The sequence below is a fragment of the Tachypleus tridentatus genome, chromosome 9 (assembly GCF_004210375.1).
Source record: "Tachypleus tridentatus isolate NWPU-2018 chromosome 9, ASM421037v1, whole genome shotgun sequence".
Classification (NCBI taxonomy): Eukaryota; Metazoa; Arthropoda; class Merostomata; order Xiphosura; family Limulidae; genus Tachypleus; species Tachypleus tridentatus.
The window spans coordinates 145643991-145757591 of NC_134833.1; the positions used below are offsets into that span (position 1 = coordinate 145643991).

The 113601-nt window shown below is 34.0% G+C and overlaps 1 protein-coding gene across 1 annotated transcript; it reads right to left on the minus strand.

Moving 5' to 3' along the window:
* Nucleotides 1-30379: 30379 nt before the first annotated feature.
* LOC143227519 (uncharacterized) lies at nt 30380-80896 on the minus strand. Its single transcript, XM_076458959.1, has 3 exons — nt 69747-80896; nt 41571-41732; nt 30380-31820 (listed from the first exon to the last, which is right to left on the minus strand). The coding sequence occupies exons 1-3, from the start codon at nt 80773-80775 to the stop codon at nt 31597-31599; spliced, it is 11415 nt and encodes a 3804-aa protein (XP_076315074.1). The 5' UTR covers nt 80776-80896; the 3' UTR covers nt 30380-31596.
* Between the last annotated feature and the right edge of the window lie 32705 nt (nt 80897-113601).

The window sequence follows — 113601 nt, forward strand, 5'->3', positions numbered from 1 at the left end:
ACTACCTATTGTGATAGGTTCAGTTATTGTTGTTGGCTTTTTGGTTGTTCCTGATCTAGCTCTTGTTGTTGAATCGACTGTGGTTGTGGGACTGACTTGTGTAGTTGGATTAGATATTGTAGTTTCTTTTGTGTTTGTGGATGATTCTACTGTTTTTGGATTAATTGTTGTAGGATGATTTATCAATGTCGTGGGCTTAGTTGTTGTGGTGGGGTTACCTTGACTTGTTTCTCTCAAAGGTGTCGTGGCTTTTTCTGTTACAGTTGATGTATCTGTTTTCTTTGTTGTTATTAGTTCAATCGTTGTTGTTGGTTTAGTTGTTGTTGCTAGATCAATTGTTGTTGAGGGTTTAAATGCAGTAGTTGGATTAGATGTTGTAGTTTCTTTTAGGCTTGTTGTTGCTTCAGTTGTTTTTGGATTAACTGTTGTAGGATGTTTCATCGTTGTGGTTGGTTTCGCTGTTGTTGTTGGGTTAGCCTGTGAAGTTTGTCTTAATGTTGTTGTAGATCTTTCTGTTACAGTAGTTGCATCTCTTCTCTTTGATGTTGGATTAACTGTTGAGATTGGTTCTTTTATTGTTGTTGGTTTAGTTGTTGTTGCTAGTTCTATTGTTGTTGAGGGTCTAAATGCAGTAGTTGGATTAGATGTTGTAGTTTCTTTTATTGTTGTAGTTGCTTCAGTTGTTTTTGGATTAACTGTTGTAGGAGGTTTCATCGTTGTGGTCTGTTTCGCTGTTGTTGTTGGGTTAGCCTGTGAAGTTTGTCTCAATGTAGTTGTAGATCTTTCTGTTACAGTAGTTTCATCTGTTTTCTTTGTTGTTGGACTACCTATTGTGATAGGTTCAGTTATTGTTGTTGGCTTTTTGGTTGTTCCTGATCTAGCTCTTGTTGTTGAATCGACTGTGGTTGTGGGACTGACTTGTGTAGTTGGATTAGATATTGTAGTTTCTTTTGTGTTTGTGGATGATTCTACTGTTTTTGGATTAATTGTTGTAGGATGATTTATCAATGTCGTGGGCTTAGTTGTTGTGGTGGGGTTACCTTGACTTGTTTCTCTCAAAGGTGTCGTGGCTTTTTCTGTTACAGTTGATGTATCTGTTTTCTTTGTTGTTATTAGTTCAATCGTTGTTGTTGGTTTAGTTGTTGTTGCTAGATCAATTGTTGTTGAGGGTTTAAATGCAGTAGTTGGATTAGATGTTGTAGTTTCTTTTATTGTTGTTGTTGCTTCAGTTGTTTTTGGATTAACTGTTGTAGGATGTTTCATCGTTGTGGTTAGTTTCGCTGTTGTTGTTGAGTTAGCCTGTGAAGTTTGTCTTAATGTAGTTGTAGATCTTTTTGTAACAGTAGTTGCATCTCTTTTGTTTGATGTTGGATTAACTGTTGAAATTGGTTCATTTATTGTTGTTGGTTTAGTTGTTGTTGCTAGTTCGATTGTTGTTGAGGGTCTAAATGCAGTAGTTGGATTAGATGTTGTAGTTTCTTTTATTGTTGTTGTTGCTTCAGTTGTTTTTGGATTAACTGTTGTAGGATGTTTCATCGTTGTGGTTGGTTTCGCTGTTGTTGTTGGGTTAGCCTGTGAAGTTTGTCTTAATGTAGTTGTAGATCTTTCTGTTACAGTAGTTGCATCTTTTTTCTTTGATGTTGGATTAACTGTTGTGATTGGTTTAGTTGTTTTTGTTTTTGGTTTAGTTGTTGTTGCTAGTTCGATTGTTGTTGAGGGTTTAAAGGCAGTAGTTGGATAAGGTTTTGTAGTTTCTTTTATGTTTGTTGTTGCTTCAGTTGTTTTTGGATTAACTGTTGTAGGATGTTTCATCATTGTGGTTGGTTTCACTGTTGTTGGGTTAGCCTGTGAAATTTTTCTCAATGTAGTTGTAGATCTATCTGTTACAGTAGTTTCATCTGTGTTGTTTGTTGTTGGACTAACTTTTGTGATAGGTTCAGTTATTGTTGTTGGCTTTGTGGTTGTTCCTGATTTAGTGCTTGTTGTTGAATCGACTGTGGTTGTGGTATTAACTTGTGTAGTTGGATCAAGTGTTATAATTTCTTGTACATTTGTTGTTGATTCAGTTGTTTTGGGATTAATGGTTGTAGGATGTTTCATTGTTGTGGTTGGTTTCACTGTTGTTCTTGGGTCAGCCTCTATAGTTTGTCTGAATATTGTTGTAGATTTTTTTGTTACAGTAATTTCATCTCTTTTATTTGCTGTTGTATACTCATTCGTTGTGTTTAGTTTAGCTGTTGTTGTTAACTGGACTTTTGTTGTGGGTTTAACTTCTGTAGTTGGATTAAGTGTTATAATTTGTTTTGTTGTTGATTTTGGATTCATTAGCGTTGTTAGTTCAGTCATTTTTTCTACAGTTGTTGTAGGGTTATCTGTTGTAATTAGTTTCATAGTCGTTATTGGAGTAACTTTGTTACTGTGTTCCATGAATATGGTTGATGTAGCTGTTGTTGTTGGATTTGTTGTTTGAATTTGTGTCATTGTTTTGGCATGCTTAACAGTCGTTATTGGTTTTAACGTTTCCATTGCAATTTCTTTGACGGTTCTGTTAAGCCATACTGTTGATGTTGGTTTAAATGCTGTTGTTGGTCCATCCATTGTGTTTCTGTCAGTTGTAGCTGGAGTTAATATATGTTGAATAGATTCTTCTGCATTTGTTGATGAGTCATCTGTTGTGGTTTGTTCCCATGTTCGATTTTGTCCTAAAAAGAAAAGAATATATAACATTTGAAATCTTAACACAGAAATTCAGGAACGTTTCAATAGTCTGGATAATGTTTTTTGTCCGGATATGGATGTGAACCGCTTGGGCTGTAGTATTATTCCTCAATAGTTTTCACTATTTAATCCCAAATATGTAGGAATCTTTCACATTGTTTAGCTTTCTATGTCTTGTTATCGTCGATGTCTTAGCATGAATGACATAACGCAACGTCGTTATAACAGTGTTATCAAGCTGTTTCCAGAGGAGGCATTTTAAATAAAACTTTAGAATCAGCATTATAGCAGGAAATACGTTAGAATATTGTTATAACCAGTTTTTTAACAGTCGTGGTATACACATAGTTCTAACTTTTTTTTGTTATATTTTCCCACTAAATATATTTGTGGGTGATCTTATTGTTTTATTGTATGATATTTTTATTTTCAATAAAATGTTTTTCTAAATTATTAAAAACATTATTTTCCATTTTATTATTATCTAAATGCACGGATGGAAGTACAATTTAACAAAACGAACTGTTAATGTCATGCTGACGTCAACCAGAAGTGAGGAATTCTAATTCAAGCTAATGGAAATATTTATTTACAGAATTATACCAGTAATAAAGTCATTTTAGTAATTTCTTCTTTACGACTTGGCCGTCATAGTCAGGTAATTAGGGCGATTGAATCCAAGTTTGAGGAGTGCGGGTTCGAATCTCCCTCTCATCAAACACGCTAGTCCTTTCAGTCTTATAGGCGTTACAAAGTTACAGCCAATCCCACTATTCATTGGTAAAAGAGTATCCCAAGAGCTGGTGTTTGGTGGTAATTAGTAGAAGACTTATTTCTAGTCTTCGAGTGTTAAATTAGGGATGGTTAGAGCAGATAATCCTCGTGTGGTTTTGCGTGAAATCCAAACAAAAATCTTTACAATTTGTACATTTTAAACCTTTGTACAACCATCAGGAATAATAATAATGTTTGTGCTTCTTTATTTTCAAACCAAATATATCGTGCTTATGAATATCGTTTCAGGTTTAAATATAATACAAACATTGCAACGTGATAACCATAACGTATAGTGACCAAGAAGGTAAACGGTTACATTGAACAGAAGAATGAGTGACCATTAAACAATTATACTAAAAATATTCTGACGTTTCGTGACGTCACTCAGATTTTAACAGAACAGAGGTGAACAAACAATGAAAAAATTACATTAATATATTTATAGGTTTCACAACAGCCCTGAGATTTAAATAGATTTATGAACTGAAAAACATAAAATTACATTCATATATTATGAGCTTGCAAGATAGATTTGAGATATTAAAAGAATAATGGCAAAAAATAATAACAACAGTCAATTACTTTATTATCTTACTACAGTCAGGCCCGGCATGACCGGATGGTTAAGGCACTTGACTCGTAATTCGAGGGTCCCCTGTTTGAATCCCCGTCGCACCAAATATGATCGCTCTTTCAGCCGTGGAGGCGTTATAATGTGACAGTCAATCTCCCTATTCTTTGGTAAAAGAGAACACAAGAGTTGGCGGTGGGTGGTGAAGACGAGCTGCCTTCCCTCTAATCTTACACTCCTACATTAGGGACGGCTAACGCAGATAGCCCTTGTTTAGCTTTAAGCGAAATTCACAACAAACCACTTATTACAGTCCAAGAAAGAATAAAAATAACTACGAAAGAAACACGTTATTGCGCTAATGTATTTAAAAGTTAAGAAAATAAATCACTTTGTTTTTCATATAACATGATGTTACCTAATACGACAGCGGTACGTTTACGGACTTAACAATTCGAGGATTTATATCGGGGGACATAGCGAGTAGCCTAATGTGGTGTAACTCGAAAATAAACAAATATAAAACATAAATAATTGTTTTTTGTTTGTTTTTTTAATTTCGCACAAAGCTACTCGAGGGCTATCTGCGCTAGCCGTCCCTAATTTAGCAGTGTAAGACTAGAGGGAAGGCAGCTAGTCATCACCATCCACCGCCATCTGTTGGGCTACTCTTTTACCAACGAATAGTGGGATTGACCGTCACATTATAACGCCTCCACGGCTGAAAGGGCGAGCATGTTTGGCGCCACGGCGATGCGAGCCCGCGAACCTCAGATTACGAGTCGCACGCCTTAACACGTTTGGCCATGCCGGGCCAACATAAATAATATAACTTTAGAAAATACAATGAGCGTAATACTATTACTTAATGAAAACAATAGTTGTTGTTAAGTTGTTACACTATAACAGGAGTAATTTTAACAAAATATGCCTTTGTTAATTTGTTTTGCAGTCAAGCACACAACTACATGATGGGCTATCTATGCTATTGCCAACCATAGATATCAAAACCTGGTTTATATCGTCATAGTTCTTAGACATACCGCTCTGACACTTTGGCGCTGGTGGGAGAGGTATTTTTAATTAATTTATCAAGTAAATATGATTTTAATTATTTGTTTGTTTTATAACAAAACCTCCTGGGATGTTTGCTAGGTCCACCGTGGTGAATCGAACTCCGCAATTTAGCGTTGTAACACTCTCTCACAGGGAGTCACGTGATTAGAGTATTTAACTCGCAGTCTGAGAGTCCCGGATTTGAATTTCCGTCACACAAAACGTGCTTGCCCTTTCAGCAGTGGGGTCATTATAATGTGAATGTCAATCCCTTTATTTTTTAGTAAAAGAGTATCCCAAGAGTTGACAGAGAGTGGTGATGACTAACTGCTTTGCCTCCAGTCTCACACTACTGAATCAGTCCTCTTGTAGCTTATCGCGAGATTTAAAATTGAAAGAAATCTCTTCGTGCGAAGACACACACCAGAAACTGTTTATTTACGGAAACTTTCAAGCTATTTCTAATTTCTTCGTTAAAAAAAAAATATAGTTTCTATCTGACATTTATGTTAACTACAAAAATATAGGACAGTACATATCTTGTACGGCGTTGAATGTCGCGCAACAATTAACCATTGTTATAAATAGGAAAACCGTTGTTGTTTTGAATTAAGCACAAAGCTACACAAGGGGCTGTCTGTGCTCTGCCCACCAAGGGTATTGAAACCCGGTTTTTAACGTTGTAAGTCCACAGACATACCGCTGAGCCACTGGGAGGGGTGAAATAGAAAAACGTTTGAACATAACAACGAAGAACATAACATAACATAATACAAGAATTAACTATGTTATAAATAGAAAAAAAAAACACGTATCACGTATCGAATTATAAAGAATTAATGACTATGTTAAATATATATCAGGTTATAATTTAAACTACGTTAAAGATAATACACTATATAAAATTACCCAATAACTCTACCAAACATAAAATCTATAAACAATTGTACGAAACTATAAATTCAGTGTAGTTTACATAACTCAATGTGTATTTAGTTTGTTTTAGTATATTTTATTTTATTTGATAATTTTGGAGATGGTTAGTTCGTTTTTGCTATTTTATGATTTATTAACTATTTTACACTGTAGAATTGTAACGAGTTTTCTGATAAAATACAATGGAAGCATTACAGCAACATATGTAATGGCTGGTATGATAAACAGACGACTATACTGATAGTACTAATATACATATGTAATGAATTACCTAACAAACGGACGACGACAGATAACAGTACTGTAACATAGATAATGGCTGATCTAATAAACAGACGAATACTGTGATAACACTACTATAACCTATGTAATGGGTTATATAAGGAACAGACGACTACAATGTAACATGTATAACATCATTTCTAAGAAATAGGTAACACCAGTGAGAACAGTGCAGTAATACATGTTACTGTTTATTTAAGAAACAGTTATCATAAAAGCCTGTTCAAGGGACAGTAAACATAGGTCAGTCTAGTGTTCTAACACTGTTAAAGTTGATACAACACAAACCATCTGGTAACCGTTAGACAAAGAATAGATTCTAATTCTTTAAAGATCGAATGAAAGAAGAAAGAATAGTTAAACAAAAATTGTTCAGAAATGTAGATAAAAATTAGATGGACCGTCTGACAGTCAATATTAATTTGAATTTTGTGTTAAATTCTGTGGAAATGTTAACAGCGTTTTCCTCTAGCGTTTTGTTTGTTTGTAATGAAATGGTATTGAAACCAAAGGGGTGGTGTATATTTTAACCACTACGGGTATCAAACCTGGTTTCTCTTGATGAAACCTGCTTGAAATAAGAACAATTGGATCTTGTTCTCTGCTTATCGATAAGAATGTTAAGTCCTAGTTTGTAGAGATATGTCTTCACACTTACCACCGTGATACTGGAGAGATGTACAGCTCTCGTAGTTACTAATTCTCTTTAAATTATTTTATTTTATTTTTATATAAATCTCACATATTTAGTGTTCTTTGTTATTGTTATTTTATATAAATCTCACATATTTAGTGTTCTTTGTTATTGTTATTTTATATAAATCTCACATATTTAGTGTTCTTTGTTATTGTTATTTTATATAAATCTCACATATTTAGTGTTCTTTGTTATTGTTATTTTATATAAATCTCACATATTTAGTGTTCTTTGTTATTGTTATTTTATATAAATCTCACATATTTAGTGTTCTTTGTTATTGTTATTTTATATAAATCTCACATATTTAGTGTTCTTTGTTATTGTTATTTTATATAAATCTCACATATTTAGTGTTCTTTGTTATTGTTATTTTATATAAATCTCACATATTTAGTGTTCTTTGTTATTGTTATTTTATATAAATCTCACATATTTAGTGTTCTTTGTTATTGTTATTTTCTTACACAAACATAATAGCTTATTATTAAACCACTTGATAAATTTCAACTGTTATTTTTTGAAGACATTATCGCAAAATTTACCATTAAGGATTGAAACCGATCCTTGTGATGACCCTTCAACTAAATCCATTTCTTATTTGATCACTCACAGCATTATTTATATACTTTTTGTTTTCTATTTAGAATAAATGATTTAAACCAACTGCAAGCAATAAATATTATTCCAATTTTATAATTTTTTTTCGATTGTTTGTTTTTGGATTTTGCTCAAAGCTACTCGAGGGCTATCTGCGCTAGCAGTCCCTAATTTAGCAGTGTAAGACTAGAGGGGAGGAAGCTAGTCATCACCACCCACCGCCAACTCTTGGGCTATTCTTTTACCAACGAATAGTGGGATTGACCGTCAAATTATAACGCCCCGACGACTGAAAAGGCAAGCATGTTTGGTGCGACAAGGACACGAACCAGCCACCCTCACATTACGAGTCCCATGCCTTAACCCACCTGGCCATGCCGGGCCAATTTTTTTACGAATAAATGTTACTGTGAGCTCGTGCCTTCCCTTCTTAAAAACGCGCAAGTTATTTTTCCATCAGACATCTATTGATTTAATTTATTGTGATTGCTGCTTCTCTTAAGTTCAGGCCTGGCATGGCCTAGCGCGTTAAGGCGTGCGCTTCGTAATCTGAGGGTCGCGGGTTCGCGCCCGAGTCGCGCCAAACATGCTCGCCCTCCCAGCCGTGGGGGCGTTATAATGTGACGGTCAATCCCACTTTTCGTTCGTAAAAGAGTAGCCCAAGAGTTGGCGGTGGGTGGTGATGACTAGCTGCCTTCCCTCTAGTCTTACACTGCTAAATTAGGGACGGCTAGCACAGATAGCCCTCGAGTAGCTTTGTGCGAAATTCCAAAAACCAAACCAAACCTTAAGTTCAACACCCACACTGACGTTTTAAGAAAAAACGAGTATTAAAATTTGGCTAATCTTTCTTTAATAATATGGTCTAAACATTTTGATAACAATGCTACTGTAATTATTCGGGTCACTTTCACTTCTTCCTTTAAATTTTGATATAAAGAAAGCATTTTTCAAAATTTCTAAGACAATTTCTTTTGCGTCACCATATCACCTGAATACTTTATTACTGTTTTTAATATTATTTCTTATAGTTTCAGCTGTACTATTATTACCTTTTCCAACAGCAATTTTATTTTGTGTGGACTTAATATATTATATATATATTTTAATATATTATATATATTTTAATATATTAATATATATACATATTTTTTTATGTATAATATATTTTAAGATAGATGTATTTATACGGCCCGGCATGGCCAAGCGCGTTAAGGCGTGCGCTTCGTAATCTGAGGGTCGCCGGTTCGCGCCCAAGTTGCGCTAAACATGCTCGCCCTCCCAGCGTTATAATGTGACAATCAATCCCACTTTTCGTTGGTAAAAGAGTAACCCAAGAGTTGGGTATTTAACTCACTTAAAATCTAAGTACTGTCTGACGGTCAATATTAAGTTGAATTTTGTGTTAACTTCTGTGGAAATGTTAATAGCGTTTTGTTTGTTTGTAATGAAATGGTATTGAAACCAAAATGTCATTTCACATTTCTAATGAGGATGACAACTATGTGTCTAACATTACAAAGATGTCAACGAAACGGTCATCACAGCTTGATGTCATTACTTTAACTGTTGCTAATAAAGTTCGTCTGAGTTCATGAAACCGCACGTGATTGCGGCCTAATGTTCCTTGACGGAATCCAGTGGTTGATGATGATATGTATTTATGTATAATATACTTTAATTTATCAGTATATATATTTTATATTTATGATTTGGTATTCGATACCCCAATTTCTACAAAATAAGTTTTTAAGTGAACTTACATGTTACTGCGCTTATTATTTACTGTGATTCGTTCAAAATGTTCACCAAGTTGTAACTGCTTTCGTCATATCTCTTTATTATGATCTACTGTTTTGTAACAGTAGTTGATAATAAATTGCTTCTTGTTAAAAATTATTTTAATATATTTTATATATCTATTTCGATAACATATATGATTTGTAAATTATGTCTTAAGATAAGTTCTTATTTCACGTTACACACTTATTAATTAAGAGTACACTGTGACTTAACTGGTGTACCTAGAGTTTTGTACTATGATAGTAGAGATAAGTTCTTATTTCACGTTACACACTTATTAATTAAGAGTACACTGTGACTTAACTGGTGTACCTAGAGTTTTGTACTATGATAGTAGAGATACAGAAAACCAATTTTCTCGCGACTGTTTAAAACAGTAGTCAGGTGGCTAAGGCTCGTAATCTGGGGGTCGTGGGTTCAAATACCCGTCACACTAAACATGCTCGCCCTTTCAACCGTGGGAGCGTTATAAGCGACAGTAACTCCTATTATTCGTCTGTAAAAGAGTAGCCCAAGAGTTGGCGATGACTAGCTGCCTTCCCTCTAATATTACACTCCTAAATTAGGGACGGCTAGCGCAGATAGCCCTGGTCTAGCTTTACGTGAAATTGAAAGCAAATATTTAAAACAACGTTTTCAGTGGTAAATAACACTTATCCTGAGATCACATTTTAATATTTGTCTCAAGTTTTCTCAAAGTTAAATAGAACTTTCTAAAACGCTTAAATCGTATACAGGATAAGTTATCCAGCTTTAATTAAAGTTTCTAATAAAGGCTAAATCTTGATATGGAAGAAATTTCACATTTCTACTGATACTAAGGAGAATTTAAAGATAACGATTAGACGTACTTATTTTGTCAAATAATCGAAACCAGTCACTCCATCTAACTTAGCAACTGTTTTTTTTACTAGACTACTTTATTTCATATTTCTCAATTTAACACACAGAAAATGTGTGTGTGTGTTTTCATATAGCAAAGCCACATCGGGCTATCTGCTGAGCCCACCGAGGGGAATCGAACCCCCTGATTTTAGCGTTGTAAATCCGTAGACTTAGCGCTGTACTAGCGGAGGGCAAGAAAATGTGTTCCCTGTTTTAACGTTGTGAAATTTTGTGCCCCATGTTAAACGTTAGCGTTATATAAGTGTTTATACATTAGAAAACTGTTTTAGTAGTGTAAACTTGTACGAAGTGTATGACAGTTAAACCGTTCAGTTAATAGAAACATTTTCAAACGACGCCGTGAAATTATTACTGAGACTTTTTAAAGTCGCACAGTCACTAGTGTGATTCCAATACCCACATTTTATATTTCTAAACTGTTTACTGAATATCATAAACTGTCTTCTTGGTATCTTTAGAACGTTTCACTATTTCTAAACTGTTTACTGGATATCATAAACTGTCTTCTTGGTATCTTTAGAATGTTTCACTATTTCTAAACTGTTTACTGGATATCCATAAACTGTCTTCGTGGTATCTATAGAATGTTTCACTATTTCTAAACTGTTTACTGGATATCCATAAACTGTTTTCTTGGTATTTTTAGAATGTTTCACTATTTCTAAACTGTTTACTGGATATCCATAAACTGTCTTCGTGATATCTATAGAATGTTTCACTATTTCTAAACTGTTTACTGGAAATACATAAACTGTCTTCTTGGTATCTTTAGAATGTTTCACTATTTCTAAACTGTTTACTGGATATCTATAAACTGTCTTCGTGGTATCTATAGAATGTTTCACTATTTCTAAACTGTTTACTGGATATTATAAACTGTCTTCTTGGTATCTTTAGAATGTTTCACTATTTCTAAACTGTTTACTGGATATCCATAAACTGTCTTCGTGGTATCTATAGAATGTTTCACTATTTCTAAACTGTTTACTGGATATCCATAAACTGTCTTCGTGGTATCTATAGAATGTTTCACTATTTCTAAACTGTTTACTGGATATCATAAACTGTCTTCTTGGTATCTTTAGAATGTTTCACTATTTGTAGCATTACTAAACTGTTTACAAGGTATACGTAGTTTATAAACTGTTTACAAGGTATACGTAGTTTATAAATATCATTACATAATGAGGATGACAACTATATGTCTAACATTACAAAGATGTCAACGAAACGGTCACCACAGCTTGATGTCATTACTTTAACTGTTGCTAATAAAGTTCGTCTGAGTTTCTCTGAACTTACAACATCTTCCTCGTCATCCGGGTTGAAGGATATTGCAGAATGTATCCTTCACCTTATCGTCAATAATGTCTAAAAACCAAAACATTACTTACATAACCATCTTTCATTACACTCGAGTACCTTCTCACCTTGGATGATGGAGAACCAACACACCAGGAAACTTTGGAGAAACGGAAATTTCATCTTCACCCTTTCAACACAGAGCTATAATATACGGTATAGCTGGTTCTTTCGTTAATCACAATCACTGTGGAATCCAAGACTGTGATTGAAAAAAGCTTGCTTAAAGCAAGAGGGCGCTTTAGTCTTCAGCTAGTATGACACGGAAACAAAGTCGTTGGAACTTAATAATCGCACAAAAAAACTCAGATTTATCAAACTGTGTCTTTCTGAGCTCTGATGTGAGCCATGCTCAGTTATTGGTTTCTACGTCAGCTTTTAAATATTAATGGAGGTTTCTTCTAATTGTCAAAGTTTGTACTGTACAAACATAACACGTGTAGTCCAGGAAACGAATTGATTGACCACACTTACCCCGTTAAAATGGATGTGAGAAGCGTGACACTTGAGAGATGATAATCTAAATGTCACAAAATCGATGTGCGAAAGATAAATCTGAACTGGTAATTTAAATATCGTACATAATTTAAAGATAAATATCTACTATTTCTGATTAACTTTCGAAACCAACTAAAATGTTAAAATTAATATATTTTTGAAGTTCCTGGTAACATACAAAATAACAACAAAGAAATTGAATCATGTTCGATCAGGTGGAATCCTTCTTGAAACTAGTAAATACGACGTTGTGTTAGAAATTATCACATTTCTACTGAAATTATAAAAAAATTTATTCTGATCTGTATGTATGGCAAACTAATAATAATGACCACAAATTGCAAATCAAAAAAATACATCTTTTAAAATTCTAAAACATATATATTTTTTCTTTTCCATGACACGTAATCTAAGGGTCGCGGGTTCGAATCTCAATCACATCAAACATGATCGCCCTTTCAGCCGTGGGGGTAATATAATAAGTTATATTTCATTTTTCATTCCCATGCTTATTTACACGATAAAAACAAGTTTAAAACGTGAACTTTTGTATTTATAAACGTTGTATAAAATTATGGACAGAACGCGATACCCTAAAGATATCTATATATAAGTATTTATAATGATGACAGCATATTCTATTAGACTATTTTGAAACATTTTTGTTTCTTCGTCATTAAACACAAAGCTATACAATAGGCTATCTGTGTTCTGCCTATAGGCTATCTGTGTTCTGCCTATAGGCTATCTGTGTTCTGCCTATAGGCTATCTGTGTTCTGCCTATCATGGGTGTAAAAACCTGGTTTCTAATGGTGTGAGTCCAAAGAAATATGGGCCCGGCATGGCGTGCGACTGAGGGTCGCGGGTTCGCATCCCCGTCGCGCCAAACATGCTCGCCCTTTCAGCCGTGGGGGCGTTACAATGTTACGGTCAATCCCTCTATTCGTTGGTAAAGAGTTGGCGGTGAGTGGTGATGACTAGCTGCCTTCCCTCTAGTCTTACACTGCTAAATTAGGGACGGCTAGCACAGATAGCCCTCGACTACCTTTGTGCGAAATTAAAAAAAAAAAACAAGCAAACAAACCAGAGAAATACCGCTGTGCCACTGAGGGGGGTTGACACTTTGTAGATATAATGATTGATGCTGGTGGTTTAATGTAACGATCACGAAATTCTTGCATTACTGCAACACAGTCCCAGTTTTATAAAACAACGCGTCTTCTCAAAGGATTTTATGGGGGGGGGGGTAGTGGTACTGATATTTTCCCCCTTTCTTCATGGATAATAAAAATTCAAAAAATAAATAAATAATTTTCAAAAATCGACCAGTAGATGGTTCTGAGATAAACACAGTTACTATCTCCATTAATTCTTGAACATTGTTTCCTGATATTAGACTTCCAGAAACATTTATTTCAAATATAACTCTTTTTTAACCAGAGAGACTGAGAAGGGCTTGTGACTCCTCAAAGTCATTTAAGAGAATTGGATCTGGTTACCCGTTAATCAAAACGTTATATCCACTAAACAGTGAATTTCACTTGAAGTTGAAATTTGTTGGAGAGATACCTACTGGGGTTACTACCTCTGTTAGTTTGAATTTCTCAGGAAGAGTTTCTTCTTTACTAACATAGTTTCAAAAAAAGTTGTATATCTACTCCATCTAACGAAATATCTCAATCAGCAAGGTTTAAAACACCAAGTAATTCTGCAAATCTTATGCAGGGTATATGAACTATACAATCGAATAAGACAATGTATTCCTCATTCTCTTCAATAATTTAATTCTTAGTGGTTTGGTCATACGAGTCCATCTGGCGGATAGTAATTTAACTTGTGCTTGTTGAGAAGAAATAAATACTGTGATAGGAACAAGTGCAATTAATATCAAAATAATGTTAAGATTTCCACCTCTAAGTTTCTATAGCATAACCTAAATGGATAAACAGCTTGAAGTGCATCATGTAGAGAAGGTGCTGGACACTGTTCCAGTCTATAATGGATAAACAGCTTGAAGTGCATCATGTAGAGAAGGTGCTGGACACTGTTCCAGTCTATAATGGATAAACAGCTTGAAGTGCATCATGTAGAGAAGATGCTGGATACTGTTCCAGTCTATAATGGATAAACAGCTTGAAGTGCATCATGTAGAGAAGGTGCTGGACACCGTTCCAGTCTATAATGGATAAACAGCTTGAAGTGCATCATGTAGAGAAGGTGCTGGATACTGTTCCAGTCTATAATGGATAAACAGCTTGAAGTGCATCATGTAGAGAAGATGCTGGACACCGTTCCAGTCTATAATGGATAAACAGCTTGAAGTGCATCATGTAGAGAAGATGCTGGATACTGTTCCAGTCTATAATGGATAAACAGCTTGAAGTGCATCGTGTAGAGAAGATGCTGGATACTGTTCCAGCCTAGATATTCATTTCGGCACTTTATGTCAAGACAGACATCTGTTGCTGTCCGTTGTTCTAGTTTTTGATGGTACTCTCTGTTCCAACAAGTATTTGTGCTGGTACTTTCTGTGACAACAAGTATTTGTGCTGGTACTCTCTGTTCCAACATGTATTTGTGCTGGCACTCTCTGTTCCAACAAGTATTTGTGCTGGTACTCTCTGTTCCAACATGTATTTGTGCTGGTAATCTCTGTTCCAACAAGTATTTGTGCTGGTACTCTCTGTTCCAACAAGTATTTGTGCTGGTACTCTCTGTTCCAACATGTATTTGTGCTGGTACTCTCTGTTCCAACAAGTATTTGTGCTGGTTCTCTCTGTTCCAACAAGTATTTGTTCTGGTACTCTCTGTTCCAACATGTATTTGTGCTGGTACTCTCTGTTCCAACAAGTATTTGTGCTGGTACTCTCTGTTTCAACAAGTATTTGTGCTGGTTCTCTCTGTTTCAACAAGTATTTGTGCTGGTACTCTCTGTTCCAACAAGTATTTGTGCTGGTACTCTCTGTTTCAACAAGTATTTGTGCTGGTTCTCTCTGTTTCAACAAGTATTTGTGCTGGCACTCTCTGTTCCAACAAGTATTTGTGCTGGCACTCTCTGTTCCAACAAGTATTTGTGCTGGCACTCTCTGTTCCAACAAGTATTTGTGCTGGTACTCTCTGTTTCAACAAGTATTTGTGCTGGCACTCTCTGTTCCAACAAGTATTTGTGCTGGTACTCTCTGTTTCAACAAGTATTTGTGCTGGCACTCTCTGTTTCAACAAGTATTTGTGCTGGTACTCTCTGTTCCAACATGTACTTCTACCGGAACAAAAGTTTATGCATCTGAGCAATTTTTAATCAATGTTGTTGCACTCTGGTCTGGTATGGACCTTTGTTGTTATACATTGTTTTTAATCAACAATGAGAGTGCTGGTATATCTCTTTCTCCTACATATGAAGCCTTCTTTGATATCCACAAACTAACAAATCAACTTCTCGCGGCTCACAAGAGTTAGTGACTGGGTTCAATCACATTGACCCTGATGTCAAGCTCTTTTATTTCGTGGAACGTAATCCTGCCTTCAGGTAAAAATTACATGGAAGTTGTCAGTATGATCCCTAAAACCACAATATCCTTATTCCTGGTGGTCACCTGACTGTCAAAGAACATGTTTCCCATTATTACCAACACTTCCAGGAAGCTCATACCACACATAGGAGCTCCAACATCACAATCAGAAGAAATCTTGTATTAAGTGGCCTTCCAATATATCTTCTACGACCAATTACAAGATTAATTGTTACAAGATCCGAAAGGTGAATGGAAAATATAGAGCATGTCCTCTTTTGATCTTCAATTAAACAGCCAAGATGTTGTTACTTTACAGATTATTGTTAACATCCTTGGAAAGCGTTCTTCCATAATTTTTGTTCAACCATATCTTCCTCTACCTTTGTGACCATAAACAAACTGGCTGAAATGCCACCATCTTTACGATCTGATTGTTTGTATGATATGTTCTGACCACTTTGGATAGTAGATCTTTGGCTTTGTTTGAACTTATTCATCTATTACCAGATAACCCTAAGTAGAAGGTACTGTAATATTCCTCGACTCTCTTCTGATATTTCTAACTGGATATTTCTTAAATGTGGAGTTAAACAATTGCTATCTCTTTCTCTAACTACGTCTGGTGGTGAAAATCCTAAGATTACTTTAAATTATAGTCCTATTGTTGTATCTGTAATCTTTCGGTAGGGACAATTAATGTTCGTTTTATTATCTCCTTGAAATAAACAACCCAGTACAGTATTCATCGGCAGCGATTCACTGTGACCCATTTAAATAGTTAGGGTGCACTTGCTAGTCGCACCGCTATAGGGTGCTTGCTACACACATATTTAACTCGAGCAATGAGGAAGACGACGATGTCGCCAAAAATAATGACATAATAATTCCACAAAGTATCACCAGAGGGTGCTTTGTTAAGTTGCTATGACGTAAGAGACGATGATATATTAGTTCCACAAAATGAAAGCAGAGAGCGCTGGCGCCATCCAGTGCTGTTACCAAAAAGGGAGCATTGATAGGTCACTATGAATGGTGAACATGACGTCAGAAACGATTTAGTAATATTTTCACGAAGTAAAAACAGAGAACCTAACTACCTAAAGGAAGAGTGATATTATAGTTCGATATCAGAAGGTCTGTTACTATAGATATATTGACTTACTAAGATTAATAAGCACATATTTATTCATTATTTACATTTCCTGACCTTTTATATCACTACTTGTTCATTCCAACTCAGTTCATAAAAATTTATATAGTGTATAAATGACAGTTTCATTCTTGTATTTCAACAATTAGTTCAGACAGTATCAGAAGGTTTAGAATTATTTTAATGATAAATTCGGTCAATTATGCGTTTCAATAACTACATAAATGTGTAAAATGCATGATATTTCATTATACACTAACGACTAAGTATTATTTTAAAGATACGATATTATAATGTTTCTAATTAATTTTAAGTAGCGTCGTTTAGCACTATTTCATTAGTTATATATTTATTTATATTTATTGACCATTTATAGATAAATTGTTCTGCAATAACGATGCTTAGCATTAATTTAGGCCCGGTATGGCAAAGCGCGTTAAGGCGTTCGACTCGTAATCCGACGCTCGCAGGTTCGAATCCCGGTCGCACCAAACATGCTCGCCCTTTCAGCCGAGGGGATGTCATAATGTGACGGTCAATCCCACTATTCGTTGGTAAAAGAGTAGCCCAAGAGTTGGCGGTGTGTGGTGATGACTAGCTGCCTTCCCTCTAGTCTTACACTGCTAAATTAGGGACGGCTAGCGCAGATATCCCAAGAGTAGCTTTGTGGGAAATTCAGACACAAAGTGAACAAGCATTAATTTATTACTTCGATAATTAATTACATTTCCTGACCGTTTATGTGTAAACAGCCCTGAAAAAAAGACGTTTATTTAATATTTACTCTTCCACTAGTTTGTATTTACTCTATTAATATTATTTGGCGAAATATTTCCCTCTCTACGTAATACTTTATATTTTTACAGAGGTGGATGATGTTAGTAAACTTCCATATATAATCACGATTCGATATGCAGATTTATCTATGTTAAAACCATTGATTTTAACAACAATCTCACTGTCCGTTGGATTTTAACACATTAGCTGTTATTCATTATTTGAATGAAGTCACAACTCAGTTCATGTTTTGCGTAAAATGCATTTATTTGACAAAAGTAGGTAGTGTTAAGGGGGTAGTGTTGCAAAAAGGGGTGTTGTCCTTCCCCCTTTCTCGTACAAGAAAAATTCTTCCCAGTCTGAAGACCCGTGTACAAATCAATATGGGTGACGATACCGTGTACGAAACGTCACTGTCATGAAATTGTCGTACCAGTAACATCGTTTCGATATCACATTGAAAATTATCATCATGTTAAATCGAGATAAGATTCAGACTTGCACACAGACATGAGGCGGACGTTTTGAGAAATGCCATAGCTTCGAATTGTCAAATTGCAATGGTAAATTTGAAGAATCCCATATACAGTTGTTTTTAGCTTGTTTTTTACATAGTCAGGTAGCTGATCACTAGCAAACCATCAAATTTCTTTTACGTGAAAAAAGTTTGTGAAAGTATCAAACAACTATCTAAAGTGTTCATATCACACAATGTTCCATAGGTTTGTTTGTTTGTTTTTGGATTTCGCACAAAGCTACTCGAGGGCTATCTGCGCTATCCGTCCCTAATTTAGCAGTGTAAGACTAGAGGCTGAAGGCAGCTAGTCATCACCACCCACCGCCAACTAACTTGGGCTACTCTTTTTCACTGACGAATAGTGGGATTGGCCGTCACATTGTAACGCTCCCACGGCTGAAAAGGCAGAGCATGTTTGGCGCGACGGGTTATGGCGAACCCGAGACCCTCGGATTACGAGTCGCACGCCTTAACAGATAGCCCTCAATCCCTCGTAGTTTATACAACGTAAAAGTAGCCCAAGAGTTTGTGCGAAATTCCAAAAAATTAGGGAAACAAACAAACAAGAACTTATTAATTCAACACGTCATTAATGTCTGGTAAGAAGAACCAGAAAACTCCCATTAAAACCAAATTCCATTGTAATAATTTGTTCCTATGTATTTACATTATATTTAATACTGAAAATAAACTGTTCAAACGTGTTCGTACCCCTGCGTCGTGAGTAGTTTTTTCCTCATAACTTTAATAGTATAACGATTAAGATAATAAAAGTATAAATTATATTATAAGTACTAACACACATTTACATAATTGTTTTTGTAAAGAGCGACAAATAAACTGTTTATAAACAAATAACCAAACACAGGAGGGGCAGAAAGTGTTCGTGCGTCTACTTTAATGGTCAGTTGTGCAGTCTTTCAGGTGAATTACTTGGCGCAATCTCTCCTCATAGCCCTCCATGACGGTACTCGACTGGTATTTTCTTCCATTATTCTATACAGAAAGCCTCCAACTCTTGCAAGGTTTTCGGATTACGCTGATGAGCCCTGGTCTTCAACTCGTGCTAAACGTTTTCTATTGGGTTGAGATCGGGTGACTGCGATGGCCACTGCGAAACACTTATATGGTTCATCTGTAACCAGGATTGCACATATTTCGATGTATGCTTAGGGTCATTGTCGTGCTGGAAGATCCAACGACGCCCAAGCTGCAAGTTCCAAGCATCATTCTTGATATAAGTGCCTAATATATCAACGTACTCTTCTTTTTTCATGATTTTGTTGACGCGGTGAAGGCTGCCTACACCAGAAGAGCTGAAGGAACCCCATAGCATGATAGAGCCACCTCCATGTTTAACTGTAGGGATGTTGTTCTTTGGAAGATTTCGTTCCCCCTTCTTACGGAAAATATGGCGAACATCATTGTGGCCGAAAAGCTCGATTTTAGTCTCGTCTGACCAAAGAATACTCTTCCAATAGGTAATGGGTTTATCTACATGCTTTCTTGCATACCTCAATCGTGCTTCTAAATGAACAGGTTTTAAATATGGAGTTCTACGAGGACGGCGAGCTTTGAACCCAGAAGAGCGTAACATGTTCATAACTGTAGAAGTGCTTACTTCAACCCTAGTTTCTGTTTGTAATTACGTGTCAAACGAGGGAGGTTAGCAGTTGATCCTGTAAGGTTAAACTTGGCAATTATGCTTTGAACAGTAGATTTCGGCACATTAAGTTGTGTAACAATACCGGAAAGAGACAAACAAGATTTGTATTTTACAATAATTCGGTTTTTTAAATCACTGACAGTTGTTTCCTGTTCGCCATGGTGACCAAGCAGATAATGACTGAAACGGCGCTAAATTGCCGAAAGTACATTTTTTGCTGGCTAAATTCCAATAATTATGAACCGAGTGTCTAGTTCTGGAATGGTATAATGTAGTTTATTCACCAAACTAAACAAAATTTTTACGGGAATATCAGTTTTTTCACACGTTCTGAAATGTACGAACACTTTCTGCTCCTCGTATTTTTGGTTGTTTATAAACAGTTTATTTGTGGTTTAATTTACATAAAAATTATGTAGATGTGTGTTAGTATAATATTTATAACATATTTTACGTCTATTAGCCTAATAGTGATACTTTTTAAGTTATGAGCAGAAAACTACTCGGGACGCAGAGGTACGAACACTTTCTGTCGTAACTGTAAGTTAATTCACACTACATAGTGACACAAAACACTAAATGTGTAGTCATGATGTTATATAGTGCTACAAAACACTAAATGTGTAGTCAAGATATTCTACAGTAATACAAAATACTAAATGTGTAGTCATGATGTTATATAATGCTACAAAACACTAAATGTGTAGTCATGATGTTATGTAGCGACACAAAACACTAAATGTGTAGTCATGATGTTATATAGTGATACAAAACACTAAATGTGTAGTCAGGATATTCTATAGCGATACAAAACACTAAATGTTTAGTCATGATGTTATGTAGCGACACAAAATACTAAATGTGTAGTCATGATGTTCTGTTTCTAAATATTTGACAGGGCAGTTATTACATACTGTGAACGATGTAAGAGAAACAGTTATTATCAAATGATAACTGATATGGTAAGATATACTTTGATACGTTTCCATTTGATATTACAAATTCGGGTACATGTGAATTGGTTTTTTTCAGACGTAACCAGTGAAGGTGTATGTTTTGTACAGATTCAATACAAATTTTTTGTAAGTTTTTTCGATACAAAACTCTGGTTATCTCAGTTTTTATCTACAAGTTTTACTGAGAGTATCATGAAATTTCGAGGCTACGATCGGTTCTCTAGGTTTTTTTTATTAGTAGAAATAACGCTGTAGTGACAATAGTGACACCTAACGTGCACAACAGTTTACCATTAAAAGACTGTTTTTAACAATGATCACAAAACTATTGTAAAAATGTCTTCCATTCCAGCTCGCCATCATATTTTCATTAATATAAAACTTGCGTAACTTAAGAAGAACCGTGTGATAGTGTGTTAAGACTTTAAATATTCCTGTTACTACAGTAAACTATACTAAATTTGTCTTAGGTCTAATAACAATAGAAGTTAACAAGTATTTATAAAGTAACTTGTAGGAAGGTTAATTCAGTCTTGGTAAAGCCACATCTATTTCATTTTGGGTTATTTGTAAGTATCTAAGGTTATTATACCCTAGGATAAAATTATTCAAACTCCAAGATGGACAAAATTAATATTTCTTCACTTGTCTAAACTGCAACACCTTCAAGAAGTACAGCTCTGCATGGCCAGGTTGTTAAGTACTCGCCTTGTAACTGAGGGTCGCGGATTCCGATACCCGTGACACCAAACGTGCGGTGAGAGCACTGTTATGTAACAGTCAGTCTCACTATTCGTTGGTAATAGAGTATTGCAAGAGTCAGCGTCGGGTGGTGATGACTTCCTGCCTTCGCTCTGGTCTTACACTTCTCAATTAGAGACGGCTAGTGCAGAGAGTTCCCGTGTAGCTTTCAATACAAATTCAAAACAAACCTTCAAGAAGTTAAACTATTACATATATTTGTGTGTTATATATTTGTATATTTGTTATATTTGTAAAATTATATTTAAATGACAAATTTGTCATTAAATCTATAAAGATTTAAAACAGAAAGAAGTAACTTAGAAAATAACTTTCTATTGTACCATCAAATACTGAGAATTTCATAAATGTACATTTAGTGTTCTGTAATGTTATATAAAGTATAAGATTGTAAACATTCATTTTATTCACTATTAAGTTCATTAACATATACAATCTCTTTTTTATTGTCAGAGTTAATGTATAGTGAACGTACACTATGTTTTGGTTGTAAAGTTTATTCTGTGATAACACTATGTAACAGAAATTTTGTACCTGGATAGTATGTGTTATTTCTCAGTTTCTTATGTTGTAAAAGTGCATAAAATGACCATTATTCCCTTCAAACTTTGCTTTTGGAACCTGGGTAATGAAATTTATAAATTAACCTATTTTCTATGTAAAAACAGGAAAATTTGCACATTTTCATTTACATAAGGTCTGAATAAAACATCATATGAATCAAGATATATATATGTATTTATACTAAAGTTGTACAAAAACGTTTAGAAGTGAGTAGTTTTTCGAGATTTGCGACTGTAATATAAATCACTTTCACGTATCAGCCCCTAAATATAGCCTCCCATCATGTTTGACGCTCCGAGGTCAAAAAAGTAAAGTTTGAAGAGAAAAATAGATCTTTTCCATTTACTTTAGGCTTAAGAAATTGGGAAATAACATTTTCTGCCCAGGAACAAGAAAAAGTAAAAAATGTTGTTACATAGTGTAATATACAGTAAATATGATAGATTATAAAACATTAAATTAAAGATATATATATATATATATATATAATACAGTAAAACCTGTCTAAGCCGGAAACTGCATTGGGCGGAAACCTCTAAAAGGCAAAAATATCAAAATTTTCCAGCATTATCTTAAGATTTGTCTTATAAAAGGTCCTCTATAAGGCGTAACCTGCGTAACGCGAACGGAAAACCTACTTTTCACCTACCTCATCTGTCAACAATTTCTTATTTAATTAATAATTTCTATAAATATTAATAAATTCTTGTTTAATTAATAATTTCTATAAATATTAATAAATTCTTGTTTAATTAATAATTTCTATAAATATTAATAAATTCTTGTTTAATTAATAATTTCTATAAATATTAATAAATTCTTGTTTAATTAATAATTTCTATAAATATTAATAAATTCTTGTTATATAATTATTTGTTTAAACATAAACAAATTTACGGACATTTTGTTACGGTAAGTATTGGTTAAATATATTCTGTTCTTTTTTTTTTGCTGCCATTATTTTTGCGGTTAAATTATACTCATGATTTGTAGAAATATATTTGCTTTTCAGTGCAAAATTTTACTCTTGGCCCGGCATGGCCAAGCGTGTTAAGGCGTGCGACTCGTAATCTGAGGGGCGCGAGTTCGCATCCCGGTCGCGCCAAACATGCGCCCCTTTCAGCCCTGGAGACGTTATAATATGACGGTCAATCCCACTATTCGTCGGTAAAAGAGTAGCCCATGAGTTGGCGGTGGGTGGTGATGACTAGCTGCCTTCCCTCTAGACTTACACTGCTAAATTAGGGACGGCTAGCACAGATAGCCCTCGAGTAGCTTTGTGCGAAATTAAAAAACAAACAAACAAACAAAATTCTACTCCTTTAAATAATTTTCATCAAATAAATAAATTACTATCTTCCCTAACTTTGAATTTAGGGAAAATGTACCATGGGTAACAGGTAAAAGTGAAAATTTGTGCTGTTTCAAAAGTTAAGGAAGAATCAACTTCCTGTGGAATGAAAAGTTGATAATAAATGGTGGATGACAAGTCCTATATTCGAGGAATTTTTTAACAAATTAAACAAAAGAATGGAACAAGAAAATATGAATATTCTACTTTACCTAGATAATGCAGCTTGTCACCTATAAGTTCAACTATCAAATGTTTGTTTGGTTTTTCTACCTCCATGTACAACATCAGTTCTATAGCCACTAGATAATAGAATTATACAGTGTATAAAATTGAAATACAGTAAATTGATGTTTCACCATATTGTTGCAAACATGGACGACTGTAAGAGAGCATCTGAAACGACGTGTTAGATGCAATTGCATTTTTAGTCATTCAATCAAATGTGTAATAAAGTGCTTTCAAAACTGTGAATTTATTCCTGATAATGGCGAAGAATGTGGAGAAGTTGTTTGTTATGATAATTCAAGTGAAATCCAAACTCTAATTGAGAAGATTGATGCAGATGATTCTGTGAACGGGAAAGTTTTGTGAACGTTGACAAAAATGTTTTAACAGAAACTGGTGGAATTGATTTAAAATCTATAATAGAATCGCAAGATGGTAACAGTGTGAGAGATTCAGAAGATGAACAAAATGAAAAAGATAGTGAGGAAATAGAAATTCCTACTTCATGGCAAGTGTTAAGTTATATTAACGCTATCAAATTTGTATGCAAAAATAAAGGGGGAAAATGAACTTCATGAAAAGGCCGTAGAATTGGCATTCTCTTTTAACCGCATGAGAAAGCCCATTAAGAAAACGAAGCAGTTGAAATTGAACACTTTCTTCAAATTTTACATTTGTAAATAACAATGTATACTTTGTCCAAACATTTAAAAATGGTGACGTCATCTCTTATTAAACCCATACAATCGGTGATACCTCTTTTGTCTAAACTTACATAAAGGGTAATATATCGCGATATAAATGGTGGTAATCCTTTTGTTTGTTATATATGAGTGGTGATATCTCTTTCGTTTAAACATACATATATAGTGCTATACCACGAATATGTATATATTGATATATCTCCTTCGTTTTCTTTTACATGGATTGCGATATCTCTTGTTTAAATATATGTAGGTGGTGCTATTTCTTTTGTTTGAATGTGTGACTTCCATATTTTCTTGTGTAATTTTGGGCCCGGCATGGCCAAGCGTGTTAAGGCGTTCGACTCGTAACCCGAGGGTCGCGGGATCGAATCCCGGTCGCACCAAACATGCCCGCCCTTTCAGCCGTGGGAGTGTTATAATGTGACTGTCAATTTCACTATTCGTTGGTAAAAGAGTAGCCCAAGAGTTGGCGGTGAGTGGTGATGACTAGCTGCCTTCTCGCTAGTCTTACACTGCTAAATTAGGGATGGCTAGTGCAGATAGCCCTCGTGTAGCTTTGTGCGAAATTCAAAAACAAACTTATTTAATTATTTTATTTTTCTAAACGTGTCAGTGTCTTTTCATATTGCAAAGCCACATCAAGCTATCTGCTGTGTCCACTGAGAGGGATCGAACTCCTAATTTTAGTGCTGTAAATCCGTAGAATTACCGCATCATTTAATTTTTTTTTAATAAAAAGCTAGATTTCACTGAAACATTAACACATTTTTCGTCCCAACATCTGAAGAGGTCCCTTATAATTTATATCGCTTAGATTTCTATAAAGGTTTGAGTTGGTTTGTTTTGATTTTCACGCAAAGCCACACGAGGGCTTGGTTTGAATTTCGCGCAAAGCTCCACAAGGGCTATCTGCTCTAGCCGTCCCTAATTTAGCAGTGTAAGACTAGCGAGAAGGCAGCTAGTCATCACCACCCACCGCCAACGCTTGGGCTACTCTTTTACCAACGACTAGTGGGATTGAACGTGACATTATAACCTCCACATCTGAAAGGGCAAGTATGTGTGGTGCGACAGGGACTCGTACCCGCAACCCTCGGATTACGAGTCGAGTGACTTAACCACATGGCCATGCCGAGCCTGCTTTTATAAAGGACTCCAATATCGTATATAGATTTATTTTTTTTTGCTTACATAGAGTCTTCAATTCTACTGATTTTCATCGCTAGGTAAACTGATAAAAAACAAAACAAGCTATTTTACTCAGTGACTTATTGTTGAATTGAAATGGAATATTTACTGACAACGAAAAAGTTAGTTTTTAATGTTGTAATACCTCAGTTGTATTTGTAAAGAAAAAATAATGTTTGTTTGTTAATTTGAAAGCAACAACAAATTCTACATTCTAGTGTTGAAATATTTGATGACCATGTATGTATAGGTGTGTTTTGGTTTCGGTTTTTTCAAATTTATTTCGGCATAAATGTTTTATATTTAAACGTAGATGTTTGATGACAATATAAAATATGCATTGCTACGCCTTTGCTCCATATACTAGTGGCTTTTCATGGTGATTTATGAACAATCATTCTGTGGGATTTGTATCAGGTGTAAGTAACATATAGTTTTCTGAACTGCTGTTCGTTGAATCACTGAAATCAGAATTTTTAAAACTAGGCTTAGCTTATACGTTTCCAAGATAGTGTAAGAAAGACAAAAAATGTGTATTTTCGTATTTCGAGAGACCACTTTGTGTAGAGTTACGTGTTAAATAACTAATTTTCTCAAAGTCCTCAAAAACCAATTCAGATTGACTATTTTATTTTATTGATTATTTAAGACGTTATTAAAATGTAGAACGTGCCCGGCATGGCCAAGCGTGTTCAGGCGTGCAACTCGTAATCTGAGGGTCGCGGGTTCGCATCCCGGTCACGCCAAACATGCTCGCCCTTTCAGCCGTGGGGCGTTATAATGTGACGGTCAATCCCACTATTCGTTGGTAAAAGAGTAGCCCAAGAGTTGGCGGTGGGTGGTGATGACTAGCTGCCTTCCCTCTAGTCTTACACTGCTAAATTAGGACGGCTAACACACATAGCCCTCGAATAGCTTTGTGTGAAATTCAAAAACAAACAATGTACAACGTGCATGGTAATTCAATCTTTTAATTTTTTTTTTTTATTTAACAAAATATTATCCTTATTACATTGAATAGTTCCTTAAAATTTGTCACTGACGAGCGAAAGAAAAACATTAAAAGAGAACAAAAAATACACTCAAGTGAGAAAGAAAACTTCTGCGAAAGTTTCCTGATACGACTTGTGGAAGACAAAACGTAGATCTGAAACCTAATATTAATCCTGATTTTAAGTTCCAATGTATTATATGAGGGAAAAATATTTTGATAAATAGCGATGGTGTATGATAAAAACGTGATTGTATAGTGATATAATGTAACTTTATTTCAGTATATGCAGGTTAATACCTGTATAAATATATATGTAGATATATACTATGTTAATACGTGCATTAATATATATATATATACATATAGTTATGACACTGTTTTGAAACGTTTCTTGTATAAACAGTGATAATACCTCCTTGTTTATAAATTGGAATATTTGTTTGTTTGTTTTTAATTTCGCGCAAAGCTACTCAAGGCCTACCTGTGCTAGCCGTCCCTAATTTAGCAGTGTAAGACCAAAGAGAAGGCAGCTAGTCATCACCACCTACTACCAACTCTTAAGCTACTCTTTTACCAACGAATAGTGGGATTGAAAGTCACATTATAACACTCCCACGGCTGAAAGGGCGAGCATGTTTGGTGCGACGTGGATTGGAACCCACAATCCTCAGATCACGAGTTGAACGCCTTAACCCTAGGCCATGCCTGGCCTAAATTGAAATAAATTTGTAAATATATGTTCTTATGTGGTTTCTCTTCTTTAACGTGTATTATGTTGGTATGAATTTCGTTTAAACTTGTACTGTGACGAATCAACCTTGAACTTTAAAGCTTCACTTCAGTGACAACGACAAACAAACCGGTTAAGTCTTAAAATTATTATTTTGCGTTTAATATTTTCACTTTATGTGTAGAGTCTGATTTATAACCGAAACAACCAAATAACCACACATCATTACTAATTTAGATGCAAATGTATAAAAGCAATAATGAAAATAATAAGATCACATGTTTGAATAAGCAAATTTTAATATTTTGTGTGACAGCGTTTTAATAATTTAGAGTGTACTCTACGGTTTGCAAAAATATTAGTTTTACAAAATATACATATAGTTTTTCTATCATAATAAATATAACTTTATAGTTTACATTTATGATCTTAAATACGCTATATTATCTTACAAAAACAGAGGTCTAGCATGGCCAGTTTATGGTGAAAACCTAATTTTTCAAACAAAAATATAGTTTAATAACTTGCGAATAAAATTAGATGCAAGAATAAAAACAGGGCTGTATAAATAATGACAAATTGTACGAAGAGGTCATTACAGACTATCGAAAGGTGCACAAACACTGCTATAGAGACCATGACAAGTTGTACAAACAGGGATTTACAGACCATGATACGTTGTAAATACAGCGTTTTGTACATCATGGCATGTTATGAAAACAGGGGCATGACACCTCGATAAAACTAAGCTATATAGACTATGATAACTTGTAAAAATTAGTAATATATAAATGATAATAAATTATAAAAAAATGTCTACATAGACCATTATAAGGTGTAAAAACTGTGCTGTGTAGGTTATGGTAAGCTGTAAAAATAGGGTTAAGTACATTACGATAAACTAATAAAACTTATACACATTGCAAGTTGTGCAAACAGGGCTATATACAACATGATAAATGGTAAAATCATCGCATTATATAATATTATAAGTTCTAAAAACATGCTATATAAACTATAATATAGTTGTAAAACTTTTAAAAACAGGTATATATATATAGATAATGATAAATTGTAGAAACAAGTCTATACAGACCATCATAAAGGGCTATATAGATTGTGATAAATTGTAATGAAACAGTTATGCAGATAATCAGTTGTAAAAACTGTGTTATATGTTATAAAACAGTGCGAAATATACCAACATAAGTTCTAAAAATAGTATAAAATAGATAAATGTAACTTGGAAAATTGGGATATATTGATAATATTACATTGTAAACACACGGCTATATAGCAGCAATAACAGTCTATTTAGGCTGCAGTAAGCTGTAATAACAACCTATATTGACCAGGATAAGCTGTAATAAGAGTCTATATAGACCAAGATAAGCCGTAATAGCAATCGATAAAAGCCACAATAAGCTGTAATAATAGTCTATATATCCCAAGATAAGCCGTAATAGCAATCAATAAAAGCGACAATAAGCTGTAATAACAATTTGTATAGACTAGAATAAGCTGTCATAACAGTCTATGTAGACCATGATAAGCTGTAATAACAGTCTAAACAGACCATAATAAGGTGTTATAACAGGCTTTGTATACCATGATAAGCTGTAATACCAGTCTATATAGACCACGACAAGCAGTAATAACAATCTATATAGACCAGAATAAGCTGTAATAACAGCGTATATAGACCACGATAAGCTGTAATAACAGTCTATATAAACCACAATAAGATGTAGTAACAATCTATATACATCAGGATAAGCTGTAATAACAGTCTATATAGACCAAGATAAGCTGTCAAAACCATCGACATAAACCACGATAAACTGTTATAACAGTCTATATAGGCCATGATAAGCTGTAAAATAGTCTATATTGGCCATGATAAGCTGTAAAATAGTTTATATAGGCCATGATAAGCTGTAAAATAGTTTATATAGGCAACGATAAGCTGTAAGTACAATCTATATATACCACGATAAGATGTACTAACAGTCTACATAGACCACGATGAGCTGTAATAACAGTCTATATAGACCACGATAAGCTGTAATAACAGTCTATATAAGACCACGATAAGCTGTAATAACAGTCTATATAGACCACGATAAGCTGTAATAACAGTCTATATAAGACCACGATAAGCTGTATTAACAGCCTCTATTGACCACAATAAGCTACAACAACAGGCTCTATAGACCATGATAAACTGTATAGAATATGCTACATTGTAAAAGCAGAGCTATATAGATCATGAACCTTGTAAAAACAGGGCTATATAAATCATGATAAGTTTAAAAATAAGGTAATATTGATTATAAGTCGTAAAAACAGTGTTATATAGTTCTTCATGGGTTGTAGAAACGGGAATATATAGATCATGGGAAATTGTAAAATCAAGGCCATATATGTGTCTTTTGTTTCAACAGTTGATGAGACAATATAAGCTATTTACTCAACTTATTCATTAAATGAAAGTATTAAATTTTTATCTAATATTGTGCTTAAAATACCCCCCCCCCACATTTTCTCGACTAAGTAAGAAACGAAGGTCAATTTGTCTCAGTTTTTAAACTGATTAAAAGTAGAATATTTATTACCACGATGACGTTGATTGGACGTTTTACTGTATGAGTAAAAAATCCACATTACTATTTCTTGACAATACAAAAACATCAAATTCTATATTCTAATTTTAAAATAGCTTTCTATTTTACTTTTTATCATATTTTGTTCAAGGTTGGAATTCCATTCCAGTTTAAATTTCAATCTTAAATATTTTATCCTTTTAGGCAGATATTTGATGACTGTATAAAATATGTATTGAAACGCCTCTGCCTGCATACTAGTGTATTTCAAAACGATTTATCAACAAGCATTATGTGGGATTTGTATCAGGTGTGGGTAATATCACTGTATCCCTTAGATGTAAAACGATTTACTGAAATCGAAATTCTTAAGACTTGACACATGCAATGTGAGAAATACAAGAAATGTAAACAATAACTAATTATCAAAAACCAATTCAGATTGAGTGCCTTATTTTATTGTTCATCTAAGTTCATATTTAATTCTATAACGTGCATGATCAGTGAATATTTTAACACTTTTTTTTGTTCCAAATGAACTCAGTTTATTCTAACAACATTCAGACATTCGATACGTGTGTTAGTGAAAACTTTAAGTGAGTTATTAAAAACAAAGAAACTGAAGAAACAACTGATGTTTATACTCATCTCTTGGAAGCTAAGCACATCAGGCAAGGTTTATTTCCGGTATATCTTAAATTAGAACAAGATTGGTTGGCTGTTATATGTGACTTATTCTTATTTTTGAAGTATATTTCTAATCATACAAAATGCTCTAATTTTGAAGAATATCTTAGAAGAAAAAGAAAAACAATGATCTATTGTTTAGGGCAAACAAAATATTACAATTTTTTTTTTTTTTTTTTACATTTAAGTCCAGTTTATCAATGTAGCCTTTCACTGAAAAAAGAAAAACTTTTTTGATTAGGCAAATCACATTATTTATATTCATCAAATAATTAGATCGTCCAACAACATAAACCATTGGCTTGCCTACTGATTTTATGATCTTGAAATACTAAAAAAAATATAGCTTATGCTTTTGCCGAATCAAGCGTAATTTCAAAGTGTCCTACTAGATGTAACAACACCACAATTAACCCTAATCTCATTCCTAATGAGAATCGCAACAGTTCTGCTGGTGTCTGATGTTGGTAGCGACATCTCCCGAAGACTTTAGTAACCAGAATTTGCTTTAACTAATCTAAAACTTAATGATTGGTTAATATGATTTTAGATAAATACATTTTTCTATAAATTAAACAAAATATAACTGTAAATATATCTACACAGTAATTATAATAAGCTGGATTTATCACATTTCAGAAATAATGTTATATATATACATTTATATATCACAGAGAAATCTGACGTCAAACGAACTTATAATTTTATTATTCACCTTTACAGTATTGTTCATAATTCTAATTTAATGTTTTTCTTTTACTAACATTTCGATCACTATAAGTGATTACGTTAAATGTGTTTAATATTTGGTAGTTCGTCTTCATTTCTGACTGTACTAATAAAATATGAATTTGATTGTGTAACAAATCCAAATCGTATTTACGATGCTATAGTCCAAACACCACCCTCGCCACGTGTTGAAAAATATATCTATAACTAGTGCATGAGACATAATAAATAACAGTGTCTTTGTAGTTCACTTTTTCTAGAGTTGGTGTCAGCGTAAAATACGAAATAAAAAGTCATCTGCAGAGATATCCAGTTTTCTATCTGTTGACTTGTGGACCAATTTGCATACGTTGAAAGAGTCGGTGAAAATGATAGCATCGCAAAACGTGTTTTCCGAGCACGTGGAAAAACATTGGTGCAATGGAGCTGAAGTGAACTCTTTCATTACCTTCCCAGAGAGACTCTTTAGTTCTATAGATAAAATCCTCGTGTCTGAAAAACGTAAAATAACACTCTTATTTATAATTACTTGTAAGAGAAAGTCCAATCAAACACGTCTGATATATTCGAATTACTTCTATTAAATTTAGCGTTGTTTAAAATTAGTTTCAATGGTTTGTTAACAGTACTTTATTCAAAGACCATACACTAAAACATCTGATATAACACGAATCGCTATTTTCAAACGTTACTTCTACATTTGGCTACATTTTTAATCAGTTATCGAACATGAAGAACACATCTTACACAGACATGTACTACACAGGTCGAATACGTTATACCTAAACAGCTTTGGAACCTTTCTTACGTCGTTACTGAACATGTCACTACACCCAGTCGCACTCTACCCGACGAATATCAATCTTTAAACAAGCTCTGCAGTGTAATTCTTACTCCTATAGATCAAGTCGTATGCATTCAATCCTGTTTTATTGCTGCCCATAAGCCATCTAGTGTACGATAACAATAGTTTTCAATAGTCTGATGACACAGAAATCCATATGCGGCTTAGCCAGCAGATCTTTGTGGAATAGATGAATAAGTCCTGGAAGCAGCTTGTGTACACGTGACTTGGTCATGCTGCTTATTACTGTCTTATTTTGCCAATGACCTTTGTGTGGTTAGATTTACACCTTACACAAGACATAGCATATTTTTTACCACGTTATAGGTATGATATATTGCACGTTCTCTTTAAAGATGGTCTTGGCCCCCGAAATTGATCAATAATTCTTTGTACAAATAATAACCTCGTCTTGAAAAATTATGAGTTCCTGATCTGAACACGTCATTCCGATCTGGTGTACAGATATTTTGTATAGGAATGGACTATTATATATCCCTCAAAAAACAATCAGTCGTCAGATTTTCATGTTCAAAGTGACTGTGAAAAAACATACTCAGCCATTTATTCAAGATACACAGGTAGAACAGAAAATAAAGACTCCTTATTTGTTAAGATCGAAAGCACCAGAAGTCGATAAACATTTAAGTAAAAGTTTATAAATCAAACAGAAGCTAAAAGCAGAAAAGTAAACTCCTTCCTGAGAATAAAACACAAGTTTATAGAGGAGCTATTTTTATTACCCACATTATACCCACGTAACGCAAGTTCACAGGTTCTTACATTACATAAAAAATTATTGTGTAAGATAAAAAATAATCCAACATATGAAAGTTTAAATAACTTCCAAAATTAAGAACTTCATGTCTGTGCTTTAACTAGTTCATTTCAAGTTGCGATTTCGTTACGAAATATATTTCAGCCATTCAGTGACAACCAGAGACGAAGGATACATCGTATTTATCATATAAGAAACAACAGACAGAACCCTGATACAAACTTTGTTTTAAGTATGCTGTTTAATGGAAGAGCAACTAGCCAATAAGAAACACACAGTAAAATAAAATACTTACCAGGTTACACAAACAAAAACTTTTGTACGAACACTCGAAGGAGGACAAAGTTGGGCAGACAAATATTAGCTTTTGTCAGAAAAGTCATAGAAGAACATAAACCAATTTGGACACACAGATATTAACTCATGGAAGAAGGGCCAGTTTGGTCACAAAAAATAAGAAGGTTTGGCTGTAACAGTGGAAAAAGAACGAATACTAACAGGTTACAGAAATACAAACACTTGTTTGAACAATGGAAGAACAGTACTGACTAGGATACCAGGATAAGTATTTCTTGAAAAAGTGTCTGGAAGTATCAAGATTGGCACACAAACTTAGATTTTTGTTGGAAGAAGAACAAGTACCATTTTCTACATGGAAACAATATTTTTTTCGAACAGAGAAAGAGAACAAAAACTGACTGGGATACACAAACAAATATGAACAATAGAAGAGGGACCAATTTCGATACACAAATAAATTTTAGTTGGAATGGTTTGAAAAGGAATGTACCAGTTGGATCACACAATGTACCAGTTGGATCACACAATGTACCAGTTGGATCACACAAAGTTTTATGGGAACAGTAGAAGGCGAACAAATACTGAGTACAGCACACAAACAAACGCTTGTTGGAAAGTGTTTTTGAATTTCGCACAAAGCTACTCGAGGGCTATCTGCGCTATCCGTCCCTAATTTAGCAGTGTAAGACTAGAGGGAAGGCAGCTAGTCATCACCACCCACCGCCAACTCTTGGGCTACTCTTTTACTGACAAATAGTGGGATTGACCGTCACATTATAACGCCCCCACGGCTAAAAGGGCGAGCATGTTTGGCGCGACGGGGATGCGAACTCGCGACCCTCAGATTACGAGTTGCACGCCTTGTAAGGAAGACAAATGACAATTTGGACATACAAACACAAAATATATTTTTTTATTGAAACACTGGAAGGACAACAGTACTGATTAGTACACACACAAAAAAAACATATTTGTTGAAAAATTAGAAAGACGAAAATCTGGTCACAGAAACAGTTTTCTCGAACAGTGGAAAGGGATTACATGCACACTTGGACATAAAAACACAAACTGTAGTTTGATTTCATACACACTAGGACATAAAAACACAAACTGTAGTTTGATCTCATACACACTAGGACATAAAAACACAAACTGTAGTTTGATCTCATACACACTAGGACATAAAAACAAAAACTGTAGTTTTATCTCATTCACACTAGAACATAAAAACACAAACTGTAGTTTGATCTCACACACACTAGGACATAAAAACACAAACTGTAGTTTTATCTCATTCACACTAGAACATAAAAACACAAACTGTAGTTTGATCTCTGGAAGGAGATCAAATATTGAGTGGTAATCCGAGAAGACGAGAAAAACGCATTTGTAGAGAAAAACATACATGTAGAAACGACTGGCATGGGCAGAGAGTGCTTTCTCCACCCATACCAGTCGTTTTTACATAATTATTGAGAGGAACATACAACGACATATTTCTGTTGGAACAATAGAATTTCAAATAGTGACTAGGACACACAAATATAAACTGTTTTGAAACAGTAAAAGGAGGATAAATACACATTGAAAACATAAAAATAACCTTTGTTGGAATAGAGGGAGTAAAACAACTATCAAGTTGGAAACATAAACATAAACTTTTGTTAGTGTTCTGGAAGTAGAGCACGAACCAGTAACAAACCTATAGTTCTGTAGAAACAGTGGAAGGAGGATTACTACCAATTTCGAAAGAGAAATAAACTTTTTGTAAGAGAAGAAAGAGAAAAACACCAGTTTCGAAAAAACAATCATACACATTTGTACTTACTAAGACACATAAACAATGTTTTGTTGGAACAGTGGAAGGAAGACAGTACTTATTAAGACATGGAAATAATGTTTTCTTGGAGCAATGGAAGAAAGACACTACTGTAGTCTGCAAATCGTATTCCTGTGTCCAACTAAACTCTTACCTGATTATGATAAAACTTTAACAAAAAGTTATGCATCTGTTAATATGTCAAACTTGTAATAAAGTTTTCTTTGTTACTCATTCAGCCAATTTCTAAACTATATAAACTTATTTTCTCATTGAAGAAATTTTATGTAGCTTTCAAAGAAATACAGTTTAACATCTAAATACTTTAACAATTTAAACTAATAGAACTAAAACATCTGTAGGAAATATAACAAAAAAGTCTTAAATTATGTACAAATTTTATTATAACGTGATACTATGATTCTCTTTTATCTATCATATTTAAACTTCCCTCACAACTGCTTTCAGAGTTTCATAATGATGTTTCAGGAAGGCCTGTAACAAAAACAATAGGAGAAACATTGTAAAATAAATGAAAAGAAAGGAACATATTCTCAAGAAGTGATAGGTTTGTAGAAAATATAGTTATAAAGAAGGTTTTGTTGGATCAGAGGAAGGAAGACTTCACTGACTAAGACATATAAAGGTTTTGTTGGAATAATAGAAGGAAGACATTATTGATTAAGACATAAAAACATGGTTACACTCGAACAGTGGAAGGAATACAGTACCTACTGAGACATATAAACAATATTTTGTGGGAACAATAGAAGGAAGACAGTACTTACTAAAACATGCAAATATAGTTTTGTTGGGAAAATAGAAAGAAGAGACTACTTACTAAGACTTATATAAACACAAGTTTGTTTGAATAATGGAAAGAAACAGTACCTACTGAGACATATAAACAAGGTTTTGTTGGAATAGTGCAAGAAAAACAGTACTTTATAAGAAATACAAACGAAGCTTTCTTGGAAGAATGGAAGGAAGAGCGCACTTACTAAGACGTATAAACAATTTTTTTAGAAGAATAGAGAACAGTACTTATTAAGATATATAAATAAAGTTTAGTTGAAACAATGTAAAGAAGACAGTACTTACTAAGACATATAAAAAGTTTTGTTGAAAGAATGGAAGTAAGAGAGAAAGCACTTACTAAGATATATAATAAAGGTTTGTTGGAACAATGGAAGGAAGACAGTACTTACTAAGATATATACAGAAAATTTTATTCATAGAATGGAAGGAAGACAGTACTGCAGTTTCCATATTATATTCCTCTGTCTTATTAAACTTACTTTTACCTGATGATGATAAAACCTTTACCAAAAAGTTATGCATTTGTTAATGTGTTAAACTTGTAATAAAGTTTTCTTTGTTTGGAGATTCAGTCAATTTTTAAACTGTATAAGCTTATAATGTCATTAAATAAATTTTTGTAATTTTTAAAAGAAATATAATTTAACATGTAAATATTTTAACAATTTAAACTAATAGAACTGGAACATTTGTAGGAAATATAACAAAAAATACTGTCATACAACTGTTTTCAAAGACCATAATGATCTTTCAGCCAACGCCTGTAACAAAAACACTTAGAGAAACATTGAAAAATTGGGTAATATATTCCCAAGAAGTAAAGGTTTGTTAGAAATAAAGTTATAAACAAGGTTTTATTAGATCTGTAGAAGGAAAACAGTACTTACTAACACATATAAACAAACTTTTGTGGGAACATTGGAAGAAATACAGTACTTACCAACACATATAAACAAGGTTTAGCTGGAACAGTGGAAGAAAGATAGAACTTAAACGGACATGAAATGATGGTTTCGTTGAAAGAGTGGAAGGATGACAGTATGTACTAAGACATATAAACAAAATTTTGTTGGTAGAATGGAATAAAGACAGTACTTACTAAGGGATATAAACAAAGTTTTGTTGGAATAGTGGAAGGAAGACTGTTCTTACCAAAGCATATAAAACAAGTTTTCGGCGGAATATTGGAAGGAAGACAGTACTTGCTAAGACATATAAAGAAGTATTTTTTTTGGAACAATGGAAGGAAGACGGTACCTACTAATATATATAAAAATATTTGTTGGAACAGTCGAAGGAAGATGGTTCTTTCTAAGACATATAAACAAAATTTTGTTGGAAAAATTAAAGGAAGACAGTACTTACTAAGACATAATAAAGAAAATTTTGTTTGGAGAAAAGAAGGAAGAAAGTACTTACTAAGGCATATAAAATAATTTTTCTCCCTAACATTGGAAGGAATACAATACTTATTAAGACATACAAATAACATTTTGTTACAATGCAGAGAAGACAGTACTTAAACATATGAACAAACTTTTGTTGCAATAATAAAATTAAGACAGTGCTTACTAAAACATATAAACAAGGTTGAGCTGGAACACACGAAGGAAAACAGTACTTACTAAGATATATAAAAATGTTTTGTTGAAACAATGGAAGGAAGACAATGCTTACTAAGACATACAAACATAGTTTTGTTAGATAAGTGGAAGGAAGACAGTGCTTACTAAGACATACAAACATCGTTTTGTTGGAACATTGGAAGGAAGGCAGTACTTACTAAGACAAATAAACAAGGTTTTGCTGAAACCGTGACAGAAAGAGAGAACTTACTAAGACATTATAAGCGAGGGTTTTTCCATAAATGGAAGGAAAACAGTACTTAATAAGACATATAAACAAGGTCTTGTTGGAACAATGGAAAGAAGACACTACTTACTAAGTCATAAAACAAAGTTTTGTTGAAACACTTGAAGGAAATCAGTACTTACTAGGGCATATAAAGAAGGATTTCTTGGAATAATGGAAGGAAAATACTAATGTGGTCGGCATATTGTATTCCTGTGTCTAACTAAACTTACTTTTACCTGATGATGATAAAACTTTATCAAAATGTTATGAATTTGTTTATGTGTTAAACTTGCAATAAAGTTTTCTTTATTACTCATTCAGCGAATCTCTAAACTGTAAAAGCTTATCTTGTCTTTGAAAACTTTTCTGCAACTTTCAAACAAATATAATTTAACATGTAAATAATTTAACATTCTAAACTAATAAAACTGAAATATTTGTAAGAAATATAACATAAAGACGTAACATATGTAGATATTGTTCTATTACATGACACTATGATTCTCTTTTATCTATGATATTTAAACGTCCCTTGTATCTACTCGTATATGTAAAAACGGATGGTTTAAGTTGAGAATTTTTTTTTTTATGTAGAGGAACGAACATATATATTTCTCTACAAACGGGATTTCTCGTCTTCACTGATTATTATATCTCCTTTCAAACACCATACTGATGTTTCACACAACGTCTGTAACAGAAATAAAAACATTTAGAAACACTGAAAAAGAAAAGAAAAATGATGGGTAATATATCCTCAAGAAATGACAGGTTTGAGGCAAATACAGTTATAAAGAAGGTTATGTTGGATCAGCGGAAGGAAGGCAGTACTTACTAAGACATATAATCAAGGGTTGTTGGAACAATGGAAGAAAGACAGTATTTATTAAGAACTGAAACCAAAATTTTCTTGGAAGAATGGAAAAAAGACAGTACTTACTAAGACATATAAACAATGTTTTGTTGTAACAATGGCAGGAAAACACTACTGCAGTCTCCATATTATATTCCTCTGTCTCACTAAACTTACTTTTACCTGATGATGCTAAAACCTTTACCAAAACGTTATGCATTTGTTAATGTGTTAAACTTGTAATAAGGTTTTCTTTGCTACTTATTCAGTCAGTCTCTAAACTGTATAAGCTTGCGCTCTTATTGAATAAATTTTCTGTAGCTCTTAAAGAAATATAATTTAACATGAAAATACTTTAACAATTTATACAAATAGAACTGAATAAGTTGTAGGAAATTTAACAAAAAATACTTAAGTGATGTACATATTTTATTACTATTATGATTCTCTTTTATCTATCATATTAAAACTTCCCTATAACTGTTTTCAAACCATCATAATGATGTTTCAGCCAAGGCCTGTAACAAAAACTTGGAGAAACATTGAAAACTAAATAAAAAAGTCAGTAATATATTCTCAATAAGTGATAGGTTTGTAGCAAATATGGATATAAAGAAAGTTTTGTTGGATCAGTAGAAGGAAGACAGTACTTACTAAGACATATAAACAATCTTTTACTTGAACAGTGGAAGGACTACAGTACTTACTTTAACATACAAATAAAGTTTTGTTGAAACAATGGAAGGAAAACAGTACTTACCAAGATTTCTAAACAAAGTTTTGTTGGAATAGTGGAAGGAAGACAGTACATACTAAGGTATATAAACAAGGTTTTTTTCTCTCGAACAATGGAAGGAAAGGAGTACTTACTCTCATACAAATAAAGTTTTGTTGAAACAATGGAAAGAAGACAATACCTACTTAGACATATGAACAAAGTTTTGTTGGAACAATAGAAGGAAGACAGTGCTTGCGAACACATACAGTCATGTCAAAAAGTTAGGACACCCTATGAAAGCCTGTGTATTTTTGTTACGTGTTTGAATATATAGATATTTAATCTCAATTTTAACAATACTGAGAGATTATAGGAATATAACCAAACAATTAACACTGAAGAAAAGACTTTTCAAGATCTTCTGTAAATGTAATTCTACAAAAATGCATATTCTAACTGAGGAAAAAGTTAGGACACCCTACCCCCTAATAGCTGGTGTTACCTCCTTTGGCTGAAATAACTGCAGTGAGACGCTTCTTGTAGCCATCTACCAGTCTCTGACATAGGTCTGAAGAAAGTTTGCCCCACTCCTCAATGCAGAATTCTTTCAGCTGTGAGATGTTTGAGGGGTTTCTTGCATGCACAACCCGTTTCAAGTCACCCCACAGCATCTCAATGAGATTAAGATCTGGGCTTTGACTCGGCCATTCCAGGACTCTCCATTTTTTAGTTTTTAGTCAGTCCTTGGTGGATTTACTGGTATATTTTGGGTCATTGTCGTGTTGCAGGGTCCAGTTCCGCTTCAGCTTTAATTTTCTTACAAATGGACTCAGATGTTCCTCAAGCACCCTCTGATACACAGTAGAACTCATGGTGGATTCTATGATTGTGAGTTGTTCAGGTCCTGCTACAGCAAAGCAGCCCCAAACCATGACACTTCCACCTCCATGCTTCACAGTTGGTATGAGGTTCTTTTCCTGGAATGTTATATTTGGTTTATGCCAAACATGTCCTCTGTTCTGGTGTCCAAATAATTCAATTTTGGACTCATCTGTCCAAAGAACATTATTCCAGAAGTTCTGGTCTTTGTCTACATTCTCTCTGGCAAACTTCAGTCTGGCCTTGATGTTTCTCTTAGAGAGCAAATGTTTCCTCCTTGCACACCTTCCATGCAAGTTAAACTTGTGCAGTCTCTTTCTGATGGTAGAGGCATGCACTTTCACATCAACAGTAGCCAGAGCCTGCTGTAGGAAATCAAGTTCTGATTAAGATATACAAGCATAAGCTTTCATCTGAAATCTCGAAGGAAAAGAAATGCTGTTTGGGGCACAGAAATAAACGTTTGTTGAAATAAGAGAAAAAATACAAGCCCCAATTTAGATATACAAATATGATATTTTATCTGAAAACTGGAAAAGTTCTGATTATGATAGAAACTTTTGTTGGAACAATAGCAAGAAAAGTAGTACTGAATAGGTCACACAAATATACTCGTCTCTTCGAATAGTGAATGAGGTGAGAGAAAAATATGTTTTCGTCAATTTTTAGAAAGGTAACAAACACCTGCTAAGACACACAAATACACTTATGTAGGAACAGTGAACAGAAGATAGTACAACTTTGGACACAAACGTATTTTGGAACAGTTGAGGACGAAAAGCACCAATTGCGAAAGGAATGCACAAGATTTTATTTGAAAAGATCGTGGAAGACAATCAAACGTTTGGACACAGTGTCAGAAAAAAATTTTTGAACAATGTTTGTTTGTTTTGGAATTTCGCACAAAGCTACTCGAGGGCTATCTGTGCTAGCCGTCCCTAATTTAGTAGTGTAAGACTAGAGGGAAGGCAGCTAGTCATCACCACCCACCGCCAACTCTTGGGCTACTCTTTTACCAACGAATAGTGGGATTGGCCGTAACATTATAACGCCCCCACGGCTGGGAGGGCGAGCATGTTTGGCGCGACTCAAGCTCGAACCCGCGACCCTCAGATTACGAAGTGCACGCCTTAACGCGCTAGGCCATGCCGGGCCCTTTGAACAATGTAAGAATACAAGTAATTTTGCATAGAAACACATTTTATTAGAACAATAGAAGGAGGACACAAATTACAACCTTACTTTTGTAGACTAGAGGAAAACAAGTTCTAGCTAGGTAGGATATTTTATTCTGTACATAAATTATGAATAATGAATAGAACTAAATAATGAATATCTCGAGAGAAAATAGGTAGAAGTAAGAAAATAATTTACTTACTCTTCACACCAGGAGGGTCGTATTCTCTGGATGAAGAGGGCATGGATTCTATAGTGGTTTCTATCTCGTTAGGCCTAGTAATACCTAGTTGATTTCTTGAGCTATCGCTTAAACTGTTGGTAGAAGTTAACACCCACTCATCATTGGTTGTGCCACCTAATTCTTAAAAAGAAAGATACGTACGCATTTCTTTACAAATAAAATATATAAATTGAATATATATTTTTGTGTGTCAATAAATGTCTATAGCTTTAATTTTCAGATGTTATTACAATAACAGAGAAATAAAAAGTGCCAGTGTAAAAATACACCTCAATTTTGACAGTTAGCAGATTCACAACACAAAAACTGTATTTGGGAAGAGTACTTCCTTTAGTTCTATACATTTAAACAGTTTTGCTCGAAAGGTAAACCTTCATTACGTATAACAATTATTCTTGCACTTAACGACATGGTGAAGTAGATTTCCAAGTACAATTTCGTTAGATATAATGATAACTGTATTTAATGCCAAGTTGAAAATGTTCTTTAAGTACAGTAAAACGTTTTACGTACAACAGTGATATCTGAATATAACGACAAGAAAAAATAGTCCAGTTGGTATAATAAAACTTTCTACATACAGCAGTGATTTTTGAACTTAACGACAAGTAGAAATAGGTCAATAAATTCAGTAAAACGTTGCTACATACAGCAGTATTATTTGTACTTAATAAGTTGAATAAATGTTCCTAATCAGATCGCCGTTTTAGCCGTTGAGGCGTTATAAAGTTCAATCAATCAAAGCTACACGAGGGCTATCTGTGCTAGCCGTCCCTAATTTAGCAGTGTAAGACTAGAGGGAAGGCAGCTAGTCATCACCACCCACCGACAATTCCTGGGTTACTTTTTTACCGACGAATAGTGGGATTGACTGTACCATTATAACACCCCCATGGCTGAAAAAGCGAGCATGTATTGTGTGACGGGGATTCGAACCAGCGACTCTCGAATTACGAGGCCATGCCGGGCCATCTCAATAGATACTTAGAACATTGTGAATAGTTTATTTCGAAATATATTTTTTATTCTGTTTCACAGAAAAGAACTTGTATTCCACAAAAAAAAAAGAGGGTAGACTGATACAAAATGACAATTTGAGCAGATCTGTTTTAACTTTGTGAGCGGAGTACACTCTAATTAAAAACATTCTTGGCCAATACTTTTGCATATTTTGTAACAAATAAAATCATTATTCTTGATATGGAATACAAGTACACTTATCACTGTCAAAATGAGAAATGTATGTCATATAAACATCCATGTATGTAATCTGTATAGTGAAATAGGTTCTATAAACATAATGAACGATTTATTAGAACGACAAACAATTCTATTTGTGGAAAATTGTGCAATTTAGTATTTCACCTATCACAACAAACACAAATAATCACAAAATGTAACATCGAATTATTGTAAATAATGTCTTATCCTTCGATTAGTACTTAACTTATCCTTCTCGACTCTAATTACCTCGATGAGGTTATTATTGTAATCCACCATGAGTCATATAAACTTGTCACTAGAGGGCACTGCAATTTAAATACAGTAGCTGGTGTAGTTTCTTCGTTAGCTATTTTCTAGCTAAGTTCTGCCCAACAGTTCTCAATGAAATTACAATTTAGGTACTTTGCTGGCCATCGCAGTCGTGTAACTTTCTCCTGGTCGAGATAATCTTGTACAATGTGACAACTGTCATCTTGGAACATAAAATTATTGCTAAGCCTTTCTATAGCACATGGAAAAATATCGTCTCCATGTGATGTCTGTAGGAGGTAACATTGACATTTCCCTGGTAATATGAAGTGCAATATTTTCACCATAGAGAATAGCTGCCCCAACACATACTGCACCATCTCCTTGTGTTCCCTAGAGGAAGGACAGACTTTCTTCATTTGTTCTTCAGGCAAAGGACGAACACGAATCCTACCATAAGGTTTAATAAGCCAGAAATAGAGGATTCATATGGAAAAAAAAATGTTGTCGTTGTCCTAACTTTACGTTAGCATTCTGTCTCTCTCAAGTTTTCAGGAATGAATGTGTTTATACCATACCTCTCTTAAAGCGGTGGAAGACATTTTCCGACCTTAATTTCATAAACTTATCAAAACATGGTCATGTCAGACAATAGTTTTTGATGTGTACCAGTAGAAGTTCCTAAAGACAACATTTCCTGCAGCCTGATGCTGGATACACCGCATTGGGAGTACCTTACTGTTTTGACAACATCTGTTTGCTGTATACAATTTATGTTAAACAACTTCTAGTACGTGACAAAATATAACTCTACACCAAGTGCAGATAAACTGTGTGAACAAAGCACTGATTTGTTTTGAAAAAAAGATTATATCAAAGGCAAACATTTTCACACAATACAGGTGTGCGTATGTGTTTTGACGAACACTTATTGAAAACAATTAATATAGATAGGAAAACAATTCGTACATGTTTGTCTAATCACACACTACCTTCTCTGTTACTACTTGGGCATTTACTCAATAAATACTCCATGCATGTTGACTAACGTCATTATATAACAATACACAAATACTTTGGTCAACACTGTATTATAAGAAAAGAAAGACAAAAACACTTCATCAAGATACTAGTAATTTTGAAAAGGAGATAAGGGTATAAATTGTTATAATTGTTAAGTTAACTTTATATTCCAAAGTATAAAACCTATCATATAATAATAACCATGTATTTTTACGCAGCTTTCTCTGTGTTTAACAAGTTCTTTTAGATTATTTGTTGAAAGTAAAGTGAAGTGAACGGAACTATCCTCATCATTTTGCATCAAAACGAAGTTGCCTCAGTGGCGGATTACCGGATGAATGAAGATCTAAAGATGCAACCTGGCAGTTGTATAATATTATGCTACATCCCAATGATACTAACCTCTGAGGGTTACATAATATGTACAGGATACAGACACCAAAACGTGATAAAGACGATGAAGTCCACCAATTGACACCAGAGGGCATGACTATACCAGGGGAGGGGCGACATCATAGTTTGAAACCATAAGGCTTATTTCTATAGGTATTTCTTTAAGTGAATGTTGTTACTAAGGAGAATATTACTGAAAGCAAATGATGCTAGTAAGGGCAGCATTTTAATAAGTAGATGTTGTAATGTTGGCACATTGCTAGCGGAAAAATAACGTCATAGTTCTACGAGTGGAACCAGAGGGCAAGTTGCTAGAAGAGGTGAAGAAAAGTGAGGTGTTTTATGATGAGTGCACTGATGGTCCACAAATGTTCAAACATAATCTGAAGTAGATCATGAGAAATGTGATCAGCTTTATAGTTTTTCTGTTCAACAACGATCATATTATAAAATTAATATTTCACATAATTTGAATAACATATTTTTACAGTTATCAGCAGTGAAACTTTGAATCAGTTGCTTTGTAAGTAATTATTACATTAAATTTGCTATTTTAATATCTAGTTCTTATCATTATAGTGAATTTCTTTGTTTTTGTTTTTATATTTAATTTTTCTTTGCATGTAATACAAAAGTAGGTGAGTTTTCTGTAGATGGACCAAATGGCATTGTTATTATACTTCCATAGGAATGCATACAGATTTCAACTTGTCTATGTTTATAGTATTTCTTTTATATATTCAATTGCATTAAATATATACTAGAAAGACAGACGGTGTCTTTAGAGACAAAGAATCTCACTAAAACATTTTAATATGTCAGTATATAATTATAGTTTTTAATTCCATATCTAATTTTCATGATATACATTCTAGCATTTTCTAACATTTCGTTTATATAATGAAAATGATACTGATTTAACTCTTTAAATAATATACAGTAATTTAATTTTCGTGTTTAGCTTTAGAAGTTAATCAATATAATTGTTCCACTAAAGTTTAATTTAAAATGATCTATATAAATGGTTATCTTTAACCCTATTATTGTAGAAAATTATATTCTTAACTTTCTATAGATATTTCAACAAATAGTTGTCTAGACTTTTTTTTTACTAGTTTAGAACTTCATACATAACGATGAATGAAACTATTTTCATATAGGCCAAAAACTAGATAAACTCTGATTTTAGGAATAGAGGTAAATTGTCAACAATTATATTCCACTCTTCAAAAGTAAGTAGTATCCTTACCATTCTTTCTGTAGAATATTCTACTTAAAAGTAAGTAGTATCCTTACCATTCTTTCTGTAGAATATTCTACTTAAAAGTAAGTAGTATCCTTACCATTCTTTCTGTAGAATATTCTACTTAAAAGTAAGTAGTATCCTTACCATTCTTTCTGTAGAATATTCTACTCAAAAGTAAGTAGTATTCTTACCATTCTTTCTGTAGAATATTCTACTTAAAAGAAAACAATCGTTTGTTACAGCTACGTTAGTTTAAACTCTTTAAATCGTTTGTCATGTTGATGAAGCTGAATAAATATTAAGGCTAGAAATAAAACTCCAACTAGTGTGACTAAGTTTCGAACTTTAAGACCACTGACAAGCTAAACTTCACCACTGTGTAGTAACTAAAATACATTGAAATTCTATTAACATAATTTTTTCAAATTCTACGTAAATTTCAAATAGTATATTATAATTTTCCTTCATTAGTAGTACACTTTATGATGATTTTAACATATATTAATTTAAATAATTACTAACAAATTAGAAATTCTATTTCTGTTTATCTTACATTTGTATGTAACATTTAAACTTATTAGTTCCACAAAACATGTAAAGGATTTTTAACAAATGAACACAGTTTACGACTGAGAAATGTTCAGTACTATTGTATAACAAAAACATTCAATCTTCTTCCTAAACTTTATATATAAATGAGTAAACACGTATTACTGATACTTCCATTTTTACATAGTGATGCAAAACACTGATTTATATCGCATCATGAATACCAGTTTCTAATAAATATATTTGATCATCTAATACAAGTCTCCATTTATATTTACTTACGAGGGCTGTTCAAAAAATAAGCGGACTGACGTCATAAAACAAAATGTACTTTATTTAGAAGTTACAGGTCTCGGACCCCTTCAAAGTACTCTCCTCCCCAACGCACACACTTATCCCAACGGTGTTTCCACTTGTTGGAACAGTCCTAGTACGCTTCTTTTGTAATGTCCTCCAGCTCCTTCTTCGCATTTGCCTTAATCTCGGGAATCGTCTCAAATCTTCTTCCTTTCAAGGGTCTTTTGAGTTTGGGGAACAAGAAAAAATCGCAAGGAGCAAGGTCAGGTGAGTAGGGGTTTGGGGAAGAACAGTGATCGAGTGTTTGGCCAAAAACTCACGAGTTCTGAGGCACAAATTTCGCATCAACGCGGTGTATCTTCAATTTTTCGGTCAAAATCTCGTAACAAGATCCAACTGATATCCCACACTCTTTAGCAAGCTCCCCTGACAGTCAGACGTCGATTTGTCCGCACCAGGGTGTTGATTTTGTCGACGTGTGGGTCGTCAGTTGACGTGGAAGGACGTCCAGGACGCTCATCATCTTCAATGGACTGTCGACCATCCTTAAAGTGTTCATGCCACTTGAAACATGCCGTACGCTTCATAGCAACATCACCGTAAGCCGTGTTAAGCATAGCAAAAGTTTCAGTCGCAGATTTTCCAAGTTTAACACAAAATTTTACAGCAAGTTGTTGCTCCTTCACGTCATTCATTCTGAAATCCGCCAAACGAAAAAATCGCACTTCACTTAAAACCGCGTAGCTAATACACAAATGAAGATATCTGCAATCGGGAAATGGCGTCGTAATCAGCTGATCTGTGCGAACCTAGCGACACCAAGTGGATTCCCCTGGAACCAACTGGAGCCGCGCAATTCAAACAGTCCGCGTATTTTTTGAACAGCCCTCATACATAATATACATGTTTTATCACATCTTAATGTATTTTAATTAGATATCATTCATATATGTAAGTAAAATCACTGAGGTAACAGGTATCAGGCATACTGAAACAATTATTTATATAAAACTGTATATAAACTGAAATACTGTACATGTAAACTTCAAACGTTTTAGTTTACGAAATAATGACTTGCAGCCCAATGCAACAGTACCTACAGTATATACGAAGTCTAGCGTGTGATTGATCGACTGTAATAACTCACTTGAAACTAAACTTAATCATACACTTGAAACCCAGAACTAATTTCACCATTTGTCCTGTGGGATATTAGATATTTCGACATTCATACTACCTCTCCCATACCACTTAATACTGATGTATTGGATAAATCCGCATGAATCTGTTTACTGTATCAAAATGTGAGCACGTATATGGACAAGAATAGATTAAACATAACTATGATAGTTTGTGACAGTATGTAGGTATAAAGATGGAAGAATTTATTCTAATAGATATTTATAATGGTACCTGACATCAGTCAGCATAACTTAAAGTGCACTCGTGTGTTTTCCCTAAAGCATAACCTAAGCCCTCCAGAGATTATGTCTAGAAAACGAATTACTGTGTTGTGTTTGTACTTGTCGTAGGTATTTGTTGCAGGGTTACTGGGAATCGAACTCCCGATTTTAGCATTGTAAATCCTTAGATTTACCGCTTTACCAGCGGGGTATAGGGTTATTGGAGCGATATGTCTGACGTTCACATATAATTCCGGGACATGTTTCTTTAGAATCTATAAAACATACTGCTTCTATGGCTTTGGAGTAAACAGTGCAAAACCAAAAATCAACAGACGCACGAAAGGCTGCATGAAAGGAAATCATATGATCTACTTTCTAAATACCCATATAAAACGTCAATCAGTTTGGTTCTTTTTTTGAGGCACGACACAATTAGACAATTTCTTTGTAATTGCAAAATTGACGACATGCACAAAATTAGTAATATTATAATGTAGCCCATTCACCTTATTTCGTATTCCTGAATCCCAACTTCAGATCTCGCTTTTGGAGTAAATATCTGGATTTCCAGAGGACAATGTAGACACAGAGCTGTGAGTGTCACTCTATCCATCACATTTTATAGGATATTTTTGTTAGTTATCAGTATTTGAGGTTGTTTGGTTGATTAAGCACAAAGTTACACAATGGGCTATCTGTGCTTTGCCCACCACGGGTGACGAAACACAGTCTCTAGTGTTGTGAGTCCACAGACATACCGGCGTGCCACTGGGAGCTTCACCATTTGAGACAAGTTTCTTAATGTATGCTTAAAATCATTTTTTATTTATGACGCCAATTGCGTCATAAGCTGGCCTTTGTAGTCTTCGATTTTAACACATTGTTTCCGTACAGTATCACGAATTATTGATGCAATCATTTCTTCTGTTATTTACTCAAGGTCAAAATGAGAAGTACTTCTTGTTGTTTTTTTAGGCTACCGTGCAGTTAAATCCAACATTAGCAAGCAAACTAAGATGTTCCCACGCCCAAGGAAAGAGGTTTCACTTACTATAATTGAGTGGTGGGGACCTGTATAGAGACACATTCTGATTATATTGTTTTTTGGACCTGAAAAAAAAATGTGTTCTTTCAAAATTTGGATCCTGATTTGGATATAAAATGAATCAGTGCAATAAAGTTACTTTCACTGTGATCAGGGATCTTTGATCTTGTCATCTCGATGACTTCGTAAGCCTATATGTCTACAGAAAGGCATCAAGTATGATTGAGAGAATCTGCTGATTTTTTTGACATCATCAGCAGTAAATGAATCAATAATCTAATCACTTCGAAGTCCAGATCATACACTTGAGCTTTATTATAGAATGCGCGTTGAAAGTTTCCTTGGTAGTAAATCTTTGATTCATGATTGTTCAGTAACTCTTTAAAATTATTCATGTTATTCAATGGCGTCTTTAGGAAAAACTGAATTTCGTTTTACCGTTGTTTGTAAGAAGAAGATAGAAGTCAACATCCTCCTTTGTAACTAGGGAAGTTGCTACAAGTAAGCCACTTGTACAATGAAGCCGTGTTGAGTATTTGTGTTAAATTTTGTCTTATTTTGAACGTTTTATTCTCAAATTTGTAATGCAGGGGTTGAGGGGAGGGGACTTTGATCAACGTTCCATACATTTTACTGAGTCACTCATCTCAGTTGAAACATTCTCGCCAAGTGCAGATGTGATATCTGTTGTTGGTTGGTTTGGTTTGGTTTGAATTTCGCGCAAAGCTACACGAGGGTTACCTGCACTAGCCATCCCTAATGAGGGTGGTGCGTTTCATCGCAACATTTCCAAGTAAATTTAACAAATGATTGTGGCTGAATGTGGCTTAAGAGCTTATCCATAGTGTGAAGTCTAGAGCTGATAGTGGGTGGTGTTAATTAGCTACCTGTTTTGTTTTGAAATTTCGCACTAAGCTACTCGAGGGCTATCTGTGCTAGCCGTCCCTAATTTAGTAGTGTAAGACTAGAGGGAAGGCAGCTAGTCATCACCACCCACCGCCAACTCTTGGGCTACTCTTTTACCAACGAATAGTGGGATTGACCGTAACATTATACACCCCCACGGCTGGGAGGGCGAGCATGTTTAGCGCGACGCGGGCGCGAACACGCGACCCTCGGATTACGAGTCGCTCGCCTTACGCGCTTGGCCATGCCTGGCCGATTAGCTACCTTATCTCTAATTTATCAACAAACAGCCGCCATGCAGAAAGTTGTTTTTGTAACATTACGCCAAAATTAAAATGAAATAAATGTTCGTAAGGAACCAACAGTTTTTAGGATCTGACCTACAAATACACTGATGTCTAAATAAGTTCATTTCGAAACTTATAACTTCTAAACATTAACTAGCTGAAGGAAGGTTGTGTTAGTAGATAAAAAATAAATAAGACGGTATCCTGGTGAACAAACAAAGAAGTCCAGTGTTACTCACAGTGATAATTTATTAGTGTTAGACTATAGAAAGTACAGCAACTCACGGGGTATGTACAGCGCTCAATAAAAATAAACTTATTGACTTATTATTATTTTTACTTTATTTTCGTATTGTATCACTTGTTTCTTCATGGGAGGCTCGGCATGCCCAAGCGTGTTAAGGCGTGCGACTCGTAATCTAAGGGTCGCGGGTTCGTATCCCGGTAGCGCCAAACATGCTCGCCCTTTCATCCGTGGGAGCGTTATAATGTGACGGTCAATCCCACTATTCGTTGGTAAAAGAGTAGCCTAAGAGTTGGCGGTGGGTGGTGATGACTAGCTGCCTTCCCTCTAGTCTTACACTGCAAAATTAGGGACGGCTCAGGTTTCTCCTCCTGGTTGGGGGTTGTGCAGTAGGCTAACAATTTACTCACTTAAAAAACCAGCCTGTTAATGAATCCGCAAGCTATTGCGGCCCTATATTCCTTCATGGAATCGAGAAGCTTAATGTAATGTAATGTTAGTATTTCGACGAAGACATTGGATTGCTATTTTCTTCTATGAAAATTAATCTCGTAAGCTGCGTTAGGCGCGAAACAAGAATGAAGATAGCTAACATTCCCCTTAAGTGAAGTGTATCACTAATCGTGGACCAGATGGAGACTGAATATTGTTTGTGAGTTTGTGACACCTTTTTCTATAAGTAACTAGTTGTAATAACCGTTATTATTAATTGTACTGTTGTTTGTATATTAAAATATATTTGTGTTATGAAAGAAAATCATATGTACCAATTTTTGTGGTACATCTTTGTTGATATTTAATGTAAAGAGTAATAGGACCAAGCAACACATATATAAATTTGAGTAAGATAAGAGTCATCTTCAGCCAAGAGGGTTGTTGATGTCTGGAATAGGTTGCTTTCAGATAATGTGGTGGCATTAAATTTAAGTGCAATTATGAGAAAGTTTGATAACGTATACGAATTATAATGGTTGGCTTTAGGACTTAAAAAATTTAAAATTTATATGATAGTTTTAGTTTAGTTTAGAGGATAAGACAGCTGAGGTGGACCAGTAAGTCACTTGTCTTTAAACACGATGCTCTGTTAGAAACAAGAATGATACATGTGCCTAATGACAAACTGAGTTAGGTTCTGTGTTTAGTAAACCTTCATTAGTTACACAATGATATCATTAATTAACGACAATATAAGACCGAATTTATAGCGCACCTCCATTAAAATACAACAATGACATCTAGATTTAAAAGTAATAAAATTTATTTATTGAGATATTTCTTATTTCTTTAGTTTACAAATTGGGTAGTTAGGACTGATTCTGGCAGCAGATAAACAGCTTGTTTTCTTAGTCTAAAAACTGTATTGTTAGGCCTAAGTCTAATATTGTTCATGAAAGTGAAATAACCTGTTCATGTTGCTATTAAACTAGTTATTGAAATCAATGCACTGACTGTTACTTTGTTTCAGAACTGAGACCTTTTAATTTTCTACCTTTAACGTTTAAGAAACTGTTTGAAATATTTCAACATTTCTATGTCAAAGAAGCAAGAACCAAACTTGCAGACCAACAATGTAAGATACAGGAATATAAAAGGAAGATCCATCAGCGTGGTTGAATTACTTAATAACGCAAAGAGAGCGGATTCTATTGAAAAATAAATAAATAAATTGAAGAGTTCTGTAAGTAGAGAAATTCACAAATGCAAAATAGTCAAATCAGCAAATCCACGAATTTAACTTAAAGGAAGACCAACAGGCAGCAACTGCTGACCAATAAGTTCAACAGGTTAGTTAAAAGATAGATCAACACGCTGCATTGAAAAACCAGTAAATAAAGTAAGTTGCTAAACAGAAGAAATACCAAGAAAAATAATAATGGATCAAAACATTGAGAATATTCATAGGCAGATCGAAATTTGTTCTTGTACATTATTTTAATTAAAGTTTTTAATACGCGTAACACACACGAAGAAGTTGCCACTCTAGTTACTGAAGCAAGAACAATGTTATAGAGCTTAGGTAAGAATAAAGAAAGCTGAAAACATTCCTCTAGAACTTGACATAGTGATTTGTTGTTAAATAATTGGTTACGGATTCAAAAAGCCTGTAGGTGTGGAAACATTCCATTGCAAAATTGGCAGACGCAATACTGATTAAATATATTGTAGTACCGTCCAATAATCAACGTTTTCTTAGAGTTGTGAAATTTTTTCTTAAATGGTCTTCATAAGGAGAAGAAAGCCTAAAAAATTCAAGTAACTACACACATAAAAATACATTCGCAGAACTTGTATAACAAAGCTACATATATACACTGCTGGCCAAAATCATCCGATCTGCCACAAAACAGGATTCTACATCACGTGCAAATAAATTGATTAAAGAAAACATCAATCTGTTTCGAAATCATTGACACCTGAAACACACCCTTTTTATACAGTACAGGATAATATTATATTTTTGACAAACAAATGACAAAAACAATTTATACTAAAATAACGGCTCGTACATGGCCTTCACAGTTACTGCTCGCGCATTTAGTGATATAAACAAGTGCTAAACAGTACCATTAGCTAAGTAAGGTACATTAGTGATAGAAACAAGGGCTAAACAATACCATTAGCTAAGTAAGCGCAGTAGCGGTAGAAACAAGTGCTAAACTATATTAATAGCTAAGTGTAGTACAATAGAGATAAAAACAAGAACTAAACAATAGCAGTAGCTCAGTTATCTCTTTCTTTCTTTGTGAGCCTGACGATGACCAAAGAAGGTCGAAACATTGTTGGCTCTTCTACATAGCTCTTTCTCTATCCATACCAGCCGTTTTTACATATATAATACCAATAGCTGAGTTTAGTTCAGAAGTGATAGAAAAAAGGCTAAACAACACCAATAGATAAGTGTAGTCTAAGAGTGATACAAACAAGTGCTAAACAATACCAATAGATAAGTGTAGTCTAACAGTCATACAAACAAGTGCTAAACAATACCAATAGATAAGTGTAGTCTAACAGTGATACAAACAAGTGCAAAACAATACCAATAGATAAGTGTAGTCTAACAGTGATACAAACAAGTGATAAACAACACCAATAGATAAGTGTAGTCTAACAGTGATACAAACAAGTGCAAAACAATACCAATAGATAAGTAAAGTATAACAGTGATACAAACAAGTGCAAAACAATACCAATAGATAAGTGTAGTCTAACAGTGATACAAACAAATGCTAAAAAACACCAATAAATAAGTGTAGTCTAACAGTGAAACAAAAAAGTGCAAAACAATACCAATAGATAAGTGTAGTCTAACAGTGATACAAACAAGTGCAAAACAATACCAATAGATAAGTGTAGTCTAACAGTGATACAAACAAGTGCTCAACAATACCAATAGATAAGTGTAGTCTAACAGTGATACAAACAAGTGCTAAACAATACCAATAGATAAGTGTAGTCTAACAGTGATACAAACAAGTGCTAAACAACACCAATAGATAAGTGTAGTTTAACAGTGATACAAACAAATGCTAAACAATACCAATACCAAAGTGAAGTCTAAGAATGACACAAACGAGAGCTAAACAATATGAACATTTAAATGTAGTCCAATAGTGACAGAAACTAGTTCTAAACAACACCAATAGCTTAGTGTAGTCCAATAGTGAGAGAAACTAGTTCTAAACAACATCAATAGCTTAGTGTAGTTAACTAACAACAAAAACAAGTGAAAAATCGTACCGATAACTAAGCATAATCCAGTAGTAATAGAAAAAAGTGCTGAACAACATCAGTAGCTAGTTTAATGCAATAATGATAAAAATACAGCTAAACAATACCAAGAGGTAAGCATTGTCCAGTTGTGATAGAAACAAGTTCTAAACAATACCAATAGCTAAATATAGTTCAATAGAGATAGAAACAAGTGTTAAACAATACCAATAACAATAACTAAGTGTATTCCATTATGAATGAAAACAAGTGCTATAGAATACCAATAACTAAGTACGGTCCAGTAGCGACAGAAACAGGTGCTAAATAATACCAATATTTGAGTATAGTATGGTAGTGATAGAAACAACTGCAAAACAACATCAATACCTAAATGTAGTCTAATAGTGATAGAAACAAGTGCTAAGAAACACCGATAGCTGAGTGTAGTGCAACAGTGAGAGAAACAAGTGCTAAGAAACACTGATAACTGAGTGTAGTGCAACAGCGATAGAACAAGTGCTAAGAAACACTGATAGCTGAGTGTAGTGCAATACTGAGAGAAACAAGTGCTAAGAAACACTGACAACTGAGTGTAGTGCAACAGCGATAGAACAAGTGCTAAGAAACACTGATAGCTGAGTGTAGTGCAACAGTGAGAGAAACAAGTGCTAAGAAACACTGATAACTGAGTGTAGTGCAACAGCGATAGAACAAGTGCTAAGAAACACTGATAGCTGAGTGTAGTGCAACAGTGAGAGAAACAAGTGCTAAGAAACACCAATAGTTTAGTCTAGTGCAACAGTGATAGAACAAGTGCTAAGAAACACCGATAGCTGAGTGTAGTGCAACAGTGAGAGAAACAAGTGCTAAGAAACACTAATAGCTGAGTGTAGTGCAACAGTGAGAGAAACAAGTACTAAACAATACCAATACCAAAGTGTAATTTAAGAGTGATATAAATGAGTACTAAACATTACCAAAATACAGAGTAATGCAATAATGATAGAAACAAAGACTAAACAATATAAAGAGCTATGTCTAGTCCAATTATTATAGAAAGAAGTGTTAAACAACATCAGTAGCTAAGTGTAGTACAATAGTTATAGAAATAACTCTTAAACAATACCAATTGATAAGAGTATTCTAATAGTGATAGAAACTAGTTCTAAACAAAATAAATAGCTAAGTATAGTTAAATAGTGAAAGAAGCTAGGACTAAATAATACCAATACCTAAACGTAGTCCAGTAGTGATAGAAACAAGTGTTAAGTAATACGATTAGCTAACTGTTGTCTTACAGTGAAAGAACAAAATGCTAAGAAACACCAATAGCTGAGTGTAGTCTAGTAGAGTTAGAAACAAGTGCTAAGTAATACGATTAGACAACTGTTGTCTTACAGTGAAAGAACAAAATGCTAAGAAACACCAATAGCTGAGTGTAGTCTAGTAGAGTTAGAAACAAGTGCTAAGTAATACGATTAGATAACTGTTGACTTACAGTGAAAGAACAAAATGCTAAGAAACATCAATAGCTGAGCGCAGTCTAGTAGAGTTAGAAACAAGTGTTAAGTAATACGATTAGATAACTGTTGTCTTACAGTGAAAGAACAAAATGCTAAGAAACACCAATAGCTGAGTGTAGTCTAGTAAAGATAAAAACAAGTGCTAAGTAATACGATTAGATAACTGTTGTCTTACAGTGAAAGAACAAAATGTCAAGAAACACCAATAGCTGAGTGTAGTCTAGTAGAGTTAGAAACAAGTGTTAAGTAATACGATTAGATAACTGTTGTCTTACAGTGAAAGAACAAAATGCTAAGAAACACCAATAGCTAAGTGTAGTCTAGTAGAGTTAGAAACAAGTGCTAAGTAATACGATTAGATAACTGTTGTCTTACAGTGAAAGAACAAAATGCTAAGAAACACCAATAGCTGAGTGTAGTCTAGTAGAGTTAGAAACAAGTGCTAAGTAATACGATTAGACAACTGTTGTCTTACAGTGAAAGAACAAAATGCTAAGAAACACCAATAGCTGAGTGTAGTCTAGTAGAGTTAGAAACAAGTGCTAAGTAATACGATTAGATAACTGTTGACTTACAGTGAAAGAACAAAATGCTAAGAAACATCAATAGCTGAGCGCAGTCTAGTAGAGTTAGAAACAAGTGTTAAGTAATACGATTAGATAACTGTTGTCTTACAGTGAAAGAACAAAATGCTAAGAAACTCCAATAGCTGAGTGTAGTCTAGTAAAGATAAAAACAAGTGCTAAGTAATACGATTAGATAACTGTTGTCTTACAGTGAAAGAACAAAATGTCAAGAAACACCAATAGCTGAGTGTAGTCTAGTAGAGTTAGAAACAAGTGCTAAGTAATACGATTAGATAACTGTTGTCTTACAGTGAAAGAACAAAATGCTAAGAAACACCAATAGCTAAGTGTAGTCTAGTAGAGTTAGAAACAAGTGCTAAGTAATACGATTAGATAACTGTTGTCTTACAGTGAAAGAACAAAATGCTAAGAAACACCAATAGCTGAGTGTAGTCTAGTAGAGTTAGAAACAAGTGCTAAGTAATACGATTAGATAACTGTTGTCTTACAGTGAAAGAACAAAATGCTAAGAAACACCAATAGCTGAGTGTAGTCTAGTAAAGATAGAAACAAGTGCTAAGTAATACGATTAGATAACTGTTGTCTTACAGTGAAAGAACAAAATGCTAAGAAACACCAATAGCTGAGTGTAGTCTAGTAGAGTTAGAAACAAGTGTTAAGTAATACGATTAGATAACTGTTTTCTTACAGTGAAAGAACAAAATGGTAAAAAACACCAATAGCTAAGTGTAGTCTAGTAGAGTTAGAAACAAGTGCTAAGTAATACGATTAGATAACTGTTGTCTTACAGTGAAAGAACAATAAATTATTATTAATAAAATTAATACCAAGAGCTTAGTGTAGTACAATAGTGATAAAAATATTCCTAATCAACATCAGTACTTAAGTTTAGTAAAAATAGTGTTACAAGCAAGGGCTAAAAACCATCAATAGCAAAGTTTAGTCCACTAGTAATAGAAACAAGTGATAAATAATGCCAATAGCTAAATGTAGCCCAATAATGAGAGAAACAAGTGCCAATCAATTCCAAGAGCTAAGTGTAGTCCAGTAATGATAAAATCGAGTAATGAAAAATACCACAAGCTATGTGTACTCCAGTAGTGACAGAAAGAACTAGTTCTAAATAACATTAATAGCTAGGTGTAGTCCAAGAGTCACAGAAACAAGTTATTAACAATACCAATAGCTAAATGTAGCGCAGTAGTGATAGAAACAGGTGCTAAACAATATCAATAGCAGGTGTAGTCCAATAATGGTAGAAACTAGTGACAAGCAATAACAATACCAAAGTTTGTTTGTTTTGATTTTCGCACAAAGCTACTCGAGGGCTATCTGTGCTAGCCGTCCCTAATTTAGTAGTGTTAGACTAGAGGGAAGGCAGCTAGTCATCACCACTCACCGACAACTCTTGGGCTACTCTTTTAGCAACGAATAGTGGGATTGACCGTCACATTATAACGCCTCCACGGCCAAAGTGAAGTCTAAGAGTGATAGAAAGAAGTGCTAAACAACATCAGTAGCTAAGAGTAGTTCAATAGTTATAGAAACTAGTGCTAAACATCATCAGTAGCTAAGGTAGTTTAATAGTTATAGAAACAAGTGCTAAACAACATCAGTAGCTAAGGTAGTCCAATAGTTATAGAAACTTGTGCTAAACATCATCAGTAGCTAAGGTAGTCCAATAGTTATAGAAACAAGTGCTAAACAACATCAGTAGCTAAGAGTAGTTCAATAATTATAGAAACTAGTGCTAAACAACATCAGTAGCTAAGGTAGTCTAATAGTTATCGAAACAAGTGCTAAACAACATCAGTAGCTAAGGTAGTTTAATAGTTATAGAAACAAGTGCTAAACAACATCAGTAGCTAAGGTAGTCCAATAGTTATAGAAACAAGTGCTAAACAACATCAGTAGCTAAGGTAGTCCAATAGTTATAGAAACTAGTGCCAAATAATACAAATAGCTAAGCGTAATGCAGTAGTGATAGAAACAAGTTCTAAACAATACAACTAGCTAGTGTAGTGAAATAGTGATAGAAACAAGGACAAAACAATACCAATAGCTAAATGTTGTCCAGTAGTGATAGAAACAAGTGGTAAGCCACATCAACAGCTAAGAGTAGTTCAATAGTTATAGAAACTAGTCTTAAACAATAACAATAGCTACATGTAGTCCAGTAAAGAGAGAAACAAATGTTAAACAACATCAATAACTAAGTGTTGTCAAGTAGTAATAGAAACAATTGCTAAACTATACTAGTAGCTATACGTAGTCCAGTACTGAGAGAAACAAATGTTAAACAACATCAAAACTAAGTGTTGTCAAGTAGTTATAGAAACAATTGCTAAACTATACTAGTAGCTATACGTAGTCCAGTTCTGAGAGAAACAAATGCAAATACAAAAAAATACAGATCTTATACGAAACATATGACAAAGTATGTAATACGTTAACAATAGCTAATACAAAATTCATACGAAACTTATAATAGAATATGTAATACTTCGACAATAACTAATACAAGATTTTACGAAACACGAAAGAGACATGTAAAACTACAAAAATATCTAATAGTACAGTAATACCAAAGCAATAGAAACATGTGAAACAACAACAATATCTAATACTAGTCGTAAAGCGAAACACATGACAAAATGTATATTTCAACAATACCTAATGCAAGACTTATACGAAACACAACAGAGACATTTAAAACTACAAAATTATATAATATTGTACTAATACCCAATGACGATAGAAGCATGTCAAACTACAACAATACCTAATAGCTCACTAATACCGAAACACAATAGAAACATGTGAAACTAAAACAACATTACTTAATAGTAGACTAATACAGAATCACGATAGAAACATGGAAAACTACCACATAATCTAATAGTAGACTTAAACTGCAACACATGATAGAATTATGTGATACTACAACCATTTATAATACTCGACAAAATCTGATTCACAATAGAAACATATGATATTACAACAACATCTAATAGTAGAGGTATATTGAAACACTATAGAAACATGTGATACCACAGAATACCTAATAGTAGATCAATAGTGAATCACTATCAGAACATGAGAAATTATTACAATATCTATTAGTAGTCTGATAATGAAACATAACAGAAACATACAAAACTACAAAAAATATCTAGTATTAGAGCAATAATTAAAAACTATAGAAACATGTGAAACTATAATAACGATATCTAATAGTAGACTTAATGTAAAATATGAGATAGAAACATGTGATATTAGAAAACTATATATATCAGTAGACAAATAGAGAATAACGATACAAATTTTTGAAATTACAACAATATCTAACACTGGACTAATACGACAACCGATAGAGACATCTAATACTAAAACAGTCTATAAGAGTAGACTAGTACCAAATCACGATTGAAACATATGATAATACTAAAATATATAATAGTAGACTAATACTGAATCATGAAAGAAACACGTGATATTACAACATAATGCAATAGTAGACAGATTGAATCGCGATAAAAACGGTTGAAGCTATGAAAATATCTAATAGAAGACTTAAACTGAAACACGTTAGAAATATGTGAAAATTCAACAATTTATAATAGTAGTCAAAAATTGAATCTCAATAGAAACATGTTAAAATACAACAATATCTAATAGTACAGTTGTACTGAAACATGAAGCAGAAACGAGAGATACTAAAACAATATATAATAGTATACAAACACCAAATCAAAACAAGTTAGGAACATGTGAAAATAAAACAATATGTAATTGTAGTCTTATAATGAAACACATCATAAAAAATTTGAAATAATAATATCTAATAGTAGACTAATATCGAAACACGACAGAAATATGTGAAACTACAATAATATCTAACAGCAGAACAATACCGAATCAGAATAGAAACATGTGAGTCCACAACAATATCTAATAGTAGACTAACACCAAAACGCGATACAAAAATTCAATGCTAGAAAAATATCTAATAGTAGACTAATACTGAAACACTATAGAATTATGTGAAATTACAATATTGTATAATAGTAGAGTAATACCGAAACATGATACAAAAATATGATACTACAACAATATCTAATAGAGGACTAATACTCAATCACGATAGAAATATGAAAACAACAATATTTAATAGTAGACTCATACCGACACATCATGATAAAATATGTAATACTTCAACAATATCTAATACTGAACTTATGCCAAACACGATAGAAAGAAGTAAAACTACAAGAATATCAAATAGTAAATAAATACCTAATCACAATAAAAACATGCAAAACTACAACATTGTCTGAAAGTAGAATAATACCGAATCACGATAGAAACATATGAAACTACAACAATATAAAATAGTCGACATATACCGAAACACAACAGAAATATGTAATACTTCAAAAATATCAAATACTAGACTTATACGAAACACGATAGAGACATATAAAACTACAACGAATTCTAAGAGTAGAATAATACAGAACGACATGGAAACATGGGAAACTACAACAATATCTAATAGTAGGCAAATACCGATACACCGCAGAATTTGTGATGCTAACACAGTATATAATAGTAGACTAATACTGAATCTTTTACTGCTCTTTTACTAACGAATAGTGGGATTGACCGTAACATTATAACGCCCTTACGGCTGAAAGGGCGAGCATGTTTGGTGCGACCAGTATTCGAACCCGTGACTCTCGGATTACGAGTCGAACGCCTTAACACGCTTGGCCATGCCGGGCCCCTATTCCGCAACATGATAGAAACAGATTCTACTAAAACACTATCTAATAGTTAACTAGCACCAAAACACGACAGAGACATGTGAAACTACAATAACAATATCTGATAGTAAAACCAAAAAACGATAGAAATATTTAAAACTATAATGAGAATATTTTATAGTAGTTACAGAAATGCAAATATGAGATAGAAACATGTGATACAACAACATTTTCTAATAGTAAATTTATACTGGATCATGAAAAAGCATTTAAAACTACAACAATATCCAATAGTAGACTAATACAGAAACACAGTAGAAACATGTGAAACTACAATAATATATAATAGTAGACTTATAGCAAAACATGATAGAACATATTTTACTACAACATTATCTAACAGTAGACTTTTACTGGAACACGTGTTAAATATACTACTCAAAAAAATTAAAGGAACAAGTACACATTTCAGCACATTTCTATCATAACTAAATTTATGTATGAAAAACACATCCGTTCGTCTACAAGTGTATTTTTTAAGCTTGCGAGTGAAGTTTGAAGCAACTCAAACGAAACTCACCTCACTCAAGAAGAATACAACTCAAGGTACCCTACGTGAGGTTGTTACGTGAAACTACGCATTCTTCATTAATTCTCGAAACAAACACCAACATGGATCTTTGCAGTGTGTACCTTCATCTTGTGTATTCAAGCAGTCAGGCGCCATCTGACAAACAACGAGGTGGCCTGGGCGGTTTAGATGCTGGAGGATGGCCAGACCCAAAGGAGGGTGGCACAGCGCGTTGGTGTGTCACCAAACGTTATCAATCGACTTTGGCGAAGCTACCAGGAGACGAACTCTTACGGAAGGAGACCAGGTCAAGGCCGTCATCGCTGGCTGCACAACAACTAGAGAGGACCGATACATCGTGACTACCGCTCTGCGGGACAGGTTAGCTACGACTCGGTCACAGCGAAATGACCTCCAGCATTCCACTAGAACCCCTGTGTCGACCCAAACAGTTCACATTTGTCTGCACGGACGACCCCTCAGGGTCACACGGTCTGCAAGAGGCGTTATTTTGACAGCACGACATCGTCAATGGGCCACCGTGCTGTGGATAGACGAGAGCAGGTTCTCTGTGTCTTGTGATGATGGACGTGCGAGACGCCGAGGAGAGCGACTTTCCGTCTGTAACATTGTGCAAGTCAACGCTTACGGAGGAGGTTCTGTAATAGTCGGGGCAAGCATATGCTTGAGTGGCCGCACGGACTTATACTCGACAGGGGTGCTCTAAACGTACGACGATATAGAGACGAAATTCTGGAACCTATTGTTAGGCCTTTTGCGGTGCTGTCAGCGATGGGTTAATTCTCATGTAGGTTAACGCGCGAGCCCACGTCGCCAGACTGTGTATGGACTTCCTTGACGAGGAAGGAATAGAGACTTCTGAGTGGCCTGCTAGATCTCCAGAATTAAATCCAATTGAACATTGTTGGGATATGTCGTCGAGGCGTGTTAGTGAACGCCAGCACCATCCTCAGAATGTACAGGAACTTCGACAAGCCCTGGAAGACGAGTGGGCTGACATAACCCACGATAACATCGATAGACACATTCGAAGTGTGCCAACTCGGTGTCAGAAGTGTGTCACAGCCCGTGGAAGTCACACTAAATATTGAATGTTTCAAACATTTCTTGAATAAACGCAAGTAAGCTGTTTAAAGTATTGTTTCATGTGGGATATCAGTGTTGGTGACAATCGTCATTTTTAAAATTTTATATCTATATGTTTCACCATTCATGGCACATTAAAAATGGATACAGATGGAACTGAAATAAAGAAAATTACCTAAAAAATAAAAATATTATCACATTTGGAACACTGAGATAAAGTATATAACAAAACGTACTTGTTCCTTTAATTTTTTAGCAGTTTATATAATTCTTCAACAATACCTAATACCAGACTTATACGAAGTATGACAGAGATATGAAGAAATACAACAATATTTAATAGTAGACTAATACCGAATCATGATAGAAAGATTTGAAACTATAACAACAATGTCTAAAAGTAGAATAATACAGAATCACTATAGAAAAGGTACAACTACAACAATATCAAATAGTACACAAACAATGAAACACATAATAGAAATATGTAACAATACAAATATATCTAATAGTAGACGAGAACTGAATCAATAGCAAAATGTGATACTACAACAACATCTAGTAGTAGACTTATACAAAAACACGATAGAAATATTTGTAACTACAACAATATCTAATAGTAGACTGATACTGAAACACGATAAAACCATATGAAACTATAAGTGCATTATCTAAAAGGAGAATGATACCGAATCACGATAGAAAATGTGAGACTACAACAATATCTAACAGTATACATATAATTAAACACATGATAAAAATATATGATACAACAACAAAATCTAGTAGTAAACATATAGTAAAACACATGGTATAAATATGTCATAATACAACAATATATAATAGTAGACTTACACTGAAATCCGATAGAAACATATGGAACTACAACAATACGTAATAGTAGACTCATACTGAAACACGATAGATATCTGTAAAACTACAACAATACGTAATAGTATACCTATATGGAATAAAACAAAAAACACGTGAAACTGTAATATATAATAGTAGAATAATTCAGAAACACAACAGAGACGTGTGAAACTATAACAACGACATATAATAGTAGAGTTATAATAAAACACGAGATAGATTTGTGTGATACTACAACAATATCTAACAGTACTCTTATACTCAACCACGACAGAAATATATGAAACTACAACAATGTCTGATCGTAAAATCATAAGGAAGCACATCATAAAATATGTAGTACTTCTACAATATCTAATACTAAACTTACACGAAACACAAATGAGACATGTAAACTATAACAGTATTTAATAGTAGACTTATACTGAATTACGATAGAAATATATGAAACTGTAACAATATCTAATAGCAGATTAATACCGAAACACGATAAAAACATGTTTAAGTACAACAACGATATCTAATAGCAGAGTTATAATGAAACATGAAAAAAAACATGTAAAACTACATCAGTATCTTATAGCAGACATATACTGCAACACAATAGAAACATTGTATCACAATAATATCTAATAGTAAACTATTAGACTCGTGTTTCGTATAAGCCTTGTATTAAATATTGTTTAAGTAAAATATGTTTCTATCATGTTTCGGCATACGTCTACTATTAGATATTGCTGTAATAAAATATGTTTCTATCATGTTTCATTATAAGTACTATGATATACTACAATACGTAATAGTATATTAATAATGGATCACGATAGAAACATGTGAAACCATTACAAGTTCTAATAGTAGACTAATAGTGAAATACGATAGAAACATGTGAAACTACAATAATATGTAATAGTAACGTTATACTGAATCATGATAGAAATAGGTGATATATCAACAATATCTTATAGTAGACTAACACTAAATCACGATAGAAACATATGACACCACAACAATATCTAACATTAGACTAATACTGAATCACGATAGAAACATGAGAAACCATATCAATAATTAACAATAGATTTATACGAAACACGAAAGAGACATAAAAACTACAACAATATCTAATAGTAAACTAATAATGATTTTCGCTAGAAATATATGAAAGTGTGACAACAGTATCTAATAGTAGACTTATACTGAATCATAATAAAAACATATGATACTACAAAAACATCTAATAGTGGGCTCTAATGTGTCATGATAGAAACGTGAAACTACAATAGTATCTAAGAGTAAACTAGCATTAATTCAAAATAGAAATGTGTGAGCTACAAAAATATTTAACAGCAGAACTATAACAAAACACAATAGAAACATATGAAACAATAGCAACAATACCTAATAGTAAACCTATCCTGAGCATGATAGAAACATGTGATACTACAACAATATTTAATAGTAGACTTCTACTGAAACACTGTAGAAACATGTGAAGCTGCAATAATAGCTAATAATAGACTTACACCGAAACATATTTTACTACAACAATATGTAACAGTAGACTTATACCAGAAACGTGTTAAATATATGATACTTCAACAATATCTAATATTAAACTTTTGCGAAACACGATAGAGACATCAAAAACTACAATAATATCAATAGTAATCTAATACCGAATCAGGATAGAAACATATGAAACTATAAATACCGCATCTAAAGGTTGAAAATCTACAGCAATATCTAATAGCAGATTTATACCGTAGCATCATAGAAACATATTCTACTGAAACACTATCTAATATTTGACTAGCACTCTATCACGATAGAAACATATAAAACTAAAACCATATCTAAAGGTTGACTAATATCGAAACACGATATAGGCATGTAAAACTATAACAACAATATCTAATACCAGACTAAAACGAAAACGATAGAAACATTTGAAACTATAATAAGAATATTTTGTAGTAGAGTTATATAAATACAACTATGAGATAGATACGTGTGATACTACATTATTTAATAGTAGATTAATACTGAATCACAACAGAAGCATGTGAAACTACAACAATATCAAATTGCACACTGTTACCCAATCATGATAGAAACGTGTGATATTGAACAATATCTAATAGTAGAGTAATACCGAATCAGGATAGAAATATGTGAAACTACGACATTATTTAATAGTAGACTTATGCCAAAACTTTTTAGAAAAATGTGAAACTACAACAATATAAAATGGTATACTATACCGAGAAAACACAGAAATATGTGAAATTAGAAAAATATCTAACACTAAAATTGAACCAAAACACGATAGAAAAATATGATACCACAGCAAAATCTAATAGAAGACTAATACTGAATCACGATGGAAACGTGGAAAGTTCAACAATATATAACTGTAGCTTCATATCGAAACACGTGATAAAATATGTAGTATTTCAACTATATCTAATACTAGACTTATACGAAACACGTGATAAAATATGTAGTATTTCAACTATATCTAATAGTAGACTTATACGAAACACGATATAAACATATAAAATTACAACAATATGTAATTGTAGACTAATACCAAAAACACGATAGAAACATATGAAACTGCAACAGTATCTAATACTATTCATACACTTGAACACATGATATAAACAGGTGATGCTACAACAATATCTAATGGTGCACTAATACCAAAACACAATAAAAACAAGTGATGCTAGAACAATATCTAGTAGTAGCTAAATACAGAATCACGATAGAAACGTTTGAAAATTCAACAGTATATAATAGTAGGCATATACTGAAACACATGATAGAAACATATGTTACTACAATAATACCTAATGGTACACTAATACCGAAATAGAATAAAAACATATGATTCTACAACAATATCTAAGAGTAGATAAATACTAATCACGATACAAATGTGTGAAAATACTGCAATATCTAATACTCGACTCATACCGAAAGACATGACAAAATATATAATACTTCAACAGTATCTAACACTAGATTTATACGAACCAGGAAAGAAACGTTTAAAACTTCAATAATATCTAATAGTAGACTAATACTGAAACACGATAAAAACATGTGAAACTATATCAATAATATGAAAAAGTAGACTTATTTTGGAATGTGAGATAGAAAGTAAAACCAAATCACGATAGAAATATGTGAATCTGAAGCAATATCTCATAGTAGGCTAATATCGAAACACTATAGAAGTTTGCGAAACTACAACAATATTTAATAGTAAACTAATATCGAAACACTATAGAAGTTTGCGAAACTAGAACAATATTTAATAGTACACTAATATCGAAACACTATAGAAGTTTGCGAAACTACAACAATATTTAATTGTAAACTAATATCGAAACACTATAGAAGTTTGCGAAACTACAACAATATTTAATAGTACACTAATACCGAAACACTATAGAAGTTTGCGAAACTACAACAATATTTAATAGTACACTGATACCGAAACACGACAGAAACATGTTAAACTATAAAAACAATGTCTACTAGTAGACTAACACTGGGCGCGGCATGGCCGGGTGGTTTAAGGTGTTCGACTCGTAATCTGAGGGTCGCGGGTTCGTATCCCCGTCGCACCAAAGTGCTCGCCCTTTCAACCGTGGAGGCGTTATAATGTACCGGTCAATCCCACTATTCGTTAGTAAAAGAGTAGCCCAAACGTTGGCGGTGGGTGGTGATGACTAGCTGCCTTTCCTCTAGTTTTACACTGCTAAATTAGGGACGGCTAGCGCAGATAGCCCTTGAGTAGCTTTGCGAAAAATTAAAAAACAAACAGACTAAGACCAAAACACGATAGAGACATGTGAAACCTACAAAAATATGTAATACTAGAGTTATACTGAAACACATGATACGTACATATGAAACTATAATATCAATGGTAGACTACTACCAAAACGTAATAGAATCATGCTAAACTACAGCAATATCTAATAGCAGACTTGTAAAAATAACGATAGAAACGTAATACACTACAACAAAATAAAGTAGCAGACTTATATAGAAACACGATAGAAACATGTGAAACTACAATAATATATAATAGCAACTAATACCGAAATACGATAGAAATATATGAAAGTATAACAAAATCTAATAGTTGACTTACACCGAAACATGATAGAAACATGTGAAACTACAATATATAATAGTAGAGTAATACCGAAACACTACAGAGATATTTCAAACTACAACAACATGGAATAGTAGACTTATTCTGAAAGACTGAAAAAACACGTGAAACTATACATCTAATAGCAGATTGATATCGATACACGATAGAAACATGTGATGCTACAATAATATATAAAAGTCGACTAATGCTTATCACGATAAATATATGTGAAACTACAACATCATCTAATAGTAGACGTATACCAAAACACCATAGGAACATATGAATCTAAAACTGTATGCAATAGTCGACTTGTACTGAAACATGTGATGAAAACCCGATAGAAACGTGAAACAATAACAATATCTAATAGTAGACTAATAGTAGACTTATTCTGAAACTTAAAAAAACACGTGAAACTATAACATCTAATAGCAGATTGATATCGATACACGATAGAAACATGTGATGCTACAATAGCATCACATTATTGTTCGATATACGAACAATATATATTGTTCTATATATATTGAATATATATAACGAGATTCCCACTGTCCTTATCTACTATCTAGCGAAACCACAGCCAAGGGAACGGGCTTGGAGAAATCAGCGTGGAAATAATAGTATTTTATGGTATATAATAATATACCAACTTTGTTTAAAGTTTAAACAAACTTTAAAACAAATCCATTGGCTGTGGTTTCGCTAGATATTATCTAACTAATATAATCTAACTGATTATCAAGAAATAATCGTGATATTATTTCTATCACGATAGAAACATGTGAAACTACAACTATAGCTAATTGTACACTCACACCGAACACATGATAAAATATGTAAAACTTTAACAATATCTAATACGAAACGCGGTAGAAACATGTGTTACTACGACAATATCTAATAGTAGACTAATACCGAAACACGATAGAAACGTGTGATACTAGAACAAACTATGAGCGAAGTTCAATGTCAAAGCAAATAACAAACATATGTAATAAAGCTCAAAAGTAAACATTTTTCCAAATTAATTTTAAACCCTTGCGATATAATTACAATAATGCATTATTGTATGCCAGCACTGAAACACAATGTAAAATAATCAAAGTTACAATGCTTCATTGTAAAATAACATGGAGAAATATAATAAACACGTGCCATACTTTAAATAATGTGCACGTGTAGTATAATACCGGAACACGTAGAAGAAATATTTGAAAGTACTACAATGTATACTAATGCCGAAACGAATGAACACAACACGAAACTTCAACAATGCCAACCGATATCCAAACACCAAGATAATTGCGATACTTTTGCAGTGTTTAATTGTATTCCACTATCAAAACACAGGGTAGACTTCAATAATTTCTTGTTAAAGAAAAATATCGAAACATACATAATGTATTTAAAAATGTATACCAAAACAAATCATAAAATCGTGCGGTGCTACATCAATAATGGAATGTAGACAAGTACCAAAACACACGAAAAACACATTCAATACAACATCACGGCTAGTTGCAAATGAATGTCAAACTCATGAAAATTACAAACATGTCTTCCACAATATTAAAGCCAATACCAAAATATAAAATAAACTTTAACAATGTGTTATTGTAATTCAACAGTGAAACATACGTTAATTTAAACAAAATTAATAATATAAATGTCTAATTGTCGACAAAACAGAAACATAAAATAGCAAGTTTCATTGCAGATTAATACTGATGTAATTCCCATAATTGCTTCAACATGAGATGCAGTTCATTTATTAGTAGAACGATAAAACTTTACAAAGTTACAAATTATCCACAATCTCTAGACTTCATACGTTTTCGTTTCAGCTATATATATATATATATATTTATATGACAAAACGTCTGATATGGCAAAACTATAGTGAGAGTGAAATAATCCAATGTATCCAAAAATAAGAAAAAGTACCTTGGAAAACTGATGATTTTGCCTTGAAACTTGTGTTTAGGATATAATCTCCTTCTGGAAAACTGGTGTTGCCAGTGACGTTATCCCAATGGGATTGATAAGGAAAGTAAACACTGTCTGGATTATTAAATGATCCTGTCACTCCAGAATCAATAATTCCATTTTCTTCTGGTGCTTCACTACCAACATGAATTTCTTCTGGAAAACTAGTGTCACCAGTGACGTTATCCCGATGGGATTGATAAGGATAATAAACACTGTCTGGATTATTAAATGATCCTGTCACTCCAGAATCAATAACTCCATTTTCTTCTGGTGCTTCACTATCAACATAATTTCCCTCTGGAAAACTGGTGTTACCAGTGAAGTTATCCCACTTCGATTCATAAGGGTGATTAACATTGTATGAATTATTTGATATTGCTGTCATTCCAGAATTAATGAATCCATTTTCTTCTGGTGCTTCACTACCAACATGATTTTCTTCTGGAAAACTGGTGTCACCAGTTACGTTATCCCAATGGGATTGATAAGGATAATAAACACTATCTGGATTATTATATGATCCTGTCACTCCATTTTCTTCTGGTGCTTCACTATCAACATAATTTTCTTCTGGAAAACTGGTGTTACCAGTGACGTTATCCCAATTGGATTGATAAGGATAATAAACACTATCTGGATTATTATATGATCCTGTCACTCCATTTTCTTCTGGTGCTTCACTATCAACATAATTTTCTTCTGGAAAACTGGTGTTACCAGTGAAGTTATCCCACTTCGATTCATAAGGGTGATTAACATTGTATGAATTATTTGATATTGCTGTCATTCCAGAATTAATGAATCCATTTTCTTCTGGTGCTTCACTACCAACATGATTTTCTTCTGGAAAACTGGTGTCACCAGTTACGTTATCCCAATGGGATTGATAAGGATAATAAACACTATCTGGATTATTATATGATCCTGTCACTCCATTTTCTTCTGGTGCTTCACTATCAACATGATTTTCTTCTGGAAAACTGGTGTTACCAGTGACGTTATCCCAATTGGATTGATAAGGAAAATAAACACTATCTGGATTATTATATGATCCTGTCACTCCATTTTCTTCTGGTGCTTCACTATCAACATAATTTTCTTCTGGAAAACTGGTGTTACCAGTGACGTTATCCCATTTTGATTCAAAAGGATAATTAGCACTGTCTGGATTATTATATGAACCTGTCACTCCAGAATCAATAACTCCATTTTCTCCTGGTGCTTCACTATCAAAATCATTTCCTTCTGGAAAACTGGTGTTACCAGTGGCGTTATCAGAGTTGGATTGAAAAGGAAAATCAACGCTATCTGGATTATTATATGATCCTGTCACTCCAGAATCAATAAATCCATTTTTTCCTGGTGTTTCACTATCAACATAATTTTCTTCTGGAAAACTGGTATTACCAGTGACGTTATCCCTTTTTGATTCATAAGGGTGATTAACGTTGTATGAATTATTTGATATTCCTATCACTTCAGAATTAATGAATCCATTTTCTTCTGATGCTTCACTATCATCATAATTTCCTTCTGGAAAACTGGTATTACCAGTGACGTTATCCCAATTGGATTGATAAGGAAAATCAACGCTATCTGGATTATTATATGATCCTGTCACTCCAGAATCAATAACTCCATTTTCTCCTGGTGCTTCACTATCAACATAATTTTCTTCTGGAAAACTGGTGTTACCAGTGAAGTTATCCCACTTCGATTCATAAGGGTAACTAACATTGTCTGGATAATTTGATATTCCTATCACTCCAGAATCAATGAATCCATTTTCTTCTGATGCTTCACTGTCAACATAATTTCCTTCTGGAAAACTGGTGTTACCAGTGACGTTATCCCATTTTGATTCAAAAGGATAATTAACACTGTCTGGATTATTATATGAATCTGTCACTCCAGAATCAATAACTCCATTTTCTTCTGGTGTTTCACTATCAACATAATTTTCTTCTGGAAAACTGGTATTACCAGTGACGTTATCCCATTTTGATTGAAAAGGATAATTAACACTATCTGGATTATTATATGAACCTGTCACTCCAGAATCAATAACTCCATTTTCTCCTGGTGCTTCACTATCAAAATCATTTCCTTCTGGAAAACTGGTGTTACCAGTGGCGTTATCGGAATTGGATTGATAAGGAAAATCAACGCTATCTGGATTATTATATGATCCTGTCACTCCAGAATCAATAAATCCATTTTCTCCTGGTGTTTCACTATCAACATAATTTCCTTCTGGAAAACTGGTATTACCAGTGACGTTATCCCATTTTGATTCAAAAGGATAATTAACACTGTCTGGATTATTATATGAATCTGTCACTCCAGAATCAATAACTCCATTTTCTCCTGGTGCTTCACTATCAAAATCATTTCCTTCTGGAAAACTGGTGTTACCAGTGACGTTATCCCATTTTGATTCAAAAGGATAATTAACACTATCTGGATTATTATATGAACCTGTCACTCCAGAATCAATAACTCCATTTTCTCCTGGTGCTTCACTATCAAAATCATTTCCTTCTGGAAAACTGGTGTTACCAGTGGCGTTATCGGAGTTGGATTGATAAGGAAAATCAACGCTATCTGGATTATTATATGATCCTGTCACTCCAGAATCAATAAATCCATTTTCTCCTGGTGTTTCACTATCAACATAATTTCCTTCTGGAAAACTGGTATTACCAGTGACGTTATCCCAATTGGATTGATAAGGAAAATCAACGCTATCTGGATTATTATATGATCCTGTCACTCCAGAATCAATAACTCCATTTTCTCCTGGTGCTTCACTATCAACATAATTTTCTTCTGGAAAACTGGTGTTACCAGTGACGTTATCCCATTTTGATTCAAAAGGATAATTAACATTGTCTGGATTATTATATGAACCTGTCACTCCAGAATCAATAACTCCATTTTCTCCTGGTGCTTCACTATCAAAATCATTTCCTTCTGGAAAACTGGTGTCACGAGTGGCATTATCGGAGTTGGATTGATAAGGAAAATCAACGCTATCTGGATTATTATATAATCCTGTCACTCCAGTATCAATAAATCCATTTTCTCCTGGTGCTTCAGTACCACCATAATTTCCTTCAGGAAAGCTAGCAGTACCTGTGATATTGGATTGATTAATGTAATAATTGTCTGGATAATCTCTAGAAACATTATTAGCAATTTCTGATGATACACTTGTGTTTACAGACTTATCATAAATTTCGTCTATGCTACTGGCAGACGAACCTATTACACCAGGTTCTCCAGAAACATTACTAGCGTCTTCTGGTGGTAAGCTGGTGTTTCTGGATGTATCATAAACGTTGTCTAGAGTATTGGTTAAAGAACCTGTTATACTTGGTTCTCCTATCACATTAGTAGCACCCTCTGGTGGTAAACCGGTGTTTCCAAATGTATTATATATATTCTCTATAATACTGGTAGACGACCCCGTTACACCCGTTTCTTGAGAAACATTACTTGCGCCTTCTGGTTGTAAACTGTTGTTTCCTGACTTATAAAAATTGTCTATAGTATTGGTGAAGGACCCTGTTACACCTGGTCCTTGAGTGACATTAATAACGCCTTGCGGTGGTGAAATAGTGTTTTCAGATGTATCATAAACATTGTCTATACTACTGGTAGACGAACCTGTTATACTAGGTTCTCCCATAACATTAGTAGCGCCTTCTGGTGATAAACTGGTGTTTCTTGACGCATCATAAACATTGTCTATACTACTGGCATACGAACCTGTTACACTGGGTTCTCCAGAAACATTAGTAGCCTCTTCTGGTACTAAACTCGTATTTCCTGATGTATCATTAACATTGTTTATACTCCCGGTAGACGAACCTATTACATCCGATTCTCCCGTAACATTACTAGTGCCTTCTGGCCGTAAACTGGTGTTTCTGGATGTGTCATAAACATTGTCTCTAGTACTAATGGTAGAAACTGTTACACCCGGTTCTCCAGTAACATTACTAGCGCCTTCTGGTGATAAACTGGTGTTTCCTGATATATCATAAACATTGTATATACTACTGGTAGTCAAACCCGTTGCACTCGGTTCTCCAGTAACATTACTAGCGCCTTCTGGCAGTAAATTGGTGTTTCTGGATGTGTCATAAACGTTGTCTATAGTACTAATGGTAGAACCTGTTACACCTTGTTTTCCTGTGACATTAGTAGCGCCTTCTGGTGATAAACCGGTGTTTCCTGATATATCAAAAACATTGTCTGTACTACTGGTAGACGACCCTATTACACCCGGTTCTTCAGTAGCATTACTAGTGCCTTCTGGTGGTAAACTGGTGTTTCTGGATGTATCATAAACGTTGTCTATACTACTGCTAGACGAACCTGTAACACCTAGTTCTCCAGTAACATTACTAGCGCCTTCTGGTGATAAACTGGTGTTTCCTGATACATCATAAACACTGTCTACATTACTGGTAGTCAAACCCGTTGCACTCGGTTCTCCAGTAACATTACTAGCGCCTTCTGGTGATAAACTGGTATTTCCTAATGTATCATGGACATTGTCTGTACTACTGGTAAACAAACCTGTCACACCCAGTTCTCCAGTAACATTACTAGCACCTTCTGGTGATAAACTGGTATTTCTTGATGTATCATGAACATTGTCTGTACTACTGGTAGACGACTCTATTACACCCAATTCTTCAGTAGCATTACTAGTGCCTTCTGGTGGTAAACTGGTGTTTCTGGATGTATCATAAACATTGTCTATACTACTGCTAGTCAAACCCGTTGCACTCGGTTCTCCAGTAACATTACTAGCGCCTTCTGGTGATAAACTGGTGTTTCTGGATGTATCATAAACGTTGTCTATAGTACTAATGGTAGAAACTGTTACACCCGGTTCTCCAGTAACATTACTAGCGCCTTCTGGTGATAAACTGGTGTTTCCTGATATATCATAAACATTGTATACACTACTGGTAGTCAAACCCGTTGCACTCGGTTCTCCAGTAACATTACTAGCGCCTTCTTCTTCTAAACTGGTGTTTCTGGATGTGTCATAAACGTTGTCTATACTACTGGTAGACGAACCTGTAACACTTAGTTCTGCAGTAACATTACTAGCCCCTTCTGGTGATAAACTGGTGTTTCCTGATATATCATAAATAATGTCTACATTACTGGTAGTCAAACCCGTTGCACTCGGTTCTCCAGTAACATTACTAGCGCCTTCTGGTGATAAACTGGTATTTCCTGATATATCATAAACATTGTCTACACTACTGCTAGTCAAAACCGTTGCACTCGGTTCTCCAGTAACATTACTAGCGCCTTCTGGTTCTAAACTGGTGTTTCCTAATGTATCATGGACATTGTCTGTACTACTGGTAAACAAACCTGTCACACCCAGTTCTCCAGTAACATTACTAGCACCTTCTGGTGATAAACTGGTATTTCTTGATGTATCATGAACATTGTCTGTACTACTGGTAGACGAACCTACTACACCCGGTTCTTCAGTAGCATTACTAGTGCCTTCTGGTGGTAAACTGGTGTTTCTGGATGTATCATAAACATTGTCTATACTACTGCTAGTCAAACCCGTTGCACTCGGTTCTCCAGTAACATTACTAGCGCCTTCTGGTGATAAACTGGTGTTTCTGGATGTATCATAAACGTTGTCTATAGTACTAATGGTAGAACCTGTTACACCTTCTTCTCCTGTGACATTAGTAGCGCCTTCTGGTGATAAACCGGTGTTTCCTGATATATCATGAACATTGTCTGTACTACTAGAAGACGACCCTATTACACCCGGTTCTTCAGTAGCATTACTAGTGCCTTCTGGCCGTAAACTGGTGTTTCTGGATGTGTCATAAACATTGTCTATAGTACTAATGGTAGAAACTGTTACACCCGGTTCTCCAGTAACATTACTAGCGCCTTCTGGTGATAAACTGGTGTTTCCTGATATATCATAAACATTGTCTACACTACTGGTAGTCAAACCCGTTGCACTCGGTTCTCCAGTAACATTACTAGCGCCTTCTGGTTCTAAACTGGTGTTTCTGGATGTGTCATAAACGTTGTCTATACTACTGGTAGACGAACCTGTAACACCTAGTTCTGCAGTAACATTACTAGCCCCTTCTGGTGATAAACTGGTGTTTCCTGATATATCATAAATAATGTCTACATTACTGGTAGTCAAACCCGTTGCACTCGGTTCTCCAGTAACATTACTAGCGCCTTCTGGTTCTAAACTGGTGTTTCCTAATGTATCATGGACATTGTATGTACTACTGGTAAACAAACCTGTCACACCCAGTTCTCCAGTAACATTACTAGCACCTTCTGGTGATAAACCGGTGTTTCCTGATGTATCATGAACATTGTCTGTACTACTGGTAGACGACCCTGATACACCCAGTTCTCCCGTAACATTACTAGCACCTTCTGGTGATAAACCGGTGTTTCCTGATGTATCATGAACATTGTCTGTACTACTGGTAGACGACCCTGATACACCCAGTTCTCCCGTAACATTACTAGTGCCTTCTGGTGGTAAACCGGTGTCTCTGGATGCATCATAAACGTTGTCTATAGTACTAATGATAGAACCTGTTATACCTGGTTCCCCTGTGACATTAGTAGCGCCTACTGGTGATAAACCAGTGTTTCCAGATGTACCATAAACATTGTCTATCCTACTGGTAAACGAACCTGTAACACCCGGTTCTCCAGTAACATTACTAGCGCCTTCTGGTGATAAACTGGTGTTTCCTGATGTATCATGAACATTGTCTGTACTACTAGTAAACGAATCTGTTACACCTGATTCTCCAGTAACATTACCAACACTTTCTGGAGATAAACTTGCGTTTTCTGGTGTATCATGAACACTAGTTGTTGGATTCGTAGATGATAGCTCTGCCATCGATGTATAAGTAACAATAATTGAGGAAAACGAAACATCCTGTCTCGTTGAATAAGTTAGTAAACTTTTGTGAACTGTTGTTGAGGGTTCTTTAGTTGAATCTGTTACGTTTCCTTCTTTGGATAAACGGTTTATTGTAGTTATGTCCTCAGCAGATGTCGCTGTTGTACCTTGCGTATCATTAGCGTATTCAGAAGTGGAAGACGGTGAGGGCAAAGTAAGCATAGGGCTTGTAGGATTGTTTGTAATATTTAACTTTATAGGTGTGTCATAGTTAATCGTTGTAGTTGGTTTCACGTACATAGCAGAATTGATTAATGTTATAGTCGATGTTGGTGGGTTGACTGTTGTGATTGGTTTCATAATTTCAGTAAGTTTTGCTGATGTAGTTGGTTTCATTGTTGTAGTAGGATTAGATATTGTTGTAGGGTAGAGCGTTTTCGTTGGTTTCATGTTTGTGCTAAGTGTAGCTGTTGTCCTTTGAGTCATTGTTGTGATAATTTTAGATGTTATACTAGGGTTGGTTGTTATAGGTTTCACAGTTGTAGTACGTTTCGCTGTCGTTGTACGGTTGAGCATTGTTATTGGTTTTATTGTTGTGGTAGGTTTATCTATTGTTGTAGGGTTAAGCGTTGTTGATGGCTTCATAATTGTACTAGGTTTAGCTGTTGTTGTAGGACTAGGCGTTGTTGTTGGTTTCATGGTTGTAGTAGGTTTAGCAGTTGTAGTTGGTTTTATTGTTGTGGCAAGTTTAACAGTTGTAGTTGGTTTCATTGTTGTTGTAGGATTAAGCGTTGTTGATGGTTTCATGGTTGTAGTAGGTTTAGCAGTTGTAGTTTGTTTCATTCTTGTTGTTGGTTTCATGGTTGTAGTAACTTTAGCTGTTGTTGTAGGATTAAACGTTGTTGTTGGTTTTAAGGTTGTAGAAGGTTTTGCTGTTGTGGTAGGGTTGAGTGTTGTTGTTGGTTTCAAGGTTGTGGTAGATTTTGCTGTTGTTGTAGGGTTGAGTGTTGTTGTTGGTTTCAAGGTTGTGGTAGGTTTTGCTGTTGTTGTAGGATTGAGTGTTGTTGTTGGTTTCATGGTTGTAGTAACTTTAGCTGTTGTTGTAGGATTAAACATTGTTGTTGGTTTCAAGGTTGTGGTAGGTTTTGCTGTTGTTGAAGGGTTGAGTGTTGTCGTAGGTTTCAAGGTTGTGGTAGGTTTTGCTGTTGTTGTAGGGTTGAGTGTTGTTGTTGGTTTCAAGGTTGTGGTAGGTTTTCCTGTTGTGGTAGGGTCGAGTGTTGTTGTTGGTTTCATGGTTGTTGTAACTTTAGCTGTTGTTGGTTTCATTGTTGTGGTAGGTTTTGCTGTTGTTGTAGGGTTGAGTGTTGTTGTTGGTTTCAAGGTTGTGGTATGTTTTGCTGTTGTTGTAGGGTTGAGTGTTGTTGTTGGTTTCAAGGTTGTGGTAGGTTTTGCTGTTGTGGTAGGGTCGAGTGTTGTTGGTTTCATGGTTGTTGTAACTTTAGCTGTTGTTGGTTTCATTGTTGTGGTAACTTTAGCTGTTGTTGGTGTCATTGTTGTGGTAACTTTAGGTGTTGTTGTAGGGTTGAGCGTTGTTGTTGGTTTCATGGTTGTAGTAACTTTAGCTGTTGTTGTTGGTTCCATTGTTGTGGGAAATTTAGTTGTTGTTGTTGGTTTTAAGGTTGTGATAGGTTTTGCTGTTGTAGGGTTGAGAGTTGTTGTCGGTTTCATTGTTGCGGTAGGTTTTGCTGTTGTTGTTGGTTTCATTGTTGTTGTAGGATTAAGCGTTGTTGATGGTTTCATGGTTGTAGTAGGTTTAGCAGTTGTAGTTTGTTTCATTGTTGTTGGTTTCAAGGTTGTGCTCGGTTTTGCTGATGTTGTAGGGTTGAGTATTGTTGTTGGTTTTATGGTTGTAGTAACTTTATCTGTCGTTGTAGGGTTGAGTGTTGTTGGTTTCAAGGTTGTAGAAGGATTTGCTGTTGTTGTAGGGTTGAGTGTTGTTGTTGGTTTCAAGGTTGTGGTAGGTTTTGCTGTTGTTGTAGGATTAAGTGTTGTTGTTGGTTTCATGGTTGTAGTAACTTTAGCTGTTGTTGTAGGATTAAACATTGTTGTTGGTTTCAAGGTTGTGGTAGGTTTTGCTGTTGTGGTAGGGTCGAGTGTTGTTGTTGGTTTCATGGTTGTTGTAACTTTAGCTGTTGTTGGTGTCATTGTTGGGGTAACTTTAGGTGTTGTTGTAGGGTTGAGCGTTGTTGTTGGTTTCATGGTTGTAGTAACTTTAGCTGTTGTTGTTGGTTTCATGATTGTAGTAACTTTAGCTGTTGTTGTAGGATTAAACGTTGTTGTTGGTTTTAAGGTTGTAGAGGGTTTTGCTGTTGTGGTAGGGTTGAGTGTTGTTGTTGGTTTCATTGTTGTGGTAGGTTTTGCTGTTGTTGTTAGTTTCATTTTTGTTGTAGGATTAAACGTTGTTGTTGGTTTTAAGGTTGTAGAAGGTTTTGCTGTTGTGGTAGGGTTGAGTGTTGTTGTTGGTTTCATGGTTGTGGTAGGTTTTGCTGTTGTAGGGTTGAGAATTGTTGTTGGTTTCATTGTCGTTGTAGGGTTAAGCGTTGTTGATGGTTTCATGGTTGTAGTAGGTTTAGCAGTTGTAGTTTGTTTCATTGTTGTTGTTGGTTTCAAGGTTGTGCTAGGTTTTGCTGTTGTTGTAGGGTTGAGTGTTGTTGTTGGTTTCAAGGTTGTAACTTTAGCTGTTGTTGTTGGTTTCATGGTTGTAGTAACTCTAGCTGTTGTTGTAGGGTTGAGCGTTGTTGTTGGTTTCAAGGTTGTGGTAGGTTTTGCTGTTGTTGTAGGGTTGAGTGTTGTTGTTGGTTTCAAGGTTGTAACTTTAGCTGTTGTTGTTGGTTTCATGGTTGTAGTAACTCTAGCTGTTGTTGTAGGGTTGAGCGTTGTTGTTGGTTTCAAGGTTGTGGTAGGTTTTGCTGTTGTTGTAGGGTTGAGTGTTGTTGTTGGTTTCAAGGTTGTGGTAGGTTTTGCTGTTGTGGTAGGGTCGAGTGTTGTTGTTGGTTTCATGGTTGTTGTAACTTTAGCTGTTGTTGGTTTCAAGGTTGTGGTAGGTTTTGCTGTTGTTGTAGGGTTGAGTGTTGTTGTTGGTTTCAAGGTTGTGGTAGGTTTTGCTGTTGTTGTAGGGTTGAGTGTTGTTGTTGGTTTCATGGTTGTAGTAACTCCAGCTGTTGTTGTAGGGTTGAGTGTTGTTGTTGGTTTCAAGGTTGTGGTAGGTTTTGCTGTTGTTGTAGGGTTGAGTGTTGTTGTTGGTTTCAAGGTTGTGGTAGGTTTTGCTGTTGTTGTAGGGTTGAGTGTTGTTGTTGGTTTCAAGGTTGTAACTTTAGCTGTTGTTGTTGGTTTCATGGTTGTAGTAACTCTAGTTGTTGTTGTAGGGTTGAGCGTTGTTGTTGGTTTCAAGGTTGTGGTAGGTTTTGCTGTTGTTGTAGGGTTGAGTTTTGTTGTTGGTTTCAAGGTTGTGGTAGGTTTTGCTGTTGTGGTAGGGTCGAGTGTTGTTGTTGGTTTCATGGTTGTTGTAACTTTAGCTGTTGTTGGTTTCAAGGTTGTGGTAGGTTTTGCTGTTGTTGTAGGGTTGAGTGTTGTTGTTGGTTTCAAGGTTGTTGTAGGTTTTGCTGTTGTTGTAGGGTTGAGTGTTGTTGTTGGTTTCATGGTTGTCGTAACTTTAGCTGTTGTTGTTGGTTTCATTGTTGTGGTAACTCTAGCTGTTGTTGTAGGGTTGAGCGTTGTTGTTGGTTTCAAGGTCGTGGTAGGTTTTGCTGTTGTTGTAGGGTTGAGTGTTGTTGTTGGTTTCATGGTTGTCGTAACTTTAGCTGTTGTTGTTGGTTTCATTGTTGTGGTAGGTTTAGCTGTTGTTGTAGGGCTAGGCGTTGTTGTTGGTTTCATGGTTGTAGTAGGTTTAGCAGTTGTAGTTGGCTTCATTGTTGTTGTAGGATTAAGCGTTGTTGATGGCTTTATGATTGTGGTCGGTTTGGCTGTTGATGGTTTCATTGCTGTAGTAGGTTTTGCTGTTGTTTGTTTAAGTATTGTAGTTAATTTTATATTTGTTATCTCTGTCGTCGTTAATTGGTATATCGTCGCTCCCTCTGTTGGTACGTTTGGTGTTGGATCTTCTGTAACGTTGAGCCCTGAAAAAAAACATAACATATAAAAACTTCGTTTTCTTCCTTTTCATAATGACACGACTGATATTTCTATAATGTATTTTAACTTTGAATTTAATATTCTTCATGAGTTCTAATTTTAATTGAAAGAAAAATAAAGTGATAAAATATAAAACGAAGATTAAGTTCTGTTATTTTTTAACTTACAAGAGTTTATAATGTTTCTGTGGTAATTTGTAACAATGTTTTACCAGACAAAATATTAATAACTTTATTTTACAACAGAGATATGGTTTGTTTCTCTGGTGGACCTCTGTGTTTCGGAGTGGTGATCCCTGTTTCATTCTTTTCGGAACGACTTCTTACATATTGCCTTGTAATTACATCAACATTAGGTACGGAACCAGATAGGCCTAGTTGCTATGCCGTAAATACATACTAGCAAAAAATGTTGTCGGATTAAGGAAGAATTGTAGTTTGGGATTAAGTAACATTTCGTGAAGTTGGATGAGATTTTGAAGTAGTGATAAAAGCCTATTTTCAAACTCCAACTCTATAAATTTGTTTAAAGATAAAACCACACTTTTCTAAACATTAAATTTAGGTTCGTCAATTGTTGTTTAAAACCAAATCGCAGGTACATTAATATGTAGAATTATAAACAAACTTTTTTTTTATTATTTGTGAGCTGAGGGCCCTGGTACTGGATGAAGGTTCCAGTGAGCCGGACGAAAGCTTCCAAATTAAAGTAGAGAAAAGCTTGTTTACAATTCTACATAATAAGGTTTGTAGTGGTCGAGATAACAATGTTAAATGCATCATCACAGTATATTTTCTGGTTCCATAAAATAATATATTAGTGGAATTAGACATTCTAGCATAACAATCAATTACAGCTATTTTATGTTATTAAGCCTGTTTTTATTAAGATATTTTAATGTATGTTCTTCTTCTGCATCTTCTGTATTTAAATATAAATCGATTTTGTCTTTAATGTTTAAATTGTGATACCTAGTTATTTATTATTCGAAACTGCTAGTACTGAAATTATGTATTTTTTTTTTAAGAATTCGAATTTTTAATCCTTAGTGTTTGGAATACCCACAAGATACAAGTTATTATTAACTTGTGAATTCCACACAATCATCCTTTAACTGAAACATTATCTTCACTTACAGTATGTTTATTCAGAAATACAAAAATTATAAATATGTAATACTGCTCGAATCATTAATAGAAGGGTTAATAAAAGCAGTCACTAATCTAAAAGAAGACGTTATCTCTACTTATAAAATCAACTATCAAATTCAATCACGTGGGCATTCTGATTAGTTGCGTGGTCCTTCATTCCCTTATAAACAAGGATAAGATATTTTATTTAATTAATTATCTCACTATCTTTCCCAGGAAACTTTTTAATAACTCAATAACATAAAAATAACTAAATTTCTTCCAGCGCAGTAAAAATTCTATCACTTAACTGAGTTTTCATCATTTATAATTCAGATGCAGAGAGTCTATTTCCTGAGCTTAGTCTACTTAGATTATTAGTATTTTGAAGCGATCTAATGGCAATGACCTTTTTACTACTTTAATTTATATACGAAAAAAAAAAAGACCTACAATATCACTAATGTAAGGTAATATACATCATTTGTCATGATCCGAGCCTGAAGCTTTTATATCAGCTTGAATAAAATATATTTAATGTTTTACCTCTTATTAGATTGTTAGCTTTGTATATTTATTTTTGATTAAATAAACACGTTTTTATATTAATCGAATATAATTCTGTTTTAATAACCTTTTTAACATCTTTAGACTTCTTACAAAGTTTTATCATTTTGTGATTCGAATAGTAGATTTTATTCCTAAGTTCTGCAAAGTAATTTCTTATCTTTCATTATTCTCGTCTTTAACTTTACTGAAAACGGTTTTGTTTACTGATATAATAATTACCTTTTGAATAGTCTGAAGTATCCAATAAAATTCGTTTCCATCCTTACAGATATTGTCTGCTTTTATCTCGTAAATATTAGAATCAGTATCTTAATATAATAGTTTTAAGAATATTAGAATCAGTATCTTAATATAATAGTTTTAAGTCATCATATTTCTTTGGATTCATGAATCTGTAGTGAAAATAATATATCAATGTTTTCGAAAGATCTCGAATGCTCATATCAACGTAATTTGATTTATTGAATAATGAATAACATTTTTGTTTTATGTATACAAATAGCAAATAATTTTCTTTAAAGATTTTACTATCTTTAAAGTTTGCTTTGATTATTAATTTTTCAATTTCGTTTGCATCACAACACAATTTCACATTATTTCTTTTTTCTATCTTTTATTAACTTTCCAAATACTAAGTTATTCAACAAACTTTTATTTATTTTTTTTCAAATCATTAATGGATTTAGTTTTTTAACTTATTCAGCGAATGAGGTTGTTTAAACTTTACACTCTCTGAATTCTCTTTAGTTTCATTCCTAATTATTATATTATTTAAGATCGCTATAATTTCCATCAAATTTGTTTTTTTGGTTGACACAGGAGATATTTCTGAATATTATAGTCATGTAGTTTTTTTGAATAGTTCAGATCTACTTCTAAAATATACCCTATTTAAGAATCATCATGTTCTTTCATTCAATATTAAATCAGTATTTGTTTCACTACATTGTCTATCCAAACAGGTTGTTAGCATCTATATAAGCTAAATAAAGTAATTCGTTATTATAATCATAATCTTTAATGTATTTATTATTTGCTTTGCTATGTGTATTACAACACTGCGGTATACCTCCACAAATACCTTTCTCAAGCATTAAGATTATATCGTATTCTGAACACAATTCTTAATCAACATCAATTATTTTAACATAACATCTCACGAGAGACCAGGTGTTGTGTGACCAAACATGGTCTGGTTTCCATATTTTCAAAAGCAAGTCTAATATTCTCAAAAGATTCTATCTGATAATAATAAAATCATTTTTATAAGGTTCATTGAATGCAGTGTAAAACATTTCTTTTAGTAGTAATTTTGTTGTATTAAATTTATTAGGTGATTTTATAGAATCATAAGGACAGCTTCATTTTTTTTATTAGAACCTTCTCGAAAACATTACTCTGTATTTTTCAATATCTCTTTTTTTCCACGTTATTTAAACTTACGAATTTTAGGTTACTATTGTTGTTTTCAATTAAGCAGAAAGCTACACAATGAGCTGTCTGTGCTCTGCCTACTACGGGTATCGAAACCCGGTTTTGACGTTGTAAATCCGCAAACATACCGTTGAGCCACTGGGGGAGATTCAGATTATCGCTTTCTTTTTATTGTTTACTAAATAAACTACACTTTTCTTTGTTATTTGTAATTAGATTAATTTATTTAAGCTTCCGACTTAATTCTTTAAAAGATGATAACCATATTTTCGCTTTCTATGAATAAATGATTTTTGTACGATAGATTACAACTTTCGTACTCAGGTCCTCTTGATTTTTCCAGTTAAATTATCATGGTCGTCAACCTCTGTTCAACGCTTATTGGATTTTCTCCATATAGTTTAAACTGAGTTTGGTTGTGATTACTTTATCAAAGAGAGCACGTATGTCATTATTTCTAAATGTTTCTTTTATCATCAGTTAACAGGTTTCATGGTGTTTCTGACTTATTTTTCTTCATCCACTCCTTTAATTATTTTCATGAAATCAGTTTATGCATTTAATTCTCTATAAACTATAAGATCTTTACAATGTTTGAACAATAACAAAACCTAATAATTTCACATTTCTGACAAAAATCTGAAAAGATTCAAAATAACTTTCTAAGAATTCAAAATTAGCATAAATACAAAAAATAGGAGCTCTTAGTGAATTATTTAATACTTATATTGTATATATTGTATAACTTATATTGTATATATTGTATAACTTATATTGTATATATTGTATAAGTTATATTGTATATATTGTATAACTTATATTGTATATATTGTATAACTTATATTGTATATATTGTATAAGTTATATTGTATATATTGTATAAGTTATATTGTATATATTGTATAACTTATATTGTATATATTGTATAACTTATATTGTATATATTGTATAACTTATATTGTATATATTGTATAACTTATATTGTATATATTGTATAACTGCTTCTTTGAAAAGCATTTCATGCTTCACAGCTTCTTTGATCTCACAGACTCTTTTGTGTTTCATAAGCCTGAAATCTAAATGCCAGTATTACATAGATATATATCACATGGATATATTTTAAATAATGTTTTGTTATTTGACTTTTAATTAACCGAGATAAATCTTTGACAAAATAATAATTTGTAGCAGATTTATTTTCTAATTAAAACTATTTAATTCATAGTTTATTATATCGACATAATTTTCTGCAAACCGAAATTTTTAAAATATTAAGAGACCAATATTTTGAAACACTCCCTCTAATATGAAGTCATGTTTTAAGGCCCTTTTTATTTTTTAACGTTTGCTATCAGCACTATATTATAACCATGTTTTTTTTTTTATCAGTGAAGTTAAACGAAATATTTTATAGGTTCCATAGGTATTAACTTCTCATGGTATTTTCTCTTTTTTATTTTCGTTTTTACTTGATCATTTTCTTTTATATTATTTCAAACTTGTAAATACTCAGATTTTTCTAGCAAAACACTAAATAATTTGTTTGTTAACACTTGTAAATGATAAATGATTATATTTTTGTCCACTTTACAATAACGCTTCTGGTTTGGACAATTACAATAATAATATATAATACCTAAGCCTGACATGGCTGATATTTACACCACTCAGCTCCAACGTCGTCTCTTCTATTTCACACACCACATCATTACTTTCAATTATTCTAACTAATCAAAATTATCAGTTTCAATTTTTTTAAATAAATAAATAAAATAAATAAAAGAAAATAAAAAATGTATTGTTTGTAAAGTTGCCCCTTCAACGAATTTAATAAAAAGAATAAACCAAAGATAGTCTTAGATTTTACATTTCAGTGATTATTACGAAGCTAAGAATTAAAAAGTCCAATGTGAATGTAATGGGGGATATTGTTGAAACGCATTTTGATATTTCTAGGAAATCTCCCTTCACACACAAATAAAAACTGAAATGAAATTAAAGTGCGTTTTAAGTGTGAGAAAAAGAAATCGCCTGATGATTTTCGTAAAATAAATTGAAATAATGGTGGACGTTATTATTTTGTATTTAAAATTATTTTAGATATTATCATAATAAAACCAAAATACGGATATCGAAAACTGTATTAAAATATGTTACATCATATCTTGAAAAAAAACAAAAAACGTGCTACGTCTAAATCAAGTATTAAATAAATTGATCTAAATACACAAATAACAACTGAGGCTACTAGTGATTAAAAAAAAGATTTCTGAAAATTATTAAAATTTTCACACATTTTTATTTTTACTAAAAGCCCGACATGGCCAGGTGGGTTAAGGCGTTCGACTCGTAATCTGAGATTCGCTGGTTTGAATTCCCGTCTTACCGAACATACTCGCCCTTTCAACTGTGGGGGCGTTATAATATGACAGCCAATCCCTCTCTATTCGTTTGTAAAATAGTAGCCCAAGAGTTGGCTGTGGGTGGTGATGACTAGCTGCCTTCCCTCTAGTCTTACACTGCTAAATTAGGGACGGCTAGCACAGGTAGCCCTCGAGTAGCTTTGTGCAAAATTCAAAAAACCAAAAACCCTCTAGTCTTACACTGTAGAATTAGGGACAGCTAGCGCGGATAGCCTTCTTGTAGCTTTGCGCGAAATTCAAACGAAAAATGTATACTACAAACTCACGGAAGCTATAACTATGATTAAATTCAGATATTTGAACGTTTATAAATTTCGGACATGACAAACTGTTTTACTTCAACGGATTCACATGAAGTATCAATATTTTCACGAATACATTATGTAACTGCAGCAGTAAAAATCTCAACGTGTGGTCAACGAAAGATACAGAACTAGGTTGTCTTTTTTTAAATGAGCTGTACTAATATCAACTAGAAATTAACTCGGTCATCTTAAATCCTCAATAACACATCAAGGAAGTTCCATACAACAAAGAAGAGTCAATATTGTTTGTGAGTTTGTAAAACTTCTGTACATTGATCATTATTGTTTGTATATTAAAATATATTTATATCTGAATAGAAACTGTGTATATAAGTCGGTTTGGCAAGTATCATAAACTGGATATGTCTCTACATTTATTTAAATTCTAAATTTCAATTACCCTTTAACTCATTATGAGGATATTTCAAATTGTAATACATAACATAATAAATTAAGGGATCGTGCTCGAGATCTGAATCAGAGAAAAAACACCTAAATTAAAATTAAAATCATAATTCAATCTATATTTATCAGTGCCAATAAGATTTGATTACACATGATTATCAAAATTTTCTTGAATCACTCTCACTCGAACAACTAAAAATATATAACAAAAGTGAATTGCTCGAAATTGCTAAAGTTTTAGAAATAGATGTTAAGAAATCAATAAGAAAAAAAGAAACTAAAAAACATACGATCTAATGGTTTGTTGTCTGAGAAAGTATTAAGAAAATTCTCTAGTGTCTTTACTAGCTAATCGGTGGTTAAGATAAGTTAGAGGTCCATTCAAACAAATGGAGCTTTAAGAAGCCAGTTTCGAAGATGAGAAAGAGAAACAACAAGCTCTTATCAAAGTCGAAAAAAAGCAAACCCGTATCGAAGCTGAAAAAGAAGGTAAATGTTTCGAGGCTGAACAACCTCGAAGGGGAAGCCAGAAAATAAATTAAGCTAGAAGAAATGGAAATTAGATTCAATCCAGTCTACCAAGGCAAAATGGCAAGTTTGAACTTAAATGATATGTTAAAGTACCACCAATAAATGAAAATGAAATTGATAAGTATTTCCAACATCGTGAGAATGTTGCTCAAATCACGGAATAGCTCAACGAAAATGGTCATTATTATTACAAAATGTTTTAACCGGTAAAGCAAAAGAAGCTTATACTGCTCTATCTTTAGAAGATTGTACGAATTATGATAAGGATGATGCAGCTATACCAGTTATCACTTGAGGCTTATTGCTAAAAATGTTGAGGTTATCATAAGCAAGATAATCAAACTTATATGGAATTTGCCCATGAAAAGAAAGTTTATCTTCATTGATGGTATAATTCTATACATATTAGCATCAGTTTCCACAAATGAAAACAGTTATGTCTAATTCAGTAATGTAAACGTTGTGCACGTAACAGCCTGAAAAGAAACTTGAATGATAAAACAGTTGAAACACTACAAAAAGTAGCTGCTCTTTCCAATGGATACACTTTAACACATAAAGCCACTTTTTGTGCAAAGAAATTATTGCCATATCAACAAACACTGTATTTGTCCAATCCACTAAAGTTGAGGATTTTTTTTAAAAAATACAACTTCTCTAGTTTGAAATTTTCTGACAGTCAGGATAAAACTTCATTAAAACCATCAAGGCTTGTATGCTATCTTAGTAAAAACTGGTTGTGTTATGTCCAACAGTTGGTGTTTGAAAAAGAAAAGGAGGTAACACCCAGTATATTCTGTTCACATGTGGTTTTTCTATATCATCTAATGTTGTTGATTGGGCTACTGATATAAAGGCTGATGTAGTCAGAGAGAATTTACACCTTGTGTGTCTGTTGGTGCTATGTCTTTGACAAATGGCACTGCTAATTCGATAATCATTTGTATTCTATGTGACACTGGGAGGACTCAATCACTATTGTTAGAGGGTATATATTGCATTTAGATTCAACTTCTGCCACTAATGAATTTGTTATTTCTTGGGGTATTCAGTGTGGCTTTGATAATGGCTGCATTAACCTCTTCATTACGTTATCACTATATCTAGTTACGGGACCAATTGTGGTTGAAGTACGACCTATCCTGATAACTAAAGGTATCATTATTGCTGAGAAACGATTTCGTTCGAGAGAATTTGTTACCCAAAATGGATAGCAAGCCGATTACCGTTTCCCTCATGTGTGCTGAGACTCGACCTCAAGCTAAGACATTAAGTCCAAAACAAATGATAGATGCTTATTCAGATGCTTTTTTGGATCTTATGAATCCTTGTCCCACTGACAGTTTTTTGGGAAGCGACAATGTTGGTCGTGAGAGATTTGGTTCGCCTGGTAATGTTCCATTTGCTAAAAGTAATCTGATCGCTAGGCAAAAAAAAAAAAAAAAAAGGATTCGCATATCTCTTCATTATTTAAATATACACTTCCAAAAATGAGCTTTAAAAAGTTCCAAATGGTTATTTTTTTTCAAAAATGGTGTTCTTATGAGAAAATGGAGACTACCAAATGTACCAGCCTCAGAAGACTGGGATGTAGTTTATCATAACGTTGATCAGAAAGCATATCGTTATACGATATTGAGAACTGCCCATGGACTCGCCATAGGAAGTCATTTAGATGTCAACGAGACATGTGACAAAATTATGAGACATTTCAGTTGGCCAAAAATTAGGCAAAATGTTTCTCAGTTTTATAAAACTTGTCATACCTGTCAGTTGGTCGAAAAAACTAACTAAAATATTCCTGTTGTGACTTTAAAACCTATCCCAGTTTTCAAAGAATCCTTTAAACGTATGAAGTGTGATTGTAATTGGATTTATCGAACTACTGGCAGTAATAAGAGTTTGATAAGAATTTTTGGAATGATTCGCTATTACAGAATGTTCGGTAAAAATATATGGTGACATCACTGTACCATTAACAAACTTACTGAAGAAAAATCAAAAGTTTAAATGGTTTGAAACACGTGAATCCACTTTTGCAAAAGTCAAATCTTTATTATGCACTTACTCTATATTAATGGCACCTAACTTTGATCAGTCTTTCACTTTTGAATTCGGGGATTGTGGCATCAAAAGACTAACTGGTGTTAATTTATTACAATCAGACGACAAAGGTGTTGAACACCCTGTTTGTTATTGTTTCTAAACAGTTAACTGTCACCAAAAGTATTAGCTTTAGAACATTCCAATGTGTATGTACCTGCATCTTAATAACCCATTGTTATTTACACTAATCATAACCCTTTAACGTTTTTGAACTAAATGAAGGGCGAAAACAGAAGACTGTTAAATTGAAGTTTGTCGTTACAATAGTTTAATTTGAAGATAATCCACGTCAAAGGTGTTGATAACATTTGTGTTGATGCACTGTCATGTGTTACTTACTTTTATGATCATAAGGTTGTTGATTATTGAAGTTTTATCTTATTTCTAAGACATCTTTTAACGACTCCACAACTGCAGAGAATTTGTTTGTTTTTGAATTTCGCAAAAAGCTACTCGAGGGCTATCTGTGCTAGCCGTCCCTAATTTAGCAGTGTAAGACTAGAGGGAAGGCAGCTAGTCACCACCACCCGCCGTCAACTCTTGGGCAACTCTTTTACTAACGAATAGTGGGATTGACCGTCACATTATAACGCTCCCACGGCTGAAAGGGCGAGCACGTTCGGCGCGATGGGGATGCGAACTCGCTACCCTCAGATTACGAATCTCACGCTTGGCCATGCCGGGCCCAACTGCAGAGAAACTTCCCTGATTATTTTGTACATTGACTGACTGGAATAATAATATCTAAAAAACTGCAGCACGTGCACAGCACCTTGTGTGAGAAAATGTTACTAAAATCATGAAAGGTTCAGATATTTACAAAAGTCAGTGCTAAAGATATGATTTGAGATCATATTTGAACAGATCTCATCGCGTACGTTCTAAAAGATGTAGTTTTGCATGATTTTCTCTAATCTAATAAAGGATAAAACAAATTAGGAACATTTTCAATGAGGACTACTTTTTCTCCACCCCTGTACATCAAATAGCAATTAATTCGCTTATCATGAACTCTCGTTAAGGCATTGGAAGTTCCAGACCAGAAGGAAGTCGACACTGTTCGTAAGTTTATAAACTTTTTTGTTTCTAAATAATTATTTGTAATAACTGTTACTCTGAAGGGTAATATTTTTTGTATATTAAAATATATTCTTATTAAGTAAGAATCTGTGTGTGTCAGTCTTGTTCGCAAATATGAAATAAAGACATATCAACATTTACTTAATTTTTGAATCTACATTAAAATTTAACTTAGTTTAAGGCAATTTAAAATTGTAATATGTGAGAAAACAGAACAGCTTTTATAGAACCAAAATTATTGAAAAATGATGTGCTTCGGTATAGAAATATTAAATAGCATGTAATTAGGAACGGAACTGAATATAATCTGTAGAACGTTTGAGTTCAAACAATATGATTGGTTCGAGAAACATACTGTCTTGATTATACAACACATGAAAACTAAAGATTGGTTAGAGAAACATACTGTCTTGAGTATACAACACATGAGAACTAAAGATTGGTTTGAGAAACTTACTGTCTTGAGTATACAACACATGAAAACTAAAGATTGGTTAGAGAAACATACTGTCTTGAGTATACAACACATGAAAACTAAAGATTGGTTAGAGAAACATACTGTCTTGAGTATACAACACATGAGAACTAAAGATTGGTTTGAGAAACTTACTGTCTTGAGTATACAACACATGAAAACTAAAGATTGGTTCGAGAAACATACTGTCTTGAGTATACAACACATGAGAACTAAAGATTGGTTTGAGAAACTTACTGTCTTGAGTATACAACACATGAAAACTAAAGATTGGTTCGAGAAACATACTGTCTTGATTATACAACACATGAAAACTAAAGATTGGTTCGAGAAACATACTGTCTTGAGTATACAACACATGAAAACTAAAGATTGGTTAGAGAAACATACTGTCTTGAGTATACAACACATGAGAACTAAAGATTGGTTTGAGAAACTTACTGTCTTGAGTATACAACACATGAAAACTAAAGATTGGTTAGAGAAACATACTGTCTTGAGTATACAACACATGAAAACTAAAGATTGGTTCGAGAAACATACTGTCTTGAGTATACAACACATGAGAACTAAAGATTGGTTTGAGAAACTTACTGTCTTGAGTATACAACACATGAGAACTAAAACTTGGTTTGAGAAACATACTGTCTTGAGTATACAACACATGAGAACTAAAGATTGGTTTGAGAAACATACTGTCTTGATTATACAACACATGAGAACTAAAGCTACTAATGATTTTTTAAAAAAATGTTGCGAACTTTCATAATTGAAAATACCATAGGAAGTATTAGAAAATGACTTGATATGGTGTTGAGACTCAAAGAAAAATGAAATATTAAGAGTAAAGCCACACTTTAAGAAAATAAATATATTTATCCGCTATTCATATCAAAGGAACAGAAATAATATTCAATAAGTCAATTTATGGTGGTATGAGCATTCTAAAGCTTTCGAAAATATTGAAGTGTGATTTACATTATAGTTTGTTTGTTTGTTTTTTAGAATTTCGCGCAAAGCTACTCAAGGGCTATCTGAACTAGCCGTCCCTAATTTAAGAGTGTAAGACTAGAGAGAAGGCAGCTAGTCATCACCACCCGCCGCAAACTCTTGGGATACTCTTTTACCAACGAATAGTGGGATTGACCGTCACATTATAATGCCATCAAGGCTGAAAGGGCGAGCATGTTTGGTGCGACCGGTTTCATAAGTCAGTTTTCATAAGAAAAACAGATGCATGTTGGCCATATTTGAATATAAATTCGTCCCTATTGAAATACTCACCTTATCAATGACAGAAATCTGGTACTGATAGGGACCAAGCAGATTACCAAAACAAGACTGGTATTCATAAAGACCAAGCCTGATTGTCAGAGTGTATGCTTCCTGACACGAATTACAATAGCTAATGCAAGTGCGACACTTATTACACATGTTATAACAAAGCCTATTTTGAACATTTACTTAGAAAAAAATGAGCAGATGAAATCTATTGTAACTATTGTTTTAGGCTTAACATACTCATTTAAGGAGTTATGACCAGCTCTAAAGCTTACAGTTAAAATACATCATTGATCCACTGCTCTTGTTCATAACAGTAGCTACCAAGTTATGATGGTAACAACAGTTCAAACTGATAGAGAAAAGTTGTGTCTACAACCTTCTCTGTGATTCTTCCAAGAAATGTTATATTTAGATGAAACTGTCCTTCGTAGGTTTAAGTAAGGATTTGATAAAAGTATCAGTCAATATTTTTAAAATGATACGTTAATGTCCTACCTTCAAGAGGTTGTCTTTTTTGAGCTTATTCAAAGTGAACATCCTTAAACCATCTCGAGTTGAATCTCCTATCACTAAATGTGTTTATGGTTCTGTGTATCTCATACGAATTAAAGAAAACTTCATACCTACAGATAATTGTGGTTTGAATAGGAACTGCTATGGATTAAACCTCGCCTGAATGCCAGCATGGTGACATTTATTAATGTGTTTTCACATGAAGTCTGGTACTGATATAACCATAACTGACTATCATTGACTATCATAGTTCCACAAGTTTTTACAAGAACCAGAATGAAGGGCTTATGAGACTAGCCTTACTGGACAGTTCATTGAATCTTGAAGCATTTACCATAATTTCAAGCATTTTATACTATTTTCAAACGCTTCGAGAAATGAAAAATATAGTTTTATAAAATTCTGTGCAAGATGAAAAAAGCTATGCACATCTAATGAATACATACGAGGAGTAACACAATGATGCTTCACTTCACCAAGAAAGGAAACGTATACGTCAAGTATAAGCTAAGATGCTTTCCAGGCAATGTTTAAAATTAACTGTTTACACTATCGATAGATCAACGCCACCGAAGCGAAGATAAAATAAAGAGAATGTTGATATTAATTTCATTAGACACAACTCGCATATAACGGATTATTAAGGAATCAGAGACTCTTGACAATTTGCCGTCTTCAATCATAACCAATCGTTGAATTAGTCTTGGTTTTAATTCTGTGAATTACGATGAATCAATAAAATTCATCCAGTTAAATGAAAGATCCAGTTGCGAGTTGGATGTGTACACTATTAGGACAATCATAAGAATGTCAAAGAAATCCATATAAAGACCATGTATTTGGGCTAAAAGTCAGTATCTTGGTTTGTTTAAGGAAGCTGTCAAACCTGGTCTTGAAGAAATTGATACTGCTTGATCCAAATATGCTTGATTCAAGAATAGCATTGAAAGTTCTTTACTACAAGAAGCCACAACAATTTACCACACAAGATTTATGTAAGTAACTACTGATATATCTCTGTAGAATAATGTAATTAGAAGTTGAATGTACAGAACTGAATTAAAGAAAGCTATATCTGAGCATACTTCAGTCAACGTATTAACTGATAACAAACTGGTTTTATCAATTAATGTAATAGGTCTTATAGAAAGTCTAAATGGAAAACAGTTATTTCTTCAGATTAAACAATTTAGTAATTTGAACAGTAAAACTATTCAAGTATCTTTGACAATTTCAATAAAACTGATATTATTGATATATTCATTTCAAGAGTTGTTGTGCTTTGTATCTCAGCCTCTGAGTTACTTGTTTACTCTAACTGTAAATTCCTCAGGTCAGTGAGCTGTGTACTCAACGCACGACTGCAAACTTACATTTTAAATAAATCTATTGTCGAGTCAATTAGGCTTAACTCCAAATGATTAGCCAACACGGCGGTCCACGTTTACAATCCCATTATGATTACGTACAGAGACCACACACTCCAATTCATTGCCTCTTATGCTGAGAGTAGGTTATGCCTTGTTAGCATGAACCCGAACTTGACTTAATTATATGCTTCATGAGTACCACTCTTCAACTATCAAAACGCCATTTTACGCCCGTTTTTTACTATGACCGACAGAATAGAGAAGTTTGGAAACATGAATGTTGCCAGAAAACTTGGTATCCGAGAATGAGTATTTACAATGCTTTGCACCATCATTATTTCCAGTGTTCATACTCACATTATGCTCCAAAGATAACACTCAGGTATGGTTAGCAAAAGCTTATTTGTACAGGAATCTGTTTATGGATAAACTGTGAAATAACAGGGTGTTCGGAAATTCACTGTGCAGTTTTATATTCATATTTTATTCAGTCTATTTCAAGTCAGCAACTGATAGCGGTGTTTAGAAACAAAATAAGAAGAATCCAAGCCTGTATTGATGCCAACGGGGGTCACTTTCAACATTGTTTATAATTGTCATTCATATTTACTTCCTGTATTTTATATTGAAACATGTCTATTTCATATAAGTACATAGTGACTTTCCGAACACCCTGTATAATGTAAATCTTTGCTGTAAGTGTTATCATCTACATCTTAGGTGTACTGAGTGGTGTTAAAGTATAAGTGTTTTAGTTAACAATAAAATAAGTGTTTTCACCTATATTCTAATAAAATAAGCGTTTTCATGTTCATCCTCGGTGGGATGTCTGACAATAAAATAAATGTTTTCAATGACATCCTAATTGGGGTGTCTGACATTAAAGTTTCCTACTCCTAAATGCATAAAGATGTAGTTAGAAAGGAACCTACAATCTTCAGACATGACCACTGTCTCTACATTTCTTGTACACATTGGTGATGTGAGTAGCTTCTGGTTTCACTGAGAGCTGTCATAAAGCACAGAGAGAAGGTCGTTCTTGAGTCACGCCACAATGCTCGTCCGAAGTTAAAAGTCAACATGTGGTATGAAACTATATTCAATGAGATTAAACTCCCAGGACCTGAGAGTTTAGCCTTTCGAAAGTGCATGATGTCGTATAGTTCAGAGAGCTTTTCAACACAGCACGTACGTTTCCAGAATCCTAATCTGTGCTTTAAACGAAGGAGCAGGCCGTCTCCTTTCACTGTTTTGAGCCGCAGCACTGTTACTGTTCGTCCATTTCATGTATTTTGTTACAGACGTCCTCACTCATTTCTCGTGTTAAGATGAAAAAAAAAATGGCTGCCAAACACGAAATCTTTGTCTGTTTAATTATCCCTTTAATACAATTTCATAAAAGTTGGTTCAGTCAGCAATACTCCCAAGAACTTAGACACCGAAAAAAAACATATGTACAACTTTAACAGATAAAGAGATACACAAACTATCTATCTGTTTTAGTTATTCTAAGAAGTACGAAGCAAAACAAAAATAACTTACCAGGATGGATTAAACTCACCAAATGTATAGATTAATAATTTTAAATGACTTACCAGGATGGATTAAACTCTACAAATGTATAGATTAATAATTTTAAATGACTTAAATGTATAGATAGATTAATAATTTTAAATGACTTACCAGGATGGATTAAAATCTACAAATGTATAGATTAATAATTTTAAATGACTTACCAGGATGGATTAAAATCTACAAATGTATAGATTAATAATTTTAAATGACTTACCAGGATGGATTAAAATCTACAAATAAATAGAGTAATAATTTTAAATGACTTACCAGGATGGATTAAAATCTACAAATGTATAGATTAATAATTTTAAATGACTTACCAGGATGGATTAAAATCTACAAATAAATGAGTAATAATTTTAAATGTTAATAATTTTAAATGACTTACCAGGATGGATTAAAATCTACAAATGTATAGATTAATAATTTTAAATGACTTACCAGGATGAATTAAAATCTACAAATAAATAGAGTAATAATTTTAAATGACTTACTAGGATGGATTAAAATCTACAAATAAATAGAGTAATAATTTTAAATGACTTACTAGGAAGGATTAAACGCTCCAAATGTATAAAGTAATAATTTTATGTGACTTATTAAAACGGATTAAACGCTCCCAATGCATAAACTAATAATTTTAAACGGCTTACTAGGAGGGACTAAACGCTTCAAATTAATAAAGTAATAATTTTGTGTGACTTATTAAAACGGATTAAACGCTCCAAATGCATAAAGTAATAATTTTATATGGCTTACTAAAATGGATTAAACTCTCCAACTGTATAAAAAAAATAATTTTATGTGACTTACTAGGAGGGACTAAACTCTCCAACTGTATAAAGAAATAATTTTATGTGACTTACTAGGAGGGACTAAACTCTCCAACTGTATAAAAAAATAATTTTATGTGACTTACTAGGAGGGACTAAACGCTCCAAAAGTACAGAGTAATAATATTATCTTGATTTTCTGTGGGGGGGGGGGGTAATAATGATGGAAATATTTGTGACGTTCCACTAGATAAACAAAAAGGTAAACGAATGCTATAATGAGCATATTTGCTGACAATTCCTTTACATGATCAATGAGAGACCCTCCTCTAATTTCTTAGAGGCACGAAACAAAGCTAAAAACCTACGAGTATATAGTAACCTTATACGAGTCATCCAGACCAAACAACTACCACTTCCAGCTGTGAACAATCCAGGTGTGTTACTTGTTCACTCATAAACCACGCTATATGTTCATATACGTGGCTGAAATGTCAATTTCTCAATCAAGCAGGCATCTACAGAATATCTTATGTATTTTGAAAAACCAATCTGTATACTTGAAGCACTTCACCTACCCGTATTTCACTAACATTTTGTTTTATATAAATAGACGCAAATGGTTCATCGCATTTCGAGACGTTTTATGAACTCGTAAAATGTATGTTTTATTCCAATAATTTTTTTATAATGTAATTTTGTTGGTTCTATTTCATCCAATAAGAATTCGTTACTGTTCTTCATTGTTCTAAACATTGATAGTTGTTGTAGTCCATCTACTTACATTGGATGTCACTCAGTACACTTCCGGTTTTTCTTTCAATGTCTACACATTTCACTTTGACAAATAACAGTCACATTAAACGAATTATCATTTACTTAATAAAAGCGAATCATATCAGGTCGCCTGTCCTGTTCGTATATATGTTTTAAGTTTTCAAGTCTGGAACAACAACTGCATTTGGTAGTCACGGTTCAAATAATCACTAAATATTTTAATCCAACTTGGAGAAGGTTTTCGTGGATACATTAAAATTCTGCGTTCGAAGTTGAAATGAAATAGCCGTTTGACGGAACACCTTCTAAAATATTTATTTCAAATGGGAGAAAGAAGGTACGTGCGTCCAAATTAAGTATCGCGAAATACTGAATAGCTTTAATAAAAATATCTTTAAAAAGTTGATATGGTGTTTCGTTGTAATGGATAAATATCTCCAGTAGAAAGTTGATATGGTGTTTCGTTGTAATGAATAAACATCTCCGGTAGAAAGCTGATATGGTGTTTCGTTGTAATGAATAAATATCTCCGGTAGAAAGCTGATATGGTGTTTCGTTGTAATGAATAAATATCTCCAGTAGAAAGCTGATATGGTGTTTCGTTGTAATGAATAAATATCTCCGGTAGAAAGCTGATATGGTGTTTCGTTGTAATGAATAAATATCTCCAGTAGAAAGCTGATATGGTGTTTCGTTGTAATGAATAAATATCTCCGGTAGGAAGTTGATATGGTGTTTCGTTGTAATGAATAAATATCTCCAGTAGGTGTTTCGTTGTAATGAATAAATATCTCCGGTAGGAAGTTGATATGCTGATATGGTGTTTCGTTGTAATGAATAAATATCTCCAGTAGAAAGCTAATATGGTGTTTCGTTGTAATGAATAAATATCTCCAGTAGAAAGCTGATATGGTGTTTCGTTGTAATGAATAAATATCTCCGGTAGGAAGTTGATATGGTGTTTCGTTGTAATGAATAAACATCTCCGGTAGAAAACTGATATGGTGTTTCGTTGTAATGAATAAATATCTCCAGTAGAAAGCTAATATGGTGTTTCGTTGTAATGAATAAATATCTCCGGTAGAAAGCTGATATGGTGTTTCGTTGTAATGAATAAATATCTCCAGTAGAAAGCTGATATGGTGTTTCGTTGTAATGAATAAATATCTCCAGTAGAAAGCTAATATGGTGTTTCGTTGTAATGAATAAATATCTCCAGTAGAAAGCTAATATGGTGTTTCGTTGTAATGAATAAATATCTCCGGTAGAAAGTTGATATGGTGTTTCTTTGTAATGAATAAATATCTCAAGTAGAAAGCTGATATGGTGTTTCGTTGTAATGAATAAATATCTCCAGTAGAAAGCTGATATGGTGTTTCGTTGTAATGAATAAATATCTCCGGTAGGAAGCTGATATGGTGTTTCGTTGTAATGAATAAATATCTCCGGTAGAACGTTGATATGGTGTTTCGTTGTAATGAATAAATATCTCTAGTAGAAAGTTGATATGGTGTTTCGTTGTAATGAATAAATATCTCCGGTAGAAAGTTGATATGGTGTTTCGTTGTAATGAATAAATATCTCAAGTAGAAAGCTGATATGGTGTTTCGTTGTAATGAATAAATATCTCCAGTAGAAAGTTGATATGGTGTTTCGTTGTAATGAATAAATATCTCCGGTAGGTGTTTCGCTGAATGAATATGGTGTTTCGTTGTAATGAATAAATATCTCCGGTAGAACGTTGATATGGTGTTTCGTTGTAATGAATAAATATCTCTAGTAGAAAGTTGATATGGTGTTTCGTTGTAATGAATAAATATCTCCGGTAGAAAGTTGATATGGTGTTTCTTTGTAATGAATAAATATCTCAAGTAGAAAGCTGATATGGTGTTTCGTTGTAATGAATAAATATCTCCGGTAGGAAGCTGATATGGTGTTTCGTTGTAATGAATAAATATCTCCGGTAGAACGTTGATATGGTGTTTCATTGTAATGAATAAATATCTCCGGTAGGAAGCTGATATGGTGTTTCGTTGTAATGAATAAATATCTCCGGTAGAACGTTGATATGGTGTTTTATTGTAATGAATAAATATCTCTAGTAGAAAGTTGATATGGTGTTTCGTTGTAATGAATAAATATCTCCAGTAGAAAGCTGATATGGTGTTTCGTTGTAATGAATAAATATCTCCGGTAGGAAGCTGATATGGTGTTTCGTTGTAATGAATAAATATCTCCGGTAGAACGTTGATATGGTGTTTCATTGTAATGAATAAATATCTCTAGTAGAAAGTTGATATGGTATTTCGTTGTGATGAATAAATATCTCTAGTAGAAAGTTGATACGATAAATAGAAAAACACAATTAACAGCTAATATTATTTGAAAGGAGAGGACCTAATAAAAGGAATTAAAACAACCTTGTAACACATGTCGAAGTGTATGTTTATACGTCTATAGGTGGTCAAAGGATTATAAAGCAGGCATGCACAATGGCGTTCAGTTACTAACTGATACCTCCCCAGTTGGCCAAACTCAAGAATGTAAAACAGGTATACATCATAACACCCAGTACTAACTCATGTCTGTCCGTAAAACATGTGTAAAAAACAACACTCAGTTACTACCTTATGCCTGTTCATTTGACCAAACTTAAGAATGTAAAACAGGTATACATCATAACACCCAGTACTAACTCAAGTCTGTCCGTAAAACATGTGTAAAAAACAACACTCAGTTACTACCTTATACCTGTTCATTTGACTAAACTTAAGAATGTAAAACAGGTATACATCATAACATCCAGTTACTAACTTATGCCTGTCCAGTAAAACACGTGTAAATAACAGCATCCCATTATCAACTTAAGCATCTCCAGTTTATTTACCATGATTCTAAAGCTACAATCATTATATCTCATCCAACACTTAAGCTCTGTTTTATTGCTAAAGTTTCCGATTGTTTCTTATATCAACCTTAATACAAGCAGACTTTAATAGTTGACTTCATTTATCGAAACTGTGTCGTAAGTCAGAAAGATGCGAAAACATCATTTTCAGTAGAAACTTCCACATATTAAAATTATATATTATTACCACATGCACATAATTCAAACGATTTCTATTGAGCTACGAGGTTTAAGATGCACTGGCTCACCTTGAACGACGCACAATAAACCCAATATTACGACTGGAATGAGTTGGATATTCATGCTGTTTCTAAACCAAATATAACAACGACTCGACAAATATTCTCAACACAATAGACTAAGAATTTAAACTGCAAGTTAGAGGCCTCATAGTTTTAAACATCGAAAATTCCGACTATTTCTCGACCGTGGCTCATTCCAAAATTGAATTTTCAATTTCGAATGAAAGCACGTTTTAAGATTCTGTTTAAAGCGTAAAGAAGCTGACCTATGAACACTTAATAAATAAAAACCGCAACATGACTAATCTCAAAAAAGGCGTGACTTGTAGAACATATTGATTAGCTGGCTTACTTATTAAATATTTATAATAATTCTAATAACTAAAGAAGCGCGTTCTGACAACGCTACTTCGCGTGTTTTTCACACCCAAATCATATGAAACGTATATGATCATCCCAGATAGATAAAATTAAATATTTTGCTTTTTATAGGGATATATAGATAGTAGGCTAACAATGTTAAACCTTTAAGTGTATACCTTTTGAAATTTGACATTTAATAAGTGTTTTAAATGGTAAATCGCTCTGTAGCTGAGAGAAAATGAAATCATAAAAATAGTTTGAATAATTTTCAAAGAAACAAAAAAAATTAACAAATATTTGTAAACACTTTTCACTATATTTCTTAGATTCATATGTCTTGTCATAAATAATTCTGTATTATGTTGTTTAAATTTAAAATAATTAGAATTACTCATGACAAGAAATTTGAGTCTAAAAAATATAGTACATCAAGTTACTAGTTACAATAACCCTTCAGTTCAGATGACATACACTTTCCATAAATTTAATATTCATAATAACCATTTAGTTGAGATGATAAATACACCGTACATTTAGTTAGTAAAAACCCTAACTCTTCAGTTGAGATTATAAATACACTGTACATTTAGTTAGTAATAACCCTAACTCTTCAGTTGAGATTATAAATACACTGTACATTTAGTTAGTAATAACCCTAACTCTTCAGTTGAGATGGTAAATACACTATACATTTAGTTAGTAATAACCCTAACTCTTCAGTTGAGATTATAAATACACCGTACATTTAGTTAGTAATAACCCTAACTCTTCAGTTGAGATTATAAATACACCGTACATTTAGTTAGTAATAACCCTAACTCTTCAGTTGAGATTATAAATACACCGTACATTTAGTTAGTAATAATCCTAACCCTTCAGTTGAGATTATAAATACACTGTACATTTAGTTAGTAATAACCCTAACTCTTCAGTTGAGATTATAAATACACTGTACATTTAGTTAGTAATAACCCTAACTCTTCAGTTGAGATGGTAAATACACTATACATTTAGTTAGTAATAACCCTAACTCTTCAGTTGAGATTATAAATACACCGTACATTTAGTTAGTAATAACCCTAACTCTTCAGTTGAGATTACAAATACACCGTACATTTAGTTAGTAATAACCCTAACCCTTCAGTTCAGATTATAAATACACTGTACATTTAGTTAGTAATAACCCTAACTCTTCAGTTGAGATTATAAATACACCGTACATTTAGTTAGTAATAATCCTAACCCTTCAGTTCAGATTATAAATACACTGTACATTTAGTTAGTAATAACCCTAACTCTTCAGTTGAGATGATAAATACATCGTACATTTAGTTAGTAATAACCCTAACTTTTCAGTTGAGATTATAAATACACTGTACATTTAGTTAGTAATAATCTTAACCCTTCAGTTCAAATTATAAATACACTGTACATTTGGTTAGTAATAACCCTAACCCTTCAGTTCAGATCATAAATACACCGTACGTCAAGTTGATATTCATTGTTTTTTGTTTCATTAATTTAATATTTTTCTTTTATTCTTGTTATGTTTGTTTATTGTATTTTATTTATATGTATTAATTATATTTAGTGTATTTTATTTAGATGTATTATTTATGTTTAGTGTATTTTAGTTATATGTATTAATTATATTTAGCGTATTTTCCATATTCTTGGTTTGTCGATTTAGTATGTTTTCTCCCCATGTATTGTTTTTCAATATTCTCAGTATGATAGATTAGCATATTTTCACCATATTCGGTATTTTGTTACATTCCTGGTAGGCCGGCATAACAGGTGGTAAAAGCGCTCGACTTGAATCCGAGGGTAGCAGGTTCAAATCCTCCTCACACCAAACATTCTCGTCCTTTCAGCCGTGGGAGCGTTATAATGTTATGGTTAGTCCCACTATTTGTTGTCCCGGCATGGCCAAGCGTGCGACTCGTAATCTGAGGGTCGCGGGTTCGCATCCCCGTCGCGCCAAACATGCTCGCCTTTTCAGCCGTTGGGGCGTTATAATGTTACGGTCAATCCCACTATTCGTTGGTAAAAGAGTAGCCCAAGAGTTGGCGGTGGGTGGTGATGATTAGCTGCCTTCCCTCTAGTCTTACACTGCTAAATTAGGGACGGCTAGCACAGATAGCCCTCGAGTAGCTTTGTGCGAAAGTCCAAAACAAACAAAACAAACAAACCCACAATTTGTTGGTAAAAGAATAGCCCAAGAGTTGGCGGTGGCTGGTAATGACTAGCTACCATCTCTCTACTAAATTAGGGACAGCTAGCGCATATAACCGTCGTGTAGCTTTGCGCGAAATTCAAATACAACTATTCTTTATATACTGTTCTTCTTTTGTATTTTTTTCTCTTTTTCTCGCTTTTCAGTTCGAGTATCTATTTACGATTGATTGAATGGAATGTTACTATTAATTTTCTGTTGTTTTATTTGGAGACTAGGAATTGTGTTGTTTCGTTCTCTCTGGTCTGATCTGTTTTCTTTATGACTCACATATATACTGAAATAGTTACATTAACGTTCCAGTTTATTCTGAACCCTTTAAAAAAGCGATAAGTCTTTTGACCTATATCGTTAAAATTCAGAGTTCCATCCCAGCAACGAGAACTACTGTATAGGTTTTTACTAAACAACAGTTTTTTATTACAGTAGCATATCATAATGAAAATGTAAAAATTGATTTCTGTTTACAAACTTAAAGGTTTTTTACAAAAGTATTCGTTTTTGCTTTAGTTCCTTTTGGCTTGACAGAAATGCCCGAATAGCGTGTTGAAGGTCGCTATGTGCAGTCAGTGCAGGGATAAATTCTGTCTCAATATTTTTATTTGACAAATATACGACCGTCTAATAGAAATATGAAATATTCAATGCAACGACTGCATGTTTGTATTTCAATGTCGATAAACAGCAGTATATTTATTAATCCATATATCAGACGTGTGAGCTGGAAACTGTAATTTTGTTTATATAGTTTCAGTTGTTTCCTTTCACTGCATGTTATTTTACCGTTGAGTTTTGTTCAAAATCACAAAGCCCATAATTGGACTAGTAACCTTAAAGATAAAACAATAATTTATCCATGCTTTAGTTCTTACTTTAAGCTTTCAGCAAATCATCATAAATATGTATTTTTTTTACTATCAGCGTCACCCATCATTCATTGCCAGCTTAAACAAAGCTATTAGAATTTAGTTCAAAATACAATAATGTGAACCCAAACAATGTTATACAAATAGGCTCAAAATACGATATTGTCAGCTCAAACAATGCATTACAGATAGGCTCAAAATACAATATTGTCAGCATAAACAATGCTATACAGATAGACTCAAAATATAATATTGTCAACTCAAACAATGCTACACAGATAGGCTTAAAATACGATATTGCTCTCTTTGTAAAATATAACGTGCTGGTTTCATAGCTTAACAATTGCTGTGTTAATTAAAAGCACGTCTCCTTTATCGATATTTTCTGTGTATGCTAAATTTAGAATGGTTCTTAGAGTGTCTAGCTTCTGATGATTACCTGATTAGAAAACCAGTTCATGTAATTTCTTCTGTGTTGTTGTTTTTTGTTGTTTTTTTGCACCACAGGAAAATAAGAAACATCGATGAAAAAGTTGTGGTTCTTTTATATGTTCAGTTAGATGAATATCTTTTTGTCCAATTCATCCATTTATTCACTTTGAATACCATTTGAAACTGTTCTTGATATGACATCCATGTACCTTTCCATCATACTGTGTTTGTTTCTAAGATGAACTGTGCTGTTGAACCAGCCAAATAATTCTGTAACTATATATATTAATGACATAGTTGGGAAGGTTCTGTAGTTATAAGTGGTAAAATGTTAGCGTAGACCAAATTGTTTCTTCTGCTCCATATCCATTGTTTTGTTTTGTTTTAAATCTCATGCAAAGCTACACGAGGGCTATATGCGATAACCGTCCCTAATTTTGCAGTGCGAGACTCGAGGAAAAGCAGCTAGTCATCACCACCCACCGCCAACTCTTAGGCATCTCTTTTACCAACGAATAACAGGATTAACTCTCACATTATAACGTCCCCACGGCTGAAAGGGAGAGTATGTTTGGTGTAACAGGGATTCTAACCCGCGACCCTCAGATTACGAGTCGATTGCCTTAACCACAAGGCCATGCCTGGCCTCTCCATATTCATAATTAATTTATGTTTGATATGGGGTTTCTTGAGTTGAGATGGAAAGATGTATGGTTTGATTCTTGCATTTACCAGTTAATCCTCCAAATCTTTTATCCTGCTGTTGATGTCTTTTTTTTTTACTACATTGGTTTGTTGCTATAATATTTTTCTTTGTCATCTGTAAGGTTTCAAGACTTTGTCATTCATGTTGTTATCATTATTTTTTTATATTTCCAATCTTTATTTATTTATTCTTCAACTTATTTTTATTATCCTTTTGAATATTTCAAATGGCTTCTTCAAGCGTCTCGTTATTACATTTCTCTACATTTACTGTATATTTCTCAAATCTTGTTGTTGCTATAATTCTGTAAATTTCAAATATTTTTCTTCAATCATGTTGTCATGGTCATTCTGTGACCTCTTCCATCTGTACTTTACTGATCTCGGCATAACGATCCTTCTGTAAGTCATTAACATATTCAGGGGCGTAACAAGAAACGGCCATTGGGGTGGGTCAGTTTGAGTGCTTGATGCAAGCGTCACAGACGCGAAGTCATGTTAAGGGGGTTCAAGTGCATGCCCCCCCGGTAATTTTTAAATAAAAACGTAAAAGAAAAGCCTGAATTATGCATTCTGAGACCACCTTTTTGGCAAATTTCAGAATGGCACACTGAGGTGTTTGTCTTAATTTTTTAATAATAAAAAAAATATATAGGCCTATATATATAATATATAACATAAAGTTATCAGGCTCAGCAAAGTAGGCCTGCAGTCCTGTCATCAACATATAAAATATAGAGTCACTCAGGAGAATGCAAAATATATGTATTGTGTCTATAATCTGTATTCAAATATCATAGACAGTGTATGTTCAGATTCCCTGGATTTCAAGAATTAACTTCACAAATAAACAGTGGGTGGTACCGTGGCAGGTGGCAGCACCATGGCACTAAACTAGTACCATTGGCGCCATCTATAGTAAATCGTTCACTATAGATGGTGCTAATGGTACTGTGAATGTAACGTTGACACACAGAAGTTGCGATAAACAATCATTCACTATATCAAGCCTGAAAAAGCAAAAGACACTACATGGGTTCTTTAAACCCATTATGAGGCTGAACTTGATCAATCTGCTGCAGCCAATCAGGTTGAATCAGAATTGTCAACTGAAATGTCAGAGTCATCACAGTGGCCTTCTACTAGTGCTGCCACTACTACCTCAGGTCCAGTCTGGGACATTGGAAATTACATTTCTGATGATATCAGCATTTGTAAACAGGTAAGTCGACTTCTCATTATATTAATTTTGTATTGAAAATCATGCAAATACTATGATGATTTTTAGAGTGAATATTCATTGCTGCTAGTGATTGTAGACCTACAGCCACAGGATGTTAGGCCTGCTCTGTGAAGTACAACTCTAAGCCTTTCTCTTCGAGGTTATTGTACTCTCATAACAAACTTTTCTATGTGCAAATTAACTTAATTAGAACTATGTCTTTCTGTCTCTTTTAGATAAACGCTGAAACCAAAATATGCCTCCTTGAAAATGCCTCGAAGCCAGGGAGTGATTATGTTTTCCCCCAGTGTGGTCCAAGAAAGCTGCGTTTTCAGCATCGTTGGCTTTCACAATGGAGATGGCTACTCTACATTTACGATGCAAAGGGTGCTTTCTGCAAGTACTGCTGTCTTTTTGCTCCTGATGGTGCTGGTGTTGGAAGCCAGAAATTGGACAACTAGTGAAATTTCCATACACAAACTGGAAGAAGGCTGTTGAAGACTTCAAGGCACATGAATTGAAACAGCAAAGAAAAAGCTAACACTAATTTTCTACAGGTCGTAAACACAAGTTCATCTATGCGCTTGCAGCTTGATGCAACTTACAAGCAAGAAATTGAACAGGACCGGCAATATTTAATGCCAATAATTGATACTACATTGCTGTGTGGAAGACAGGGTTTATCTTTTAGGGGAAAATACGGTTCTGGTCCAATGTTTGTTGGTGAAACTGATGAGGAGCCCATCAATAATGATGGGAATTTTCGGGCAATTTTGCGCTACAGGGCAAAGGGTAATGTCAAGCTTTCAGCAAGCCTTAAGAGTACAAAGAGGAATGCTACGTATCTGAGTCCTCAAATTCAAAATGAAATCATCAATGCCTATAATACTCATGTTCTTGATGCTTTGATCAACAAGTATAATGCTGCAAAATGTTTCCCAATATTAGCTCATGAAACAAAAGATATTTCAGGCATTGAACAGTTTTCACTGTGTGTTAGATATTTGCATGCCAATGACAACTCTGTTGCAATGAGAGAAGATTTTTTGCAATTTATACCTATTTATGATTTAACAGGCAGAAACTTAGCTGACGTTATCATGACCAATCTAACAAAATATGGTATTGACATGGCTTACATGCGAGGACAAGGGTACGACGGTGTTGCCTCTATGAGTGGAAAATTCAATGGTGTCCAGAGACACATAACTGATAAATTCCCACTTGCACCCTATGTACACTGCAGTGCCCATTCCCTAAACTTGGCAATAACTGATGCTTGTAAAGAAGTTCCTGTTCGAAATTGCATGGGAGTAATTTCTAGCATTAAAAACTGTCTCAATACACCCAAACGAAAGCACGTTTTGGCTCTTTCGGTGGAGAATAAAGCACCTGAATCGAAAAAAAAGTTTGAAAGGTCTCTGCCCCATCCGGTGGGTTGAGAGGCATGACTCAATCATTGTCTTTCTAGAATTAATCCATGCGGTTGCAGATGCTCTTGAGACCATATCAGGTTGGCAGGACAGAGATTCTGCCATGCAAGCCAATCAATTGGTGTGTTATATAACACAGCCAGAATTCATCATCACTCTACTTACCATTGCTGTTTATTTCTGTGCAACTTACTGCAGCAACAGAACATTGATTTAGGTGCTGCGATGCATTACGCAGATATAATGGAAGATTTAATCCATCACTCAGAAATAATACTGTGAATGACTTTAACAACATTTTCTGTGAGGCTCAAACTCTGTGTAGTGAGCTTCAAATTGACATCATAATGCCAAGGCAGGCTAAAAGACAGATGTACCGTGCTGACCCACAAACAACTAGCCCTGAGGAGTACTTTCGTATTGTTGTATTTGTACCATTTGTTGATCACTTTCTTTCACAAATATGTGACCGTCTGTCCTGTCACAAAACTCCCCTTACAAACTTCATGTGTCTACTACCATCAGGATCTACCACAGAACGGTCAGAACCTACAGCACAACAATGTGACCAAATTAAAGAGTTGGTAAATATATACAAGGCTGACATTGACAGCAATTCACTAGCTGCAGTAGTTGAACTTAAAGTTTGGTACAAATCACTTGCGAACAACAGACCAAAAAATGTCAGAGATGCATATGCAATGTTCAATGCAGAAATGTTTCCAGTCATTTCTTGACTATTGAAAGTATTTGCCACGCTGCCTGTGTCAACGAGCTCAGTGGAGCGTTCGTTTCCAACTCTCAGAAGACTCAAAACGTATTTGAGAAATACCACAACTGAAAATCGATTGAATGGACTGGCCTCATTATACATTCACCGTAATATTAAAGTTGAACCAAACTGTGTTGTAGATGTCCTAGCAAGAACGAACAGGCGTTTGAGCCTTTCATAGATATTCGATTGTATTTCTCTAGTTCTGACAAAACTTGCTGTATTAAAAGAGTGTTCAATCAGAAATTTGTATTTGGCCATTTGCTGCGTGTGAAATTATCTGTCATGCAATCACGTATCTTTGTAAAACTTCACAGGTGGCAACTGAACTTGTCTAAAAAGTTTGGATCCATGGGGGGGGGGTTAACCCCAACCACCCTTGGCTACGTTCCTGAACATATTCATGTGTACATCATTAATACTTGTGTTATAATCTAGTGTGAACATATGTCTCAGTAGACTTACACTCTGAATGGCTTTTGAGATACTTATTTTTACCAAGGAAAATTGAAGGACTTACCGTCAAGTTATAAAGTTATAACGCTCACACAGATAAAAGGGCAAGCATGTTCAGCTTGTAGTTTCAAACCAACGACCCATATATTGCGAGTGGAACGCCTTCACCTCCATCCTGTGTCAGTCAGTTTTTAGTATGGAGTTCTTCAATGAATTTTATATCTTATTCTACTGTTTCCTTTCTTAACTCATTCTGTTTCTTTTTTATCATTTTAACGCTCTCTTTCTTTCCTCTAAATGTTAGTTCTTATCTCTTCTGGTGGATAACGTCGCAGGTTCAAATCCCCGCCACCAAATATGCTCGCCCTTTCAGCCATTAGGTCATTTACAAAAATGGTCAATCCCACTATTCATTGATAAAAAGAATAGCTCAAGAGTTGGTATTGGGTGGTGATGGTTGCCTCCCATTCAGTCTACCACTACTAAATTAGGGTTAGCCCAGAAAACCCTCCTGTAGTTTTGGGTGAAATAAAAAAAACCAAAATTTCTTCTTGGCCCAAATTTACTATTCAGTTTACTTCTTCTTCCACCGTTTCATCATTTCCAGGAACGTTATGATCGTGATTCGAACATGTATCAACTCTTTAAACAACAGTTTAACTTCTATTTTACTTTTATAAAAAAAATAATCCAAGCTTTTTAAGACAAAATACATTTAACCAGATAGAATAATTTGATTACTGTCTGCCAGTTACAACTCTAGTGTAGACCCGGCAGCCAGGTGAGTTAAGGCGTTCGACTCGTAATCTCAGGGTTCGCAGGTTCGAATCCCCCTAGCACCAAACATGCCCGCCCTTTAAACCGTGGGGGCGTTATAAAGTAACGGTCAATCTCACTATTCGTTGGTAAAAGAGTAGCTCAAGAGTTGGCGGTGGATGGTAATGACTAGCTGCCTTCCCTCTGGCCTTACACTACTAAATTAGGGACGGCTAGCGCAGATAGCTCTCGAGTAGCTTTGCGTGAAATTCGAAAAAAACAAACAAAGAACAACTCTAGTGACGATGGTGCGAAGGGGCTGTGTAGGGGACTGCTTGAAACGTTTTAAGTTTAGTGAATGCTGGTGTGACTTAAAAAAATTAATAAATAAGCCTAAAGTAAAATCATAGTGTGAGATCACCTGATCTAAAGCCAGTGAGTGCATAAAATTAATCTTCACAGTAAAAATATCGAATCAGTTTTAAACTTAAATCGTTTCTGAATTAAGATATTTCCTGTTATATCATGAACAATTTTAATATAAGAAAAACTTTAACTAATGAAGTCTCTAAATTTAAAAAAATCAATAATTTTTTTTACAGTTTTGTTGTTTATGTTTCATTTTATACTTTCAGTACATAGACTAACAACAGTATTAAGTTATACCTTTGGTCATGTTCTTTGTTTCATAAGCCAGTCTTTTCACAACAGAGTTTCATATGTTTTACACAAAATCTCCACAAACCCCTGGTACCCAATTCAGTAGTTGCTTCAGTGTTCTCTTAGCACCAAATGTAAAGCCGTTGAAAAATTGTGGAGATGGTGAAGTGCATCAAAATGTGGAAACAGAGGAAACATCAACTGTAGTCGTTGATTTTGACCACTAGTAACTTCTCATTTCAAGTATAATAAACCCTCTTCTAAACATAAGGAATACCATTGTGCCCAATATAACAACTAATTTTTTTCTTTTTTAGTTGTGGCTCTTACCATTATGATATTACTATACTTTCTTAATTAAGTCATATAACAAGTAATTTCAAACTTGTATCTTTCATGATTGGATCACATCGGTTCTTCTTCATCACAGTTGGTTGCTGAATCTTGTAACATGCTTTACAGCATTTTAAGGTTGGTTGTCTTCTCTATCCTGTGCTCTCCTCTTCCCAGAGCGTTTACATTTGTTCATGAACATCTAGTATTTGGGATGACGTGTCAACATTTCCATAATTTTGTGCAATTTGATGTAAGACGCTAAAGTTATATTCCTGGAATTTTTAAATCCATCCTGGTATTTGAACTTCTGGATTACGAACATCTACAAGCGATTTCACTGTTACTTTATCTGAATGGATCATAATTTTTTGTCCTTACACATGTTATTGTACTGACTTAGGGCTCGGCAAACATTTTTATCACTTATCAAGTTACAAAACAATATTCTTTTCTGTAACAAAACTCATCGTTGGGTTATTGTCTTAACAACTGTTGATTAGTCATTTCAGTGTTAATTCCAATGTAATTTATAATGAGCTTTCATTCCACGCTAGGTTTTGTCTGCGGTTATTGGCATTATAACATTGAAACACTTATTTTTTCTTCCTTCTATTAAGAAGGCCTGAGATGGTCATTTGGCTAGGGCGCTCGACTTGCTATCTGAGGGTCACAAGCTCGAATCCATGTCACACCAAACATGCTCGTCCTAATAACCGTGGAAGCGTTATAATATAACGGCTAATCCCACTGTTCATAGATAAAAGACTAACCCAAGAGTTGGCAGTGATAAGTGATGACTAGCTGCCTTCACTTCAGTCTTACACTGCGCAAAATTTAAAAATAAACAAATCTATTATGGTAATTAGTTTAACTATATCTCCTTCTGATAATGCAGCTAACAATACTTAATAGTTCTGAAGAGTTTCAGCTGAAATGAGAATCAATGTTATTAAAGCTGACACTTTTGAATGTACGGCAGTATCAATGATTTTTATTTACTTTTTTACATGTTTATTCTGGAAATAATTTCGAATTAGGGCTGTTATAACTCATGGTTCCTCCTCATCATAATTGGTTTCTTTATTTACCAGAGTTGAAATGGAACTTGTGAGCTACATTTTGGAACTGGATTCGGTAATACAATGGTTGCAAATGTCCAGGGAGGTCTGTGAGTAACAAGTAGCACACCAGTAGCAGCAATAGATAAAGAACAAATAAGTTTTCTTTATCAGTAGTAGACGATGCTTGAATTCTGAACTGGTATATAAAGAGCTATTACTGGATTAATCTCCACATTTGCTAATTAATTTTTCAGATATTTTATTTATATATATCTTACTTAGTTCAAATTGTCATTATAGTTTCTTCCAGACTTTTATAGTTCGCAGTCCCTCTATACGTCTTTAATATTTCATCGATCTGGCCTTCAGTCAGATTTATATTTCATCCTAATTCTTCTTTAATATAAAGCCTCTTTCACGATCTCCTAGTTTAAATAACGTTGTTAGTTATATTTTCAATGTTTCATGGCCCGGCATGGCCAAGCGCGTTAAGGCGTGCGACTCGTAATCTGAATGTCGCGGGTTCGTATCCCCGTCGCGCCAAACATGCTCGCTCTTTCAGCCGTGGGGGCATTATAATGTTACGGTCAATCTCACTATTCGTTGGTAAAAGAGTAGCCCAAGAGTTAGCGGTGGGTAGTGATGACTAGCTGCCTTCCCTCTAGTCTTACACTACTAAATTAGGGACGGCTAGCACAGATAGCCCTCGAGTAGCTTTGTGCGAAATTAAAAAACAAACAATCAGTGTTTCATTTTTGATGTTATCTAGATGGCGCATGATATCAATGTAATCCTAGAATATCATTTTCAAACTTTTCGATTCCAAACCTTCCTAAACTGTAGTGGACGGCCAAAATGTAAGCACAACGAAAATCACTACGATGTGCATATAAATATAGTTTACTTCAATGAAATTCCATGAGGTGTGACAAATCAGTACCACTTGGAAGACCCGCAACTGAGACGCATCGGCCTAAAATTCTCAGATAATTCTAAATAACACTGGGGAAACCAAATAATTTTGAAAACTATTGAGAGAAATCAATAGATTATCAATATAGAAATCAGTGAAGTGTCTTATCATTGTTTTACTTTGAGTTAACAGTGAAGTGTTTAGGTTCAATGAAGCATCTGTACCAATGTTTATTATCGCTTACATACGGTTATGCATAGATTAGCGGTAAAATGCTAGAAATAAGTTTATTTTAAAATTAACCCAACAACCGTTAGCGAAATATTTCCCTTTGAAAGTCATTTGTAAACTTAGACTTAATTTTTATGATGAGAAACCCACTTGAAGTAAAAATGTATTCTCGAGACAGCTGGTTGGGTATTAAATTTTAACTAAAATAAAGTACAGAACAACGTTTCAACCTTCTTAAGTCATCTCTTTGTTTACCTGAAGACGACCTAAGAAGATCGAACCTTTGCTCCATAGTTTATTTTAATTACAGTTTTAATACCCGTATCAACC

What these genes read in the sequence shown, in the direction of transcription:
- LOC143227519 (XM_076458959.1), bottom strand. Translation starts at nt 80,775, where the DNA reads ATGAAACCATCAACAGCCAAACCGACCACAATCATAAAGCCATCAACA. An exon ending in AAAATCATCAGTTTTCCAAG is followed by an intron (nt 41,733 to 69,746) that starts GTACTTTTTCTT and finishes TTTCTTTTTAAG; the next exon opens with AATTAGGTGGCACAACCAAT. An exon ending in CGACCCTCCTGGTGTGAAGA is followed by an intron (nt 31,821 to 41,570) that starts GTAAGTAAATTA and finishes TACGTTTTTCAG; the next exon opens with ACACGAGGATTTTATCTATA.